Below are 144179 nucleotides of genomic sequence, written 5' to 3' on the forward strand. Positions count from 1 at the left end.
TAATAATGAATTGATTCACAGTTGATAATAATGGATTGATTCACAGTTTATAATAATGAATTGATTCACAGTTGACAATAATGGATTGATTCACAGTTGGTAATAATGGATTGATTAACAGTAGTTAACAATGGATTGATTCACAGTTGACAATAATGAATTGATTCACAGTTGATAATAATGGATTGATTCACAGTTGATAATAATGGATTGATTCACAGTTGACAATAATGGATTGATTCACAGTTGATAATAATGGATTGATTCACAGGTGACAATAATGGATTGATAACACACTTGATAATAATCGATTTATTCACAGTTGATAATAATGAATTGATTCACAGTTGACAATAATGAATTGATTCACAGTTGATAATAATGGATTGATTCACAGTTGACAATAATGGATTGATTCACAGTTGATAATAATGAATTGATTCACAGTTGATAATAATGAATTGATTCACAGTTGACAATAATGAATTGATTCACAGTTGATAATAATGGATTGACTCACAGTTGACAATAATGAATTGATTCACAGTTTATAATAATGGATTGATTCACAGTTTATAATGATGAATTGATTCACAGTTGATAATAATGAATTGATTCACAGTTGATAATAATTAATTGATTCACAGTTTGTAATAATGAATTGATTCACAGTTGATAATAATGGATTGATTCACAGTTGATAATAATGGAGTGATTCACAGTTGACAATAATGGATTGATTCAGAGTTGATAATAATGAATTGATTCACAGTTGACAATAATGAATTGATTCACAGTTGACAATAATGAATTGATTCACAGTTTATAATAATGAATTGATTCACAGTTTATAATAATGAATTGATTCACAGTTGACAATAATGGATTGATTCACAGTTGGTAATAATGGATTGATTAACAGTAGTTAACAATGGATTGATTCACAGTTGACAATAATGAATTGATTCACAGTTGATAATAATGGATTGATTCACAGTTGATAATAATGGATTGATTCACAGTTGACAATAATGGATTGATTCACAGTTGATAATAATGGATTGATTCACAGGTGACAATAATGGATTGATACACAGTTGATAATAATCGATTTATTCACAGTTGATAGTAATGAATTGATTCACAGTTGACAATAATGAATTGATTCACAGTTGATAATAATGGAGTGATTCACAGTTGACAATAATGGATTGATTCACAGTTGATAATAATGAATTGATTCACAGTTGACAATAATGAATTGATTCACAGTTGACAATAATGAATTGATTCACAGTTGATAATAATGGATTGATTCACAGTTGACAATAATGAATTGATTCACAGTTTATAATAATGGATTGATTCACAGTTTATAATGATGAATTGATTCACAGTTGATAAAAATGAATTGATTCACAGTTGATAATAATTAATTGATTCACAGTTTGTAATAATGGATTGATTCACAGTTGATAATAATGGATTGATTCACAGTTAATAATAATGGATTGATTCACAGTTGACAATAATGGATTGATTCACAATTGGTAATAATGGATTGATTCACAGTTGATAATAATGGATTGATTCACAGTTGGTAATAATGGATTGATTCACAGTTGGTATTAATGAATTGATTAACAGTTGATAATAATGGATTGATTCACAGTTGACAATAATGGATTGATTCACAGATGGTAATAATGGATTGATTAACAGTAGTTAATAATGAATTGATTCACAGTTAACAATAATGAATTGATTCACAGTTGATAATGGATTGATTCACAGTTGACAATAATGGATTGATTCACAGATGGTAATAATGGATTGATTAACAGTAGTTAATAATGAATTGATTCACAGTTGACAATAATGAATTGATTCACAGTTGATAATAATGGATTGATTCACAGTTTATAATAATGGATTGATTCACAGTTTATAATGATGAATTGATTCACAGTTGATAATAATGAATTGATTCACAGTTGATAATAATTAATTGATTCACAGTTTGTAATAATGAATTGATTCACAGTTGATAATAATGGATTGATTCACAATTGGTAATAATGGATTGATTCACAGTTGACAATAATGGATTGATTCACAATTGGTAATAATGGATTGATTCACAGTTGATAATAATGGGTTGATTCACAGTTGGTAATAATGGATTGATTCACAGTTGGTAATAATGAATTGATTCACAGTTGATAATAATGGATTGATTCACAGTTGACAATAATGGATTGATTCACAGTTGGTAATAATGGATTGATTAACAGTAGTTAATAATGAATTGATTCACAGTTGACAATAATGAATTGATTCACAGTTGATAATAATGGATTGATTCATAGTTGATAATAATGGATTGATTCACAGTTGACAATAATGAATTGATTCACAGTTGATAATAATGGATTGATTCACAGTTGACAATAATGGATTGATTCACAGTTGATAATAATGGATTTATTCAAAGTTGACAATAATGAATTGATTCACAGTTGACAATAATGAATTGATTCACAGTTAATAATAATGGATTGATTCACAGTTTATAATAATGAATTGATTCACAGTTTATAATAATGGATTGATTCACAGTTGATAATAATGGATTGATTCACAGTTGAAAATAATGAATTGATTCACAGTTGATAATAATGGATTGATTCACAGTTGATAATAATAGATTGATTTACAGTTGACAATAATGAATTGATTCACAGTTGATAATAATGGATTGATTCACAGTTTATAATAATGAATTGATTCACAGTTTATAATAATGAATTGATTCACAGTTAATAATGGATTGATTCACAGTTGAAAATAATGAATTGATTCACAGTTGATAATAATGGATTGATTCACAGTTGATAATAATGGATTGATTCACAGTTGATAATAATGAATTGATTCACAGTTGATAATAATGGATTGATTCACAGTTTATAATAATGAATTGATTCACAGCTTATAATAATGGATTGATTCACAGTTGATAATAATGGATTAATTCACAGTTGATAATAATGGATTGATTCACAGTTGACAATAATGGATTGATTCACAGTTGGTAATAATGGATTGATTAACAGTAGTTAACAATGGATTGATTTACAGTTGACAATAATGAATTGATTCATAGTTGATAATGGATTGATTCACAGTTGATAATAATAGATTGATTCACAGTTGATAATAGATTGATTCACAGTTGATAAAAATGGATTGATTCACAGTTTGGTAATAATGGATTTATTCACAGTTTGGTAATAATGGATTTATTCACAGTTGACAATAATGGATTGATTCACAGTTTATAATAATGAATTGATTCACAGTTTATAATAATGGATTGATTCACAGTTGATAATAATGGATTGAATCACAATTGATAATAATGGATTAATTCACAGTTGATAATAATGGATTGATTCACAGTTGATAATAATGGATTGATTCACAGTTGATAATAATGGATTTATTCACAGTTGATAATAATGAATTGATTTACAGTTGACAATAATGAACTGATTCACAGTTGACAATAATGAATTGATTCACAGTTTATAATGATGGATTGATTCACAGTTGGTAATCATGAATTGATTCACAGTTGGTAATAATGGATTGATTCACAGTTGGTAATAATGGATTGATTCACAGTTGGTAATAATGAATTGATTCACATTTGATAAAAATGGATTGATTCACAGTTTGGTAATAATGGATTTATTCACAGTTTGGTAATAATGGATTTATTCACAGTTGACAATAATGGATTGATTCACAGTTTATAATAATGAATTGATTCACAGTTTATAGTAATGGATTGATTCACAGTTGATAATAATGGATTGAATCACAATTGATAATAATGGATTAATTCACAGTTGATAATAATGGATTGATTCACAGTTTATAATAATGGATTGATTCGCAGTTGATAATAATGGATTGAATCACAATTGATAATAATGGATTAATTCACAGTTGATAATAATGGATTGATTCACAGTTGACAATAATGGATTGATTCACAGTTGATAATAATGGATTGATACACAGTTGACAATAATGGATTGATTCACAGTTGATAATAATGGATTTATTCACAGTTGATAATAATGAATTGATTCACAGTTGACAATAATGAATTTATTCACAGTTGATAATAATGGATTGATTCACAGTTGATAATAATGGATTGATTCACAGTTGACAATAATGGATTGATTCACAGTTGATAATAATGGATTTATTCACAGTTGACAATAATGAATTGATTCACAGTTGACAATAATGAATTGATTCACAGTTAATAATAATGGATTGATTCACAGTTTATAATAATGAATTGATTCACAGTTTATAATAATGGATTGATTCACAGTTGATAATAATGGATTGATTCACAGTTGAAAATAATGAATTGATTCACAGTTTATAATAATGGATTGATTCACAGTTGATAATAATGGATTGATTCACAGTTGAAAATAATGAATTGATTCACAGTTGATAATAATGGATTGATTCACAGTTGATAATAATAGATTGATTCACAGTTGACAATAATGAATTGATTCACAGTTGATAATAATGGATTGATTCACAGTTTATAATAATGAATTGATTCACAGTTTATAATAATGAATTGATTCACAGTTGATAATAATGGATTGATTCACAGTTTATAATAATGAATTGATTCACAGTTGATAATAATGAATTGATTCACAGTTGATAATAATGGATTGATTCGCAGTTTATAATAATGAATTGATTCACAGTTTATAATAATGGATTGATTCACAGTTGATAATAATGGATTGATTCACAGTTGATAATAATGGATTGATTCACAGTTGACAATAATGGATTGATTCACAGTTGGTAATAATGGATTGATTAACAGTAGTTAACAATGGATTGATTCACAGTTGACAATAATGAATTGATTCATAGTTGATAATGGATTGATTCACAGTTGATAATAATAGATTGATTCACAGTTGATAATAGATTGATTCACAGTTGATAAAAATGGATTGATTCACAGTTTGGTAATAATGGATTTATTCACAGTTTGGTAATAATTGATTTATTCACAGTTTGGTAATAATGGATTTATTCACAGTTGACAATAATGGATTGATTCACAGTTTATAATAATGAATTGATTCACAGTTTATAATAATGGATTGATTCACAGTTGATAATAATAGATTGAATCACAATTGATAATAATGGATTAATTCACAGTTGATAATAATGGATTGATTCACAGTTGATAATAATGGATTGATTCACAGTTGATAATAATGGATTTATTCACAGTTGATGATAATGAATTGATTTACAGTTGACAATAATGAACTGATTCACAGTTGACAATAATGAATTGATTCACAGTTTATAATGATGGATTGATTCACAGTTGGTAATCATGAATTGATTCACAGTTGGTAATAATGGATTGATTCACAGTTGGTAATAATGAATTGATTCACATTTGATAAAAATGGATTGATTCACAGTTTGGTAATAATGGATTTATTCACAGTTTGGTAATAATGGATTTATTCACAGTTGACAATAATGGATTGATTCACAGTTGATAATAATGGATTTATTCACAGTTGATAATAATGAATTGATTCACAGTTGACAATAATGAATTGATTCACAGTTGATGATAATGGATTGATTCACAGTTGACAATAATGGATTGATTCACAGTTGACAATAATGAATTGATTCACACTTTATAGTAATGGATTGATTCACAGTTGATAATAATGGATTTATTCACAGTTGACAATAATGAATTGATTCACAGTTTATAATAATGGATTGATTCACAGTTGATAATAATGGATTGAATCACAATTGATAATAATGGATTAATTCACAGTTGACAATAATGGATTGATTCACAGTTGATAATAATGGATTGATTCACAGTTGACAATAATGGATTGATTCACAGTTGGTAATAATGGATTGATTAACAGTAGTTAATAATGAATTGATTCACAGTTGACAATAATGAATTGATTCACAGTTGATAATAATGGATTGATTCATAGTTGATAATAATGGATTGATTCACAGTTGACAATAATGAATTGATTCACAGTTGATAATAATGGATTGATTCACAGTTGACAATAATGGATTGATTCACAGTTGATAATAATGGATTTATTCACAGTTGACAATAATGAATTGATTCACAGTTGACAATAATGAATTGATTCACAGTTAATAATAATGGATTGATTCACAGTTTATAATAATGAATTGATTCACAGTTTATAATAATGGATTGATTCACAGTTGATAATAATGGATTGATTCACAGTTGAAAATAATGAATTGATTCACAGTTGATAATAATGGATTGATTCACAGTTGATAATAATAGATTGATTCACAGTTGACAATAATGAATTGATTCACAGTTGATAATAATGGATTGATTCACAGTTTATAATAATGAATTGATTCACAGTTTATAATAATGAATTGATTCACAGTTAATAATGGATTGATTCACAGTTGAAAATAATGAATTGATTCACAGTTGATAATAATGGATTGATTCACAGTTGATAATAATGGATTGATTCACAGTTGATAATAATGGATTGATTCACAGTTGATAATAATGAATTGATTCACAGTTGATAATAATGGATTGATTCACAGTTTATAATAATGAATTGATTCACAGCTTATAATAATGGATTGATTCACAGTTGATAATAATGGATTGATTCACAGTTGATAATAATGGATTGATTCACAGTTGACAATAATGGATTGATTCACAGTGGGTAATAATGGATTGATTAACAGTAGTTAACAATGGATTGATTTACAGTTGACAATAATGAATTGATTCATAGTTGATAATGGATTGATTCACAGTTGATAATAATAGATTGATTCACAGTTGATAATAGATTGATTCACAGTTGATAAAAATGGATTGATTCACAGTTTGGTAATAATGGATAGATTCACAGTTTGGTAATAATGGATTTATTCACAGTTGACAATAATGGATTGATTCACAGTTTATAATAATGAATTGATTCACAGTTTATAATAATGGATTGATTCACAGTTGATAATAATGGATTGAATCACAATTGATAATAATGGATTAATTCACAGTTGATAATAATGGATTGATTCACAGTTGATAATAATGGATTGATTCACAGTTGATAATAATGGATTTATTCACAGTTGATAATAATGAATTGATTTACAGTTGACAATAATGAACTGATTCACAGTTGACAATAATGAATTGATTCACAGTTTATAATGATGGATTGATTCACAGTTGGTAATCATGAATTGATTCACAGTTGGTAATAATGGATTGATTCACAGTTGGTAATAATGGATTGATTCACAGTTGGTAATAATGAATTGATTCACATTTGATAAAAATGGATTGATTCACAGTTTGGTAATAATGGATTTATTCACAGTTTGGTAATAATGGATTTATTCACAGTTGACAATAATGGATTGATTCACAGTTTATAATAATGAATTGATTCACAGTTTATAGTAATGGATTGATTCACAGTTGATAATAATGGATTGAATCACAATTGATAATAATGGATTAATTCACAGTTGATAATAATGGATTGATTCACAGTTGATAATAATGGATTGATTCACAGTTGATAATAATGGATTTATTCACAGTTGATGATAATGGATTGATTCACAGTTGACAATAATGAATTGATTCACAGTTTATAATGATGGATTGATTCACAGTTGGTAATCATGAATTGATTCACAGTTGGTAATAATGGATTGATTCACAGTTGGTAATAAGGGATTGATTCACAGTTGGTAATAATGAATTGATTCACATTTGATAAAAATGGATTGATTCACAGTTTGGTAATAATGGATTTATTCACAGTTTGGTAATAATGGATTTATTCACAGTTTATAATAATGAATTGATTCACAGTTTATAATAATGGATTGATTCACAGTTGATAATAATGAATTGATTCACAGTTTATAATAATGGATTGATTCACAGTTGATAATAATGGATTGAATCACAATTGATAATAATGGATTAATTCACAGTTGATAATAATGGATTGATTCACAGTTGACAATAATGGATTGATTCACAGTTGATAATAATGGATTGATACACAGTTGACAATAATGGATTGATTCACAGTTGATAATAATGGATTTATTCACAGTTGATAATAATGAATTGATTCACAGTTGACAATAATGAATTGATTCACAGTTGATGATAATGGATTGATTCACAGTTGACAATAATGGATTGATTCACAGTTGACAATAATGAATTGATTCACAGTTTATAGTAATGGATTGATTCACAGTTGATAATAATGGATTTATTCACAGTTGACAATAATGAATTGATTCACAGTTTATAATAATGGATTGATTCACAGTTGATAATAATGGATTGAATCACAATTGATAATAATGGATTAATTCACAGTTGACAATAATGGATTTATTCACAGTTGATAATAATGGATTGATTCACAGTTGACAATAATGAATTGATTCACAGTTGATAATAATGGATTGATTCACAGTTGATAATAATGGATTGATTCACAGTTGATAATAATGGATTGATTCACAGTTGACAATAATGGATTGATTCACAGTTGACAATAATGAATTGATTCACAGTTTATAATAATGGATTGATTCACAGTTTATAATAATGGATTGATTCACAGTTGGTAGTAATGGATTGATTCACAGTTGATAATAATGGATTGATTCACAGTTGACAATAATGGATTGATTCACAGTTGACAATAATGAAGTGATTCACAGTTTATACTAATGGATTGATTCACAGTTGATAATAATGGATTGATTCACAGTTGATAATAATGAATTGATTCACAGTTTATAATAATGGATTGATTCACAGTTTATAATAATGGATTGATTCACAGTTGGTAATGATGTTGGCAGCAATGTGCATGTACCATAAATTAATCTAGTATGACATACATATACATGTATTGCATAACACTATGAACTCAAACTTGATCAACAGTAGTCACATACAAATATGCAGATGATCTTGCATTACTCTCCAACAATGGCCTTAAAAATGCTATAAACTCAGTGCAAACATATTGTAATAAAATGAAACTTGAAGTAAATGTCTTAAAAAAAACAAGATTTTCAATAAATGTGGCAAAACCATCACATAAATTTGCAATTCGTGGACAACAACTGGAAAATGTATCTTCATACACTTACTTAGAATTAAAACTAAACACAACACAAGCGCAAAAGAGCATTCAGGGCAAAACATACCTAAAACTATTTGATAGTATGGTTAGACCTATCCTGATCTATTGCAGCAAAATATAGACAAGCAACAGTGTATTACAAATAAAAGAAATGTTTAATAGTGGGCTACCAATACAGAAATTCCATAATCAAATACATATTACAGGGGAACTGTAAGGCTAGTAACTTGGCATGTATTTTGAAATTAGTTACTAGTATAAAACAAATGTTAAGAAATTGGCTAAAAATAAAAACAAAGAATGAAAACACACTAGTCGACAATACATACAGACTTGGCATAGAGATGGACGGTGAAGGCATACTTAATTGGGTATCAGGTATTAAAAATATTTAACAGTATTTAGAAATGGGTAAGTAATAGGGGGAAAATTATTCAAATTGTAACACCAATCTAATCAACATAATTAACAACAAACTTTAAGAATTATTCTAAAACAACAGTGAAGAACAAATGCATTATGATAATAAAAACAAACAAATAAGCTTCACACATAGATTGCTAAAAAAGGATTGCCAGTGTGAAAATTATCTATCAACAGTAAACAAATGCAAAACATTGAGCAGAGTTAACAAAATTAAGAATGAGCACCTATAATTTAGAGAATCGACGATACAAACATATATTTACTTGAATGCAAATTGTATGAAAATGAGAGGACTGAAATGTTAAGGGAAATAATGTTAATAATTTGGTTACAATACTAACAAGCAATAACAGCCATACAAAATACCAGAGAAAATAAATTAAAAAAACTACCTCTGAATAATTTGTTTCTATTTTTCTATTTTAGCACTTCCAGTTTTACTGCTTTCTCAGTTCTTCATCTTTATTGTAATTTTTTTTTACTGGGTCAATACCCATATAAGGATATGATTATGCAATAAAGATTACAAAATACATACCACTTCTTCTGTGTTTGTACTCGACTTTTGACATTAAAATTAAAGTACCTTAGTGAAGCCATTGATACTGCAGCTAACTGCGTAAAAATTTATATGGAGCAAGTTTAACAAAATGCTAAAATAAACTTTCTGCTGATTTTAATGGAGTACTAGCCTCAGGGTTATCATCACAGACAAATGTGGAGTGTTGTCTTGCATAGCGCCCTTTTTGACAAGAGGCAGGAAAGATGAATGGATTGTTGCTAGAATGCAGGACAACAGGACTGACCATGATGGACTGTTTTGGTGATAACCATTGGTCTGGTAGCTGTCTTGAAACTTGCTGAAATTAAAAGTATTATTCAAAAGTTTATGAAATCAATTATAAAAATATAAAATTTCAAAAGTGTGATTGCATACAAAGTAAACATATTTTGTATATGTTGTCTTAGCGATAAGAACTAGATCAGTCCATGCATGACCATACGATGACATGACCTTGACAGACATTAAGCATATTAGATTGAGATATGCATGTTAGTGAGATGACAAAATGGCTCCATACAAAACTGATGACAGAACTTCCATCACAAAATGGCTCCATATTTGTGATGACAAAATTTCCTTCACAAAATGACTCATACCTGTGATGACAGAACTTCATTAACAAAATGGCCCATACCTGTGATGACGGAACTTCCTTAACTAAATGGCCCATACATGTGATGACAGAACTTCCTTAACAAAATGGTCCATATCTGTGATGACAGAACTTCCTTAACAAAATGGCCCATACCTGTGATGTAAGAAGTTCTTTAACAAAATGGCCCATACCTATGATGGAAGAAGTTCTTTAACAAAATGGCCCATACCTGTGATGGAAGAAGTTCTTTAACAAAATGGCCCATACCTGTGATGACAAAACTTCCTTAACAAAGTGGCCCATACCTATGATGACAAAACTTCCTTAACAAAATGGTTCATACCTGTGATGTAAGAAGTTCTTTAACAAAATGGCCCATACCTATGATGGAAGAAGTTCTTTAACAAAATGGCCCATACCTATGATGGAAGAAGTTCTTTAACAAAATGGCCCATACCTGTGATGGAAGAAGTTCTTTAACAAAATGGCCCATACCTGTGATGACAAAACTTCCTTAACAAAGTGGCCCATACCTATGATGACAAAACTTCCTTAACAAAATGGTTCATACCTGTGATGTAAGAAGTTCTTTAACAAAATGGCCCATACCTGTGATGACAGAACTTCCTTAACAAAATGGCCCATACCTGTGATGACAGAACTTCCTTAACAAAATGGCCCATACCTGTGATGACAGAACTTCCTTAACAAAATGGCCCATACCTGTGATGACAGAACTTCCTTAACAAAATGGCCCATACCTGTGATGATGGAAGTACTTTCAGAACATTTTGATACGATGTATCATCTTCTATCTTTTCCATCATTGTTTGAAATCTTCTTCCAAGTATTGCTGCTTCTTCACCTTTTACACATTTGGTACCAGAACCTTTTTCAGTGTTTAATTTCTGTATAAAATATATAATATTTATTTTTGTTAAAAATTTTTATGGTCCTACAAAATGCAAAATCACAACTGAGAGATTAAACTGCTGTTCTATGATGAATAATTGTATATTTAATCTTCTGGTAAGTTATTGCGAAATACCACTTTATTCAGAGAACCATATTTTATATGTTAAATTGTGAATACATTTGAAGGATATAAATATATATGAGGTATTTTGATCAATATGGACAGAAGATATGTTCTATGTCTTCTTACAAGTGCACTAAAAATGTAATATTTGTTCAACAAGCTTTTCTTTGAACATAATATAAAGTCAGACTTTCCAAATTTCCATAAATATAGTTCAAATATAAAAACATTATGCAACATGAATAATTTTTTTAGAACAACATACACAAGATGAACCTATATCAACATTGCTAACTACTGTAAACCTGAGAAACAAATCTTTAAATTATCACACATCTACACTGCAATGGTTTATTTTATGCTTTGTAATGCTCACATCCCATTCTTCTAAAAACATTTTCCCCAGTTGGTGTCCTTGATGCTGGTTCTGTATAGTTTGATAGTATGACCGAGCTACTTTGATATCTGTTTTCCAGAACTCTGTAGTCATGGCAGAACTTGTATGAGGAGCAACTTCCTTCAGCTAATAATTATAAAGCATAAGAACAAAAATGTTAAACTGAGTTTAGTAGTTTCTGAATATACAGTTTTCAAAATGCCACCGAGGCAATCCACAATCTGATTAAAATCTGATGTACAGCATGTATTTTATTTTATATTTATTTATTTTACTTTTATTATGTTTTTTAAGTTTTTTGCTACGTACTTGTGATTCGGTAGTTTTTTAACTATCAGGACATACATCTGAACCAATGCCTATGTAACAAGATTTCAACAAGACCTCCTCTGACTGGTTTAGTCAACGAATCACAGACCTTCTTCTATAGCGCACCTGATGACATCACTGGCCAGAGTCAGGTCATAAACACACTTGTATAAAATGGCGGATTATACTGATGTTAGTGATAACAAACGATCGGAAAAACACAGCTTTTCAGTAAGTGTTTTATTGTCAAATGCAACGAAAATCATCTATGATTTTTATGATTATATTGTGGCTTAAATGGTTACAGTTTAGATCATTATTTTGCGTGGTTATTCCGAGGGTAAAGATTTCTTCCACTGGTTTGACCAAACATCGGTAACTTTTTTCAGTTGCTTGAAGTTTTTTGACGATCGAGCTGTAAATATTCATCAAAATGTATCAACATAATATACAATAACTCTTTATTAATTTAAAAGTAATTGAGCTGATATAAAATAATTCTTATTTGGAACACATCGCACATTGATCGGGAAATATTTGTTTTGTTCCAATATTCAGCATGGTTGCCGTGTGCAGGTGACCATTAAACAATTTAAAATCAGATTTAATTGTTGCATTGTTGTATAGCTGTTTACAGCGTTCTGACAATTCTTAATTATGCTCAGTGTTTAGTGTAAAGTTGAAGTGATGACTGAATAAACAAACTTTGGCTTGTGAAGATGCAGCAGGAAGTGTACATATTTGTTGGAAATTCAAATGTATTTAATGTAATGACATAATTGTAAAATGCTGTGGAATTTCTTTTGTAAATAAAAAATATTCTACCAGTTTTTGATTAATTTATTGAGTTGTAAATGAATTGGTGGGCAAAATATAATGTACAGGAAGATTGCTCATGGAGTATTGCTACACTGAAAATGACGAGAATCCAAATTCCCACTGATAAATGGTGAGAATTATCAAAGGTCAACAAAAAATCTGGTCAAGAGCACGTCAGTAAAAGGAAAAATTAAATAAATTGTTCATTGCAGTAAACGACAGAACAGAATTCACCTGAATATCTAACCACCATTTCTGGGCATTTTCCCTGGCCAACCTTTGATTGAGACAATTGTCTTCAAAATGAAACCCACGCCCTGAACACTATCTTTTTTCTAGTTCACTAAAGTTTTTGGTTAATTATTTTCTCCAATGGCCAATATAAAAGGCTAGCTGTGATTGGCTGTAGCTCATACAAGATTTGAACAGGATTTATATGGGCTTTGCGTCAGATCCTTGTGGGCTTTCGTGATTACCAAAACTTGTAAAAACTGCCAGCAAATAAATAATAAATAAAAAATTAAAATAAATGACAGTAAAAATCAATCAAAAAAATTTAAAAAAAACCCAAACTAGGATCTTATTTTAATTAGATTAGAAGGCATTCATTACACTAAAGTATATGCATTGTTCATTGTATTAATGCAGCAAATAATTTACCATAAGTCACAGAAAATATATAGAAATCAACATGATGGAAAAGTAATTGCTATACAATAGTTGACTTGATAGTGAATGCCTATTTCTAATAATATATACAATGTTTGATCAATCATAATAATCTAATTCAGTCACCCGTATTACAAATCTTACGTATGCTAACCCCTTAAATAAGCAACAAAGGTCAAGTGAAAACTAAAACATGATACTTTTCTGAATTCTAATGATAACCTCAGTATTTACTGTTTACAAAAGATTTCTACTAGGAATGCTAGGTGTGATTTGGTCAAAAGAATAAGTGGCACTAAATAGTGGGATTAACATAGATGTGACTCTGTGAAAACAAACTATGTACTAATCAGTAGTTAGTGATTTGACAAAATTTTAATACAATGCCAATATATGGCATACTTACAATGTAAGTTGTTTGTAATAAAATATCCATATAAATAGGTTATCATATAAATGTATTATCTCATTATTGATTAGCTTGGTCATTGAAAATTAAAGGGAGATATATATTAAGGTACTTTCTAGGTCAGTAGTAAAACACCTGTATGCCACTTACCTTTAAAACCAGAATTCCCATAATAAATATGCAGAATATGTTCACCAATGTTAATAAGAGACTGACAGAACCAGCTTTGAAATGATCCAATGCCGGGTTGACATAGAGCATAGTACTGAGGTCTTGAGTGACATTAGACAAAAAGGTTGAGTTCACAAGGTCATAGGTCAAAGAGTTGTTACTGTGCTGCACTGATTCTACAAATCCAATATCAGGTATTTTGTAAATTGAGTAAGCCCACAGGATACCCTACAGATAAAACAATGTCCAGTGTCAGGAAACAAAAGAAAAGTATTGTACTGTCAGGATATACTGTCGTATGAACAGAAGAAAAGTATGTGTACTGTCAGGATATACTGTCATATGAACCAAAGAAAAGTATGTGTACTGTCAGTATATTCTGTCATATGAACAAAAGAAAAGTATGTGTACTGTCAGGATATACTGTCATATGAATCAAAGAAAAATATGTGTACTGTCAGTATATTCTGTCATATGAACCAAAGAAAAGTATGTGTACTGTCAGTATATTCTGTCATATGAACAAAAGAAAAGTATGTGTACTGTCAGGATATACTGTCATATGAACCAAAGAAAAGTAAGTGTACTGTCAGGATATACTGTCAAAAGAACCAAAGAAAAGTAAGTGTACTGTCAGGATATACTGTCATATGAACCAAAGAAAAGAATGTGTACTGTCAGGATATACTGTCATATGAACCAAAGAAAAGTAAGTGTACTGTCAGGATATACTGTCATATGAACAAAAGAAAAGTATGTGTGGTATCATGATGTACTGTCATATGAACCAAAGAAAAGTATATGTACTGTCAGGATATACTGTCATATGAACCAAAGAAAAGTATGTGTACTGTCAGTATATTCTGTCATATGAACAAAAGAAAAGTATGTGTACTGTCAGGATATACTGTCATATGAACCAAAGAAAAGTATGTGTACTGTCAGGATATACTGTCATATGAACAAAAGAAAAGTATATGTACTGTCAGGATATACTGTCATATGAACCAAAGAAAAGCATGTGTACTGTCAGGATATACTGTCATATGAACCAAAGAAAAGTATTGTGTACTGTCAGTATATTCTGTCATATGAACAAAAGAAAAGTATGTGTACTGTCAGGATATACTGTCATATGAACCAAAGAAAAGTAAGTGTACTGTCAGGATATACTGTCAAAAGAACCAAAGAAAAGTAAGTGTACTGTCAGGATATACTGTCATATGAACCAAAGAAAAGAATGCGTACTGTCAGGATATACTGTCATATGAACCAAAGAAAAGTAAGTGTACTGTCAGGATATACTGTCATATGAACAAAAGAAAAGTATGTGTAGTATCATGATGTACTGTCATATGAATCAAAGAAAAGTATATGTACTGTCAGGATATACTGTCATATGAACCAAAGAAAAGTATTATGTACTGTCAGGATATACTGTCATATGAACCAAAGAAAAGTATGTGTACTGTCAGGATACACTGTCATATGAACCAAAGAAAAGTATATGTACTGTCAGGATATACTGTCACATGAACCAAAGAAAAGTATGTGTACTGTCAGTATATTCTGTCATATGAACAAAAGAAAAGTATGTGTACTGTCAGGATATACTGTCATATGAACCAAAGAAAAATATGTGTACTGTCAGGATATACTGTCATATGAACCAAAGAAAAGTATGTGTACTGTCAGTATATTCTATCATATGAACAAAAGAAAAGTATGTGTACTGTCAGTAAATTCTGTCATATGAACCAAAGAAAAGTATGTGTACTGTCAGGATATACTGTCATATGAACCAAAGAAAAGTAAGTGTACTGTCAGGATATACTGTCATATGAACAAAAGAAAAGTATGTGTACTGTCAGGATATACTGTCGTATGAACCAAAGAAAAATATGTGTACTGTCAGGATATACTGTCATATGAACCAAAGAAAAGTATGTGTACTGTCAGTATATTCTGTCATATGAACAAAAGAAAAGTATGTGTACTGACAGGATATACTGTCATATGAACAAAAGAAAAGTATGTGTACTGTCAGGATATACTATCATATGAACCAAAGAAAAGTATGTGTACTGACAGTATATTCTGTCATATGAACAAAAGAAAAGTATGTGTACTGTCAGGATGTACTGTCATATGAACCAAAGAAAAGTATGTGTACTGTCAGTATATTCTGTCATATGAACCAAAGAAAAGTATGTGTACTGTCAGTATATTCTGTCATATGAACCAAAGAAAAGTATGTGTACTGTCAGTATATGTTGTCATATGAACAAAAGAAAAGTATGACATTGTGTACTGTCAGGATATACTGTCATATGAACCAAAGAAAAGTATATGTACTGTCAGGATATACTGTCATATGAACAAAAGAAAAGTATGTGTACTGTCAGTATATTCTGTCATAAGAACAAAAGAAAAGTATGTGTACTGACAGGATATACTGTCATATGAACAAAAGAAAAGTATGTGTACTGTCAGGATATACTGTCATGTGAACAAAAGAAAAGTATGTGTACTGTCAGGATATACTGTCATATGAACAAAAGAAAAGTATGTGTACTGTCAGGATATTCTGTCATATGAACAAAAGAAAAGTATGTGTACTGTAAGGATATACTGTCATATGAACAAAAGAAAAGTATGTGTACTGTCAGTATATTTTGTCATATGAACAAAAGAAAAGTGTGTGTACTGTCAGTATATTCTGTCATATGAACAAAAGAACAGTATGTGTACTGTCAGGATATACTGTCATATGAACCAAAGAAAAATATGTGTACTGTCAGGATATACTGTCATATGAACAAAAGAAAAGTATGTGTACTGTCAGGATATTCTGTCATATGAACAAAAGAAAAGTATGTGTACTGTAAGGATATACTGTCATGAACAAAAGAAACGTTTGTGTACTGTCAGTATATTCTGTCATATGAACAAAAGAAAAGTATGTGTACTGTCAGGATATACTATCATATGAACCAAAGAAAAGTATGTGTACTGTCAGTATATTCTGTCATATGAACAAAAGAAAAGTATGTGTACTGTCAGGATATACTGTCATATGAACCAAAGAAAAGTATGTGTACTGTCAGTATATTCTGTCATATGAACCAAAGAAAAGTATGTGTACTGTCAGGATATTCTGTCATATGAAGAAAAGAAAACTATGTGTACTGTCAGGATATACTGTCATATGAACAAAAGAAAAGTATGTGTACTGTCAGTATATTCTGTAATATGAACGAATGAAAGATAGGTATGTGTACTGTCAGGATATACTGTCATATGAACCAAAGAAAAGTATGTGTACCGTCAGTATATTCTGCCATATGAACAAAAGAAAAGTATGTGTACTGTCAGGATATTCTGTCATATGAACAAAAGAAAAGTATGTGTACTGTCAGGATATACTGTCATATGAACAAAAGAAAAGTATGTGTACTGTCAGGATATACTGTCGTATGAACCAAAGAAAAATATGTGTACTGTCTGGATACACTGTCATATGAACCAAAGAAAAGTATGTGTACTGTCAGTATATTCTGTCATATGAACAAAAGAAAAGTATGTGTACTGTCAGGATATACTGTCATATGAACAAAAGAAAAGTATGTGTACTGTCAGGATATACTGTCGTATGAACCAAAGAAAAATATGTGTACTGTCAGAATATACTGTCATATAAACCAAAGAAAAGTATGTGTACTGTCAGTATATTCTGCCATATGAACAAAAGAAAAGTATGTGTACTGTCAGGATATTCTGTCATATGAACAAAAGAAAAGTATGTGTACTGTCAGGATATACTGTCATATGAACCAAAGAAAAGTAAGTGTACTGTCAGGATATACTGTCATATGAACAAAAGAAAAGTATGTGTACTGTCAGGATATACTGTCGTATGAACCAAAGAAAAATATGTGTACTGTCAGGATATACTGTCATATGAACCAAAGAAAAGTATGTGTACTGTCAGTATATTCTGTCATATGAACAAAAGAAAAGTATGTGTACTGACAGGATATACTGTCATATGAACAAAAGAAAAGTATGTGTACTGTCAGGATATACTATCATATGAACCAAAGAAAAGTATGTGTACTGACAGTATATTCTGTCATATGAACAAAAGAAAAGTATGTGTACTGTCAGGATGTACTGTCATATGAACCAAAGAAAAGTATGTGTACTGTCAGTATATTCTGTCATATGAACCAAAGAAAAGTATGTGTACTGTCAGTATATTCTGTCATATGAACCAAAGAAAAGTATGTGTACTGTCAGTATATGTTGTCATATGAACAAAAGAAAAGTATGACATTGTGTACTGTCAGGATATACTGTCATATGAACCAAAGAAAAGTATATGTACTGTCAGGATATACTGTCATATGAACAAAAGAAAAGTATGTGTACTGTCAGTATATTCTGTCATAAGAACAAAAGAAAAGTATGTGTACTGACAGGATATACTGTCATATGAACAAAAGAAAAGTATGTGTACTGTCAGGATATACTGTCATGTGAACAAAAGAAAAGTATGTGTACTGTCAGGATATACTGTCATATGAACAAAAGAAAAGTATGTGTACTGTCAGGATATTCTGTCATATGAACAAAAGAAAAGTATGTGTACTGTAAGGATATACTGTCATATGAACAAAAGAAAAGTATGTGTACTGTCAGTATATTTTGTCATATGAACAAAAGAAAAGTGTGTGTACTGTCAGTATATTCTGTCATATGAACAAAAGAACAGTATGTGTACTGTCAGGATATACTGTCATATGAACCAAAGAAAAATATGTGTACTGTCAGGATATACTGTCATATGAACAAAAGAAAAGTATGTGTACTGTCAGGATATTCTGTCATATGAACAAAAGAAAAGTATGTGTACTGTAAGGATATACTGTCATGAACAAAAGAAACGTTTGTGTACTGTCAGTATATTCTGTCATATGAACAAAAGAAAAGTATGTGTACTGTCAGGATATACTATCATATGAACCAAAGAAAAGTATGTGTACTGTCAGTATATTCTGTCATATGAACAAAAGAAAAGTATGTGTACTGTCAGGATATACTGTCATATGAACCAAAGAAAAGTATGTGTACTGTCAGTATATTCTGTCATATGAACCAAAGAAAAGTATGTGTACTGTCAGGATATTCTGTCATATGAAGAAAAGAAAACTATGTGTACTGTCAGGATATACTGTCATATGAACAAAAGAAAAGTATGTGTACTGTCAGTATATTCTGTAATATGAACGAATGAAAGATAGGTATGTGTACTGTCAGGATATACTGTCATATGAACCAAAGAAAAGTATGTGTACCGTCAGTATATTCTGCCATATGAACAAAAGAAAAGTATGTGTACTGTCAGGATATTCTGTCATATGAACAAAAGAAAAGTATGTGTACTGTCAGGATATACTGTCATATGAACAAAAGAAAAGTATGTGTACTGTCAGGATATACTGTCGTATGAACCAAAGAAAAATATGTGTACTGTCTGGATACACTGTCATATGAACCAAAGAAAAGTATGTGTACTGTCAGTATATTCTGTCATATGAACAAAAGAAAAGTATGTGTACTGTCAGGATATACTGTCATATGAACAAAAGAAAAGTATGTGTACTGTCAGGATATACTGTCGTATGAACCAAAGAAAAATATATGTACTGTCAGAATATACTGTCATATAAACCAAAGAAAAGTATGTGTACTGTCAGGACATACTGTCATATGAACCAAAGAAAAGTATGTGTACTGTCAGGATATACTGTCATATGAACAAAAGAAAAGTATGTGTACTGTCAGGATATACTGTCGTATGAACCAAAGAAAAATATGTGTACTGTCAGAATATACTGTCATATGAACCAAAGAAAAGTATGTGTACTGTCAGGATATACTGTCATATGAACAAAAGAAAAGTATGTGTACTGTCAGGATATACTGTCATATGAACAAAAGAAAAGTATGTGTACTGTCAGGATATACTGTCATATGAACACAAGAAAAGTATGTGTACTGTCAGGATATACTGTCATATGAACAAAGGAAAAGTATGTGTACTGTCAGTATATACTGTCATATGAACAAAAGAAAAGTATGTGTACTGTCACGATATACTGTCATATGAACCAAAGAAAAGTATGTGTACTGTCAGTATATTCTGTCATATGAACAAAAAAAAAGTATATGTACTGTCAGGATATTCTGTCATATGAACAAAAGAAAAGTATGTGTACTGTCAGGATATACTGTCATGAACAAAAGAACGTTTGTGTACTGTCAGTATATTCTGTCATATGAACAAAAGAAAAGTATGTGTACTGTCAGGATATACTGTCATATGAACCAAAGAAAAGAATGTGTACTGTCAGGATATACTGTCATATGAACCAAAGAAAAGTATGTGTACTGTCAGAATATGAACAAAAGAAAATGTACGTTTATTACAAGGCAATTTTCTTGATTTTTAATCAAAATTTCTAAAAAATATGACAGAATATTGAATTCATAATTTTTACTTTGCAGTTATATGTATGTGAGAATTGCACTCTTTCCAATTGTAATAATATATTTAAATATATTTATGTATTTTCATTTTTGATCATTTTCTTTTAAAATTGCTATTTTCAATTCTTTCTTCCAAAATAAAATCAAGATTGTTTGCATATTAATAATTCTATGATATGCAATAAAGACTGTCCACACCCTGTCCTGTCTTTTTCCAATGGACTTCTCAACTGAACAATTCTTTTCATTTGGCCTTTCAGTGTGTGGTTTAGACAGGTCAGAGATAATATTACAAACCGCATTTACTGCTGGAGGTAATAAGGATGCAGATATCGCCACACCAACCAGTGACCCAATATTCCCACCTAATATTGAGATGGCTACAGCTGCTCCTGAGGGTAATGCAATAAACATACCAACTAAAAGGCTCCTCAGCTCACCCCTGTAAAATATGTATTAATAAATGACATGCTTGGGATGCCAATACAATCCCTATTATAATAACTATGCATGTTGTAATATACAGCCAATGAAAATATTACTAAGTATTACTTTAGGTACAAGAATAATTAAATATTAGAGAAATTTGTTCAAAATCCAGGATTTATTGCATTATTATGTAATTGTTCTGTTGTGTTGTAGTACAGTGGCCAAATAGTGGCCAAATAGTATTCAAAACAAATCCATAGAACACATCCTTACAGTACTATTTATCACTTTCTAGAACCAAGATTTTTTCAACAGTTTAGGATAACGCAAGTAAAGCAATTGATGAAAATTCAATATCTGGACCCGCAATGGTGGAAATACATGATTCTGATTTAAGACTAACATTGTCAATTACTAAACTGGACACAAGTCAAAATGCATGCAATATACGTGTCCTAATCATAATATGTGTATAGTTCGAATGTAACCAAAAATGTCATAGCTTAGGAATATCATTCTTGAGAACAAAATGAGCAATAATTCATGATGTGAATCATGAATCAAGGCCACATGTATATGTATGTACAAAATGATGTGAATCATGAATCAAGGCCACATGTATATGTATGTACAAAATGATGTGAATCATGAATCAAGGCCACATGTATATGTATGTACAAAATGATGTGAATCATGAATCAAGGCCACATGTATATGTATGTACAAAATGATGTGAATCATGAATCAAGGCCACATGTATATGTATGTACAAAATGATGTGAATCATGAATCAAGGCCACATGTAGATGTAAGTACAAAATGATGTGAATCATGAATGTAATCAGTAAAATCCTTCATCTACACTGTACCTCAAAACAAGTCATCTCCATACCAGTCATTCAGATATTCAGATAGCTGGACAATTATGTCACATAATTTCCATACATCAGCAATAGAGGGCACTATGATTTAACATCAGTGTGTTAATACAAAAGTGTTACCATACCTACTAGCCATTTCTTTTGTTGGCCAGCCAAGTTGATCTCCCCAGCTACCAAGTAATAAACCATAAACAAAACCTACAAAAATGAAATATTAATAATTAGGATAATTAGTCAGCATGTCACAGGTAACTTCTATAACCAAGAGACAAGGGGTTTTGACTTACCAATTATGATGCATATTATGAGACCAATAAGTTCAGTTTTCACTCCTTGATTTCGTAATTTATGTGCAATAACAGCACCAAATGTACCAGCTAATATGGGACCCTGGCATAGAAAAAACAACAAATGTAATTGAGAGAGAAAAAATTCCATGATATAATACTTTTTTAAATTAGGTCATTATTATGGATGTACTGCATATAAACCCAAAACTAATCAGATCATTGCATTGTCTTAGAGTATTTAAGCACCAAGATTCATTGTAATAAGATAAGTACTTTATACATGTATATTGATGGAAAAGCTGAAACTGATTATTATGCAAATCAGGTAATTAATATACAAATACTCTAATGTAAAACTAATAAGGTCAGTGCAATGTCACAGACCATCTATGAACCAAGATTCATTTAAATGTGATTGGAACCCAAAAAATATGTTATGTTAATGTTACATTAATATGAACAGATTTTAATCCAACACTTAGCAGGTCTGTGCATTGTCCTAGAGTGTCTATGTACCAAATTTCATTGAAATATGATATTATTATTTAAGATATTAGTGGAAAAGTCGAAAATTTACTAATCATTATGCAAATTAGGAAATTAATATTTTTACCCAAAACTATGCATCATGTTTCATCAAAAATCAGCATATGGTTCTCGAGATATCAGAGGAACAGACGGACAGACAGACAGACACATACACGCACACACAGACAGACACACATGCACACATATACATACATGTCTTACTATCACATTGGTTTAACTTTTAATATATTTGTTTTATGTTTGGATTAAAACACGTCTCCTTATAGGGTTGAATTTTAATTGGAGTTTAATTAAACCCAATTACAATGCAATTTAACATAGAATTATGTTTTAATTCAAGTTTGATTAAAAGTAGAATATCCTGTGACTTAACATAGAAATGTTTGCAAAGCTTAGGTTTAGTAAAGTGGGTAGCTATGATAGAATTATATTAATATATAAATTGTACCATACCTTCCGCCTTTACTAACCCTAAGCTACACAAACTTGACTTAAATTTGATTATTATTATTAATATTACTACTGTAGAATACTTTCGCTTGGAATTTATTTTTGCTATTTTCACTGAAGGGATGATTCCGTGAAAATAAAATCCAGCGAATATACTTTTTTTTATATATTTCACATTAAACTCATCAAAGATCAGTGAAAATAAATTCCATACAAAACGCCCAAAAAGTATTCCACACTATGACACCACAAATTGCATATATAGATACACTAACTGCAAAGACTCTCATTGTGTGCTTCGCATATGGGAGTGAACTAGTGAATGGTAATTTCTGATTTCTTGCAAAGTACAGAGTAGTACAGTGTAGACTACACTTTTAGCATTGGTTTTTTGACGAAAATGAGGGAAATGTGCGGTTTGTTGTCAATATGGACAATGATCACATACATTATTGAAAAGTGATTCACACTGGCAAGGTTGTGAAAAAGTGATGTTATCTCAGGATTAAGAGTTGTGCTTTGTGTGCCTGGATTAAAAAATAACACAGGGTTAGAAGATATCATGTGATGTGGACTGAATATCGCAGCATGATCAATAGGACACCATGGATGTCGGAGTTGCTCATATACCCCAGTAAGTATATTCACTTTTAACCAGTGTCATATATTCAGGAAACAAATCACTTACCATGAGTGGAGATATTAACATACTAGCCACCAAAATGACAGAACTATTTTCAGATAATCCAATAGCTGCAATTATACTAGTAAAAAGACAATACCCTTCATTAGTATATTAAAAATAACCAAGGTATAAATAGGTAGCCAGTTTCTCATCCAGTACAGATATGAAAAAGGGCTCTCAAAAAAGTGGGGGGAAAAAGTGAAGGGCGAAGTACAGTATCAGCAAAATTTCTATCGCCCATTATCAACGTTGTTGTCATCATGAACTTTTTGTATATTTATTTTATTTTGATATTTATTTTTTGAAGTTTTGGTAAAAAAAATAATCACAAAATCAAAATCAAAGTAAAATAATAAAATAAAAAGGCATTAATAAGAAAAGTAATAAAAAATAAAATAAAAATAAGTTTATATATAATTATAATAATTAAAGCCTGTACACTAAATCAGCATCATCATCATCATCATCATCATCATCATCATCAACCATAGCCAAGTGGCTATAAGTGCACCCACTTCTTGACCAAATTTTATCAATCTTTCCTGTTTTTTCCATCAGTGGTTATGGTGCTTCCTTAGACAGGTCCCCTCCACAATGTTTTTAATGTATTCCCTTTTAGTCTTCCTCTACCTCTGGTACCCTCAAAGTTTATCTAAATTAAACATTTGGCTATCTTGTCAGCTAAATATGGTGTGGAAAATATGTCATTTTCCTTCATTTTTTCAATGAAACACTCTGGTTTTTCTTCTTCACAGCCCTCCACAACTGCAGCCGAATATAAATTTGTTTGTTTTATTTTCTTTCCAATATACAATGTATGCCCATAAATCATAACATTCAAATTTTTTTGGGTGAAATATATATACCTTGCCAGGATAATTAGCAGAACATAATCAAACGTCAAGTTTCCAGCATTGCGAACAGTCTCAACAACCTACAAGACAAGATTACATCAAATTATCACAAATCATCATGGCAGACGATTTATTGTTATGAACAATACACAAAGAAGATGAATGTTTTAGAAATTATTAAACAACAACATAGCCACCATTTTGTATACATGTGATAAAAAAATGTCAACAACATATTCTTGTTAATTGTTAAATAGACATACAGATATAAAAGAATGCATTGTTTCAATTCACAGGTGAGTTTACTAAACAACAATTACCTGTGCAACTGTCAGACGGGATTTTATTGACTTTACAAATTTACTTCGTCCAGTGGTCGACTCTGATTGGTCATCATCTTGATCTTGTGAATACGTTTCTTGTTGGTTGTCAAGTGGAAAGTAAATAGATGTTGGTATCACACTGAAACATAGAACAGAGACACTACAAAATGTAGTAGATGTTGGTATCACATTGAAACAGTTGTACATTAATAAACACCATCAGCCAGTAATCAGACATCCTGGTAACTATGGCAACTTGTACAAGAGTTTGAATATGTAGCCTATTCATGTATTATTAAACTAACCATATACAAGTCAAAATGCACCTAAAATATAATAGTTCTTACGATATTGATGTAGCAGACTGTTTACCAATACCCACTTCTGTTAATATATTCAGAGTTGTTTCACAAAGCTCTGATCCTTGACAAGTGAAAGTCACCTGATAAGATTTCTCATTCTCAGTCAACATCCATGCAGCATTCTCAATACCAACATCTTTCAATATTTGTTTCAATACCTGTAAGTATAATTGATTTCATTATTAAAAACTTTGGCAACTATTGATACAATGACTTTCTATTATGCAATGTTTAAATTGCTATAAAACTTATTTAACGTTATTTAAGCTAATTTAGCTAATCTGTAATTATATAAAATATATTATCACAATGAGATTGTTGGTACTAGATAAATTAAGATTATGTTAATTCATGCATTGAGTTAAATTCACTCGAATGGTATGTAGCTGTTTCAACATGTTTACAGTAACAAAGTGTTTGTGCAGATTACTTGAACAGAAAATATGGCAAATACAGTAGATTGAAAATGTATTTAATGTACAAGTACATTGTAAAGTATAGGATACCTGTATACCAAAGTGAGCTATCTAAATTTCCAATACAATTTCTAATGCATTGTGATAAAAAAACTTGCTTTCAATTTTAAGTAATTTTGTGATGTTTTTTTTAGTAACCTATCCATATACAACCACCATTACATTTCTAATCAACTGTAAGGGCCACTTCTCAAAATTGCTAACGAAATGTTTTTTATTTTTTATTCTACTTTGTAATAATTATTAATAATAAGTTACTGTAAAACACTTTATTTTAGCTGGAATTAATTTTCGCTGAAAAGACTTTTTGGCTGTTTTGTATGGAATTTATTTTCACTGAATTTTGACGAGTTGAATTTAAAGTATAGGAAAAAAGGTATATTTGCTGGATTTCATTTTCACTGAATCATTCCTTAATCGAAAATTAATTCCAAACAAAAATAAAGTATTTTACAGTAAGGTAGCGAGAAGGGAAAAACTAGTAATATCGAATTTCCTCCAATAGCGTTTAACCTGAAAATAATGCTCTTTGTATTCTAATTGAGCATGTACCCCCCCCCCCCCGAAGTGGGAAGTCTAAAGAATGTTTACAGTAGATTACATTAAAACAAACTTGTCTAAGTATATAATATACACATTTATTGACAGAAGAGCGTTACAGGAATGGTATTTTCTTTAAAAGGATGTGGAGGTCATTTAGTTATATTTTGCACTAAGTTTATGAATTGGGCAGTGGAAAGAAATCTTCTGTTGTGATGACTGTAATTTAACCTAGACAACAAGATGAACAATGCACACAAAAATGAGGTCACATGTTTTAAACTTCTTTTAATTTCAGAGTAAATTGCATATTGAAACATGAAAATTATATAAATAACACTGTTTACACTTTTCACTGGAAATACATTTACAGAGTGCCAAGGAAAGGTCACCTGACACGTGTCACCTGAGGTCAGCTGTCAAATGTGCAGTGGGGAAAACAATAGACAATAGGTTCGTTTGCAAAAAGAGACACTAATTTCTCGCCAACAACAAACATACGGGGGTAAATATTTCTTGCAATGACAGCTAACACTACTAGTCTTTATTTGTATTCAAGTTTAAACATACCTGCTTGAAGGGAAACACCATAGAGTAAAGTACAAGCAAAAATAAACACTACTGTGAACCTCCTAAAAATAAAGTTTTTACACAAGATTGGCCATTTATAATTGTTCGTTCGTTCGTTCACCAGTTTTTTTCACTGGTGATTTATAAAATAATGATCTTTGAAGCTGGGTTTCATTATTTGTATGTGTTTCATAGTTCTTGAGATACAGTCTGTTTAACTTTATGGACTAAATTTTATGAATGTATTCATGACCTTTTGGCCAGAACTCAAAAACCAACGACTTACAGGAAAGTCTACAAGATGTGATTTTTTTAGCCCATTTTACGATGAATTGATGGCATAATTTGTTCATCGTTGCATTAAAAAAGGTGATGAAAAATGACATTTCCAATAAAATGTTTCCTTATATTTGGCTGTAGATAAACAGATAATTAATTACCAAATGTATATCATTTTAACAAATTATTTTATACATATACAAATATCTGGTCAACGTGGACAATTGGTGAACTAGCTCCTAGAAAGTGGATGCCAACTTGAGCAAGATGGCATATCCAAGACTTAATTATCCTTTTGTTATGCTAAACAGCTCCAAGAGTACAATCTAAGCATGCTACAGACCATTAAAGGCCCAATTCACTTGCCCCGGGCAAGTGTGAATTGGAGGTGTGGCTATGCTAATGAGTGTTGTAAATCACTTGCATAGCCTATGACGCATCCTGTTTCAGCGGTCCAACGCCACGTGACTTTGATTGACAGTAGTTAATTATTTGAGATTAGTGGCACGTCCCTTTCCCCGGTTCGTGTTTTTGACTTTTATTCACCAGAATCTCAGCTCGTACACTATTTATTGTCATAAATACTACACACAGTCACTGCTGTGGTAATCATAGTCACATGCATCCACTTTGGCATAACATAATCGATCTGTAAGTTTGAGAAAACATGTCTTTACTGGAGCTTGACTGGAGCTGTTTACTACAGTGTGACAAGCAAGGAAATAATCCCTATTGTTTAGGAGCGTATTTATAGTATACCTGGGCCTTTGAGACAACAAGTGTTTACTTACAGGACATTCATAAAATCTGTTTGCATTACTCTGCCTATGAAGAGTGTGCTGTAATCCAATTTGTGAAAACCAATCAGCTCCAATTTAGTGCTAACCCAACCCCCACCCCCCACCCCCAACCAAAAAATGAATTAGGCAGAGGGTTCTCTGAACCCGCCTATTCACATAGTTCATACCCATCATAGACTCCGGTCAGTCAAAATGACTATTTTGAACTGTAGGCATTAATCAGCGATTCTGCCGGTGACGGAGAGATAGAATCTAGGTCAGGAGAAGCCCCATGATCCCAAAATTCTTTTACCCTTACGTCACGATCCCACAGGACCGAGGCCACCTGGCAGCGCCATAGACGGCTGTACAATCACTCTGGTTCCTTTCTCTCCGCCTCAAGGACTTACACCAACGCTACGGAAAGAGTGGGGTGGTTGAGGGGGGGACCCGGAGTCTATGGTGGGTATGAACTATGTGAATAGGCGGGTTCAGAGAACTCTCTGCCTAAATTCACTTCGTTCAATTACCCACCATAGACTCTGGTCAGTCAAAATGACTTTTTTGAACTGTAGGCAGAGTCAGACGCCGATAGGTGGCGGGTTTTCCGAGCAAACAGAAAAATGATGAAAGTCTTTTCCCAGTCCGGGATGAAATACAATAATCACTCAACACTCTAGTTAAGGCCCAAAAAAGGGTGGTGTCCTACCTTGCCTGTGCTGTCCCCGGAGCAAGAAGCCAAGATGCTGCTATGGTGACAGGGTTTGGTGTGCCCGAGAAAGCTAGACCCCAACCCAATTCTGGGGGAAGTAAGCTTTTGAAGTAAAGACCAAAACAGTTCTGGGGGCTATACTGCCTGCCTGGGCCGTAACACAAAGACATGTGCATGGCACCTCGTTCTGAACCCTTAGTATGGCCGGGTAGCAACTCCGTACTCGAACCGGGCAGAGAAGCAATTCCTCATGACCCTCCGGGCAGACAAAATTTGACAGCCAGGGGATGACGATCGGGTGATGATTGTGTCCTGGGATTTGGTTCTAGGCGAGAAACCTGATTTGTGTCTTTCGCACAACTTGATTGTCCATAACAGTGGTACATCATCCGAGAAGGACAATGCCACCCGCTCTGGTTGACGCCTACCTGAGGCGAGGGCCAGTAGGAAGGCTATTTTCCACGTCGAAAAATGTGAGTGGTACTGATCAGAGAGGCTCAAAGGGTGGTCCGCTTAGAGCGGACAACACAGCCAACAAGTCCAAGTTTGGCGGTTCCCTTGTATGGGTCTTCGCATCTGGAAAGCAGTAAATAGTCTCCTAATAATAGGACAATCGGCTAGTCTTGTTCCCGTACGTTCTCAATGGTGGGGACAAGGCCGACCTGTAGCCAACGATCGCTGCATGGGGCAAACCCACTTCGTCAAACAGGTGGACGAAGAATGCTGCTACTTTGCCAATAGAGGGATGGTATGGATCAATCTCCCTTTCGCTACACCAATGCATTGGTGGAATCCCTGTTCGCCCTTGCGTATGCGCGGATCTAATGAGAGCCTCTGTGCGTGTAAGTGATACCCACTGGGCTTGTTGGTAGTGCGCAGTCTGGTAGGGACGGCAGGTCCGGTAAGTCCAGAAGCACTATTGGTGTTTCGACTAGCATATCCAACAGAAGTGGAAACTAGGCCTTGTTTGGCCAATTGGGTGCTACCAATAATGATATGCAGGTGTGCACCTGTCAAAGTTTTCTCCAGTGTCCAGTAAACTAGCGGGAAGGGAGGAAAGGCGTACGCAACTAAGTGGGTCCACGGGGTTAGCAAAGCAACCCAGGCTCCTGGAGTCGGCAGGAGTGTTACGTACGTCGGGAGCTTGGCGTTCCATGGGTGCTGCAAACCGGTCTAATTTTGGACCATAAATATAAACTGACGTTGACGATATGATCGTGGTTTTCCTAATATAGTGACGATTAATCAATTGTATTATGATGTGTAAAACTTTCGTGTGATTGGCTGTTTGTTTGGAGGCAACGCCTCAAAGTCTCTTATACTGTATTGTAATTGGCTAATGGTTGGCAAGTAATAAAGGTGATTTGAAGCTGTCTCAGAAAGAAAGGAGAGGCAGTAGAGAATCGAGCGCGACACGAATCAAGCTTGTGCGTGTGTTTTTTGTGAGTCTAACGTGGAGAACAATCGAATCCCGGTTACCTAAGTGAAAGGTTTCGATACATCAAAAATACCTATCACAATTGCATCAAACAAATTAAATGCACTACCCAATGGCATACCACCAAGTTTCTTACAATATGTAAATCTTTTGGTTCACTGTAAATTTGTTTTTATATGGCGGTAATATAATATGCATATAGTGGCAGTTTAGCAGCGGTCTCAATAGTCTTCAATGACTAAATCTCATTTTTATGAACCCACTTAATATATAGTAAATTTGTATCAGCCACCCCGTGTTCTGGAGACTGAGCCGACCTGAAAGGGCGGCTGCCAGACTGTTCCTCACCCCTGGAAGGTGGTGTGCGGTTAGCTCCACATTGTATGGGATACAGGGATATGTGGCCATGGGTTCAGCAGTTGCGAGGGGGGGGGCTCTCTTCTCCCATGAGGTGAGTTCCCCCAAGGCCTGAAGTAGTCACTAAGTTGTGACCTGGCCACTCGCCGAACACATGCCTGTCCCCCCTGTTGCAGAGGTGAGCGTCAAACACGCTTCCCCCGCTGCTGGGGTAGACGTCCGCCAAGAGAAGGTGAGGAGCCACCACCTGGCTCTTTCCTCCTTTGGTGTGCACCACTACTCTTCCCTCCCATACCAAGGGTATAAGCGCTTGCCTCCTGGCTGACTCTGGCTAGCGGACGCCCTAGGGCGTTGTGTTTTCTGTGAAAACACGTGCGTCTAAGGCCGCATTTCGTAGCACAGTAGTGGCCCCGGCCAAGAGAGCCTGGTGACACTAAGGGATGTCGCACGTAGATGTGCGGTGACCCACCAGTAAATGTGTCGCCTGGTCTAGAAGGCTGGTGCGTTCTGCCTCCGAGGTCTCCAGAGCAACTCTCAGCCCTCAGAGCTGGCAAGAGCGCCCATGGAACGCGGCTGTCCCCCTTTGCCCGGTTTGCCAAACGGAAATTCGTGGTACCTGGGTCTGGGGAACGAGCCTTGGGATCCAGTTGGGGGTGTTTTGGTCTCATCCCACGCTATGGGGTCTGATCCCGAAACTACACCGACCGGGTAGTGTTTGGTCCAGCGGGAAGTGTTGCCTTAGGCGTTACGTCCTTTGCAGCTGACCAACGTCCGCCCATCAACACCGTTTGCGTGTCCTGCGCCCCACTCCGCACTCAGACGGACAGGGAGAGACGTGCCGGCAGGGTGGCTTTGGATCCCGACGCCTGTGATCCCATAAGTGTTGAAGCAACCTTAGGTGGTCGCCTTAGGATTAAGGGTGGGGGTATTTACATCGTATCACTGGGATCGATGATACTCCGAATCATTACGAATGGAAGATTCTGTGGGACCGCCCGGAGTACCGGCTGTATCCGACACGAGCGAACTGTGTCTCCTTTCTGTGAGAGGGAGCATGTTCGACTGTGCGTCTCATGACATGGTCGGTTCCCTCTGGGGACGCCCGTGGGTCGGTAAGAAGGGAGGCCGAAACCCTCAGCGGAGACCGGACACAAGGATAAATTTGTTACCGTTGTACCATTACCGCATGACGAACCCTGGCTGGCTGAAAGTAGGGGGGGTCAATGTGTGCCCTGCCCTGAAAGCCCTGCCCCAAAATCGGAGTCTTGGCTGCCAGCACCCCATTGGCATTCAGTGCCCGAGGCTCCAGAGGAGGCCTGATGCAATTAGCCTGAGCCTCGGCCTCACCCAAACCCGGTTCCCCGGAAGAGACGTGTTTGAATGCAAACATGCTTTCGTGTTTCTTCCTGCTTGCCCACCGAGGGGCCGCAGTGGCGACAGCTCACTCCGACTGCGTCTGATCTATCCGGCCTGCCAGAGACACAATTGCTCTGACAGTCCTTCAACCAAAGCCCTCAACTCGGAGGCAAACCTGGCACTGTGCGAGGAAGTGTCCACAAAAGGACCTGCAACGGGCCCCATAGGAGGAAAGCCTCCAGGGGCACAGCCTTGCTGTGAGGATGCCCTCCGATCAGCAGGGGGAGACTGAGAAAAAATGTTGGTACCTCCACCATCGGGCCTCCTAATCGACATCCCGGTACACGAAGCACTGGTAGCCGAGCGTGGGGACTTTCCACTCATGCCAAACATGCACTCACTTTAACAGATTTGTTTACTGGACACGCGACCTTGCTGTGAAGAAACGAGTGACGCGGTCAGTCTCAGCGATTTTGATGGCTCTGAAAGAAAAATCACAGGCCTCAGAACTTCAGTGAAAAAACACAGTGTTTACAGTAGTAAAGGGTGCCGCCACCAAACCAACAAGTGGTTACGTATTGGCGTCGCGTTTTAATTTCTTTGTTGTGGAAAAGCATAACAAACAAAAGGGAAAACGACACAAGGGTAAAAAGACAAGAAAAACTTATCCTACCATCTAGAATGTCGGATGTCGCGGCAATGACCCACGCTAGAAACCCGGACAGGAAAAATCAGAAGAGCCAGGCAGAGCCGCTCAGAATCATTCCCGACGAGGCGGAGATGAAAGAAGAATGATTGTACAGCCGTCTATGGCGCTGCCATATGGCCTCGGTCGCATGGGTTCGTGACGTAAGGGTAAAAGAATCTTGGGGTCATGGGGCTTCCCCTGACCTAGATTCTATCTCTCCATCACCGGCAGATTCGCTGATTAATGCCTACAGTTCAAAATAGTCATTTTGACTGACCGGAGTCTATGGTGGGTAATTGAACGTAGTGAATTTGTTGGCTCATAGTTCCTCAACAACATTTCGTTAAAATAAAGTACCGTCCATCTTGTTATAACAAAAATCAAAAGCATATTCCGCTGCGAAAAAAATTAAGCAATGTGGTTTCTGGTAATAATTATATCATACCCTATGCTAATTTTATGTTAATAACAAAGCAGGCTTGTGGTCACATCATTTTGATAAAGAAAACAGAATAAATTCATATTGATTATGGGAAACCATACTCTAGCACCAGCCTTGGCTGTCTTCTTAAAAAAACAGCTATGAAACAAAACAGCTATCAGTGTATTAGGTTACAATTTGTGTTCATTCGACTTCTGTATTCACCATTAGGGCAAGCCAAGTGGTGCAATATTATTAAAAAAAAATTGTTTTTTTAAAAACCATATTTTATTCCATAAAACGCGATTTACATGTATGTTTGTAAATTCCTTATTTCATTTCATAAAACAAGATTTACATTTGTAAAATCCATATTTCATTCCATAAAACGCAATTTATGTTTGTAAATTCTAGTTTACATTTCATAAAATATTATTTCGATTTCTAAAATTCGTATTCGATTTCATCAAACGTATTTCTGTTCGAAGAACTCCTATTTAATTATTCAGACGCCATTTTGTTTTGTACAATTTATATTTCATTCGGTACATGCATTTATATGTTAAAAAAGCTTGTTATTTTTTGTCATTCATTTTACTTCTGATACACCGAATTGTGCTTGGGATAAATATATGTTTCATTTCTGAACCAAAAATGTTTCATTCGTGAAATAAATTTTACATGCACGATTCTTTTTTTTTTTCGTTTGACAATTTTCTATTTTGTACTGCGCCAGTAGTGGCGTTGACTGGTATGAACACAAGCAACACATCATTTTTAGCGCCATTTCAGAAATGGCATCTGGTCCTGTGTCGTATCCCTCTCACGTTAGAGTGCATATAGGTGATGAAAGTGAGGTAATTTGCCTCCCACTTCACAAAGAGAGACTTAAGAAATTAACCTTGAGGTCTCAATTTCCTGATTCAAGTGGACTTGAACTATTGTATCCCTTGCCTGCAAATGATCCATCATCATGACTGCCCCAGAATGTGCATGATCACTGTATATCTGACGAATAATACCATCAAGGACATCATCACTGAAGTTACTGTAATGTGATGTGATACATTACTGCCAGTCTCACAAATCCTTCTCCATATTGCTGTCCTGTGTACCATTATAATGAATGCTAATAGTAGTATAAGTAAATCTTAATTGCAAAAGAAACTTTACTTGTTCCATATCAATATGGAACCTTGGTCGCCCTGGGTGTTAAGTTCTGATGCACAGTCGACTATTGTCCAAAAGCATCGGTGTTAAAACATATATTCGATTCTGCCAATAGTGTACGTTCATTCCAAATAACAGACAACATTTCAAGGCCGGATGTGCATGTACTCCTTGTGATTCTCATTCTCAATAACACTTGCAACAAACCTTAACGTTCTTAAAAAACGCTGCAAGCGACTACATATAATGTGTATGAAATTTCATCTTCAATTTCATGTCCAATAAATGATCTATACTGGAAAAAAAATCTTGCTAAACTTTGAAGTTCTTCGCTTCTGCACTGTGGGTTTATAAAGTCAGCCATGTTTGACCAACAAATGCGGAACTTCGTCGCCACCACAAAGACATACAATATATTGTAGGCCCCCTAAGTTTGTTATGGTTTATGAACCAAAATAGAAAACGAAAAAAAAAAAAAAACAGAATCATGCATGTAGAGTACATTTCACGAATGAAATATTTTTGGTTTAGAAGTGAAACATATTTATGCCAAGCACAATTATCAAAAGTAAAATGAATGACACAAAATAACGAGCTTTTTTTTGAACATATAAATGCGTGCGTGTTCATTTTAGAAAATAAAATAACAATTTTATAAAATGTAAAGTAGAATTTACAAACATAAATTACGTTTTATGGAATGAATTTTACAATTGTAAATCGCGCTTAGGGAATAAAATATGGATTTTAAAAAACATTTTTAATAATATTGCAACACTTGGCTTGTCATACACCAATGGTTGCAAATTGTCTTTATTGTTTATTCATATTTGTTTTTGATTTGTTTTATATTTTTAGAATAGGCTTTTTTTGTTTGTTAGATTATAGTTTCTAAATTTCTTTCTGTAAGACCCTTTTTATCTTTTCCTAAGGATTTTATGCATCTAATAAATATTATTATTATTATTACATGATGTATACAATGTTATACAATGTATCTCAGTCCCTCAATTGCTAAGTTTACATGAAAGCATTTAAATTTATCGGAGCCCTAAAAATGGCTGTGTATATGCATTCAGCTCCAATAAACCATTGCGGTTAAACTCTGATAGGGTTGGGCCCGACATGGCTCAGACCGAGTATACCCATCGGGGTCGAAATCATGCCCTCAATCGTCTTCTACAAATAACCTTACATCGTCATGTAATTTCGCGTAATTTCAGGCTTGACGAAGAGGTACCCTATCATCTATTTGGCAGAATAAAGAAATACCAGATTGATAGCTCAACAGGAAACAGAAAAAAATACATACAAAATTATGCGACAAAAACTTGAAAGGACAACTGAACAGATCCAATTGTAATTGAATAACCTTTTTAAAAACACCAAAGATAAAAGTCATGGAAGCATTCTTACTTGGTTTAGGTTGACAATTGTTACACATATCACAACAGTTGAACTTAGGATGGTAAAATTGCATGACAATAACTTAAGCGAATAGGCTGAAAGACATTAAGTGCGTTAAACCAAACCAGGTATTTTTTTTTAATTTGTGTCCAAAAATAGAAGAGTCATCAAAGTCAAGCAGATTTATTTGTGGGGGGTAGAAAAAGAAGTGGTTGATATCTGAAGTGCGCCCTCAATGTGTTGAGATCATCTGAAAAATTATCGTTGGACACGGCAGTAAAAAGACATCGACAACGTCGTTCTACCAGTCACATGGAGTCCTATAGAGCTGGATGGAGTAGTATTAGTAGAATTCATTGCTAAGTACTGTATGCCTTCAAGCAGATCAGAAATTTTTAACCTCCATGTTAGATGACAGATGTCACAACTTCTCATTCGTTGACATTGTCAATGTGCGGTAACAGTGAACAGTGAGAAGTGCACTTTTTAAAATAACCTAATGTCTACCTCAGTCAAAGGTTTGTTTTCCAAGAAGTCCCTTAAGTTATCGTTTTCACCAGATTTCTCAACAGTGTCCTTATTAGTAGTCGCAGTTTTATCGACCGGAACAGTCACAATAAACAACACTGCGGCCATTTTGTCAATGTGCTCCTTAGCAGTGCGAAAAAAGTGTCCATGAATACATTAAAGAAATAAAGTATATTCATATTTATTACTTTATGATAAACTAAATTATATAAAAAACCAGAAACAATATATATATGTGCAGTTCTGTTTTTTTTAAGTTATATGGAAGATGACTAATCGGTTATTTATTTATTTATTTTTTTACAAAGAAACAAGCAGCTGGGGGTCCTCGTTTACCACAACATACCAGATTGCCAGCTGATCGACTGAAAACCACGCTGTTTTTATTATTCGATTCAGCCCAATCCTGGGTACATTAAGGAACCCGCAATGGTTAGAAGTAGGTTAATGTTCATTATTGTATGTGTTGTACTTTATTTCTGTGTAGATTGATCATTATTACGTTACAAAATTATGAACAAGGCTTTTGACGCTTACCTCCCTCGCACAGTAACAGTCCCGTTTTAGTGTAGTGGTTGAATATTGCAGTCAGTTAAGGGATGGACGGTCAGTACCTTCCATGGTTAAGGAGGACAGATTTCAAAAGCAGGCTTCAAAACTGAAACTGCCGACATTGGTTGAAATCAATATAAGATTGTATATTATGCTTCCTCTGTCGATCATTTAACTAAATGGTATCCATGGCAACGGACAATTTTCCGTCCTGAAATATAGACTAGATACTGTCTATGATCAGGAAACATTGGAATTTCCACAAATAATAGATGGTAAAGTGTTGTGGGTGGGACAGTCACTGCATGTGTGTTTTCATGGAATGTTTGCTTAAACCATGAAGACAGCAGGCTATATAGTTATACATAGTGATTCACCAGCCAATTTTTGGGTGTACTCAGAATGGCTGGATTCTGGGCTACCATATTTACTACTTTATTTCTTGATGGAAATCAAACAAGCTTAAAGTTGTATTGTCAGCATGTATGTGTATTGTAATAAACAGTCATCTACTGTAACATACTTCGCTTGGGTTTAATTTTTGCTATTTTCGCTGAAGGAATGATTCAGTGAAATAAAATCCAACGAATATACCTTTTTACCTATATTTTACATTCAACTCATTCAAAATCATAGAAAATACATTCCATACAAAACACCCAAAAATTCTTTTCAAGGAAAATTAATTATTAATTAATAATAATAATAAAATATTTTATTTGGAACAAAAAGCAAAAAAGCAAAAGACATTACCACAGGACATTGTATCTTCACTGGAGTTTTCAGTGTCTTGGGGTGTCATCAAGTCAAAAATTAGAATTAGTAGCCATAATTTGTAAAATAGAAAAAAAAATATTATTTATTGTAGTGAAGACAAATAATAACTTATTTAATAAATAACACAATACATGCTGTAACTTTTTGATTTGATTTGTGGCCAATTATTTAAAAGTGAAAATGCTTTAAAAGTTTTGCTGACAATACAACTTAACTGACAGACATAAAATTTGACTTGCATTATATTATGATAATATTATTTTCATATTTGATGTCCCAATAATGTAAATTAATAACAAATATGGGACAATACAACTTCAGTGAGCTTCACAAAATTCTGTTCAGTGAATTGGAGAACTGGAGAAGTACCGGTAAACAGTAACTTATGTAATGTAATGTGTTTGTTTAACAAAAAAACCTGCCAGGTGCCTGGAAAAACAGTTATTAACTAACACTTGTTTTAAAATTTGTCAATAGTTACGGAAGATTTGCTGAGAAAGAGAGCTGAACATAATGAGTTACAAATATCAACATTAGAAGAAATATCATTACATCAACAAAATATTGAAAAGTAAGTTTTTATGTTAAATAATGTGCCAGTGAATCCGTGCTAGTTTTATATTATACATTGTCAATACATAATGTCTCCTCCAATCATTTCTTGAATACTCTTCAGTAATTAATTATTATTTACATAATCAATTATTTATAATATAGTCAGTAATAACTGAATGGAAACTAAGTCATTGACCTGTTTTTTTTTTCTTATTAGAATTGAACATATCGACAAATTGTGTCGTGACTTGAAAATATTGTATCTTCAAAGTAATTTAATTCCAAAAATTGGTAAGTTTATAGGTATATACATATATATTTTGTAATGATTCATTTTTGAATTCCAAGAATGGGTTAAATTTTATAAGGAAATATTTTTTTAAACTTCGCATATTTCCATCTCAAACTTTATTATTTTTATATCTTTCTGAATCTTTTAGAGATGCTTTGTTCTAATGCAAAAATTTAAAATGATTTTTTTCGTATTTTGCAGAAAATGTCAACAGATTAAAAAAACTGGAATATATAAATTTAGCTCTGAACAATGTTGAGAAAGTTGAAAACTTAGAAGGTAAGATTAATATTTGAATGTTTACAGTCAGATATCTCTGAATTTGTGTATGCATGTAATAATATTAATATGATAAAATATGTCATATTATACCAATACATGTAAATATAAAAGACTCATCTCATTTGAAGTCTGGGTGTGGCAGTAAGAATAATTTGTATTGTGACTGTCTATGCAAAACATAATTACCATAAAAACTTGTTTCTTTCTCTAGAAATTCAACCACCTAATTAATTTGTAGATTTTATTGGCTTCTGAAAATTGAAAATTTAACTGATAACAGAATTGTGCTGTTTTTATTTTCTAAAATTGAAAATTTAACTGATAACTGAATTGTGCTGTTTTTATTCTCTAAAATTGAAAATTTAACCGATAACTGAATTGTGCTGTTTTTATTTTCTAAAATTGAAAATTTAACCGATAACTGAATTGTGCTGTTTTTATTTTCTAAAATTGAAAATTTAACCGATAACTGAATTGTGCTGTTTTTATTTTCTAAAATTGAAAATTTAACTGATAACTGAATTGTGCTGTTTTTATTTTCTAAAATTGAAAATTTAACCGATAACTGAATTGTGCTGTTTTTATTTTCTAAAATTGAAAATTTAACTGATAACTGAATTGTGCTGTTTTTATTCTCTAAAATTGAAAATTTAACCGATAACTGAATTGTGCTGTTTTTATTTTCTAAAATTGAAAATTTAACCGATAACTGAATTGTGCTGTTTTTATTTTCTAAAATTGAAAATTTAACCGATAACTGAATTGTGCTGTTTTTATTTTCTAAAATTGAAAATTTAACCGATAACTGAATTGTGCTGTTTTTATTTTCTAAAATTGAAAATTTAACCGATAACTGAATTGTGCTGTTTTTATTTTCTAAAATTGAAAATTTAACTGATAACTGAATTGTGCTGTTTTTATTTTCTAAAATTGAAAATTTAACCGATAACTGAATTGTGCTGTTTTTATTTTCTAAAATTGAAAATTTAACTGATAACTGAATTGTGCTGTTTTTATTCTCTAAAATTGAAAATTTAACCGATAACTGAATTGTGCTGTTTTTATTTTCTAAAATTGAAAATTTAACCGATAACTGAATTGTGCTGTTTTTATTTTCTAAAATTGAAAATTTAACCGATAACTGAATTGTGCTGTTTTTATTTTCTAAAATTGAAAATTTAACTGATCACTAAATTGTTCTGCTTTTATTCTCTAAAATGTTCTCCACCTCAGATTTTTCTTCTTGAATAAATGGTTTGACTAATTTAGTTTTTAAATTTAAAAACAAAAACTATTGAACTGATGGTACATGTACATAGTGATCATGACACACACACACAACAACTTACAGTGTTCTTTTCCAAGGTTTTAACACCATTGCTTATTATTATTTTTCAGTTATGGTCAATTCTATTTCTTTGGTTTTAATGAAATAAAATAAACATGTGTTAACATGAATTAATTTTTTAGAATACTTGATCGATCTGTACAATTGCTGAAATCTGCTATATGAGTACTGTAAGAGTACTGTAACGGCTTTCATGATAATAACAAATAATATGTATTACCTTTCACACAATAAATTTACAAGTTTTTTCTAGCTCACATCATATTGATTGGTAATCTTAATTATTTTTAATTGTCTATGAAACATCGTAAGTGATTATGTTGTGAACTAAAATGTTGACACAAAATGATTCACCATGTGTGGCACCAACGTTTTTGTGATCACTGATCTTTACTCGTACATGTATTTCAAATTTCAATTGAATTTGAACTCTATTTTCAAACCAAGAAAATTTTTATGGTAGACAATAACAATTACAGATGTTACAGATGAATTCCAAGACTGCACTTCCCATTATTTTCCCATTATTATCTGATAACGAGGGTGGAATGAAAATGTTGTCTTGAATAATTGATGAGCCTTATCCCAGTCTTTGTCATGCAGTAATGGACAGTGCAGTGTCCTTTTGTTTTTTAAACAATGGTCTGTTTGTAATTCTGTCCTATGAGTTCTTGATTCCATCTTATTTTCATACACAGGTTGTGAATCATTGAAGAAAATTGATTTGACAGTGAATTTTGTAGGAGAATTAACCAGTATTGAATGTCTTAAAAATAGTTATAATCTTCAAGAATTGTAAGTTTTCACTGATTTATTTTTACCCGGGGGTGGAGTTGGGGGTGGTACATGTATGTGTCTCCAATCTAGTTTTACATGTATGCACAGTATAGAGGGACTGTGATGTATGGTAGATATATTCAGATTGCAGGACTTTTAAAGGAAACAAATAATTAAGGCAGGGTATCTACTTTCTATTTTTTGTGTACCATTTACTAATTTCAAATAGTAAAAACTAAATATGTATTTTACTTGATGTTTTTGTTTTATGTATGAAATTTGTTTAATGTGATTTGTGGTCCATGTATCACTTTTTCTTATCAAAGTACATGTGTACACATGTTTTCCTGTATAAACTCACACTGCTAGGACTGTCATGTCATGTTAAAGTGAGCTTTGTATTTATTTCTAGGTTTTTGACAGGTAATCCATGTGTTAATTATGAAGGCTACAGACAGTATGTGATTGCTACACTACCCCAACTGATGGTAAGGCTGACCTAATATGGTATACTGCAAACCAGATATGGTATACTGCTAACCAAATATGGTATACTGCTAAACAAATATGGTATACTGCTAACCAAATATGCTATACTGCTAACCAAATATGGTATACTGCTAACCAAATGTGGTATACTGCTAACCAAATGTGGTATACTGCTAACCAAATATGGTATACTGCTAACCAAATATGGTATATTGCTAACCATGTACGGTTTACTGCTTACCAAATATGGTATATATGTTCTTTTTGTATTGAGGTGTTCGTATGCAAGGGATTGTTCCACAAAAACTTGACAAATACATTCAAATTTCGGTAGCCTTCTGGTTGGTTGAGGAAGTTTGGTATTTGATTTGCAGGAAAATAAAAAACCTGTTTCTCAACTTTTCTTGCTTTAGTTTCAAGCTGTATTTATCACTTGTACGCCAGCTTTTCAACTAACTTTCTGTGACAATAAAACTTAAACTGTCACTGTGTCACCTGTGTTTCCATTATAGTATCTTGATGGTAAACAAATCAGCAAATCTGAGAGGATCACAGCAATACAACAATTAGATACAGTCAAACCATTCATATTACAACAACAAAAAGAATATGCAAAGAAAAGGGTAAGTATTCATCTCAATTATATTAACATTTAAGTAATTGTTATTTTGTCTTTATACTGACTATAGGGATTAAATATTCAGGTTTTCGTTTTTCTAATTTTGTTTATTCTCGGGGGTGTGCATCTGGGCATTTTCACAGCCTGGCAACCGTCACAGTGAAAACAAAGGCCGAAAACTTTCAGAAAACGGTACTTTGGGATAGTTGTGAGACTCCCCTGAGCAGTGTAACAAGATCAACCCTACAAGTCCAACATATATAAATTTGGTTGTTCAGAATTTCTTCAAAATTGATTTGTGGTGTTTTCTCAAATTTAGCAATTTTCACTGCCTCTTCGACCTGTGTTCCACACCAGCTCGCACAGAGCCCATAGAAATACATGGTACGGTGGTGCACATCTTAACAACGTGGAACGTCTTGTGATGTAGCTCCGCTCCGAGGATAGTTAAATGCATAAAATTAAACCCCATGAATAGTTAAAAATTGTTTTGTTTTTTCAAACCAGTGAATTTAAAACCTAGTGAATATCCCTGGAACATAAAATTTGCTAAATTATTGTTCTGCTGTCTGGTGATGAGAAAGGTTCATGCTATGACTGAGTTACAAATAAAATTAAGACAATGCAAAACTTTACATGAAATTACATGAAATCTCTCGTAATCATGTTTTTTTCTTGGTAAATTCCAACTATTTTTTTTTCCAGGCACAAGAAAAACAAGAAGCTGAAGCCAAAAAAGAAAAGAAAAAGCAGAAAACAAAATCACAAAAAGATAAAAACCCTGGGTTTGATGGGAGATGGTATACTGATATAAATAAGTAGGTAGACTTTTGATTGCCTGAATTGTAATTCACAAGATGGATATGTAATACTGTAATGTTGTATCTTAATTCCAGTGACATATAGCATGGCCGATCCAGTCAAATTAAATATCAGATTTTCACATCAAACCAATATATTGGTTTTTGAGTGATCACACTTGAGGAAAATATTTTGTATGACTTTATTTATTACAATTGTAGAAAATTTAAACACCATGATCATCACAACACAGCATGTTTACTGATGAACCAGCTTAGAAGAATCCCAAAAAACTGTTATTAGAAAGCTGCTGTGATATGCATGTACATGTACATGTAGTTTATGACTGGTGTGTTTGTTTGTTAGTTCCTGTTTGGACACAGTCCGAAAATGGGGTCTTATGGATTGACCTCCATGTGTGCAGTGCGTCCATGTGTGCATCCGGACCTGTATCTTAGACATGCCTAAACTGATTACATTCAAACTTCACACATACATCATACATAATACTATACATATGCACATCACAAAATGATTCAAGATGATCGAATGGTGGCCATTTTTGTGCTGAACAATCATCAAAATCAAGCAGTTCTGGCATTCCGGAACCGCATATCGGCTGTATACAGATTTTGTTCAAACTTAGTACATACATTGGACATTATAAGTCCTTGATGCACGTCATTTTGTTTGTCAGATCGGATTCCAAATGGCTGACTGGTGGCCATTTTGTTTTAAATAATGTGGTTCTGACATGCTTTGACTGATTATGTTCAAATTTTATATATTCATTATACATCATGTCAAAGGTATACAGATATATTGGTTTGACTATTCAATTCAAAATGGCCGACCGGTGGCCATTTTGATTTAATTAATGCTGACAATCAGATACAAGATGACTGATTTTAATGTTAAAAAATCATAATCAAGCATCAGCATTTGAATCCATATTTCTGACATGTTTATGTTCCAACTATATTACTATAAACATAACTATATATCTTAAATTTGATAACTAATGGGGACTGTGCCATGCATTGCTTATTTGTTACTATTTCCTCATCCTGAGACTAAGTGTTGATATTGTTGGTTATCCTTTATAGAGAGGATCTTGAAAAGAGGAAAGATATTGAAAAAGCAGATGAGGAAAACGAGGAAGATGAGGAAGCAGCAAAAAAAGAAGATGAGTAAGTCCCTTATATATCTATTGCACATACCAAACTTAGTCTGTCTATAGACTGATCTGGAAGTGAACAGAATTTCTTAGAAATATGGCCAAGTAGATAAAAATTTATATTTATATGCACATAAGATTACACTAACCATCAACTGTACACAAAAATTGACCATGAACAGTAAAGAAAATATTTGATAACTAAGATTTTAAAATAAAAAAATCAATCCATCTTGAAGTTCAAGCTTTATGACTTGACCAATCATTTTTAAACTGTATATATACATCGTGTCACACATATGCACATAATTAATTTGTTGAAATTTTATAATTCATAGTAGCTGTGAAATTACAAGTTGACAATTTCAGTAATGATATTATCACTTTTAAAAATTGGGGGATTCCTAATTAAACATGAACAGTCATTTAGTTAACCTGAAGGAGTCCCAGTTACTATAATAAAACATGTCTTATTGTTAGCATGATGTTAACAAATCTGACCTCCATGTTCAATTATTTACCAAAATACATACTGTTGGTCATGGATTGCAGGTCATTTCTATTTATTCAAAACAGTAATCTCATGACTAGAAAGACCTGTGAATGAAAGCAACAACCTCTGGTTTATTCTTCATGCCGTTTATAATACATACTCATTTTAACACTGTGTACTTCTCCAGAAAGACGTTATCTGAAATGAATACTTACAGGGTCTATTGTTTTTATAGCATGTTCTTGATTGTATACATAATGGAGTATGACTCATTCTCTTAATTACATATTTGAAATAAAATGAAAATATTTGTGAATACGTTTACTGATTACATATACAGGTAGATATTTCTGTACACATAACTGTTTATACTTTTGAAAATGAAATTGCTGACTACCTCTCTTTTCATACTTTCCAGTTATTGGGATGAAGAAATTCCATTTACACCGGAATCCAGAATAGAAATGCATGAACAAATGGTAGAAGAAGAAAAGAAAAAAGAAGAAGGAAAGTGAGTGAATGGGAGATCAGGCCATCCTGTCCCTTAAAGGAAGACTAGATTGTGTATTCTCTGTCCCTGCCTGGATGAGTCTCCTTTCAATCATTATTAATAACTCTATTTGTGCTGACATCCATGAAATGCATATTGTTAGACTGGTGTTTACATCCTGTGACATGTTTAATTCACAATGAACATTTTGGCAGCATGTTTGGTCATTATTTCTAAAATTTAACAATTTATGGTTTATAATATTGCAATTTACAGATCTGATTTTTCTTTCAGTGTTTCTATGCTGCTACCTGTTATTGTCATTGTATGTTAAATTCATGTGAGAAAATGAGGAGGCATACTGTGGGAGGTAACACCACAACTAAATGTTTGATTTTTTTCATTAGGAAATCTGGTCCTCATGTACCACAGAGAGAAGTGCGATTACAGACAGATGATGGAACAATTCTTAATGTCAATGAAGCAAAGTAAGTTTTTTGTGTCCAATGGAAGTCCATCAATCTCATAAACAGAGAAGTATTAAAGTTGTATTGTCGGCAAAACTTAGTTGAAAATTCTTTCAATTTTGATTAAAATCAAATCTAAAAGTTACGATATTTTTGAGTTATGCTAATCAAGCCATGACACAAGTTTATTTGCTAAACACAAGTAAGCTTGAGAAAGTATGTTGTTGGATATTCACTTGGACCCATTAATAATAGCATTGGTAAAATAGTTGTCATATAAATTATACACAAAACATCTCAAGGGTCTGGTCTTACACTTAGACATTTTAATGCTTCACATGAAATACTGATTTCTTAATATAGTTTATTTTCAATTGTCAAATAGAGCATCATGTGCACATCTGTATGAGTCAGTGACTGACTTACAACTAAAACGATGGAACTGTAGAGTGATAACTGTTGGCAAGGCAGATATCTTATGAATCCTGTAGCTGTTGTATTTATTATAATACATATATTACTTAACATGTCAAAGGCTTCATAGAAAATGTTATTATTAGTAATGAAAACAAAAACTACCAACTTATTTTGTTAAAGTTTGTTGTTAACACTTCATTCATCAAAGTTTTTATGCTGTTATGAAAACATTTATTTTGTGGGTTTTTTCAGAATTAATTTCAGTTTAAGCGATGATGAAAAGAGTAATGCATTATTGTTGGATGTAGAATGTTATAAACACCTGGACACATCATTGCTTGATGTTGATGTGCAACCATGCTATGTAAAAGTAGTAATCAAAGGAAAGGTGAGACTCAACAATGTTATCGAGTGTTAGAGATATGGACAAAACATACATTTTTTAGTATTGTTTTTGATACCATCTATATGGTTTACCATTGGTGAAAAGACATTTTCTTGCATTTCTATGAAACTTGATATAATTCTTACTGATATCGGTGACAATTGTTATATACTCATTGTTCTATGATGAGTATCTGATTTCTCATCAAATTGTCAATGATGGATGGTGATAGAAAATGTCTACAATAGCAGTGAGAATTGTTATATACTCATTGTTCTATGATGAGTATCTGAATTCTCATCAAATTGTCAATGATGGATGGTGATAGAAAATGTCTACAATAGCAGTGAGAATTGTTATATACTCATTGTTCTATGATGAGTATCTGAATTCTCATCAAATTGTCAATGATGGATGGTGATAGAAAATGTCTACAATAGCAGTGAGAATTGTTATATACTCATTGTTCTATGATGAGTATCTGAATTCTCATCAAATTGTCAATGATGGATGGTGATAGAAAATGTCTACAATAGCAGTGAGAATTGTTATATACTCATTGTTCTATGATGAGTATCTGAATTCTCATCAAATTGTCAATGATGGATGGTGATAGAAAATGTCTACAATAGCAGTGAGAATTGTTATATACTCATTGTTCTATGATGAGTATCTGATTTCTCATCAAATTGTCAATGATGGATGGTGATAGAAAATGTCTACAATAGCAGTGAGAATTGTTATATACTCATTGTTCTATGATGAGTATCTGAATTCTCATCAAATTGTCAATGATGGATGGTGATAGAAAATGTCTACAATAGCAGTGAGAATTGTTATATACTCATTGTTCTATGATGAGTATCTGAATTCTCATCAAATTGTCAATGATGGATGGTGATAGAAAATGTCTACAATAGCAGTGAGAATTGTTATATACTCATTGTTCTATGATGAGTATCTGATTTCTCATCAAATTGTCAATGATGGATGGTGATAGAAAATGTCTACAATATCAGTGAGAATTGTTATATACTCATTGTTCTATGATGAGTATCTGATTTCTCATCAAATTGTCAATGATGGATGGTGATAGAAAATGTCTACAATATCAGTGAGAATTGTTATATACTCATTGTTCTATGATGAGTATCTGATTTCTCATCAAATTGTCAATGATGGATGGTGATAGAAAATGTCTACAATATCAGTGAGAATTGTTATATACTCATTGTTCTATGATGAGTATCTGATTTCTCATCAAATTGTCAATGATGGATGGTGATAGAAAATGTCTACAATATCAGTGAGAATTGTTATATACTCATTGTTCTATGATGAGTATCTGATTTCTCATCAAATTGTCAATGATGGATGGTGATAGAAAATGTCTACAATATCAGTGAGAATTGTTATATACTCATTGTTCTATGATGAGTATCTGATTTCTCATCAAATTGTCAATGATGGATGGTGATAGAAAATGTCTACAATATCAGTGAGAATTGTTATATACTCATTGTTCTATGATGAGTATCTGATTTCTCATCAAATTGTCAATGATGGATGGTGATAGAAAATGTCTACAATATCAGTGAGAATTGTTATATACTCATTGTTCTATGATGAGTATCTGATTTCTCATCAAATTGTCAATGATGGATGGTGATAGAAAATGTCTACAATAGCAGTGAGAATTGTTATATACTCATTGTTCTATGATGAGTATCTGATTTCTCATCAAATTGTCAATGATGGATGGTGATAGAAAATGTCTACAATATCAGTGAGAATTGTTATATACTCATTGTTCTATGATGAGTATCTGAATTCTCATCAAATTGTCAATGATGGATGGTGATAGAAAATGTCTACAATATCATATATATTGTCATTGTTCTATGATCTGATCTGAATCTGAATTGTTAATGAGAAATGTTTGAACAGATGGTGAGATGAGTCTCATCAAAATGTCTACAATATTGGTGAGAATAATATAAAGTCTTGCCAAGCTGTGAAAAAGTTTCTCACTTTAGTCTTGCCATTTATGCTATGTTGTTTAGAACCGTAAATACACCCTAACTCATGTGCACTGTTCATCAATGTAATCAAACATCACACTCTTGTATTATGCAGACATGCAGGTAGTTCTAGAACCACACGGAGGCTTTAGAATTCCAAACCAGAAACTCCTCAGTGTTGTGGGGTCTATGTTACTTATTGACTTGATACAGATATCTATGAAAAGAACAATTTGGTTATTTTACTGATCAGAAAACTTTTTTCACTTATGCATATTGTTGATTGCCATGGTATTTTTTTCAATATATTTTTATATTTTAACAGGTGTTACAATTAGTTTTACCAGAAGAAGTTAAGCCGGATTCCAGTAGTGCTAAAAGATCAAAAACTACAGGACATCTCTTGGTATCTATGCCCAAGGTAAAACATGTATGATCTTTCAATAGATTTTTTATATGGTTAGGTGGTCTTCAAATGTTACATACATATGATTAGGTGGGCTTCAAATGTTACATGTGGTTAGGTGGTCTTCAAATGTTACATACATATGGTTAGGTGGGCTTCAAATGTTACATGTGGTTAGGTGGTCTTCAAATGTTACATATAGTTAAGTGGTCTTCAAATGTTACATTTGGTTAGGTGGTCTTCAAATATTACATATGGTTAGGTGGTCTTCAAATGTTACATATGGTTAGGTGGTCTTCAAATATTACATATGGTTAGGTGGTCTTCAAATGTTACATATAGTTAGGTGGTCTTCAAATGTTAGTTAGGTGGTCTTCAAATGTTACATATAGTTAGGTGGTCTTCAAATACCGTATTACATATGGTTAGGTGGTCTTCAAATGTCACATACATTTGTATGGTTAGGTGGTCTTCAAATGTTACATATAGTTAGGTGGTCTTCAAATACCGTATTACATATGGTTAGGTGGTCTTCAAATGTCACATATGGTTAGGTGGTCTTCAAATGTTACATATAGTTAAGTGGTCTTCAAATGTTACATATGGTTAGGTGGTCTTCAAATATTACATATGGTTAGGTGGTCTTCAAATGTTACATATGGCTAGGTGGTCTTCAAATGTAACATGATTAGGTGGTCTTCAAATGTTACATATAGTTAGGTGGTCTTCAAATGTTAGTTAGGTGGTCTTCAAATGTTACATATAGTTACATGGTCTTCAAACAAATGTATGTAATGTACTCTATGGCTATAATGATAGCTGTGACCTAAAGACAAATTCTGAGATAACTGATGTAAAGGTATTGCAATATCCCAATCACAGTTTGTCATATTTAATAGATGTTTCAAAATATTTACAGATGACTGAGGTCAAAGCTGTATTTGACAACATGCTTTTTGTTTAAAAAGGCCAATCTAAAATTTGTAATTAAAATATTTCTCAGCATTCTTTGCTTATATTAGTGTACCAAGCATTACATGAAATGTGTAATAACTTTATGTGTGTTGTGATTACAGATGAAGCAAGTGATAACAGCATTCAAACAATCCACAAAACAAGAACCAGTGTCAAAAGAACTATCAAAGAATAAAAAGTAAGAAATGTTTTAATCTAAAATAAAAAAAAAGTAATTTTTTTCTTCACAGCAAATGATCTGAGTAGAGTACAAAAATATGTTGAAATCTTGAACTTGTCAAATTTTTAGAATAAATCAGTAATTAAAATATGATGGGGTACATGATGCAGAATGTGTTGTCAGATGGTAAAAAGTATTGCAATGTATCATGACAAAAAATAAACAGATTACAAATATGACTGAGTTAGAACTGTGGAAAAGACTTGCAGATTTATTGCACAAATAATTAATATACATTTCTTTTACTAACATCATGGAAGTTGTTAAAATTCTTTCAGTACTTGGTTTAATTTTTAAAAAGTGTTAATATTGAACGCTCGGAAAAGTAAGTTATTTTTGTGTGTATGTGTATGGTAATAGGCCATCATTTGTGTGTATGTGTATGGTAATAGGCCATCATTTGTGGGTGGGGTCTTTACAGAAAGTGTCCAAAGCACCATTGGGTTTTGTTTTCATTAATAAATTAGAGTCAAACCATTGATCCAATAAGAAAAATCTGAGGGAGATGAAATTTCAGAGAACAAAAAGCAGCACAATTTGGTGATCAGTTAAATTTTAAAAGACAATAAATTATGAAGATGTGCAAAATGATTGGTCGAATATAAGTGGTTGTATTTTTTAGAATTGGCAAAATTCTTATGATATTTGTTTTTTGCATTCTACAGAGTAACTCATGAAACTCTAGAAGTGGATCCAAGCAAAGCTAAGACAGTTGATTTGATGGTGTCTAAAGTCAAGACACCTATAGGACCTTATGAAGGCAGTCTAAAGAAAAAAGTTGAAGAAAGACCCAACAGTGAGGACTTTGTAGATGACCCTGATGTGCCACCCTTAATCTAGTAGAGTATTATGGGATAGTGTACCATTTTGGGTGTTTTGCAAATAAAATGCTGTCAAGTGACACTTTGGTATTCAGACTTCCTGTGATCTATGATGGTATTGGATTATTGATATGACAAGCCATTATAGTATGCAAGTAGTTATAATTATTCAAATAAGCTTATGTCATGTGACTTCACTTTGTTTATGAAATATACTACATTCTGCAATGCTGCCTATCCTTGTAGTGAAGTAGTTTTAATTATATAGCCTATTTGAATACATGCAGCAAGTCATAGTATGTATGTCATAAAGAACAATATCTCAGATGAATATTTGTATAAGTTGTGATATATTTTGTATAATAAAGTGTTTTACATTAACTCATTTGCTATAATTTACTTGTAGTATGATATTGCTATACACTAGTAGCCAATACTTTATCAATTGTATTATATTGGCCCTGAACCTGCATGGTATTGCTATAAATTAAAAGACAATAGACTTGCTATATTGTTATATTGGCCCTGAACCTGCATGTTATTGCTATAAACTTAATGACAATAGACTTGCTCTATTGTTATATTGGCCCTGAACCTGCATGGTATTGCTATAAATTAAAAGACAATGGACTTGCTCTATTGTTATATTGGCCCTGAACCTGCATGGTATTGCTATAAATTAAATGAAAATAGAGTTGCTCTATTGTTATATTGGCCCTGAACCTGCATGGTATTGCTATAAATTAAATGAAAATAGAGTTGGTCTATTGTTATTTTGGCTCTGAACCTGCATGGTATTGCTATAAATTAAATGACAATAGACTTGCTCTATTGTTATATTGGCCCTGAACCTGCATGGTATTGCTGTAAATAAGAAGACAATAGACTTGCTCTATTGTTATATTGGCCCTGAACCTGCATAGTATTGCTATAAATTAAATGAAAATAGAGTTGCTCTATTGTTATATTGGCCCTGAACCTGCATGGTATTGCTATAAATTAAATGAAAATAGACTTGCTATATTGTTATATTGGCCCTGAACCTGCATGGTATTGCTATAAACTTAATGACAATAGACTTGCTCTATTGTTATATTGGCCCTGAACCTGCATGGTATTGCTATAAATTAAAAGACAATGGACTTGCTCTATTGTTATATTGGCCCTGAACCTGCATGGTATTGCTATAAACTTAATGACAATATACTTGCTCTATTGTTATATTGGCCCTGAACTTGCATGGTATTGCTATAAATAGGAAGACAATAGACTTGCTCTATTGTTATATTGGCCCTGAACTTGCATGGTATTGCTATAAATAAGAAGACAATAGACTTGCTCTATTGTTATATTGGCCCTGAACCTGCATGGTATTGCTATAAACTTAATGACAATAGACTTGCTCTATTGTTATATTGGCCCTGAACCTGCATGGTATTGCTATAAATTAAATGAAAATAAAGTTGCTCTATTGTTATATTGGCCCTGAACCTGCATGGTATTGCTATAAACTTAATGACAAATAGACTTGCTCTATTGTTATATTGGCCCTGGACTTGCATGGTATTGCTATAAATAAGAAGACAATAGACTTGCTCTATTGTTATATTGGCCCTGAACCTGCATGGTATTGCTATAAATAAGAAGACAATAGACTTGCTCTATTGTTATATTGGCCCTGAACCTGCATGGTATTGCTATAAATTAAATGAAAATAGAGTTGCTCTATTGTTATATTGGCCCTGAACCTGCATGGTATTGCTGTAAATAAGAAGACAATAGACTTGCTCTATTGTTATATTGGCCCTGAACCTGCATGTTATTGCTATAAATTAAAAGACAATAGACTTGCTCTATTGTTATATTGGCCCTGAACCTGCATGGTATTGCTATAAACTTAATGACAATAGACTTGCTCTATTGTTATATTGGCCCTGAACCTGCATGGTATTGCTATAAATTAAATGAAAATAAAGTTGCTCTATTGTTATATTGGCCCTGAACCTGCATGGTATTGCTATAAATTAAATGAAAATAAAGTTGCTCTATTGTTATATTGGCCCTGAACCTGCATGGTATTGCTATAAACTTAATGACAAATAGACTTGCTCTATTGTTATATTGGCCCTGAACCTGCATGGTATTGCTGTAAATAAGAAGACAATAGACTTGCTCTATTGTTATATTGGCCCTGAACCTGCATGTTATTGCTATAAATTAAAAGACAATAGACTTGCTCTATTGTTATATTGGCCCTGAACCTGCATGGTATTGCTATAAATAAGAAGACAATAGATTTGCTCTATTGTTATATTGGCCCTGAACCTGCATGGTATTGCTATAAATTAAATGAAAATAGAGTTGCTCTATTGTTATTTTGGCTCTGAACCTGCATGGTATTGCTATAAATTAAATGACAATAGACTTGCTCTATTGTTATATTGGCCCTGAACCTGCATGGTATTGCTGTAAATAAGAAGACAATAGACTTGCTCTATTGTTATATTGGCCCTGAACCTGCATGGTATTGCTATAAATTAAATGAAAATAGAGTTGCTCTATTGTTATATTGGCCCTAAACCTGCATGGTATTGCTATAAATTAAAAGACAATAGACTTGCTATATTGTTATATTGGCCCTGAACCTGCATGGTATTGCTATAAATTAAAAGACAATAGACTTGGTATATTGTTATATTGGCCCTGAACCTGCATGGTATTGCTATAAACTTAATGACAATAGACTTGCTCTATTGTTATATTGGCCCTGAACCTGCATGGTATTGCTATAAATTAAAAGACAATGGACTTGCTCTATTGTTATATTTACCCTGAACCTGCATGGTATTGCTATAAACTTAATGACAATATACTTGCTCTATTGTTATATTGGCCCTGAACTTGCATGGTATTGCTATAAATAAGAAGACAATAGACTTGCTCTATTGTTATATTGGCCCTGAACCTGCATGGTATTGCTATAAACTTAATGACAATAGACTTGCTCTATTGTTATATTGGCCCTGAACCTGCATGGTATTGCTATAAATTAAATGAAAATAAAGTTGCTCTATTGTTATATTGGCCCTGAACCTGCATGGTATTGCTATAAACTTAATGACAAATAGACTTGCTCTATTGTTATATTGGCCCTGGACTTGCATGGTATTGCTATAAATAAGAAGACAATAGACTTGCTCTATTGTTATATTGGCCCTGAACCTGCATGGTATTGCTATAAATTAAATGAAAATAGAGTTGCTCTATTGTTATATTGGCCCTGAACCTGCATGGTATTGATATAAATTAAATGAAATTAGAGTTGCTCTATTGTTATTTTGGCTCTGAACCTGCATGGTATTGCTATAAATTAAATGACAATAGACTTGCTCTATTGTTATATTGGCCCTGAACCTGCATGGTATTGCTGTAAATAAGAAGACAATAGACTTGCTCTATTGTTATATTGGCCCAGAACCTGCATGGTATTGCTATAAATTAAATGACAATAGACTTGCTCTATTGTTATATTGGCCCTGAACCTGCATGGTATTGCTATAAATTAAAAGACAATAGACTTGGTATATTGTTATATTGGCCCTGAACCTGCATGGTATTGCTGTAAATAAGAAGACAATAGACTTGCTCTATTGTTATATTGGCCCTGAACCTGCATGGTATTGCTATAAACTTAATGACAATAGACTTGCTCAAGTGTTATATTGGCCCTGAACTTGCATGGTATTGCTATAAATAAGAAGACAATAGACTTGCTCTATTGTTATATTGGCCCTGAACCTGCATAGTATTGCTATAAATTAAATGAAAATAGAGTTGCTCTATTGTTATATTGGCCCTGAACCTGCATGGTATTGCTATAAATTAAATGAAAATAGAGTTGCTCTATTGTTATATTGGCCCTGAACCTGCATGGTATTGCTATAAATTAAATGAAAATAGAGTTTCTATATTGTTATTTTGGCCCTGAACCTGCATAGTATTGCTATAAATTAAATGACAATAGAGTTGCTCTATTGGGATATTGGCACTGAACCTGCAGGATATTGGTATAAATTAAAAGACAATAGACTTGCTCTATTGTGATATTAGCCCTGAATCTGCATGGTATTGCTATAAATTATATTGGCATTAAATCTGCATAATATTGCTATAAATTGAAGACAATGGAGTTGCTCTATTGTGTTACATTTGTACATGCATGATGTAGCTGTACATAAGTGGAAAATAGATTGTCTCTATTGTGTTGTATTGTCCCTGAATCAGCACGATATTGCTATACATTATTGGAAAATAGAGTTACTCAAGTGCGCTATATTTGTCCTGAACCTGGAATGATTTTCTAATGGAAAGGGAAAGTTGTGTTCATGGTGCTCCATCTCAATATTTAGCATAACTATGACATATGAACCAAAACAGGGTTCATGCTTTGTGATATCACTACTTTCTTTAAAAAAAAAACATCACCAAGGGAAAACGGCTACTAAATTTGGGGTAATTTTACGACCAGGCATATAACGAGATTTGTACATTCAGGGTAACATTTGCAATAGATAGACATGTTTATGTATATAAATCTGAGATTGGGGTACAATAAGGGGGCATATTAAGCCCAATTTTATTTGCATTTAGAAAAGGCTTTGAATTAAATGATTATCCACTAACATGTCTTATGTATGCCGACGACACCGTTATTGTATCTGATAGTGCTTCGGGTTTACAGTTGTTACTTGCCAGATTATAATTTTATTGTTTTACGTGAAATATGTTTGTAAACACCACTATAACTAAAATTATTATCTTCAATAAGGATATTGTTGACTGTGATGACGATAACTTGGATTTTAAATTATTTGGAAATCAAATTGATATTGTTGTAAATTATACATATCTAGGCGTTGTTTTTGCAGAAAATGGTTCATTTAAGTTGGCATGTGCAATGTTGGCCGGAAAAGCTTCAAAGGCAGCGTACGTAGTCAGGAAAGAATTGTTAACGAGATTTCTCCAAAATTACTTGACTCGATATTAAAAATATTTGACTCGAAAATTAAACCAATTTTAAACTATGGAGCGGCAGTAATAGGAAATCGATATTGTAAACCAATTGAAGATGTTCAGTTAAAGTGGTGTGAAAAATTGGCAGTGATAGGAAAGCCATGTTTTGCTTTAGCTATTAAGAAATTATTAATTAAACACAATATGCATACTATTTGGGATAATAGGTTTATCTCCCAAATTACCGATGAAACAACGTTGTTAATTGGAAAGAACGAGAGAGATTGTTATTTCAAAAGTTGGAAAGATGCTTTATTTGACGATGTTCGTAGATCCCCTAACAGTAGAAATAAGTTACGAACGTTTCGACAATTTAAAACAAATATTTTTTATGAAAGTTATTTGGATATCGTTCGTGTTCCCCTGTACAGACAAGCTTTAACTAAACTCCGGTGCTCTAATCATAAGTTACACATTGAGACCGGTAGATATTATGGAACTGCAGTGAAAAATAGAACCTGCCAAATATGTATAGATGCTGTTGAGGATGAAACTCATTTTCTGGTAGCATATAATCATATTCGAAAACCACTTTTTGATCGAGTTAACTGCATTGAACCACAATTCGAGCTCCTTTCGCCTATCAGTAAACTTATATATATATTTTCTCAGGATAACCATGAAATCGTCCAAATTCTTGCAAGATGTGTATACACAGCCTTTTAGATTAGATATAATTTGTTAGTGTGAGTTCTCCAATAGATGAGTTATAATATTTGATTTTATTGAGGCGATTAAAGTCACGCCTGAAATGGAAACAAAATAATACATAAATAAATATATAATTGTTTACCCTAAAATATACAGGCTTCTCCAGAAGTCGTACCCGTGAAAAAAATGGAAAGTTTTGTTATTTGAAGACTTCTTAAGGAACACATGAAGTACTGGTATGTTCAGGAAGTGTGGCAATATGTTAAGATGATATTGCAATTGAATAACTGAATTCAAAGTGTTGTATTGCCACTGATGTCGTCATTATTGTATCATGCTCACTAAATATGAACAGTGTAATAAAAGGCTTATAGTTACGTAATTATAGTTGTTTTAGATCTTTTTGCGCAAATTGAAATAGGTCTACATTCTGCACGTACTTCTGAAATTAATAATCGAAATTTAATTAGGGGTCAAACATTTGAAATAATGGGGGTGGCTTTGAGAATGTGTGCGTTTCACTGTGTCTTGACTGTACATGCTTTGTTTTATTTGAATTTTGCCAACAATTGTCCCTGCAAACATTCTCATTTTTGTTAAATCATTCCTTAATTTATTATTTGAAATTTTGTGAAAGCATTATTTTTTAACAACACCTGAACATGCATGCAGCTTGTAATTTGTTATTATTCTTTATTATTTGTTTCTGTCCGATTTGACATTAGTTACTATGCGTGATTTGTTATTTCGTATTTACCAGGGAAAGCTGTTAGCGCCACCACAGACTATTGTATAAATACTTTTTGTTTTTATACGTGCGTAATGGTTTTTGAGACTGTATTTGCCTTATAGTAATTTGATGCCACAGTTAAAGAAATTGTTTCCTTCTCAGAGTCTCAAATATGTTAGGTAACAATTGGTGTTTATTTTGTTTCCGACAGCTACGCGTTTTCCAGCAACGCAAGATATCAGGAGGAATGAGATACCAAACAAACAATTTCATCATGGCGGACGTGAAGCAAGATGTTCGTGCAATCGCACAATTTTTAGGGTTGAACAGTGTGAAAGTGAACGTAAATAGTGAAACAAAGGTACGCTACAGAGTATAAGTGATATATTTCATAGTGTGGTTATTTTCTAGTCTAGTCAATCGTTTTCTTCTCATCATTTGCTATGGTTGCAAGCTTTCAATATATCGATCACCACGCCGCTGTCTACTACATGTGAATGTGAATGAATGAATGAAAGATTTATTGAAATCAGTATTCTCTCTGGGATATTGATATGAAAATAAAGTTACATAGAAATAACACTTGAATTAGAAAACAATCTAATGTGTATATTGTGTTACCTAATAGTAATTATGTAATAGAAGTGACTGGAGAAAATTGGAACGAATTTCCGGTCCCAACCACAGGCGCTCGGAACGTTTCTTGGATAATAAAAGGACCTAAAGTAAGGTCGGTACACTGGCTGTATACTGGCCAGACTTTAACTCGGCCGGTGGTAGAACTTGACCGGCCGGTGAAGTCGGCCAGTTTATGTAGGTGTTAATGGTCTGCGAGTGCTGTTAATTTTAGTCATATCACACACAGTCACTCTACTAGTAGAGTGACTGTGTATCACAGTAAAAAATAAAATACCAAACGATGACCACTCACTGACCACTCATATAATGCAGTACATACATTTATTAATTACATTTAATGTTTTTGTTTATTAATAGACACCAGTGTTGCATACTGAAAACAGTAAAAGTGTTGAAGGACTCTCATCAATTACAGTATATTTAGCCAAGAAATGCAATAATCGGAAAATACTAGGAGAGACGGCAGAACAGTATGCTGTAGTCAGTCAGTGGTCAGAATACAGAGTTACACAGATAGATAGGTGTAAAAATAAAGAAGATATATGCACAGTGTTAAAGGTATGTCAACTTTGACCACACTTTTGCATAAATTACATACACATTGCATAATACTCATCCTGACCTACATTTACAAAAAATGTTTAAAGTAGCTAAGAAAATAGGATTTTTTCCATTTTTAGTCCCTGTTTCAGGCGCAGCCTGACATCTCTAACATTTTCACAGAAATTCTGCAACAGATATCGATGAAACTTGGCAGGTTCATGAACTTGAAGTGTTGAATATGCACATACTTTTTTTTCCAGATCTGAAAATCCTCAGTGCGTCTTTTTCATGATTTTCATCCAAAATTACCTCTCCCAACAACACAGAGAACAACTGAGCATGCTCAGAATAAATAATTAGCTTAGAAATGCTAGGATGTTTAGTGATGTAATGACCTTGATCTGAATCAGTGACAGAAATGGATCACAGTCTGGATTTTGTTTAGTTTTATGAAAAAGTAAAGCTGAAATCTTGAAAAAAAGTGGTCAGAAATGTTGTTGTATTTTATATCTTCAAACTGTAAAAATTGCATTCCATTATAAAGAACCATCATTGAAATACAGGGTTACAAAGTTGAAGATCAGTGAAAACACAGTTACTGCAGTTACTGTTTATAAATCTTGGCCAGGCATGTCCTCTAAATATAGCTTCAGTTGTCAGGACTCTTGGATAAATGGGTCGTACCATTACAAATCTCAGTGGAAACTTTAGAGGGCAGGACTCCAGAAGACGTACCTACACTTTATGCAATTTTTTTTTAATTATGCTAATTTATTCATGACGTAGCAGTTTCTGTGCTCATGAATATTCATTAATTAAGAAGGGACCCATTTGGAGAGCAGCCATGCTCCTCGTGTCTGTTGTTGCACGTGACCTACAGCTGTCAACTGCGTTCGTTCTTCGTCGCCTTCGACTGGCTTCCATGTGAGGTAGTATTCTTGTGTCTGTTTTTCTGACTTGAGTTTTTGAATCCGCTGTTTATGTTTTTAACATCTTTCATGTCTTTTGAAGGAGTGTCCAATCCGTGATTCGAACTTGCGATCTTTGAGTTCCCAGCGCACTGTCTTGTCCACTGTACCACGAGCGTCTTCACACAAGAGAGAGGATTTAAGTCCTATTCATAGGAGCACTGTTTTCACTAGCATTCAAAAATCTAACTAAACATACTGGATTCGAACCAGCGATCGCTCACATTGCTGATATAGTACAAATCAACTGAGCTATGTGGGTAGTCATGCAAATTGAATAATTTGTTGTCATATTTAGCTTTATTGCCAAATAGTGTTTGCGAGAAAAAGATGGGCAGGCAAGGGAATTGAACCCGGGTCCTCCTGACCACTATGTAGAAATCTGACCCACTAGACCACGATGGATTGACTGGTTGTGTTTGCATTTGATAAGAGTATATAGTGTGTATATATATATATAGAAATACATATTTCTATTATTGAGTTATAATTGTCCAAAAAATTGGCAATATTGTGTTTTTACTTGTGTAAACTATATACATGGCATAACCCGTTAGTGTACATTTTGCCAATTGGGTGTTTGCCATTTGCGTTGCCCATACCTGACCCGACCCTAACCCTAATGCCAAGACACGTTCCTGTTAATAATTCCGTTGCCCATACCTGACCCGACCCTAAACCTAATGCCAAGACACGTTCCTGTTTATATTTGCTCAATAATGATACTCTGTTGTGCACTGTCTGCGGGTAAGTTGCATTGATGTCAACTGATTAAACAAGTCGCGTTTAAGTAATTTCCACTATTAACAAGTGGTTAAATTGTGACAATAAATGTGTGGATAAATATTTGAGATTAATTTTGGTGTAGACAACTCGTTTAATTATTTTACACCATTACAAGTTGTTAAATTGAGAGTATAAATTTCTCAACAAATATTTAATACTTAGTTTGGTGTAAACAACTCACGTTTGATTAATTCCCACAATTACAGGCTGTTAAATTAAAAGAATAAATGTGTGGACAAATATTTTAGACTTATTTTGGTGTAGACAGCTCTCGTTTGATTAATTCCCACAATTACAAGTTGTTAAATTGAGAGAATAAGTGTGCGGACAAATATTTTAGACTTATTTTGGTGTAGACAGCTCTCATTTGATTAATTCCCGCAATTACAAGTTGTTAAATTGAGAGAATGAATGTGCGGACAAATATTTAATACTTATTTTGGTGTAGACAGCTCTCGTTTAATTATTTTACACCATTACAAGTTGTTAAATTGAGAGAATAAGTGTGCGGACAAATATTTTAGACTTATTTTGGTGTAGACAGCTCTTGTTTGATTAATTCCCACAATTACAAGTTGTTAAATTGAGAATAAGTGTGCGGACAAATATTTGAGACTTATTTTGGTGTAGACAACTCTCATTTAATAATTTTACACCATTACAAGTTGTTAAATTGAGAGAATAAATGTATGGACAAGCATTTGAAACTTATTTTGGTGTAGACAACTCTCATTTGATTAATTCCAACAATTACAAGTTCTTAAATTGACAGAATGAATGTATGGACAAATATTGACCATTATATTTGTGAGTAAATACCTGTTGTTTAATTAATTTCCACCTCTACAAGGTTGTTAAATTGAGAGAATAAATGTGTGGATAAATATTTGATACTTATTTAGGTGTAAAAACTCGTGTTTGACCAACTTCCACCATCGCAAGTTGTTAAAATAATAAAATAAATATACTGGTATCATTGGATATTTGATTTAATTGTGAAACTTTCTAACAAAATGTTAACTGCTAGCTTCGAACCCTCAATCAACAATTCCGCAGACACAGTATAAATTCCACAACACCACAGAAGATATTCGTCTGTTGCCTGAATTGTTTTCGTAATATAGGGAATGCCATCGACGCTTTAACAAAACTTACCTTGACTTGGGTCTTGTTTATCTCTTGTGACTGGAAACTGTTGAACAAATTGCTCGTCGTCCAGTTTAAGACGCAAGTTATTTTATTATTTATTCATTCAGTTTTGTATGGTGGAGTTTTGTGAGGTTTATTATTTTTTCGCGACGTTCTTTGCTTACTTGTTTACGGTTTGAGAGATTTCAGTTTATTTGATTTACGTTTTTACGGTAGCTCTGAGCGGGACTCAAACCCACTGTCTTTTCAAGCTAATTTTGTTTTATTTTGATGGCACGCTTGTGTACCACGCCACGACGTTGGTCGTTAAGTGGTGTTCATTTTTCTAACTACTCCAGTGTTCCGATGAGTTGAACGGAAAAGCCAAAACGATTGCTCGTTTCTGATTGCTTCGATTCTGGTGAGTGTGTATCTAGTGTGATTCGAACCCGTGTCGTTTGTATTGAGCGTTTTTTTTATTTCCCATGTTGGCTACGCCGTAATATGCAACCACTTCCCCGTTTTATTGTGATTTTGAGAGTGTTTAATGATGTCTTCCTCGCCCGTCACGCCATGACCCAGTTTCAACCACACGGCCATTTTGCAACAAGTGCGTGACCCTCGGCGTCACCCGACTGACTATATGATCGTTGTGTTCAACTGTTAAGCTATGATTTATTACCGTTATTATCATTATATTGTCACATGATTTGTTTTACCTTATGTGCAATGTCTTAAGTATCTTTATTGTAATTTGTATATACCAATTCGTATATACCGAGGAAACGACCCCAATTGAAGGTCATGTATTTTGTGACGTCACCAATTCGTGTGTAGGTACGGCTTCTAGATCCGTGCCCTTTAGAGGGGTGTCAGGGCTACATTTTGATGGAAATTATAGTGGTGATACTGAAACAAACCCAGGTCCTGGTAATATACCAAGACCTGAATTAACAAAGAAGTCAAGTTGTTCATCAAGATTTACTCAGATTTACGAATACAGTTTCTTGAGCATGTATACATGTATGAGACATAGTTTGGTTGCACTTGTGCACTTGTGAGATTTTGGGCATGGGTGAATGGAAGTTTTCAGTTATCAGTACAATACTAGATTAAGGTAAATCACTTTAAGATGAGTTGTACCCACATAGAGTACATATTAATTCAATTGTTTGCAGATATTCCATGTATTATTTTTTTCATAATTAAATGACATGGACTGTGGCATTCATGTCTTGTTGAAATTGATTTCAATTTCTCACTTGTTAATATTATGAAAATGTACTACTTGTACTCATGCTTATGACTTCAAAGGTGCCTTAAATCATGGTTATTTCGCACTATTAATATTGTTGCCAATAGTTTGCTTGAAGTGTTCAACATGTAAAGTTGCTAAAATCTGCTCTTGAGTGAACTTTCAACATAAAATGTTATGTACTAGACTTGTTGTCTTTTTCATATATCAGAAGCAAACTTTCTAAACAATACTGATAACAACTGTTAATTTGATAATGGCAAATGTTACAATTAGGATCAATCATAAATGTCATATTTTTCATATTTGTTTAAAAATTACAAAATATTAAATGGGATGAATCAGGTCTATGGTTTAAGGCAGCAGGATAGTCTATAAACTAGAACAATAATGGCCAAAACCTATCAAATCTGTTTAATGAACATAGTGTACCATGAATAAACAAATGGACCTTAAATAATTTTATGTTTTTGTTTTATTTTAGGAGCTGAATTCTTATTTAGTTGATAGAGTGTATATAGTAGGTTGTCATTTTACTGCTGCTGATCTACTTCTATACTATGGTTTACACTCTATTGTGGTAAGTGGATTAGTCACTTTGCATAACACATGTATTAAGTCAACTAGAATAAATCCAAATAGTTTATATACATTGTTATTTCATATCCACTAAGAAATTCCACCATTTTGGAACTGGTTCTGATATTGTTGTAGACATATTTCGTAAAAAAGTAAAAAAATTGAACATTATAGTACCTTGGTGATTGTACTTTTGATTCAAAATGCTCAACCACTGAATGCTGCTTTAGAGACATACCTCTTTTTGTCATGAAACATGTGTATCCATGCACACCTATATGAAATGGTGGGTGATTGTGTCATGGCATGACTTGTTTATTTATTCAAATCTCTCTAGCATAAACTTGTTGCAATCTATTTTTAGTCTGACCTCACTGTGCAAGAAAAACAAAAGTATACAAATTTATCAAGATGGTTTGATAATGTAAGTATATCAATTTGTAAAAATTATTTAAGAAGTCTTTATCTACACTTTAACAAAAGGATTTTCAATTTATTTTATTGCTAAACAATTGGTTTTATTAAAAAGGTCTGAACTATGATAAGATTTAGGATTTTGAATTTTTCTGACAATGGTACAGTGTATGGTGAGATTTTGATTTCTCTTTCTGTTTGATTTCTGTTGTCGAGAATGAACAGCTGGTTTTATTTTCAACAGTAAATGGATTACGTTATTTGTTGATGATAGTTTGATTCTAAATACCAGCTTGTAAAATTTCACTTTTACACTCCTTGTTTACACTCCTTGTTTACACTCCTTGTCTATATAAAGACAAGGCCGGATTCACACCTTAGAATAATCTGATTGGTTGTTTTAAATGAGCCAATCAGGGAGAACACACACATAGAAATGAATAAAAATAAATAAGCACAAATATATAGAAAACGTGGCTACATCTACTCAATCTTGAATATATAACTGGATGTAATAAACACTGACAATTTTAAACAACAATGAAATAAATCCGATAAAAAGAAGCAAAGTTATGGTTAAATAACCTGAGTATATATGTAGAGTTGGATCATTGAATGGTAAATTAAAATGATGTGTAGTGAGGAGGCCCGTTGATTCTTTATAGAATTGAGCGGCGTCATCGGAACTATTCCATCCCGTGATTACATCATCAACATAAATGTTTTGTTGAATCTCAATGTTGTCATCCGTGAGTGTTTTGATGGTGGCATTGAGGATGAATGGGCTGCATGTCGCCCGGAATAAGACCAAACTGAACTGATATGTTTTGAATTGACTATTCACATCGTTACTGTCCGATAGCCATAGAAATTAGGTGTACTTACGATCATTTTCAAGTCGTAATTGCAGAAAGGCCTTTTGTGCAATTAATGCAATAGGGTTTGATCTGAATCTTTATAGTATGGAATTCTAATTATTTAGAAGTGGGGGATTAGGCAGTTGTTGAGACTCGCTTGTCCATTCTCGTTTGTGGCACTGCAGTCATACACATACTGGTGAGGTTGCACAAATTACCTTATCATAAATACTGACAATGTCACTTGGTAATTTGTGGATCATGTTGCATGTATATCTTGTTCTGATAAACAATTTTCAGTGTATTGTTGTACTGTTCTTGATTGTTAGTGAGTTTGTCTGAGTACGCCGATGGCTTCCAGATCCCAATATGATGTAATGTTGCTTCTAGTTGGTCCAGAGTTGAAGGCAACGAAGTGATGTAGAAAGTCTGCATGTGTGATGATCGTGTTTACTACTAGGTGTACTTCTGATGAATGAACGTAATTCGTCACCAAACTTTTTGGGTAACAAAGTTATGGTTGACCCCTTCACCAAATAACACTACAGTGTGTTAAAGTGTGTTATTTCCATTGTATGATGTGGGAATTTTGGCAGCTTTCAACAGAGTTCTGAGAGGTATTGGCTCAAGCGTACTAGATTTTCTTTGATCCGAGTGAATCCGAGATTCAGAATTAGCATGCGAGAAATGGACATTCACTTCAGTAGTTTTGGGTTCAGAAGTTGAATTGCTATTGTCAGTATGTAATGACATGTAGTGCTTACCTTGGCATTGTCTGCACGTAAAAAGGGATCTGCATGCTCGGACTGTGTGCTTGCTGGGCTAATTGTAACATAACAAGTTGTTTCATAATGTCCATGTGATCTTTGTAATTTGTATACATTGTGCAATTAATTGAGCGACTTGTGTGGTCCATCACAGAAAGCACATTGTTGGTATTTTTCCTTTTTCCTATTCATGGACTGTCTATGCAGATCTGTAGAAGGCAGATATATCCCTGAGAGTTGGTGGTTGTCTATACTCATTACATTTAGCGTCTTGGGTCCGATTTACTTGTGTACAGAATACAGAGACGGTTGGTTGCCAGGTTGAAACATTGTGGGTTTATGTCCAACTGAAAGTACACTTATCTTGTTGATCATAGCTTTGTTAAGTGTTGTTGCATTTCTTCCTTTTGCACACGTTAACTATTGCTGGAAATTGATCTGATTCATCACGTCTTAGGGCTCTTGATGCTCTGATAGTGGTTTCAAGATCATTGTGAAGGTGGCATAGACTTGCTGGGTTATTTCCCGGTGCGACCTGGTCAACATTGATCACATGTGAGCATTCATTATATCCTGGGTTTGACCTTACCTTAGGTTGTAAGTGATGGAATAGTGCACCTCAGTGATCGGGAGCCCGTCGATTAGTCATCCAGCTTCCTCAGCAGCGAAACTACATAAATATGAATACTTCTAGACCAGTGGAATTTCTGTATCGTTATGAATAGCGGCCTTGAAACTGTCAATAAATGATGGCCATCATAGTGAATAACCATAGAACGTTGGTATCTTAAGCTGGGGCAATTGTACTGACTTGTGTTGATGTTGCGGAGGGTTAACTGCCTGGCTTTGTGGGACTAGTTTGTGTTGGATCTGTTGACTGCATTGGGCTGTCCCATTTTGTACTTCCAGAAATAGCTTGAGTCGTATACATTGATGGCTCACGATGATTTTGTGCGACTCTGTACGACTCTGTTTCATCAACTTCTTGGCTGTCAACATTGACTACATCCATGACTGCTTTGTTAACGATGATGAGATTTAGGCAGAGGGTTAGGAGATTTAGGCGGCCAACACACCACTCACTCACCGATTTTACTGGACGCGTGACTGCAACGAACCCGAGCGACGCGGTCAGTCTCAGCATTTTGCATGCAGCCCTGGAACGCTCCCAGGCCTAGGAACCCAAGTTGTTACAAATATTTTCTTGGCAAAACCCTGAACCCCGTCTGCAGTCTAAACACATATAGCATTTTATATGTGGGTTCCAATTCCTTACTGCAACTGCCTCGATGTCTAAGGCGATAAAACAGCGGATAGAAGTCTCTGGCGTGTTTTATCCATTTCTAAAAACACCGTGGTAAAAATGAACAAGACATGCATGAAGGAAACTAATTACAGTTGAAAGCTGACACATAGAGAACAACGGCGCGGTCAAACCTGTGTCACAAAGTTTTTTTAGTCCCCATTCGAACAAAGTCCGAAAACGGGGACTTATAATTCAGTCTCTATTCGTCCATTCGTGCGTCTGTCCGTCCGTCCAGAGTCATATCTCAGAATCCTTTGGACCGATTCCGTTCATTCTTTGCATGTGTCTAGTACTTTAGGTGAGACATATGCACATGCAGTGGTTCAGCGATTCGATTCAAAATGGCAGACTGGCAGCCATCTTGTTTTTTGAAAATGTTGTATTTTTTACATGTTTCGTCAGTTTTCATTGAAATTTGGTACATAGATTATACATGTTAGTATTCATGTCCAGGACAACAATTTGTTTCAAAATCAGATTAAGGATGGTTGATTGACAGCCATCTGACTTTTTGGCCTTACTACTATATTTCCAAGATTTATGTACCATTTTCATTCGTATTTGGCACATACATCATACATGTCAGTTTGTTTCATAATCAGATCAAAGATGGCTGAATAACGGCTGTTTTAATTTTCGGCCATATTACTATATCTCTGTCACCCATGTATCATTTTCATTGATATTTGGCATGTCATAAATGGATACATGTACATGTCAATTCAATTTGCAATTTGATCAAATCTTGTTTGTTTAAAATGTGATAACTTGGACATACTTTCACTTGTGATCTATGTTTTTCTTTGCTATGTCTTAAACCGGAGGGGTCGTCATGCAACACGTGTTCGAATTTGATGTGAATAAATAATCTGTTGTATACGCCACTTGGGACTCGGGTTTCAAGGACATGTTCTCGACAACCCCTCCGCTTTATTATGACGAGCACAAATAGACCTTTCAAAAATTTAAAGATTACTGTGTCATTTTTAATGACTTGTTTCCTGTGTTGTAAATATATACACACAAAAAGGGCGACATGGGAGTAAAAAATATGCACACCGTTTTCATCGATCCATACCGAATGCGGATAAAGACAATATGGCGGTGCCTTATTGCTTCGGTCACATGGTTCGTGTCGTGAAGGAAGATCTTGAGGTCATGGGACTTCCTCTGACCTAGATTTCTTTCTCCGTCATTGGCTGAATCGCAGATTAATGCCTACAGTTCAAAATAGTCATTTTGACTGACCAGAGTCTATGGTGGGTAATTGAACGTATTTAATTGTTTTTCTATTGTCACTTGCTGTACGCAAATGTTTTGATGAGCATTCTATTTGCCTTGTAGCGCATTGAACTGATTGCCTATTAGTTCAACTGGTTCAAACTCTTCGGAGTTTGGTCCAAGCTTTATCCTGCTTCTGGATGAGTTGAACTATTGTTGGCATGATTGTCTGCTGTTGAGTTGTAGAGGTCTGGTTGAGAATCCTGGTTGTTGCACCAATTTTGTGGGGACTGCCACAAACAGTAGGATCCAAAGCTTCTGCCATATACAATCATCTTGGTGCTCGCATCCCGGTCCTTTCTGCTCTTAACATTTTTATTTATTTATTGCTTCCCTTTTGTAACAGGGGCTCACTACGTAAATTAGGAGCTGCATTATGAACATTCATAATTGGTGCTCTATGCTGTAGGGCTACATTGATAATATTTGTGATTTACTGGAATATATGTGGCTGATCAACTCATGCAGCAAATTACAATTCTGCCATTTCTTTCCCGGATCACGTTGAGCGATACTTGTCAATGGAGCAGTCTTTCGGTGCTGCAATCGGTCCTTTTGAGTCTCCGCCTTTCTCTACATCGATGGCCACTTCACCACTAATCACTGTTGACAAAAAAATATGCTTCAATTGGTCGAATCGTCATAGATCTCAGCTTCCCTGAGGGCTACTCGGTAAATGACAGCATTCCTCTCAATGAGTATTTGGGTCAGGATTTTAAGTTACATTATCCTACGGTTGATATATCATATCGTCAACTTTGTGTTAATCCATCTGACTACAGCTTATTAGGCTACACCTGGGGCGGTAAATATTACTTCGATATCGCTCCACCTTTCGGTCTTCGCACAGCAGCACTGATGTGTCAACGTACTACCAACGCAGTTAGCTATGTTTTTAAGTTGCATGGGTTTGACATTATTAACTACATCAATTACTTAGGTTAGCGAGTTTCAAACAAAACACAGCTTGTCAAAGGGCTCTGTTATCCTAGTGGCGTGCATTTTTCCTGCTTTGTCATTACTTTTGGCTGATGCCAAAGTTTCTCCAAGTTTCTCCACAGACACAGTAGGCAGTTTCTTGCCCGTTCATTTTCTTCAACTGTTTCTATTCGTAATTACCTAAATGGCGTCCAGCTGCTGCATCGTTTCATGGGTTTGGACCCTCCATCAACTTTGAATTGAAGTTAGTGCTGTGTGTGGTATTCATCGATTGTCTCCACATTAGGTTCGTCGGAAATTGCCCATTACTTCGAACATCTTGCTTTGCATCTACCATCATCTCAACCTTCGCAGTTCGCTTCATGTTACCTTGTGGGCAACATTTTTTCGTAAATCAAATTTGATTCCCTGCTCAGCATCTGAATTCAACATCAACAAACACCTCATGCGTGGAAAAATCCATTTTTCTGAAGTGGATCTTGTGGTGCGAGCTACCTGGTCTAAGACTATTCTAGCGATTCCCGACTTGCTTTTGTGTCCAGTCACTGCTTATAAACGCATGGTTCGGATGATGCCAACACCGTCCACAGCACCTGCTTTCCTAATTCCAACTTCAGCTGGTATCCTTCAACCGCTCACACATTGGCCTTTCACGCATCATCTGTCGGTCTTGACCCAGACTCTTATTTAGGTCATAGCTTCCGACGTGGATGTGCGTCTTTTGCCTTTCAATCTGGTGCCGCTTCGGACGCTGTCAAAGCTCAGGGGGGATTGGTCTTCACAGGCATACTTGCTGTATGCTGAATCATTCCTTCGGTCATGGCCTTTTCACCACTGCATGTATTCTCTTTTCAATTCAGGCAGGTGTTCTGTCCCCAACACTTTAATTAGAGTTTTGGCGTTTCTTTTAATTTTGGCCTAGAATTTTATGTTTGTTTGCCTAATCTGCATTTTGAAAGTTCTTGTTAATTTACCTTGAATAAATTTAATTTTCTTTTCCGTCAAAACTCAGGTTTCTGTTTTGTAATCATTTCAAAATGGTTAATTATTCTGCAGACGTTACTTGTGTTTGTTTACCGCATAATGCGCATGCGTCAGTTTTGTTAGTTGCGTCCTTTGTTGCTAACAAGTTAGTCGTGTAATTTTATTTTTGTTATTTTAGTGTACCGAGTTTTATTGAAATATGAATACAGCTGCTGACACATAGCAATGGTGATTTAGTGCTTTTTCATCAAAATTGAATGTTGATCAGGGAATTGAATCCCCCAAAAAATTGGTGCCGATGTATCTTAATTTATACTATCTATGTACTTTAATAGATTAAATAAATCTGAAAAAGGGGGAAAAAATGACCCGCAGTCGGCAAAATTTGTTTGAATCACGGAAAAACAATGCCGTACACCTGTAGTCCAATATGTATGATCATCATACCAAGTTGGATCCAAATCATAGTAGTCATCTCCGAGACATGTTTGAGATTCAAAAATAGCAAATTTTATGTCCCGATCTTGAAATAAAAAAAATGCATCTGTATACCATGAAGTTCTGTCTGAGATACAATTCCGGACAGGTCCCAAATTAATAGTTCCTATGTCGGGTTGTTTTGTTTTTCAGGTAATATCTCAGACAAGTCTTGATCCATTCAAACTTTACACCTACATTACATACGTGTATTGTTATGTATTTGTTTCAAAATCTCATTTTACCATTGAACAACAGAGACATGGTATGACTTGTTTTTAACTTTCATCTTTTAAACATTGAAATACTCACTGTGATTCATATACCTTAATAATAATTTTCATACATATTGTAATTCTAATGTACTTTTGTTTTGTTGCTTTCAGGTTCAACGATATCCAAACATCAAGCAAAACTTTAGCCATCTTACTTTTCCCAAGAATCTACTATAGTCTTCTGGTGTATGTCAAAAGAGTTTAATTAATGTATTCCAAATTGTACACTTCTGTATATCAACATTATTCTAAATATATTCAGTCCCCACGACTTGAACACCATATATGGATTACTCAACATTTGTTTCTTTAGTGTATTACATTACTGTGTTGTGTAATCACTTATGCGTTTATGTAACATTTTTTTTTCAGGGGTGTTGAATAGAAACGCACTTCTGTTTCCAAAAGACGATTCTTCATGTTTTAAATTGTATTTTCCCTTCAAGATGAACATATCTTTACTGAGTTTAAATATTGCTTATTGAGGGAAGCATGACTTGCACACAAAGTTGAATTCAATTATTGTAAAATTTAAAATAATCATGGCCATTCTAGTTGAAATGACATAATGTAAAAGTCATTCTATTAAATAAAAATATTTGTGCACCTTGTGTTTACCAGAATGACATAACTGATGTGCATCAGTTGCCCAGACATGCCCGAGAAACTGTTAACTACACATACATGTAAATCAAAGTCCATAAATACCCTGCATGCCATTCATACCAATTTCTGTGAATGTGTTTATGAGACACTAATCAAATAGATAACTGGCATGAACACATTAAAAATCAAATTGGCCTAAAATGATAACAAAAATATTCACCAACACACGTCTTTTTAATCTGGGCTTCGTCTTTCATCATCACATTAACGCCATGGTGCAACTCTATTTGGTAAAGGTGAAGGAGTACATTGCTGTACACTGGTTCATGAAACTTGACAAAACACAAACAAACAAAATACATTCTGGTCACTTGCCAGCAACCTGGACTCTCTACAAAAAACAATCATAACATGCTGGTAGTATTGCATGGATTTACTACAATTATTGCAAATTAGGATTATCAATTTCCTGTACTGTAGCTTCATGTTAGGAGTGATTCAACAGGCCAGAGGGGCTACTTCTTTAGAAGTTCAATACGGGTATGAGCCGCCCGACTAGGGTGTCATTTCACGTTTTTTTTTGTTTAAAACTGAAGCATTTATTTCTTTTTTCACAGGTCCTTATATTCAAAGCCAGAATAAAATGCATCACTAAACATTTCTTCTTTATTAGTCAAACCAGATTCAGCTAAGTTCTCTCACAACGCATCATTTCATCTTATGTGGAGGCAGTTGCAAAAACTCGCCCATTTAGCAACAACTGATTTTTATTTTTTTATCTCTGGGCTAAATTTCAGTAACATTGATTGAAGCATTTTCAAGATATCGTTTGAACAAAATACCTGCACAGATACAGACAAATGACTAACTACAAAAGCTCCCATTGTGTGCTTTGCATACAAGAGCCAAAAATGAACAAATCTGAGGTACCTACAGGTATAACATTAGAGCAATCGGACTTGCAGTTTTTAACAAGAATTCAAAAATATCACAACAAAATAAGCAAATCTGAGAGAGGTCTACCTATAGTACCTATATGTATAATATTAAAGCAATTGGATTTGCACTTTTTAACAATAAGTCAAAAAAATGACAAGAATATTCATCAAAATTAGATAATTGAAGATATCACGAGATGAACAAATCTAAGAGAGGTTTACCCAAGGTACATACACCAAGTATCGAAGCAATAAGAATAGTTTTCAAAAGGAGTAAAAAGTTGACACTAACAATTATTCATATGATAACCTCTGCTTGACAAAGTCGATAGCGAACCTAAAAAAAATGGTCAGCAGGCGACAAATCCAGTTGTCAACTTAATCATAAAATATTTATGCTATTTTTTTAGTTGAAGCAGTCTCTGTTAATCTTCCGATTTGGGTTCCATTGTTGTTCAAATAAAATATGAGGGCAAGATGTTTATTATCAAATCAGATTAAGGTTATTTATGCTCCACGTTCCAACTTAGATGCATCAAACCTGTGTACAAATCATGTTCACATTTTTATCAACCAACATTCAAATGAAACTATTGTATTTAGTACATGTACATTCACTTCATGTCTTGGATGAGCCTACTCTTTACAATCAAAATAAATAACTTCTTATGCTTTCAAGAGACAAGAGCAAATACATCATCTGACCTATTTCATTAACTCAACTGAGTTACAATATGAATTACTGTTGAATATCAGTGACAGAGTAAACTCGGCTAAATTGGTGATAATAATCAAGCTGACTTTAATATGCGGATTTACAAGTAATATCAGAAATAAATTATTACAACTACTATCTAGTGTAAGATTATCGTTTGCTTTTACACGTTATTCAATATTTTACCAAAAAATAACTTGGATGAGAATTCATGCTGACAAAAAATTGACAAAGACCCCCCCCCAAATATTTTTCCCTTATTTGTTATGAGTTAATAATTGCTGTTATGCAAACCAGCAAGATATGATATCATAGAAACATTGCTGTTATTAAAGTCAGGCTACATGTACACAACTGCTTGTTGTCTCAGTTCATGATGTACTAGTACTTGTTGTCTGTATCTGATTGAAGAGTTTCTCCTTTATCACTTGAGACATCAAACCATGGATTGCTTCTATAGTTGTTTTACAGCTGTAAAGAAATAAAATAGTGATTGGTTATAAAAGCTTAAATTGTCTAGATCCACAAATAAGGTCAAGAGGACCGGTCTACAAAAACCACTTTCCCACCATGGCTAAAACATTTAAAACCATTCTGAACTCATAGTTGCTGTCGACATAGGAAGTAAAGTAAGCAAATAACACCGAATAAACGGCAAGGTAAAGACTATGTCTAATTATAGTAAACACGTACTGCGTGCGTGACTCGAACCGGCGCTCGCGTACGGCACCTAATCGCCTAGCTTCACGCCACTACACGTCTTCCCCTCGGCCACCCCCAAAAAAGGATGCTTAATAACCGAGCTTATTACGTGCAGAGAACATGAAACCCGTCCACGCGATCCGCGCCACACAGCGTGGCCAGAATGCGACAAAGGCCTTCAGATCTGGCTGTAGTAGGATGGTGAAAGTAATGGTACAGCATTGTTTACTATAATTAGACATAGTCTTTACCTTGCCGTTTATTTGGTGTTATTTGCTTACTAAAACTATTCTGAGTGTTCATTTAAAAACATGACAACATCCATTCAATGCTTACACAAACTGCACTATGGTTTGAATATTCACCTGTCTCTTGTAGCCTTTGCTAGTTTATCTTCAGATTTTTTATCATGATGATCCATCAGCATGAATCCTCCTCTTCCAAGCTGGGCTTCAGACTGTTCTAATTTCTCAGATAAATCTGATATCTGACCTGTTGTATAGTCAGCATTCTGTAACAAACAAACGCATGTTAGTTTTGATAGCTGCACTAAATGAACCACTGACAGGACAATGCAAATAACATACTTGAAAACACTCCACTTCAGAAACAAAATAGACTAGGTCTGTGTAGTTTGTTAACCCATGGGTACCTACACTAGGTGTGTGTAGTTTATTAACCCATGGATACTTACACTAGGTCTGTTTGGTTTGTTAACCCATGTGTACCAAAACCAGGTCTGTGTAGTTTGTTAACCCATGTGAACCTATACTAGGTCTGTGTAGTTTGTTAACCCATTTGCACCTATACCAGGTCTGTGCAGTTTAACCCATGTTTTTTTACTGTAAAATGATTAATTTCACTGGGTTTAAATTTCGCAGATTTAGCATTTCATGCATATTCAGTGGGTTTTAAATTCACAGTTTCATCATTTAGATAATGTGTTCTATACAAAATTTTACATATTCACTGGGTTTTAATTTAGCGCATTTTCCAGTCAGCGAAAATAAGCAAAATTAAAACCCAATGAGTAATTAATCCTTTTACAGTATACCAGGTTTGTGCATTTTAACCCATGTGTACCTATACTAGGCCTGTGCAGTTTGCAAAGGTGTATTTTGTGTTCTGCACAATTGGAGTTAAAAAGATTGCTGACTTACCATTAATAGACTAGATGAACTAAGTGTATTGACCCAGTATTTATTCCATAAGGATTCCAATAGTCTTCTATCGAGTCCTGATTTGAAATAAGACACTTCTAGAGCATAATACTGTTTACAGTGAACACCAAAGTCTTCTATTTTGTTCAATGGGATTGTCTGGTATTCAGAAGGACCTTCATCAGGTGGTTTATACCCCTAGAAATATACACACAATAGAAACATGGCATAAACTAAGAAAGGAATACTGGATTGTCTGGTATTCAGAAGGACCTTCATCAGGTGGTTTATACCCCTAGAAATATACACACAATAGAAACATGGTGTAAACTAAGAAAGGAATACTGGATTGTCTGGTATTCAGAAGGACCTTCATCAGGTGGTTTATAACACTAGAAATATACACACAATAGAAACATGGCGTAAACTAAGGAAGGAATACTGGATTGTCTGGTATTCAGAAGGACTTTCATCAGGTGGTTTATACCCCTAGAAATATACACACAATAGAAACATGGCGTAAACTAAGAAAGGAATACTGGATTGTCTGGTATTCAGAAGGACCTTCATCAGGTGGTTTATAACACTAGAAATATACACACAATAGAAACATGGTGTAAAATAAGAAAGAAATACTGGATTGTCTGGTATTCAGAAGGACCTTCATCAGGTGGTTAATACCCCTCGAAATATACACACAATAAAAACATGGTGTAAACTAAGAAAGGAATACTGGATTGTCTGGTATTCAGCAGGACCTTCATCAGGTGGTTTATACCCCTAGAAATATACACACAATAGAAACATGGCATGAACTAAGAAAGGAATATTGGATTGTCTGGTATTTAGAAGGACCTTCATCAGCTGGTTTATACCACTAGAAATACACACACAATAGAAACATGGCATAAACTAAGAAAGGAATACTGGATTGTCTGGTATTCAGAAGGACCTTCATCAGGTGGTTTATACCACTAGAAATATACACACAATAGAAACATGGTGTAAACTAAGAAAGGAATATTGGATTGTCTGGTATTCAGAAGGACCCTCATCAGGTGGTTTATACCACTAGAAATATACACACAATAGAAACATGGCATAAACTAAGAAAGGAATATTGGATTGTCTGGTATTCAGAAGGACCTTCATCAGGTGGTTTATACCCCTAGAAATATACACACAATAGAAACATGGCGTAAACTAAGAAAGGAATATTGGATTGTCTGGTATTCAGAAGGACCTTCATCAGGTGGTTTATACCACTAGAAATATACACATAATAGATTTACTGCAGTAAGTGTACATAACAGATTTACTGCAGTAAGTGTACATAACAGAATCACTGCAGTAAGTGTATATAACGGATTTACTGCAGTAAGTGTACAGAACAGAACCACTGCAGTAAGTGTACTTAACAGATTTACTGCAGTAAGTGTACACAACAGATTCACTGCAGTAAATATACTTAACAGATTTACTGCAGTAAGTGTATATAACAGATCTACTGCAGTAGGTGTATATAACAGATTCACTGCAGTAAGTGTACTTAACAGATTCACTGCAGTAAGTGTATATTACAGATTTACTGCAGTAAGTGTACATAACAGATTTACTGCAGTAAGTGTATACAACAGATTTACTGCAGTGAGTGTACATAACAGAATCACTGCAGTAAGTGTACATAACAGATTCACTGCAGTAAATATACATAACAGATTTACTGCAGTAAGTATACATAACAGATTCACTGCAGTAAGTGTATATATAACAGATTTACTGAAGTAGGTGTATATAACAGATTTACTGCAGTAAGTGTATATAACAGATTTACTGCAGTAAGTGTACATAACAGATTCACTGCAGTAAGTGTGCATAACAGATTTACTGCAGTAGGTGTACATAACAGATTCACTGCAGTAAATATACATAACAGATTTACTGCAGTAAGTGTACATAACAGATTCACTGCAGTAAGTGTATATAATAGATTTACTGCAGTAAGTGTATATAATAGATTTACTGCAATAAGTGTACATAACAGATTCACTGCAGTAGGTGTATATTACAGATTTACTGCAGTAAGTGTATATAACAGATTTACTGCAGTAAGTGTATATAACAGATTCACTGCAGTAGGTGTATATAACAGATTTACTGCAGTAAGTGTACATAACAGAATCACTGCAGTAAGTGTATACAACAGATTCACTGCAGTAAGTGTACATAACAGATTCACTGCAGAAAGTGTATATAACAGATTTACTGCAGTAAGTGTATATAACAGATTCACTGCAGTAAGTGTACATAACAGATTCACTGAAGTAAGTGTATATGACAGAATCACTGCAGTAAGTGTATATAACAGATTTACTGCAGTAGGTGTATATAACAGATTTACTGCAGTAAGTGTACATAACAGAATCACTGCAGTAAGTGTACATAACAGATTCACTGCAGTAGTGTATATAACAGATTCACTGCAGTAAGTGTGCATAACAGATTCACTGCAGTAAGTGTATATAACAGATTTACTGCAGTAAGTGTATATAACAGATTCAGTGCAGTAAGTGTACATAACAGATTCACTGCAGTAAGTGTATATAACAGATTTACTGCAGTAAGTGTATATAACAGAATCACTGCAGTAAGTGTATATGACAGATTCACTGCAGTAAGTGTACATAATAGATTCACTGCAGTAAGTGTATATAACAGATTTACTGCAGTAGGTGTATATAACAGATTTACTGCAGTAAGTGTATATAACAGATTTACTGCAGTAGGTGTACATAACAGAATCACTGCAGTAAGTGTATATAACATATTTACTGCAGTAAGTGTACATAACAGATTCACTGCAGCAAGTGTGCATAACAGATTCACTGCAGTAAGTGTACATAACAGATTTACTGCAGTAAGTGTATATAACAGATTCACTGCAGTAAGTGTATATAACAGAATCACTGCAGTAAGTGTATATAACAGATTCACTGCAGTAAGTGTACATAACAGATTCACTGCAGTATATAAGAGATTCACTGCAGTAAGTGTACATAACAGATTTACTGCAGTAAGTGTATATAACAGATTCACTGCAGTAAGTGTATATAACAGATTTACTGCAGTAGGTGTACATAACAGATTCACTGCAGTAAGTGTACATAACAGATTCACTGCAGTAAATATACATAACAGATTTACTGCAGTAAGTGTACATAACAGATTTACTGCAGTAAGTGTATACAACAGATTTCCTGCAGTAAGTGTACATAACAGAATCACTGCAGTAAGTGTACATAACAGATTTACTGCAGTAAGTGTACATAACAGTTTTACTGCAGTAAGTGTACATAACAGATTTACTGCAGTAGGTGTATATAACAGATTCACTACAGTAAGTGCACATAACAGATTCACTGCAGTAAGTGTATATAACAGATTTACTGCAGTAAGTGAACATAACAGATTCAGGGCAGTAAATATACATAACAGATTTACTGCAGTAAGTGTACATAACAGATTTACTGCAGTAAGTGAACATAACAGATTCACTGCAGTAAGTGTAAGTGTACATAACAGATTTACTGCAGTAAGTGTACATAACAGATTCACTGCAGTAGGTGTACATAACAGATTTACTGCAGTAAGTGTACATACATGTAGCAGATTCACTGCAGTAAGTGTACATAACAGATTCACTGCAGTAAGTGTATATAACAGATTTACTGCAGTAAGTGTACATAGCAGATTCACTGCAGTAAGTGTGCATAACAGATTCACTGCAGTAAGTGTATATAACAGATTCAGTGCAGTAAGTGTACATAACAGATTCACTGCAGTAAGTGTATATAACAGATTTACTGCAGTAAGTGTATATAACAGAATCACTGCAGTAAGTGTATATAACAGATTCACTGCAGTAAGTGTACATAATAGATTCACTGCAGTAAGTGTATATAACAGATTTACTGCAGTAGGTGTATATAACAGATTTACTGCAGTAAGTGTATATAACAGATTTACTGCAGTAGGTGAACATAACAGAATCACTGCAGTAAGTGTATATAACATATTTACTGCAGTAAGTGTACATAACAGATTCACTGCAGCAAGTGTGCATAACAGATTCACTGCAGTAAGTGTACATAACAGATTTACTGCAGTAAGTGTATATAACAGATTCACTGCAGTAAGTGTATATAACAGAATCACTGCAGTAAGTGTATATAACAGATTCACTGCAGTAAGTGTACATAACAGATTCACTGCAGTATATAAGAGATTCACTGCAGTAAGTGTACATAACAGATTTACTGCAGTAAGTGTATATAAGAGATTCACTGCAGTAAGTGTACATAACAGATTTACTGCAGTAAGTGTATACAACAGATTTACTGCAGTGAGTGTACATAACAGAATCACTGCAGTAAGTGTACATAACAGATTCACCGCAGTAAATATACATAACAGATTTACTGCAGTAAGTGTACATAACAGATTCACTGCAGTATATAACAGATTCACTGCAGTAAGTGTATATAACAGATTTACTGCAGTAGGTGTATATAACAGATTTACTGCAGTAGGTGTGTATAACAGATTCACTGCAGTAAGTGTACATAACAGAATCACTGCAGTAAGTGTATATAACAGATTCACTGCAGTACGTGTATATAACAGATTTACTGCAGTAGGTGTATATAACAGATTCACTGCAGTAAGTGTACATAACAGAATCACTGCAGTAAGTGTATATAACAGATTCACTGCAGTACGTGTACATAACAGATTCACTGCAGTAAGTGTATATAACAGATTTACTGCAGTAAGTGTACATAACAGAATCACTGCAGTAAGTGTATATAACAGATTCACTGCAGTAAATGTACATAACAGATTCACTGCAGTAAGTGTATATAACAGATTTACTGCAGTAAGTGTACATAGCAGATTCACTGCAGTAAGTGTACATAACAGATTTACTGCAGTAAGTGTACATAACAGATTCACTGCAGTAAATATACATAACAGATTTACTGCAGTAAGTGTACATAACAGATTTACTGCAGTAAGTGTATACAACAGATTTACTGCAGTAAGTGTACATAACAGAATCACTGCAGTAAGTGTACATAACAGATTTACTGCAGTAAGTGTACATAACAGATTTACTGCAGTAAGTGAACATAACAGATTCACGGCAGTAAATATACATAACAGATTTACTGCAGTAAGTGAACATAACAGATTCACTGCAGTACGTGTATATAACAGATTTACTGCAGTAGGTGTATATAACAGATTCACTGCAGTAAGTGTACATAACAGAATCACTGCAGTAAGTGTATATAACAGATTCACTGCAGTACGTGTACATAACAGATTCACTGCAGTAAGTGTATATAACAGATTTACTGCAGTAAGTGTACATAACAGAATCACTGCAGTAAGTGTATATAACAGATTCACTGCAGTAAATGTACATAACAGATTCACTGCAGTAAGTGTATATAACAGATTTACTGCAGTAAGTGTACATAGCAGATTCACTACAGTAAGTGTACATAACAGATTTACTGCAGTAAATATACATAACAGATTCACTGCAGTAAATATACATAACAGATTTACTGCAGTAAGTGTATACAACAGATTTACTGCAGTAAGTGTACATAACAGAATCACTGCAGTAAGTGTACATAACAGATTTACTGCAGTAAGTGTACATCACAGATTTACTGCAGTAAGTGAACATAACAGATTCACGGCAGTAAATATACATAACAGATTTACTGCAGTAAGTGAACATAACAGATTCACTGCAGTAAGCGTAAGTGTAAGTGTACATAACAGATTTACTGCAGTAAGTGTACATAACAGATTCACTGCAGTAAGTGTACATAACAGATTTACTGCAGTAAGTGTACATAACAGATTTACTGCAGTAAGTGTACATAACAGATTCACTGCAGTAAGTGTACATAACAGATTTACTGCAGTAAGTGTACATAACAGATTCACTGCAGTAAGTGTATATAACATATTTACTGCAGTAGGTGTATATAACAGATTTACTGCAGTAAGTGTACATAACAGATTCACTGCAGGAAGTGTATATAACAGATTTACTGCAGTAGGTGTACATAACAGATTCACTGCAGTAAGTGTATATAACAGAATCACTGCAGTAAGTGTATATAACAGATTCACTGCAGTAAGTGTATATAACAGATTCACTGCAGTAAGTGTACATAACAGATTCACTGCAGTAAGTGTATATAACAGAATCACTGCAGTAAGTGAACATAACAGATTCACTGCAGTAAGTGTACATAACAGATTCACTGCAGTAAGTGTACATAACAGATTCACTGCAGTAAGTGTATATAACAGATTTACTGCAGTAAGTGTATATAACAGAATCACTGCAGTAAGTGTATATAACAGATTCACTGCAGTAAGTGTACATAACAGATTTACTGCAGTAAGTGTACATAACAGATTTACTGCAGTAAGTGTACATAACAGATTTACTGCAGTAAGTGTACATAGCAGATTCACTGCAGTAAGTGTACATAACAGATTTACTGCAGTAAGTGTACATAACAGATTCACTGCAGTAAATATACATAACAGATTTACTGCAGTAAGTGTACATAACAGATTTACTGCAGTAAGTGTATACAACAGATTTACTGCAGTAAGTGTACATAACAGAATCACTGCAGTAAGTGTACATAACAGATTTACTGCAGTAAGTGTACATAACAGATTTACTGCAGTAAGTGTATATAACAGATTTACTGCAGTAAGTGTACATAACAGATTCACTGCAGTAAGTGTACATAACAGATTTACTGCAGTAAGTGTACATAACAGATTTACTGCAGTAAGTGAACATAACAGATTCACGGCAGTAAATATACATAACAGATTTACTGCAGTAAGTGAACAAAACAGATTCACGGCAGTAAGCGTAAGTGTAAGTGTACATAACAGATTTACTGCAGTAAGTGTACATAACAGATTCAATGCAGTAAGTGTACATAACAGATTTACTCCAGTAAGTGTACATAACAGATTTACTGCAGTAAGTGTACATAACAGATTTACTGCAGTAAGTGTACATAACAGATTCACTGCAGTAAGTGTACATAACAGATTTACTGCAGTAAGTGTACATAACAGATTCACTGCAGTAAGTGTATATAACATATTTACTGCAGTAGGTGTATATAACAGATTTACTGCAGTAAGTGTATATAACAGATTTACTGCAGTAGGTGTACATAACAGATTCACTGCAGTAAGTGTATATAACAGATTTACTGTAGTAGGTATATATAACAGATTCACTGCAGTAAGTGTATATAACAGATTCACTGCAGTAGGTGTATATAACAGATTTACTGCAGTAAGTGTACATAACAGATTCACTGCAGTAAATATACATAACAGATTTACTGCAGTAAGTGTATACAACAGATTTCCTGCAGTAAGTGTACATAACAGAATCACTGCAGTAAGTGTACATAACAGATTTACTGCAGCAAGTGTACATAACAGATTTACTGCAGTAAGTGTACATAACAGATTTACTGCAGTAAGTGTACATAACAGATTTACTGCAGTAGGTGTATATAAGAGATTCACTACAGTAAGTGCACATAACAGATTCACTGCAGTAAGTGTATATAACAGATTTACTGCAGTAAGTGAACATAACAGATTCACGGCAGTAAGTGTACATAACAGATTTACTGCAGTAAGTGTACATAACAGATTTACTGCAGTAAGTGTACATAACAGATTCACTGCAGTAAGTGTACATAACAGATTCACTGCAGTAAGTGTACATAACAGATTCACTGCAGTAAGTGTATATAACATATTTACTGCAGTAGGTGTATATAACAGATTTACTGCAGTAAGTGTACATAACAGATTCACTGCAGGAAGTGTATATAACAGATTTGCTGCAGTAGGTGTACATAACAGATTCACTGCAGTAAGTGTATATAACAGAATCACTGCAGTAAGTGTATATAACAGATTCACTGCAGTAAGTGTATATAACAGATTAACTGCAGTAAGTGTACATAACAGATTCACTGCAGTAAGTGTATATAACAGAATCACTGCAGTAAGTGTATATAGCAGAATCACTGCAGTAAGTGTACATAACAGATTCACTGCAGTAAGTGTACATAACAGATTCACTGCAGTAAGTGTATATAACAGATTTACTGCAGTAAGTGTATATAACAGAATCACTGCAGTAAGTGTATATAACAGATTCACTGCAGTAAGTGTACATAACAGATTTACTGCAGTAAGTGTACATAACAGATTTACTGCAGTAAGTGTACATAGCAGATTCACTGCAGTAAGTGTACATAACAGATTTACTGCAGTAAGTGTACATAACAGATTCACTGCAGTAAATATACATAACAGATTTACTGCAGTAAGTGTACATAACAGATTTACTGCAGTAAGTGTATACAACAGATTTACTGCAGTAAGTGTACATAACAGAATCACTGCAGTAAGTGTACATAACAGATTTACTGCAGTAAGTGTACATAACAGATTTACTGCAGTAAGTGAACATAACAGATTCACGGCAGTAAATATACATAACAGATTTACTGCAGTAAGTGAACAAAACAGATTCACGGCAGTAAGCGTAAGTGTAAGTGTACATAACAGATTTACTGCAGTAAGTGTACATAACAGATTCACTGCAGTAAGTGTACATAACAGATTTACTGCAGTAAGTGTACATAACAGATTTACTGCAGTAAGTGTACATAACAGATTTACTGCAGTAAGTGTACATAACAGATTCACTGCAGTAAGTGTACATAACAGATTTACTGCAGTAAGTGTACATAACAGATTTACTGCAGTAAGTGTACATAACAGATTCACTGCAGTAAGTGTATATAACATATTTACTGCAGTAGGTGTATATAACAGATTTACTGCAGTAAGTGTATATAACAGATTTACTGCAGTAGGTGTACATAACAGATTCACTGCAGTAAGTGTATATAACAGATTTACTGTAGTAGGTATATATAACAGATTCACTGCAGTAAGTGTATATAACAGATTCACTGCAGTAGGTGTATATAACAGATTTACTGCAGTAAGTGTACATAACAGATTCACTGCAGTAAATATACATAACAGATTTACTGCAGTAAGTGTATACAACAGATTTCCTGCAGTAAGTGTACATAACAGAATCACTGCAGTAAGTGTACATAACAGATTTACTGCAGTAAGTGTACATAACAGATTTACTGCAGTAAGTGAACATAACAGATTCACTGCAGTAAGTGTAAGTGTACATAACAGATTTACTGCAGTAAGTGAACATAACAGATTCACTGCAGTAAGTGTAAGTGTACATAACAGATTTACTGCAGTAAGTGTACATAACAGATTCACTGCAGTAAGTGTACATAACAGATTCACTGCAGTAAGTGTACATAACAGATTCACTGCAGTAAGTGTATATAACAGATTTACTGCAGTAAGTGTACATAACATTTACTGCAGTAAGTGTACATAACAGATTCACTGCAGTAAGTGTACATAACAGATTCACTGCAGTAAGTGTACATAACAGATTCACTGTAGTAAGTGTATATAACAGATTTACTGCAGTAAGTGTACATAACAGATTTACTGCAGTAGGTGTATATAACAGATTCACTGCAGTAAGTGTACATAACAGATTTACTGCAGTAAGTGTACATAACAGATTTACTGCAGTAAGTGTATATAACAGATTTACTGCAGTAGGTGTATATAACAGATTCACTACAGTAAGTGTACATAACAGATTCACTGCAGTAAGTGTATATAACAGATTTACTGCAGTAAGTGAACATAACAGATTCACGGCAGTAAATATACATAACAGATTTACTGCAGTAAGTGTATATAACAGATTTACTGCAGTAAGTGAACATAACAGATTCACTGCAGTAAGTGTAAGTGTACATAACAGATTTACTGCAGTAAGTGTACATAACAGATTCACTGCAGTAAGTGTATATAACAGATTTACTGCAGTAAGTGTATATAACAGATTCACTGCAGTAAGTGTACATAACAGATTTACTGCAGTAAGTGTACATAACAGATTCACTGCAGTAAGTGAACATAACAGATTTACTGCAGTAAGTGTACATAACAGATTCACTGCAGTAAGTGAACATAACAGATTCACTGCAGTAAGTGTACATAACAGATTTACTGCAGTAAGTGTACATAACAGATTTACTGCAGTAGGTGTACATAACAGATTCACTGCAGTAAGTGTACATAACAGATTCACTGCAGTAAGTGTACATAACAGATTTACTGCAGTAAGTGTACATAACAGATTCACTGCAGTAAGTGTACATAACAGATTTACTGCACTAAGTGTATATAACAGATTTACTGCAGTAAGTGTATATAACAGATTCACTGCAGTAAGTGTACATAACAGATTTAGGCAGAGGGTTCTGTGAACCCGCCTATTCACATAGTTCATACCCACTATAGACTCTGGTCAGTCAAAATGACTATTTTGAACTGTAAACATTAACCAGTGATTCTGCAAATGAAGGAGAGATAGAATCTAGGTCAGGGGAAGCCCCATGACCCCAAGATTCTTTTCCCTTACGTCACAAACCACGTGACAGAGACCATATAGCAGCGTCATTACGGCTGGGTATTCACTCTGGTTTCTTTCTCTCCGCATCAAGGACTTACACCAACGCTACAGAAAGAGTGGGGTAGTTGGGGGGGGGGGCCCTACAGTCTATGGTGGGTATGAACCCTCTGCCTGAATTCACTACGTTTAATTACCCACCATAGACTCTGGTCAGTCAAAATGATTTTGAGTTGTAGGCAGAGTCAGATGACGATAGGTGGCGGGTTTTCCGAGCAAACAGAAAATGATGAAAGTCTTTTCCCAGTCCGAGATGATACACTTTACAACAATCACTCAACACCTCAGTTAAGACCCCAAAAGGCTGGTGTCTTACCTTGCCTGTGCTGTCCCCGAAGCAAGAAGCCAGAATGCTGCTATGGTGACAGGGTTCAGTGTGCCTGAGAAAGCTAGACCCAAACCCAATTCAGGGGGTAGTATGCTTTTGAAGTAAAGACCAAAACTGTTCTGCATGAGGGCATAGGTCAGAAAGCGGGACCTGGAAACTTCCAGGGAGTGCTGATGGTAGAGAAATCTGTCAGCAGAAATGCTGAGACTGACTTATCGCCTATGCGCAGGGACCCTTGTGGTCGCTCTGGCTGGGTCAACGATCCAAATCTGATCCGCTACAACTGGACCCAACTTCAAGAGACCCTCCTCAATGGATCGGGTGTCTCTTAGGTTAGAGTTGATAAAGACGTTCTGCGTTTCCAGAAGCCTGCCCCCAGTATGTGCTCGAGGGGGGGGGGGGGGGGCTGAGGCTAGCCATAGTGAGTTAGCAATCGCACAGACCTCATGCGCTCATACTTTGCGTCTCTGCAAGCTCTGTGTCGAGGAAGTTAAAGTATTATAGACCTCTAATATAGAGACAGTAATCCACTTGGTGATGAAGACCTGTGCTTGGCACTTCGTCCTGAATCCTTAGTACGGTTTTGGTAGCAACTCGTACCGGGCAGAGAAGAGAGAAGCAATTCCTAATGACCCTCAGGGCCGACAAAATTTGACAGCCGGGGGATGACGATCGGGTGAGGATCGTGTCCTGGGATTTGGTCCTTGGTGAGAAGCCCGACTCGTGTCTTTAGCACAACTGTCTGAGAAGGACAATGCCCCCAGCTCTGGTCGACGCCTACCTGAGGCGAGGGCCAGTAGGAAGACTATTTTCCACGTCAAAATTTTGAGTGGTGCTGATCGTTCAAAGGGCGTCCTGCTTAGAGCGGACAACACAACCGTCAAAACCCAGATGAACAGTTCCCTTGTACAGGGTCTCGGCCTCTGATATGGAAAGCAGTAAATAGTCTCCTAATAATAGGACAATCGGCTAGTTTTGTTCCCAAAGCGTTTTCAATGGTGGGGGACAAGGCAGACCCGTAGTCCACGATCGCTGCGTAGGACAAACCCACTTCGTTAAACAGCTGGATGAAGGAGTCTGCTACCTGGCTGGCTAGAGGGATGGTATGGATCAATCTCCCTTCTGCTACACCACGAAGCGTTGGTGGAATCCCATTCTCCCTTGCAGAGTATTCTTGACCTAGGGAGCTACAGAGAGCCGCAACTAGACTCTGCCACAGGTGACATATTACACCAAAATTGATGGTATTCCACGTTTTTTTAAAATTCATTTGTTTCTTATATCCTAAGCTTCTGTTGAAAAAAATGTGTGTTATTTTGAATAAATATATCAAATATTTTTAAATTTTTTCAAAATACTGAAAAAGTAGACCATGCGGTAGGAGACGTAGTTGTGAATCGTCAGTTCAAATCATCGTTGCATTCGCATCGTTGCCTCGAGGGGACGCGATCGTCTCGCGCCTGCCCACTTTTCGTTCGACTGCTATGTGACATGCAACTGGGCGATGTTGGGAAAAAGATAGCGAACTACGAAATTGATAGATAAAATGCTAGTGGGCGTGATTTCAAAATAAATTTTATACATTTTATACGAGTTTCACTCGCATAGCAGCGGACCAATAAATCTACTACCACGTCAGATAATGTGAGTGGCAAAGGAAAAAGTAGGTCCGGTCATTAATATTTAAATTAGCTTGTGGCAGAGACTAGTGGGACGTTCCCTGGCGACTACCTAGCTTAGTGATAAAAGACCCATAGTCTCGGCGACGGAGAATGGTGGAATCCCTGTTCGCCCTTGGCCAGGACGTTGGCAGCCCACTCAAATAAACTTTTTGTATGTGCGGGATACAAGGGTGGGGGTATTTACATTGTATCACTAGGATCGATGATACTCCGCATCACCCCAACGGCGTAGCTCACCGAGTCATTACGGATGGAAGACTATGAGGGACTGCCCGAGGTACCGGCTGTATCCGACGAACTGTCTCCTTTCAACTTAAATATGTGAGAGAGAGCGTGTTCGACTGCGTGTCTCATGACAGGGTCGGTTCCCTCTAGGGGTGCCGTAGGTCGGTAAGAAGGGAATCAAAACCCACAGCTGAGACAGGACTCATGAGTAAAATCCTTGTACCATTACTGCACGACGAACCCTGGTTGGCTGAAATTAGGGGGGAGGTGCAACATGTGCCTTGACCTGAAAGACCTGCCCCAAAATCGGGGGCTTTGCTGCAAGCATCCCCGTTGGCATTCAGTGCTCGAGGCCCCAGAGGAGACCTGGTGCAACTAGTCTGAGCCTCGGCCACATCCAAATCAGCAGGAGAGTAGCGGCTGGGAACGGGGGTTTTCTCTGAAAGAGATGTTTTGAGATGTTTTGAATGCGAGTGATGCTTTCGTATTTCTTTCTGCTTGCCCACCGAGGGGCCGCAGTGGAGAAAGCCCACTCCGACTGTGTCTGATCTAAAAAAAAGACCTCCACAGCCTTGATGTTGCCGGTAAAATTGGGTAAACCACCGCCTGAAAACACAGACTGTGAGGATGCCCTCCGATCAGAAATTATCAGTACCTCCTCCATTGGGCCTCCTACTCGACGTCTCGGTACCCGAAGTATCGGTAGCCAAGCGTGAGGACTTGTACATAACAGTACACAAACAGCTTTTCTGAACATAAGTGACGACTCCAATTTTTTTGAAATGCCAAAATTTGCAGTGAATAATGTCTAACAATCAATGGAGTCGTCATTTAAAATAAAAAAAACATATGATAAGATTACAGTTAACTGGCAGACAAGTGATAAAATAAATGGGATTAATTTACCCATACATGTATCAGTTTACTACACGAGGGCAGACAAAATTGTCATTTACCTATAAGGTCATTGAGGTGCTCATAGAAGTTTTCCATGCAAAAACAACGAATACAGTCAAATTTCATTAGCAGTTAGTGAATGTTATCCCAACAAATTAGCTGTGAAAGTTTAGCATTTATCCCCTGATTTGTAAGAATCTGAAAAACCCATTTCTCAACTTGTCTTCTTATTATAGTTTTGAGTTTGATTCTAGATAACTTCCCCTGTATCACCTTTTATCAATTGACTGCCAGCTGACTGCGGGAAAGATTTATTGCTGGCATTACGAACCATCACAATGCATTGTGAGAGAAATACCCTCTCTACAACATGCTTATAACATTCCTACCTTTGGGTATGTCCTGAATGCACCTAAGTTCACCTTTCCAGCAGAGATGGTCCTAGTTGGGTCAATCTAAAAATAGAATTGCATGATTATGTAATTTACTACTGTACATCCAGTCAAATCACAGACAATTATCTCATTCCATGTACATTAAAAGTGTGAGAGTACTTACCACTATATCTACAGTTAATGTGAGTACTTGCCACTATATCTACAGATAATGTGAGGGTACTTACCACTATAGCTACAGATAATGTAAGGATACTTACCACTATATCTACAGATAATGTGAGTACTTACCACTATATCTACAGATAATGTGAGGATACTTACCACTATATCTACAGATAATGTGAGTACTTACCACTATATCTACAGATAATGTGAGTACTTACCACTATATCTACAGATAATGTGAGGGTACTTACCACTATATCTACAGATAAGGTGAGTACTTACCACTATATCTACAGATAATGTGAGGATACTTACCACTATATCTACAGATAATGTGAGTACTTACCACTATATCTACAGATAATGTAAGGATACTTACCACTATATCTACAGATAATGTGAGGGTACTTACCACTATATCTACAGATAATGTGAGTACTTACCAATATAGCCACAGATAATGTGAGGGTACTTACCACTATATCTACAGATAATGTGAGGGTACTTACCAATATATCTACAGATAATGTGAGTACTTACCAATATATCTACAGATAATGTGAATACTTAACACTATATCTACAGATAATGTGAGGGTACTTACCACTATATCTACAGATAATGTGAGTACTTACCACTATATCTACAGATAATGTAAGGATACTTACCACTATATCTACAGATAATGTGAGGGTACTTACCACTATATCTACAGATAATGTGAGTACTTACCAATATAGCCACAGATAATGTGAGGGTACTTACCACTATATCTACAGATAATGTGAGGGTACTTACCAATATATCTACAGATAATGTGAGTACTTACCAATATATCTACAGATAATGTGAATACTTACCACTATAGCCACAGATAATGTGAGGGTACTTACCACTATATCTACAGATAATGTGAGTACTTACCACTATAGCCACAGATAATGTAAGGGTACTTACCACTATAGCTACAAAAGGTTCTTGGAACTGCTGATTCAGCATCTGAGTGCCAACATCAATGCCTGATAACCAGCACCCATATCCAGGGTGACTATGATACCATCCAATAGCATTCTCTAATCTACCAACCTGCAAACAACATTGCACTTTCTCAGTGAGTATAAATCGAGCTCTGTCAATATAAATCGAGCTCTGTCAATATAAATCAAGCTCTGTCAAGGCAACAGTATTCCAATCTCTGATATTGAAAGTTGATTACAACTCTCAGTTTTTACTACATACGGTACTATTACACTTTCTAAAGATATTTGTTAAGGTGGCTGCATAAGTGCATGTTCCAGACATGCATTTATGTCTTTTTAGCTGTTATGAAATCACAAAGGAGCAGTTATTGTCTTTCTCACGTTATAGTCACTGTCAGTGCCTGGTGTCGAAGTGAAATTGGTTGATTTATTCTTCCTGTCAGGTTTTTAGTGACTCTGTCAGTTATAAACAATGAAAGATGTAGATAACTTATAATAATACACTGAGGGAAGTATCCAGCATTTTAACTACAAATTTAAAATGATAGTATATCTAGTTATTATTCAGTCACCTCTTACACATGAAACAATGAGATCATTCTCTCATCGTACAAACCAAATGGCCCAATCCACTTGAACATTTTGAAACAAATTAATCAAACATCATGTGTTGTTCATACCAAGTCATGTCGGAGAAATGGTGACATTTTACATTTTAACATAACTGAGAAGAATATTCACTTACCGTACTCGACCGCGTTAGCGCCCAGGGGCCTCAACTCAGAAAATCACGATTTTGTAGGAATGGGCACCCCCCTCGAAAAAGAGTGCAAATGAAAATTTTGATTCATCAAGTGACAGATTACGTCTTTGAGGGAAAATCAAATTACTAAATTAGTTGCGTCGTCATTGATTTTCACAATGAAGAAACAGAAATGATCACAAAAAATATGCACATTTTATTACAATATTAATTACATACCACCATAATTTACGGAATTAAAAACATTTGAGTCTGTTGGAACACAGTTGAAGTCAAAATTATTTCCACTGACGAAGTTGTTGGATCGTATGCAAACTCTCGATGAAAATCACTTTCCGCCATGATGCAATTGCAGATTTGACCTACAGCAGTGTCCTTTGATCTAAAGGGTCAAGTTGGTTATTAACTAATCAGAATGCTGTGTTGTACTGACGCAATTCTTCAGAAATTCCCGAAGACTTTCCGGTAACGCAATGGGGAAGTGAATAATCAATGTCGAAGTACGATCTGTTGGAATTGATTTCAGCGAATAAATGACATGGTTTTTCCAAAAAACTAGTAACTAGCCATTTTTGAGAGGTAAACTGAATATGGCATGAAATATTTATCGCATTTTACTTGTATTAACAAGTCATTGTCGAAGCGTAGTTTACGCACGGTTACCGTGTTCTACGCATTCACAACATGTACACAGCGATAGATATCCACGCTGTATCATATAAAAACGATTACCAAGATTCGTTACGCAAGACCAAGTTTTAAATTAGTTGCATTTTGAAGGGGTGGGCGCTTTGAATGTGACCCCAAATATAAAAATTACGCAAAAGTGGGGGGTGGGCGCTTGCCCGGGCATGGGCGCTAACGCGGTCGAGTACAGTAGTATTTGTACGAAATTGAATAAAAATCAGTGAAAGTGTATCTGAGAAATGGTAGGATACAAAAGCAAAAAAAAAAATTTACTGTGTTCTCCACAAAGCAAATGAGTTCATGCACTGCCCAATAATAATTGTAGAAATAAATTTGTGTATCATTTACATGATATATTTATGTTATCATTTATTTGCAAAAATATTTCAAGTCACAAACTTTATACCCAAACTCTTGTATACTATGGTCTCCAGTATACATTCCATATTGTTGAAAGAAAAATATTGTAATGAGGATTTCATTAACGCTGTGAACCAGTATAGCCACTCTATCTTATAGGCATACCTGTGATTTATGTGTCCAATGTTGATTATATACTGACTTGTCAGTGTATGACTGTATATACAAAATGCAACCAAAAAAATGTCTTAGAATGGTAAAAAAGGAAAGCTAAAAGTCTGTTGCTGGTGTCAAGAGAGCTAGAGAACCACAACAATCTGTCAGCAGTCATTTGTCGTCGTCTACAGCAGTGATATGATTTCACACACAGTAATTGAAAACCGCAAATGAAGACACATTACATTGAAATGAGCGGCTATTTCGGCCAGCTATCGAATCATTACATCAAATGAAGACACATTACATTGAAATGAGCGGCTATTTCGGCCAGCTATCGAATCATTGCATCAAATGAAGAAACTTTAGATTGAAATGAACGGCTATTTCGGCCAGCTATCAAATCATTGCATCAAATGAAGACACATTACATTGAAATGAGTGGCTATTTCGGCCAGTTATCAAATCATTGCATCAAATGAAGACACATTACATTGAAATGAGCGGCTATTCCAGCCAGCTATCAAATCATTGCATCAAATGAAGACACATTACATTGAAATGAACGGCTATTACGGCCAGCTATCGAATCATTGCATCAAATGAAGACACATTACATTGAAATGAACGGCTATTACGGCCAGCTATCGAATCATTGCATCAAATGAAGACACATTACATTGAAATGAGCGGCTATTCAAGCCAGCTATCAAATCATTGCATCAAATGAAGACACATTACATTGAAATGAGCGGCTATTTCGGCCAGCTATCGAATCATTGCATCAAATGAAGAAACTTTAGATTGAAATGAACGGCTATTTCGGCCAGCTATCAAATCATTGCATCAAATGAAGACACATTACATTGAAATGAGTGGCTATTTCGGCCAGTTATCAAATCATTGCATCAAATGAAGACACATTACATTGAAATGAGCGGCTATTCCAGCCAGCTATCAAATCATTGCATCAAATGAAGACACATTACATTGAAATGAACGGCTATTACGGCCAGCTATCGAATCATTGCATCAAATGAAGACACATTACATTGAAATGAGCGGCTATTTCGGCCAGTTATCAAATCATCGCATCAAATGAAGACACATTACATTGAAATGAACAGCTATTCCGACCAGCTATCGAATCATTGCATCAAATGAAGACACATTACATTGAAATGAGCGGCTATTCAAGCCAGCTATCAAATCATTGCATCAAATGAAGACACATTACATTGAAATGAGCGGCTATTCAAGCCAGCTATCAAATCATTGCATCAAATGAAGACACATTACATTGAAATGAACGGCTATTTCAGCCAGCTATCAAATCATCGCATCAAATGAAGACACATTACATTGAAATGAGCAGCTATTTCGGCCAGCTATCAAATCATTACATCAAATGAAGACACATTACATTGAAATGAACGGCTATTTCGGCCAGCTATCAAATCATCGCATCAAATGAAGACACATTACATTGAAATGAACGGCTATTTCAGCCAGCTATCAAATCATTGCATCAAATGAAGACACATTACATTGAAATGAGCGGCTATTTCGGCCAGCTATCAAATCATTGCATCAAATGAATACACATTACATTGAAATGAGCGGCTATTCCAGCCAGCTATCAAATCACTGCATCAAATGAAGACACATTACATTTAAATGAACGGCTATTTCGGCCAGCTATCAAATCATCGCATCAAATGAAGACACATTACATTGAAATGAACGGCTATTCCGGCCAGCTACCAAATCATCGCATCAAATGAAGACACATTACATTGAAATGAGCGGCTATTCAAGCCAGCTATCAAATCATTGCATCAAATGAAGACACATTACATTGAAATGAACGGCTATTTCAGCCAGCTATCAAATCATCGCATCAAATGAAGACACATTACATTGAAATGAGCGGCTATTTCGGCCAGCTATCAAATCATTACATCAAATGAAGACACATTACATTGAAATGAACGGCTATTCCGGCCAGCTATCAAATCATCGCATCAAATGAATACACATTACATTGAAATGAGCGGCTATTCCGGCCAGCTATCGAATCATCGCATCAAATGAAGACACATTACATTGAAATGAACGGCTATTTCGGCCAGCTATCAAATCCTTGCATCAAATGAAGACATCCAGCCAGCTATCAAATCATTGCATCAAATGAAGACACATTACATTGAAATGAATGGCTATTCCAGCCAGCTATCAAATCATTGCATCAAATGAAGACGCATTACATTTAAATGAGCGGCTATTCCGGCCAGCTATCAAATCATTGCATCAAATGAAGACACATTACATTTAAATGAGCGGCTATTCCGGCCAGCTATCGAATCATCGCATCAAATGAAGACACATTACATTGAAATGAACGGCTATTTCGGCCAGCTATCAAATCATTGCATCAAATGAAGACACATTATATTGAAATGAATGGCTATTCCAGCCAGCTATCAAATCATTGCATCAAATGAAGACGCATTACATTTAAATGAGCGGCTATTCCGGCCAGCTATCAAATCATTGCATCAAATGAAGACACATTACATTTAAATGAGCGGCTATTCCGGCCAGCTATCGAATCATCGCATCAAATGAAGACACATTACATTGAAATGAACGGCTATTTCGGCCAGCTATCAAATCATCGCATCAAATGAAGACACATTACATTGAAATGAGCAGCTATTTTGGCCAGCTATCAAATCATTGCATCAAATGAAGACACATTACATTGAAATGAATGGCTATTCCAGCCAGCTATCAAATCACTGCATCAAATGAAGACACATTACATTGAAATGAATGGCTATTCCGGCCAGCTATCGAATCATCGCATCATATGAAGACAGATTACATTGAAATTAACGTCTATTTCGGCCAGCTATCAAATCGTTGCATCAAATGAAGACACATTACATTGAAATGAACAGCTATTCCGGCCAGCTATCAATCATCGCATCAAATGAAGACACATTACATTGAAATGAACGGCTATTTCGGCCAGCTATCAAATCACTGCATCAAATGAAGACACATTACATTGAAATGAATGGCTATTCCGGCCAGCTATCGAATCATCGCATCATATGAAGACAGATTACATTGAAATGAATGTCTATTTCGGACAGCTATCAAATCGTTGCATCAAATGAAGACACATTACATTGAAATGAACAGCTATTCCGGCCAGCTATCGAATCATCGCATCAAATGAAGACACATTACATTGAAATGAACGGCTATTTCGGCCAGCTATCAAATCATTGCATCAAATGAAGACACATTACATTGAAATGAACAGCTATTCCGGCCAGCTATCAAATCATCGCATCAAATAAAGACACATTCCATTGAAATGAATGGTTATTCCGGCCAGCTGTCGAATCATCGCATCAAATGAAGACACATTACATTGAAATGAACGGTTATTCCGACCAGCTATCGAATCATCACATCAAATGAAGACACATTACATTGAAATGAACAGCTATTCCGGCCAGCTATCGAATCATCGCATCTAATGAAAACACATTACATTGAAATGAACAGCTACTAGTATTCCAGCCAGCTATCGAATCATCGATCACCATTGGGAAGTGACAAAAAAATAACAGTATTTACAGCTGCATACGTGTAATGGTAAAAGGTATATGTGGCTACTGTATATAAAAATACATGCAAAATACCAAATTTCTACAGCAACACCCCCACCACAAATTTCAAATAGTTAAACCCCAAAGCAAAAAAGGTCTACATGAACATGATGCATTGCCTTTGTGTAAATTTTCAATGAGGTCTGTCAATAAGTGTCTGAGATATGACTTCAGACAAACTGATAGACATGACCTAAATAAATAGGTTTTCGGATGATGTGAATACCACGAATAAAATAATGAAAATTACCGGTACTGTCAGTAGTGTTCAGTGCCATAGGTCACAGAGCTAGCTACATGTATTATAATATAACACATTACATGTAATTTACCTGTTTAGCACTTTCTATATAAGCAGCCATGTATTCATAGGCAGCAGCCTGTGCATTAACTCTTGTTTCTGTGCCTTCTACTGGTAATGCAAAGCAATCCATTATAATCATAGTTTCCCCATCTACTTTACCAAGCAACAATCCCATTACCTCAAGATTACCTCCAGATCTAGCATGCATGACCATCTTTAACAACGCCAATGCAGAGATTTTGCAGTACTTGAAATAATGATTACTAATGACAAAGAAAAAAAACATACAAAAACTATTACAATGTTGACCATTTAGAATCTAGATTTTGATGTATTGGACACCTTATACTGTGTTTTTCTTTGCAGTGCAAAAGTGAGTATAAAAGTTCTGAAACAATGCAATAAAATGTCCAAACATGTTGGGCAAAAAATAATGGCTAAAATTTACATGTAGGTGTAAATAACAATGAAGTCAATATGACAACATAAAAACAATGCATCAATGCATTCATGTTTTTCAAAAATCTTACTGTAAAATCTGTATTATAAGCCACTGCTACTATTAAAATGGTACGATACAACAGAGCGGTTTGTAGATATACTCTCCCACAAACACACGCAGGTCATAGGTCACACCTGTTGTCACGTGGTTGATTGGAAAAGGCGTCCAAATGCGTTACCGGAAAGTCTTCGGGAATTTACGAAGAATTGTGCCTCTAATTCCGTAAATTCTAGTGGTACGTAATTAATATTGTAATAAAATATGCATATTTTTTGTGATTATTTCTGTTTCTTCATTGTAAAAATTAATGACGATGCAACTAATTTCGTAATTTGATTTTCCCTCAAAGACGTAATCTGTCACATGATTAATCAATATTTTTATTTGCACACTTTTTCGAAGCCCCTGGATGCTAACGCGGCCAAGTACGGTATTACTTTTTATTATCTACTTTGTCATTTTCCTGTGAAGTTTCGTTATTTCCGCGATTATTTACGAAAAATTCATGATTTTTGTAACCCTGACTCGATCGTGATGAGTCACTGTCACTGTGAAACTCAGGCCACTCACTAGCGAGTTCTGTTATCATGTTTACCCATGGAGTTTGTTTTTTTGGTTATGTTTTTGTGGATTTATCATGTGGAACGATTCTCCTGTTTGCCATACGAGAAAGTATGTCATTCAGACACTTCACCGTAATGAGACTGAGCATCACGTCAGTTACATACAAATACGACTGAGATTATTAAAATAATTTAATTCATATTTTATGCCAGACCTATTTATGTTTTATATTATTTATATTTAAGTAAGTACATGATATTTATCGTGGTGGTGTATTTTCATAGATTTTAAACATGAATCTACATGTACAAGTATAATTTAAAATTTTATATTTCTTCACTGTGGCTGATTTTATAAATTTAAGTTTGTAGTGTTAGTACCGGTAATATGTAATTACTGGCTTACATTGCAAGGCATGCCTGGTTCTACATTGCAAGGCATGCCTGGTTTTACATTGCAAGGCATGCCTGGTTTTACATTGCAAGGCATGCCTGGTTTTACATTGCAAGGCATGCCTGGTTTTACATTGCAAGGCATGCCTGGTTTTACATTGCAAGGCATGCCTGGTTTTACATTGCAAGGCATGCCTGGTTTTACATTGCAAGGCATGCCTGGTTTTACATTGCAAGGCATGCCTGGTTCTACTGCAAATGTTATAGTTATGCATGGCAATTTAAAGTGCCTCCTCTGAAATGGCTGCTATTTTCACGCCTAAAATTATCCATTGATACATAAATATTACTTTGAAAGTTAGGGAAACCCCTGATTTTACCGCAGTAAAATGCATAGATCTGATTGGATGTGCCTCTAAAGCATGCGCCCAGCAAAGGTGGATATGAAGATGTAAATATTATGCATTTCAAATTATTCCTGAAAAGTAGTACAAAATTTTCAGCTCTATTCTTTAATTTTAATATATATAAATCTGTCATCGTAACGCCATGAGTTATAGTGTGCCATAATTTTGCGCTATTTTACAGGGTATTTTCATCCTATCATATAAGGAAATGCAAATTCTAAATATGGAATGATTACGTGCATAAGCGTCCTCCACCAGGGTTTGACTGGACTCTACACAAAGAAGTTCTCTGATTCTTTTTGGATTTTGGATGTATTCTTGGAAGAAAAAAAAGCTATAATAATGTTATTACGAGGATACTTCAAAGTATCCACTCAGACAGTAGGCCGCCGCATCGACCTCCACTGCGCATCGGCCGATACTCCGGCTGTACTGTCTTTGTGCATATTTTGAGGCATCCTTGTAATAACCTCATATTATACCAACTTCATTTTAAATGGAATTTTGAGAAGCAACACCTTAACTTCATGCATCCGGGTTATCAGTGTTCTCCCCAGGAATTTAAATTACTGTGGCGGACTAATTTGCATATTTGCATATTATTCCTGACTGCACAAAATAAAGTTCCAAATTTTGATAAAGAAAATAGTCAGAATAAATTCATTTTGATTATGGCAAACCATACTCTACCACCAGCCTTAGTTGTCTTCCTAAATAACAGCTACAGTACTCATTCCGCCCAACCTCCCGCTTTTATCGCTTTTTTTCCGACCGCTTATCGCTTAATTTCCGACCGCTCGCTGCTTTCCGACCGGAAACCGACCGCTTTTTTTCCGCTCGCTCGCGTTCGCTTTTGTTCGCTCGCTCGCTCGCTTTTGTTCGCTCGTTCGCTCGCTCGCTCGCTTTTGTTCGCTTTTGTTCGCTCGCTCACTCCTGCTATGGCTGGCTTCAGAAACATCGTCCGCTTGCCAGCCGACCGCTGGAGTAACAATGATCGTACATTGTATGTATAAACTTAAGTTTTTATTCGTAATAAATTTAGGTTTTAATGACGATTCAAAACACAACGCCTATTGCTTCTCTGTTTTGGAACAAAGACGCCTTCAAATCACTTGACACATTGTAACGTTTGCTACGCAAGTCGAACTGTGACCTGTATTTACATATTTACGTCCTTGTGTGTGTAGTTCAAGCAGCTATATAACTGGTCAATCGCGATATGTATTGAGTACTAGTATTTGTGTGTTGTGTGTGTGTTTCTGTGTGTGATTTTGACTAAATTTATTCCGAACGGCGCTCAAAATAATTTGACACTTTGTTATTTTTGAACGCAACTCGCACTATGACCCTTACTCAATTTGCATAAGTAATACGAACGCTGTAGTTCAGAAAATCTATTGGTTAACTTTTGCTCGTGTCTGGGTGCGCAAAACAAAACTGCACATATAATTATCGCATAGCTGAATTTCTACAAATCAATTGGACTTAAACTACTAGTATAATGATTGTGACGATTAATCGCTTGTCTGAGTACATGCGGCGACGAATTATTGGATTGGCAGCAGCCGGACGAAAAATGAAAGAGATCTCGGAACAGTTAATTTGTTGAGGAAAACAAAACAAACGCAGCCAGTGATACATTTTGAAAACAAAAATACAAAATAATCGCAATCAGAGGCGCCGACCACGCGCGTTGGAAATAAATAAAACGTGTTGTGACAGTCTCACCAAACTCTTTCACTCGCGCAATATAATTATGTTATTTCCCAAAGCAATTATATTTAATACATTGACGAAAAACACCGCAAGAAAAATGTAAATCAGGCTTGTAATTACTACTCGAACGCAATGTTGATCACTGTAAAAGTGGATAAATTCGAACCGTCATCAAATTCAAAATTCAAGCGATCTCGTTGAATGTCAAAAATAAACTCGATGTTTAGAAAGACAAAAACAACACCATATTAGAGTGCAAAAAAAGTTAGCAGCAAAAAACGAGAAGTGCATGTGGGAAAGCGATGAGTGAACTCGAGGAAAATTATGCTGATGTGAGAACAAGCCATATACTCGCGGAGTACTCGCTAAAACATCGAGAAAATGTGCCATTTCAAAGGGCACCCTTACAAATAATGTCTGCGATTGTGTGAACATGAAAACGTGCAAACAAGGAACAGAACTCGTGGTCCACAAGGAAACTTAGCGATGACGCAGTTAGATGTATACGGCTGTTGAAAACAGACTCCTTCGATCTCATATAAGCAGGTTCACGTGGATGTATCATTTTCAACTATTACCAACAACGCTATGATAACAAAGACATTGTGAAATTCTTTTGTTTTTATGTAGAAAAATACAGTAATTTTACCAAGTAAAATCATATTTATTAAAATTGTTGTTCATACACGAGTTGTCGAACACACTACATAGTTTGTAATTTCATCTAGCTCCTTTCAGTCATGATTCAAAACAAATAAAAGGCACAAATATAGATAATATAGCAAATTATTTTTTTCTGTAATATTCGTGTGTAATCAGTAATTATGAAAAAAAATTATGGGTACACATGAAATAGATTTCTTTATGAGATATTCTTAATATCAATTTCTAAATTATTTTGTCAAAATCAGTTTTTTTTCCAGGTTTTTTCCCCAAAACGAAAGAATTTCGTAATGTCGGGAACGAGAAGTTTTTTTCTTCTTATTATTTTTTGGGAACGGAAAGTCTTTATCGTAGAGCTTCGCCTCGGTTGACAATGAGCTCTTCGGGTCGCTAAAACTGTATGTCCACTTCTGTTGGGGTGAACATTTGTATTATTATACTGAATAAATCTTAGAACAGAAATGGTGGCACTCAATTATGGCAATCTTCCAGCTCATCGTTAGAAAGATTTTAGGAGGCAAATTTAATCTTGAAGGATTGCAGGAAATTGACCCTTACCGATTCATATTTATGAATTAATCGGGATTCAGGTATCATAGTGTTTGTAACAGGAAGAAAAAAAAAACGCTTTCGCGTGGGATTTTTCATGCAAACATTGTGAATGGTTCCCCGACACTGATTCCTTTTTAACTTTAAATTTTTCTAAGACGCGGCAAACCCTGCTCATGACCGGAGACGTCGTCGAGATGCAGATGCGATTCCTCTTAGCAACGCGTTCTATTTATTTTCAAAGCGTGTGGTCGGCGCCTTTGATTGCGTTTATTTTGTTCTTTTATTCAGTGAACGTAATCTATCACTGGCAGCGTTTGTTTTTTCGCGTCTCACAACTTAATGTCCAAGCTGACTTTGTTTTGGCTGTAAGTGAACTACGTACAGCTCATGAAAGTATTTCGCCCAGAGTTCGCAAAAAACGGAATACCCTGCAAAATTTGAATCCTTTATTTTATAACGAGACATTGGGCGCAAACATAAAAACCATAATTGTAATTCAACAGATTTATGTAACGTGTTAGTCCGCTTGCCAGCCGCCTAGTTAGAAAACGCGATCTCCAGTGAAGTCGGTGTCGACAACTTCGGACAAGTAAGATGGGCGCTGGCCGACATTACATTTGCAAGTATTGTATTTGTTTGACAAATTGTACACTACGGTCATTCTATAACAATCGATCAGTCGTTTTTTTCACAGTCTTACTATTCCTGCAGATATTCTTCAATTGTTATAGGTGCCACGGATTTTAACATAACTACAACTTGACCCGTGTTAAACCCAAACCATGCGTGCATGACAACCGTCACCCTACACACGGTTTAACTCAACGAATACCGTACTCTACAGTAGACATTTTTCGCTCTCCACCAAAAATAGAATGGTTTTATTTCATATTAGTTGTGTCTGTGTCAGTGTCGTATTTGATTTCACATGTTTGGTTCGATCTTGTTTATGGTGTACATTATTATCACCAATTTTATATGGCCGTGTGATCCACCGTATTTTTTTCAACGGTCGTTCTATAAATTTCTAATTGTATTTATTCTTATTTTAACATCATAAAAACAAAAATGATACACTTGTACATGAAACAGTAGGTAATGAACTGTAAATGCGGGCGGTTGTGCTGTCAGGCGAGCGAGCGAGCGAGCGATTGCGCGAGCGGATACTTCCAGATTTGCGCGGTCGAAAAAAAAGCGGAAATTGCGCGGTCGGATTGAACAAAGCGAGCGAAAAAAAAGCGATCGAAATCCGGAAGCGGGCGGGAGGTTCGGCGAAATGAGTACTGTATGGAACAAAACAGCAATAACTATCAGTGTATTAGGCTACATTTTGTGTTCATTCTATATTCTTTATTCACCATTGGCTGCAAATTGTCTTTATTGTTTTTGATTTGCTTTATTTTTTTTAGAAAAGTTTTTAATTTTTGTTTTCTTTTTAGATTGTAGTTTTTTTTAATTTCTTTCTGTAAGACCCTTTTTATCCTTTCCTAAGGATTTTATGCGTCTAATAAAAAAATAAAAAATAAATATCATTTACATAATAATAGAGATTGACCAAAGCACATTTACACACACATAACAAACAACATATATTTTCAAAAACAATGTGGCACATATTTATTTGCTTCATCCAGTGTTATAAACATTATTCAGCCAGGAATATGTTCTCGACTTCCATGATCTTATTTACTACAAAAACATTCTCCTTCAAAAAATTGTTCATTATTCCGACCATCAGCTTCTACAACGTTTACATTTACAGTAATGAACGAACAAATAAAACTTCCAAACAATCATCAAAGTTACGACGTGACTTAACTTACTTCGCGATGTTATACACCGGTTATACCAATAATTCCTCTTACTCAGTCATGCCATGCAAAAAATGTTACTTCTTTTTTAATATGAAACAAGTCATTGAAAATGACACAGTCCCCGTTAAGTTCTCTTTGTGCTCCTCATATTAAAGCGGAGGGGTTGTCGCGAGCGTGTCCTTGAAACTTGAGTTCCAAGTGGCGTTTACAACAGATTGTTTATTTACATCAAAACATGTGTTTCATGTTGTAGTAATATGGCCAAAATAAAAACAGCCGTTATTCAGCCATCTTTGATCTGATTATGAACCACACTGATATGTATGATGTATGTGCCAAATACAAATGAAAATGGTACATAAATTGTGGAAATATAGTAGTAAAGCCAAAAAGTCAGATGGCTGTCAATCGGCAATCCTTGACCAGATTTTAAACAAATTGTCATGCACATGCATCTTAACATGTATAAAGTACATGTATGTGCCAAATTTGAATGAAAACTGACAGAGCACGTCTGAGATACCGCATAAAAAAACAAAAAAACAAGATGCCTGCCAGTCGACCATCTTTGATCCAATTGAGAAATAAATCGTCATGGACATATATCCTAATATGTATAATCTATGTACTAAGTTTGAATGACAACTGACAAAGCATGTCCAAAATACAACATTTTCAAAAAACAAGATGGCTGCCAGTCGGCCATTTTGAATCGAATCGCTAAATCACTGCATGTGATTCTGAGATATGACTCTGGACGGACGCACAGATGCACGGACGCATGGACGGAGGCCGAATTATAAGTCCCGATTTTCGGACTTCGTCCGAACGGGGACTAATAAACGTAAAATTTCAGCGATTATTTTTGATCACTCGATTGCTTTGGTGAAAAACACAGGCCGCCATGATAATTGTGACGTATTAGTTGACCGGCATGTGTCCTTTGACCCGATGGGTCAAAAACGCCATTAACCAATCAGAATACCGCATGGTAATGCTGGCAGAACCTGAAGTTTTCCGAATGGTAGCGATCATAAAAATTACATTGCGGAAGTAAAGCGATGTCGTAGCATGATGTGTTGGTATGGATTTCAGAGAAAAACTGCATGATGGTTTTCGAAATAGGTGATAAGCGATTTTTAAAAGGTAAACAAAGTCTTGAATGAAGAGTTTTTACATGATTCGCGATGATAAAAGTTCAAATGTATCAGTGTTCTCCCCAGACTCTAAGTCAAGCATCGCGGCTAATTTACATAACAATACATCTTATTTGCATAATTTTGTTTGCATAATGATTAGTTTCCCCAATAAACATTATAACTGCAACAAGCAGCCTATCGGCTGAGATAGCTCCGCTGTTAGCAATGCACATTTCAATTAAAGAACTGAAGACATCATTAGAAAATGAACAATATGTATCGTATCAAAGCAATCGGACTTACAGTTTTTAACAAGAAGTCGAAAATATCTCTTTCTATCAAAAATGACCAAAATATTCACCAAAATTAGAGAATTGAAGATATCATCACAAAATGAACAAATCTGAGAGAGGTCCACATGTAGTACCTATATATGTAATATCAAAGCAATCGGACTATTGGTTTTTTACAAGAAGTCGAAAATATCACTTTTTACCAAAAATGACAAAAATATTCACCAAAATTAAAGAATCGAAGATATCATCACGAAATGAACAAATCTGAGAAAGGTCTACATGTAGTATCTAAATATGTAATATCAAAGCAATTGAACTATTGGTTTTTAACAAGAAGTCGAAAATATCACTTTTTACCAAAAATTACAAAAATATTCACCAAAATTAGAGAATTGAAAATATCATCACGAAATGAACAAATCTGAGAGAGGTCCACATGTAGTACCTATATATGTAATATCAAAGCAATTGCACTTGCATTTTTTAACAAGAAGTCGAAAATATCACTTTTTACCAAAAATGACAAAAATATTCACCAAAATTAGAGAATTGAAGATATCAACATGAAATGAACAAACCTAAGAGAGGTCTACCCAAGGTACATATACACCAAGTATCAAAGCATTCAGGCTTGTAGTTTTCAAGAAGAAGTCGAAAAAGTAAAACATTGACACGGACGACGACGGACAATCACTCAAATGACATATGATAAGCTCCGCTCGACAAAGTCGACAGCGGAGCAAATAAAGAAGAGATACATATCTCATATATTTTATATCATTTAAATTCATTGTGTTTTATGTGTGCATCAAGTCAAATAAAGTTTGAAATAGAACAGGAAAGAAATGGAAATACTTATAGCCAGTCAGTGAATATATTGTTTATCCGTGGAGGTAACTGGTTCATCATTATTTTGTGTACAAGTACAGTCAGTTTTAGTGCCAATGATACTGTCAGTTCATACGAGGGGGGGTTGTTAAATTTGTAAAATCTGCAAGATTGCGGGTTAATAAATCAACAATGACATTTTTTTTCTACAACGGCATTTCAAAACTAAAGTCAGCAATTTTTCATTCATCTATCTATTATTTGTGTAATGCTACGATCACTATAACATTGTCAGCTGACGGCATTGCGTTGAACGGGTATTCACTGCTGCTGTTGCGATCATTGGTCCCTGACTTTTTTGTTTAAAAATACACAAACTTAGAATGTTTGCTTAATTAAAACCATTCATTGATGATTAACTTAGAAATTACATCAAAATCGCCAACGAAATGTTGTTTTTAAATATCGCGGAAAATTATGCACTCTGCGCCGCCATCTTTGTTACCTCAATCAAAATCTCCGTTGTAACCCAGCATGCATCGATTGTGACGTCACTACATGCGTTACGTCGCCTTAGGGTGAGGTATTTCTAGAGGTCAGGGTTCGTTTTTTTCTCGTCCGTCTCATCTGCAGTTGAATAATTTTTAGTCCCATTTATTTGCAGTTTTCTTTCCAATGCGACTTAATTTCACTTGTTTTTTTAATTCTTGGTAATTAGTGTCACTGGCGATGAAGTAGTAAAAACGCAATTAACCGCAGTGCAGCAACTCGGGATAGACCATCCCGATGCAATGGGCAAATTATTACTACTCCCGTATTTTGGGTTTGCCAGCTCCGCACCCTTGATAGACTTCTTGTAGACTTATCTTTCGATCAATACATGTTATTGTTTTAAAGATGTGCTAGATGAGGCTGACACTTGTAAACAATACAACGTGAAATAGCATCGTGGGCAGGATTTCAATGCAATTATAATCCACGACTGACAGGATGCGTGTTGGTCGGTACGTCGGACAATAGTCCTGTTCGGAAGCGTGGCAAGATCCCTGATAGCTACGTGTTTCTTTCTATATTTCGTAATACAGTTCCAGTATGAACAATGAAAAAAGCACTGTGGCGGTCTTACTAATCACTGTGGCGGCTCGAGACCACAGTGGCGGGCAGGGAAAGCAGCATGGCGCCCGCACACACAAATTGAATGCTGGGGAGAACAATAGTTATTCAAGTGTTTGTCACTAATTAATATTCATGAGCTAAATAATATACAACGTTGCCATCCTAGTAGACACAATTTAAATACTTTAACTTTTATTTCAAATATTTCAATGTAAAATTAATCTGTTTTGATAAAAATGAAAAATGGATACACTTTATTTTCTCATTCACGTCTAAAATTGTTTTTTTTTGAGACAATGACATCTGATCTGGCAGCTATTTTTTTCAAAGCATGTTGTTTGTTTGTTACGGCCAAAGTGGAAACAATAATTTAATTGTTTTCTTTTCCAATGGAATGCTGGTGAATCACATTAATAGTGAGAAATAAGTATTCTTGTATTGCTGACTCAACATAGCTTCTGAATTTAATTTTATGAATGAGTCATGAAGCCAAAAACATCAACGAAGCTTACTAGATTCACGTGCTAGTGTAAATTAAACAAACGACAGCAGACTTATTCAAGTTTGTAGTATCCAACAGTATTACACTACTAACCATTAGTAAGGTACATGTATGACAAGGAATGTTTGTTTTGGGTCACCCCTCCAACTAACCCTTGGCAGAGTGAACCACTACAGTGTGTATTTAATAGTCACCCTTAATGACAAGGAGAGGAGATGCAACAAAAATAAACAGCCAATCAGATATCTTGTTTCACCCACTCTGGAATGTTCTACTTTCGCAGCCTTATCGCAGGTTTTTTGAAAAATCGTCGAAAAAACACAAGAATTAGTAGAAATGTTCCTGTTTTGGGCGGATTATTGATAGAGAATAATATCTTTATTACAAAAATGATGAAAAACCGTGAGTTTTTGCCTTAGTTATTTTTTTATCGGCGAAAAACTGCGAGCTCGGCAAATTTGGTTGCACAACTTCCCTCTATCATATACACTCAGCGACACTGATGCCAGCTGACAGTGGTCGATACCCCCCCCCCCAAAAAAGCAGGCTAGGTCAGCGTTTATTATCGTTCCTGCCATAAAATCAGTTCTAGTGTTTTCCACTCAACAAAAAAAAAAAACTGAAAATGAGGGACGTTGTCAATTTAAGCGCCAACAACTTGCGTGCCAGACTGTACCATTTAGGTGTGGGGGTGGTGGCTGTGGGGTATGGGTGGTTCAAAAAAGGGGAGGAGCTAGCGTGCGTTGATCACTGTTGTTCACACTTTAGAACGCCGCATCAAAATTGTTTAGTTTTTTTTGGATTGCCGTACTGAAATGGTTTTAATTTAGTATGCCGCACCGAAATGTGGTTTGATTTTAATTTAGATTGCTGTGTTGAAATGATTTAGTGTTTTTTTGATTGCCATACCAAAATGGTTTGGTTTTAATTTAGTATGCCGTACTGAAATGTGGTTTGGTTTTAATTTAGAACGCAGCACCAAAATGGTTTAGTTTTTTTGGATTGCCGTACCAAAATGGTTTTAATTTAGAATGCCGCAGCGTCAGTTCTTCCATACCGCTCCCTCCACATAAACTCGTCCAAATACCCAGGCAACATGCTTTTCGATACTCTATTCATTCTTTTCAGCTTTGCCTTGGCACTATTCCAGTAGCTCTCAATTGCCTGGGTATCGACTTGCATTTTTACACACCCTTCGAACCAATGGCAATGGAGGTACTATTCCTTCCAACCAATAGTAATTGATTATCAAAATGAGTCTGCTTTAAGGTACGTTGCCATGGAAAATAATCAATAATAATACAATAATGAAGAACTCACTCTTTCGTCCAAGGTTTGGCTGCAAGAATTTCTTGTTGTTGTTTCTTATCGTATTTGTAAATTTCATCCACGCTCTGTACGGTCTCCATATTATTCGACAATTCCCAGGTTTTTGCAGCCATTTTCGAAGCCATGTTTTCGAAACGTTGTTTACCTGATATTCTCTATCAAGATATAAAAGAGATGTGTTCACATAAACTGAGATACAAGGGTAAATTGACAAAAACTGAAGGCAGTAAAAGAATAAACTTGCTCTATGTCAGACGGCGGCCATTTTGTAGAGAGCGCCACCGCTAGGACACTGCCGTTATATCGACCATCGTGGTCTGAGGGCGCACTCATACCCGACGAATAATTATTTTAGTTTAGGTAGATTGTTTGATATTAACAATACAGCTCCACAACATAAAACAAAAGGTATCTTCTCAAAGGGGCACTAACATGCATTAATTGGCCCCAAACGCCAATGCAAAAACGACGTTGGCGTTTAATACTTAGTTACAAATAAAGATTACTAACCCCAAATGAGCAAAATTTTAACCGGTAACCAAGGCTCATTCAATCCACTACCGGCAAGCAACGTCACAGACGAAGTTATAGCGTTCAGCTTAGACTGGCGCAGTCGGGGCGGTTAATTTGTTTTTGTAGTTTAAATAGAATAAACAAAAATTCGCGAAATGGAGGTGTTAGCGCGATTTCGCAGTTACAGGGGATTTCGCGCTAACACCTCCATTTCACGATTTTTTTTATTTTAATTAAACTACAAAAACAAGTTAATCGCCTCGACTGCGCCAGTCTACGTTCAGCTCAGCGACGACCGCTGTCGACTCGGCATCCCGTCAGTTGAGTACCTTATTTGCACGGCATGTTTGCCAATTAATTATGTGGTGGAACTTTTAACTTCAACATAAACTGTGTATCATAGTCGTCTCGTTCAAATTATAGTTCTGTCCACGAGTTATTTATTCGGACAGTGACTCAAATTAGACATCTGATTATTTTATTTTCACACAGACAGTGACACGCGTTCTTATACTGACACGCGTTGCTAGGGCGTAACACTATCTTGGAACATATTAATGGGCAATGGGGTTCCCGATCTAAATTCCATCCTGGCTTGTTGCACGTTCTTTCTTAAATATGAAATAATCAAATATGGAACATATGTAATAATAACAGAACCCCACACCCGTATGGGAGTTATTTTCACTCGAGATGCGGTGTATTCTGAAAATAACTTCCATGTTACGCAACGAAAGCCACGAGGAGGGTGCGGGGTTCTGTCATATTACAATACAGATGCCCCATGACATACCCCAATATTATTGTTACCACGCCATAAAATAGTTTAGGTTACATCAACAATAAAATCAGTGGGGTCATGGGTCAGAAAAACCGCACTATCACATTCAAGAAATATAAATGAAATCGTCAACCACCAATAACTATATTACATTCATTATTTTAAGACCATATATTGATTAGCTGTTATACTGAAACCTCAAGATTTTGGCTTCAATAATCAGATTATGGTTAGCCTTTATTTGATTGATGGTATTATCACGGGGGAAAATCTTGTACTCTCGGGGTTCTCCACACTTGTCAGGGGGAAATCTCGTTTCGTCTCTCTATCTCGTCCCCTTGAGGTACGGGATCGGGAAAGTCACTTTAACTTTACAGTCAAATAAGACACACACAACGGAATACGTTTCAGCTCTCGTCTTAGTCGGTCAATCGAGCACTCTATAAGTCACAGCGCCCTGGGGAAAAAATCCCCAAGACTATCGCAAGGCTGACCCAAGACTCTTTTAGACTGCGTCAACACTCGCCCCAAGGCTCTCCAGGACCGGACTCGACTCGTCTATCGTGGAGTCCTCCCCAAGACCAACTCAAAACTCTCTTTATTCATTTTCAAAACTCTAACCAATTACAAAACAGTAAAAGACTCTAGGGCGTAACCTTCAATCATAAAGCCAATCACACTAAGCACTGAATACGTCATATCTTTTGATTAATCATTCACTACATTAATAACTATGGATATAAACTGTCAGAATCTTAGTCAGAATAGCGGCGGTTATCTGGTAATTAGTTCCAAATCACTGAGCCAAGTTCCGTCCAAAACTTCAAATAGGCCTAAACGATGACAGACATAACACAGCAATTCGCTAATAATCAGCTAATTAAGTCGATTAACAGATACGCGAAAACAAATTCATGACACATCCCTTCACCCAAACTGAGATTGTGCCTCCTGGCATAACACGTTCATAAATCAAAGATACCGTCGTCTACTCATCGTCATACAGGTTAAATACAATACTAAGAAAAGGTATAAATCAAAAAGAGTAAAACACACTAATTAAGTACAATGATTATAAAGTCTAAATACAATGGTTATAAAGTCACAAATATCAACGGTTATAAATCAAAAACAAGGGAAAGGCTACCAATAGGCCCGCTTTTCTCAAAACGGTTCGCTGAGGTAACCCTTCGCTGCACTGTCTCCGTTACTAAGGTTACAAACTCTATATCAAAAGGTCCAAAAAACTAAGGCATGGCGGTGTAACCAAGCGATCAGCCAATCGCTGCAGTCGACAGCATGATCACGTGATTACCAGGAATGCGTCTCTCGGTTAAAGCATTGCAAAGCGGTAACTAATAAACAATGAATAAAAAGCTATTAATCAAACTCCTGTCATATACGCTTATAAACTTCAACTGAACTCACAAGTCGTTAATCTAAACAAAAGTCATACGGCGTGGAAACAGAATGCAAAGACAATGTCGCTTTCATAACACATTACTCCTCTGGCAAAAAGACGGGGAAAAGTAAAACGATAGACACCACTGAATTTCATATAATCCTGTCAATCATAAACAAAAGCTTGCGATATCAAACAATACGTATATAAGCACACCAAACTCTCATCACAAAAAGACATTAAAAACGTTACAAAGGTGCTCTAAACTCAAAAAGCGTCAGAAGTATTCCGGAAACAACACATAAACAAAAACAACTCTTAAAACGTCGATATCTCTGTACATCGACAAATCTCAAAACTCTGAAAAACTCGTGGGGGCATCACTCTCCCCATTATAATCCGTACTCATAAACTCATAAAAACTCCATAAAACTTCACAAAACTCAAAACACTGTGTTGCAAATACTTGTCCACTGAGGCGCGCTTAAATCGTTATAAAGGACCTCGCACGTCACCAAATATCACTTCGAAACAAAGATCTGGGCGCTTACATAACATACAATTCGACATCACAAAAAAAAAACGGTAAGAAAAACGATAGGAAAAGCAAGCAATACATTACATTACTGAACAATAGGGTTGGGATTGTGAAAAGAGTTCAACGTCCTTGAGTTACAGCGTCCGTTACAGTGTCCAACGAGCGGTTCTCTAAGCAATACACAGATAGCTAAAGTCAAAATCTATAAGCGTCTCTTCTTTTGTCGCGTTAGTCCGGGTCGTTCTTTTTCTTCATCTTGTCCTTAATGTCGCTCAATTCTTAATTATTCAGTCCTATACCATACTCATCCTTCCGTAGGGGCTTCAAAGTCTTCATCTCTTCAGCGTCGTTCATCGGTGCCATACTGTTAACGGTGTTAGTCGTCAAGCGCGGTTTCGTCTCTGCCATCGAGCCAGTTAGTTCGGTTCACAAGAAAGACACCTCTTCGTCATTTCACTTTTCTTCACAGGATGTCAATGTGCGTAAGACGCAATGCCCAGGGTTCTCACACCACGTATCAGGGGGAAAATCTTGTACTCTCGGGGTTCTCCACACTTGTCAGGGGGAAATCTCATCTCGTCTCTCTATCTCGTCCCCTTGAGGTACGGGATCGGGAAAGTCACTTTAACTTTACAGTCAAATAGGACACACACAACGGAATACGTTTCAGCTCTCGTCTTAGTCGGTCAATCGAGCACTCTATAAGACACAGCGCCCTGGGGAAAAAATCCCCAAGACTATCGCAAGGCTGACCCAAGACTCTCTTAGACTGCGTCAACACTCGCCCCAAGGCTCTCCAGGACCGGACTCGACTCGTCTATCGTGGAGTTCTCCCCAAGACCAACTCAAAACTCTCTTTATTCATTTTCAAAACTCTAACCAATTACAAAACAGTAAAAGACTCTAGGGCGTAACCTTCAATCATAAAGCCAATCACACTAAGCACTGAATATGTCATATCTTTTGATTAATCGTTCACTACATTAATAACTATGGATATAAACTGTCAGAATCTTAGTCAGAATAGCGGCGGTTATCTGGTAATTAGTTCCAAATCACTGAGCCAAGTTCCGTCCAAAACTTCAAATAGGCCTAAACGATGACAGACATAACACAGCAATTCGCTAATAATCAGCTAATTAAGTCGATTAACAGATACGTGAAAACAAATTCATGACAGTATATAGCCAATGACTATTAGCCAATTTAGCAGATTAGAGGATGGTGGTTGGTCTCAATCTAAAATTTATGTACAAATATGGTTGTAACTTTTTTATTTCCTAAACCATTTTTTTTCAATCACTGCATAATGCAATTCTGCATGGCTAATCTTTCTGTTCGACTGCCATATTCAAAATGCCGCTATCTTTTTCTATATACTAGTCATTTTTCCATATTCATTCCTTAACGTATTCATGTCTTTGGCATTGCGTCTGCAGCTTGTCGTAAAAATCAGTGCTCTGTATCATGTAACCTGTGACCATGTGTACTAATGATGTATCTTTGAGTCTACTTAGCGTCGGCGGCCTTTGTTACTTTGAAAAATAAACATTATTACAACCTCAAGGTCTAATCGAAGGCATTTAATCGAATATCAGATGATGATTTATCTTCTTTAATCTGAAACTGAAAGATCTGCAGGTCGTGGCACATTTTTTCTTTTCTATGTTTCCATGGGTACTGGGTACTAGATTTTCAACCTGATGCGCACTCTTCACTTGGATGAACTTGCTGATACTTCACTCCTCTTCGACTATCGTATAAACTGGGGATATAGATAAATATGCAAGTCAAATGGGAAATGGGTACTAAATGTCTACTTCTACAAACTATCACCTCTCATTTAATTCAAATCTCCAACATACTCACCAACTCATACGTACCTGTAGGCAATTACTGGCTCTTATCCCATCCATGGAGTATCTAAGTAAACAATGTAAATCATGCCCATCCAGTGACACTGATTTTGGTTGAAATATCGTTTGGAGACAATAGAGACTAAATCTAAATAGACCTTTGCCGGTGAAGCTAAAGTTAAAACTATATTTCCAGTGCATTCTAGGATAGAGCTGGACTTATCTAATGATATAGTAGGTATTACCTATTTAAGCACGATTCACGGAAAGTGTGTGGGTCTCTTCTCTATTAAGGAATATTAAAATACTTAGACGATTTAAAAAAAAAATCACATAATACTATCACAACCCACTGACTTACGAATCTTAATTTTGCCTATTGCATTTTCGACATACCAGTCGATCTCCGCCGTTGGTGGCAGTATATCGATATTTTCCATTAGATCTGACAGCGGAATAGTCATACGCAGCAGATGTATTTGAATAATATTATACGTAGACTTATATGTGTTAGGCACCCACGTGTTGAAAAGAAATTGATGGAACTAGAAAAAGCTACATATCACTAATTTCGAATTAAAGTTGTTGACAGTCCCTGACAGTCCTGTTTGAATGTATGCTTCTTATTACTTTAGCGACATCATTGCATTACGAAAACGTAGGCGTTTATCGTTTAACCCTACATACAAAAAAAGTTGTGTATGTCAATTTCATTAACTACATTGTATGCGTATTATACCACATGCAACTGCTTCCGGCTATATTTTAATATTTAAAGAAAATCGCAAATCAATTTGAATGCTAGGATTTTCAACAATACTATCAGAAGTATCAGTATTATCACGTGAATGAAATTGTTATATGAAAGCATTAGATCTCTTTAGGATCGCAAACATTATCATATATATCCTATAAATACATAATCCAAATCCGTACGTAACATTATTAAAGATGACACTAGCACGACATTAGCGCCACCATAACCAGTACTTGTAAATTCTCCATAATTTGCGTCGTTGTGTTGCCATAGTGACTTCACGTACGTTTTACGACGTTGCAGTATTAATTTAGACAGTATAAACATATATGAATACATTGTTTATTGTGTTCAGTAGTCACGTGACAACCTTTGAGACACATCCCTGGTAATCACGTGATCATGCCAACGACTGCAGCCATTGACTATTCTGCCAAGCCTTACAGTTTTATTGGAGAGTTTGTAACATTTTGTAAGAGAATGAGACAGTGAGGCTCTACCGTGACGTCAGCTGGAGACAGTGAGGTTCTACCGTGACGTCAGCTGGAGACAGTGAGGCTCTACCGTGACGTCAGCTGGAGACAGTGAGGCTCTACCGTGACGTCAGCTGGAGACAGTGAGGCTCTACCGTGACGTCAGCTGGAGACAGTGAGGCTCTACCGTGACGTCAGCTGGAGACAGTGAGGCTCTACCGTGACGTCAGCTGGAGACATTGAGGCTCTACCGTGACGTCAGCTGGAGACAGTGAGGCTCTACCGTGACGTCAGCTGGAGACAGTGAGGCTCTACCGTGACGTCAGCTGACCATTTAGACGTACTAGTATAAAGCTGGGCTGTCTGTAATTAACGTATGTGTTTTCCTTTGGGTCGAACCTGATATATCTAAAGTGTAATTGTCATCGGCTCTCAGGGGGTCACTCTATATTAAAACCTAACACCATGTGCGTTCTTGCTAAAATAATAGACCCCTAGGGCTGGCAGCACAATGGCAGACCATACCCCCTATTGCGGACGCAATGTAAATTTAGTACCCCCTAGACATATTGAAGAAAAAACACCCCCTATTGCAGAAATATATTGAGAACACCCTACTCCCATTGCGAGCATTCTCTGCCATTTTTTCACTCAAGTGGAGTGTGATTAACTCAAACAAGCTACTTATGGTTGACGTGTATGCAACTCCTGCTAGGTGTCATTCGTTGTTTGATGAAGAAAGATGAGAACTATTGATTTGATTCGGGCGGGCGTTTGGGGTATGGTTGGGGCTATGCGACCGCCAATTCGGGCCTAGGGCAGTGTATGGAAGTGGTGTTGCAAGAGGGGGCTTACAGCGGGCGCAGAAAACCTGTGAGTTTATTCATGGGGCCTATTGCAGACATTATCATTTTAAAGGGGGACTATTAGTCTCCCGTGGGGGCCCGCTTTAGAAGGTGAAAAACACCCCCTTTCCCGGCTAAATTTTGGAGGCACATGGGGTAGTAACGGCATATAGAGTGACCCCGGGCATCGGCTAAGTGAGTCGAGTTAGCCTGCTCTTTCATTTAAGATGTCTAGTAGATTAAAATAACACATTGGCACCAGAAAATGAGTTTAGCTATTTACTAATTTGATTTTAGACAGCCTGGTCCATTTAAATAATCATCATACAACAACTGTAGTATAATATTACATCAATGACGTAATACAATCCCGCATCCGTCCTGGCATTCAGATCACCAGTGATGATGACATAAACTTCAGGTAATTTAATTAAAATTCCAATATGCTAGTTTTCGAATAAATTAATTCCATTTCAGGGTGCAAGCTCATAAAGGTGCACATCCTGCTGAAATATACAAATTCAAAACGTAACGTCTAAACCATGTAAATTCTTGTCACAAAAGTTAGCAAGATTGGGCCGAGGCTGATTTCTTCGTATATCCTCCATTTCCTGTTACTAATTCTGAAAAAGCGTGTCAGTTCGTTGATTTAGATTTCCCGCAATTTGCTGCTCTGCTTGTCATTTCTCAGTTGTATTACTATTGTTGTGTTCTTTTTGGTAACGATTAGTTTCCGCTTGTGTAATAAGATGATTTACATTGGAGTGATATTTTCCCTTTAGTTCCCGTAAGGCCAATGCCGATATGTACGATATTAGGTGTGTATAAACGCTGATATCATTGCGCGAATAATTCGTTTGATAAATAAGGAACTACTATTGTTAGTAACTGGCTAAAAAAATAATCTATAATATTGCTTTTTTAATCAACAATAAATTAAAACATTAAATATGTAAAAATGGCATGTTGAGTAAAACTACAATGACATACCGCCTAGTGGTATTATCAACATTCACGAGATGTTCTGTTATTCACAACGGTATACATTCTATTAGTACTACCTCATTTTGTATACCTCATCGATGCATTGTGTTAATGATAATCAAATTATATCGCTAAGACCCCGTGCCCCAATTCATTCCGCCTTTGATCTTATTTGCCACATCGTTTTACTTGACACTGTGTACTCTAGGTTTGCAACAAGGCGATGTAAAGTAGATCGAACACAAATGTGATGGCATAATGATCTATCTAATTTTCTGTGTCAGCTAAGGACTCAGGGGTCAGTCGCAGCTGTTCACGAGCGTAATAGTGATGATGTCACAAGAAATAGTAGAAAAAAGTAAATTCAATTCTAGATTTTAAATCCGAATGGATTCCGAGGATAATCATTTAACTTGTGGGGTAAAGTGCAATACAGTCCTACATTTCCTCTACATCTTGTGACGAATATCTAAAGAAATATTTTATTTAACTGTTAACATTCGTAAAACACAACATGCCTCTAAACACATAATTTGAAATAAAGCATAACCTTTGAAAAGTGTACAATTAAATACGATTAAAACTATTCCTTATGTCAGTAATATGTGAAAAGTTACATGGCATATGTGCGGTTCATGAAAGTCAACATATTTGCCGCATTTCAACAGACACTGCAATTTATTTTTTGCGAGGGATGCATCAAACGAACGTTCATTTTTTTTTGTCGAATTTCCCTCCAACTGTTGCTCTGAAAATTCTGAATATTAACGGTCATTTTCATGAAACAACTTTTTCAATGTAATGCCTACAGATGACGCAATTACCAGAACAGCGCCACCTAGAGTAGTCCAGTCTGGTTTCCGACCAAACCAAAAGTATTGAAATAAATAAGCAAATACAATATCCATTGTTCTAATGATCGCCACATAAACTGCTTTTTCGATTTGTAAGGCTTTTGTCAGAAGTATTTGCCCGCCTACACCACAAAGTCCAACGAATATCAAATAAATCCAGTCCATTTTGTGGAATGGAATGGCGAATTGTCCTAATGCGTAGAGAAAAACTGTGGTTGTAACCATGCCTACAGCGGAGAAGTAAAAAATAATTGTCAGGTGATTCACATTTTTACCGAGTTTCCGGCTTGAAATGAGCACCATTGAGATAAACAATGCTCCCACTAATGCAAATATAGCTCCTAGTGCTGGCTTGTAGATATACTGCTCGACTGTCTTCACATCGGCATCTGATTCTGTAAACAAAAACGATGGTTTAGAAATAACTACCACGCCTGCCACACTTAGCAGGGCGAAAAAAATGTCGACTAATGTAATCAATTCTTTCAAACAAACGCAACTTAAGAAGGCCGTGCAGACAGGTATGCTAAAAAATATGACAACAGCATCTCCTACAGGCATTAAACGCACCGCTGTGAATATACAGGTTGTACCCAAGCAACCACAGATACCGCGTAATATCAACCAGGCATATTGGGAACTATTGTACACAAGTAACGGCACCTTGTTATATACAATGGCTGGTGTGATGCAGATGTTTAGTACCGCCATTCTAACTAGATAGATGCCAAATGGATGGACGGTAGTGATCAGTTTAGCTCCAGCAATACTCCCGGCAAAAAATATACACGAAATAAACGCGTAAATCAGCCCAACATGCGACGAAGTCATTTGACAGCACGTATGCACGTCAGAACCCTGCCCAACTGGGCCAGCTTCTTCATCTGCGATATCACCGAACAACAATGGCAAGGTTGATTCATCCAAAATATTGTTTCTTTCTTTTTCTGTTTCCATGGTCTTTCGAAGGCACCCACAAGCGCGATGCTATGTTTTGTGTTGAACTCTACAAGAACACATTGCGTGATCTGAGCAGAATTCTACGAGAACACATTGCGTGATCTGAGCAGAATTCTACGAGAACACATAGCGTGACCTGAGCAGAATTCTACGAGAACACATTGCATGTGAATTGACTGATGTGTAAGCTAATTTTAGTTCTACACAACCGCGCTTACCCATATTAACTGGTAGTATACATTTATATATAGAAAAAAACCGTATTCGATCTCGTAGCAGCACTATCCAATACCGCTGTTCTTCAAGTGTCATTGTATTAACCTGTATAGAATGTCGGGAAATATTCATTGTATTAGTCCACGTTGACAGCGGTTGAATATTTAGTGGATTTCTGAATACAATCACTCAAATAACAAAAATAAGACAAGAAATGAATGTTTAATTATGGAAATTTTATATAAGAATTCTAGCGTAGTGGTATGAATAATCACAATCTATTTCTCGCCGACCATTACAATTACTGCGTACTGTAGGTAAAGTCGGGTATGGTCGGGTATTTATAATATATTATGAGGTTATGACGAGGATACTGCAAAGTATGCACGAAGACAGTACAAGGTGACGTGCATCTTAACATGGAAGGTACTAACGTTAGTACCTTCCATGATCCTAATAAGCAAGCACGTGCACTGTATATCACAATGTAAGTGATAGATTACATATGCAATATCAATCGTATGCGGGAATATCTGAATACATGCATAGTTCTCGAAAGACAAATACAATTGATACTATCATGTATGATGTAATGCACAATTGAACCTCATAGCTCTATCATCCAATCATATCTGCGCATTTGTCGTCAAGATACTCATTTATTACATATGTTCGTATCAACACTGAGCCATGGTTTAGGCTTTATGCTTGAATAGTAATGATCGAAAACGTGTTTGGCGATCTTGTAACAGTCTCCGTTGACCTTAAAATCTCACTCACTTGCTAGTCGCAAGTGGGCATTTTTGTAAAGGGGTACACATTTTTCCTTGAAATATGGGGCGTACACACACAAACATACCCATACGTGTAAAGTTTAAAATAAATAAATACACATATACTGTGGCATTCGCATTTGATCTTCGTTGCAACTAAGAAACCACGTGATGAACATGCGTGACAATTTTAAACAATTGACGTTTTTCTCAGTAGTTATATTGCGAAAATACATCAGCACATACTGTGGTCTTGACATTTTACTTGAAATGTGAAATGATATAGTTTAATACAGCTATGTATGTGTGTAATGTTGCAAAACTAACTGAATTTACCGTAATTTCGTCAATAAGAGACCAAGGCAAACTAAACAAAAATACAGGTCTAATGCCTTGTATATCTACAACAGCACTAATGATGGCTATAAACAGAGTTAAAAAAAAATAACCGAAATTTAATCCAAGCATGCTCTGGCAAGTGATGCAACCCAAAGAAGTACGTAACACCATATGCTAATGCAATTGTGGCTACCACTTGAGACGACGCCTCCACAGGCGTAAATAGGTTAATGCACGCGTTTTTTTTAACACACACATGAAATAAATTTATCAAATAGCGCCCCCACAGGCGTAAAAAGGTTAAAGCACGCGTTTTTTTGCACGCACACGAAAAAAAAAAATCATTAAAAACAGCGTCCCCACAGGCGTAAATAAGTTAATGCACGCGTTTTTTTTTCTTTTTACACACACGAAATTTTCAATCAACCTCACACACGCCATTTTTAAAAACACACACGTCATTTTTTAACACACACGTCGTTTTTAAAACACACGTCATTTTTAAAAACACACACGTCATTTTTAAACACACACGTCATTTTTTAACACACACGTCATTTTTAAACACACACGTCATTTTTAAACACACGCCATTTTTAAAATCACACACGTCATTTTTTAACACGCACGTCGTTTTTAAACACGCGCCATTTTTAAAAACACACACGTCGTTTTTAAACACACGCCATTTTTAAAAACACACACGTCGTTTTTAAACACACACGTCATTTTTAAACACACGCCATTTTTAAAAACACACATGTCATTTTTAAAACACACGTTTTTTAAAACACCCACGCCATTTAATATACACACATGATTTTTTAAAGCACATACCATTAAAACGCACAGTCACGCCGTTTTTTAAAAATGCACACATCATTTTAAAACACACATCAGTATGAGTACTTTGTTCTGCCCCATTGTACCAGACGTCCACGCATTGTCTTCAGCAACCAACCACACGAATAAATCACCAGGTCTCTGAGGTATACACAGTGTCGGTAAATTTATAGGGCAAAATGAATAAAACGTTCGTGCTGGACAAGTTCCTTTTTATTTCCTTATTGACGTTATAGAAATTTTATTTTCCTTATTGACGTTATAGAAATTCACAAACGAAAATGGCTACCGCTTGAGAGGACGCCTCCACAGGCGTGAATATGTTAATGCACGCGATTTTTTTAACACACAAACGAAATAAATCTCTCAAATAGCGCCCCCACAGGCGTAAAAGAGTTAACGCACGCGTTTTTTTGCACACACACACACACAAAAAATCTATTCAAAACAGCGCCCCCACAGGCGTAAATAAGTTAATGCACGCGTTTTTTTCTTTTTACACACACGAAATTTTCATTCGACCTCACACACGCCATTTTTAAAAACACACACGTCATTTTTTAACACACACGTCGTTTTTAACACACACGTCATTTTTAAAAACACACACGTCATTTTTTAACACACACGTCGTTTTTAACACACACGTCATTTTTAAAAACACACACGTCATTTTTAAACACACACGTCATTTTTAAATACACACATCATTTTTAAACACACGCCATTTTTAAAAACACAAACGTCGTTTTTAAACACACGCATCGTTTTTACACACACGTTATGTTTTTAAACACACATTATTTTTAAAATACACATGTCCTTTTATACACACACGTTTTTTAAATACACATAATTGTAAAACACACACGTCATTTTAAGACACACATCATTTTTAATTCACACGTCATTTTTAAAACACACGTTTTTTAAAACACCCACGCCATTTAATATACACACATGATTTTTTAAAGCACATACCATTAAAACGCACAGTCACGCCGTTTTTTAAAAATGCACACATCATTTTAAAACACACACGCCACGGCCTCCAATACGTACGTAATTTTGAATTATTAGCACGTTTTCTTCTAGTATACACAAAATAATAAATTTACATTCCGCGCCTCGTACACACAAGTCATTTTTAACGCACACGTCGTTTTTAACACACACGTCATTTTTAAAAACACACACGTCATTTTTAAACACACACGTCGTTTTTAAACACACGCCATTTTTAAAAACACACACGTCGTTTTTAAACACACGCCATTCTTAAAAACACACACATCGTTTTTAAACACACGTCATTTTTAAACACACACGTCATTTTTAAACACACGCCATTTTTAAAAACACACACGTCATTTTTAAAACACACGTTTTTTAAAAACACCCGCGCCATTTAATATACACACATGATTTTTTTAAAGCACATACCATTAAAACGCACAGTCACGCTGTTTTTTTAAAATGCACACATCATTTTAAAACACACACGCCACGGCCTCTAATACGTACGTAATTTTGAATTATTAGTACGTTTTCTTCTAGTATACACAAAATAATAAATTTACATTCCGCGCCTCGTAATACCACTTGATTTTTTCACTGTATGTTGCTGAACAACGTTTGAATGGTAGCTTCCTACTTTAATATCTGATTATAGGTTTTAATGGTAGCCAATTACCATAATGACTAAAATATTTGTAATGGCAGTCAGCAATTGTAATATCTGTTTAATATCATTAACATAATCAAACTCATGAGTATTGACATCAGGTGCCCTTTCTTCACTGGAAGTCAAGTGTTATTTGTGTCATTCTTTTTATTGTTCATAATTGTTTCCTGACAAATCTTTGATGCAGTTGGTCCATTAGATTCTTGGCCTTCCATTTAATCTCTTCCCAATAGCAATAGCCTTCCTTTCCATATTGTTCCATTCACATTGTCTTGCTTTCGTCTCTTCCTATTCACATTGGCTTTCTTTTCACCTTGTCTCATCCATGACGCCTCCTTATATATCTTTTCACATTGACTTTCCCTTCATTTCTTTCCATTCCAACGGCATTGTCCTTAATCTGTTCCCACTCACTTTGCCTTTCGTTAAATCATTTCCCTCCTACGTTGCCTATTTTTCCATCTCTTCCCTTAAATGTTGTCTTTCTCGGGTTCTTACGTGCAATCTCTTTCCATTCATGATGTTATTTTTAAATGGGACTTGGGCCTGTCAGAGTGGTTATGGTTTGAGAAGGAGGGAGAGGGAGGGGTCTGCGAGTCCTCTCAGTTTTTATACTACTGATCACGATCTCAGAAAGCACACACATAATGGCCATGCAGTTAATATCACATTTACCTATCTAGACACCAATGCGATTCTATGTGATTCCATGCAAATGTTGTCACTGCGACTATAATATCCTTCTCAGAAACAATCTAGCTGCAAATAATCAATGTGTCTCCAAAAATTATTGGACTATGTAGAACATAAAATAAAACAAGCACTGTTATTCATATCTCAAAAATATACAGCACTTTATGTCAGTCAAACTAATTCAGAATACTTCACGGGATTAGATGGGAAATTCCTTTCCAATGGGAATTCGTATAATGTGCTTACAACGATTGTAATCGTATCTCAATACATTCAAAACACAGGATGGGAAAGTCTGACTAACTACATCACAGCAAATAACACCAACGAAAAATATGACATGGTTACGTTTTCATCCAATTTGGTACGGGACGAGAATCGTAAAATATTAGTGTGATGCTATAGGCACACCCACTAACTCTCCAAGTATTAGTGTGATGCTATAGGCACACCCACTAACTCTCCAAGTATTAGTGTGATGCTATAGGCACACCCACTAACTCTCCAAGTATTAGTGTGATGCTATAGGCACACCCACTAACTCTCCAAGTATTAAATAAACAGAATAAACTCTATATAATATGCACAGTATCATCGATCCCCAACAGACGCGCCGACTGACATTGTCATGGGTAATTAAGTTCTAGAGCATATAAGCAAAACCTCAGTTTGTAAGTCATAATTTGCATATAGTTGATAGTCATCGCCAAAGGTATGATTCACTGAATGTGCTCTAGCAATGCTGAGCCTGGTGAAACCCGGATTGTAATGGTGATGAGTCCGACCTGTAATATAATCCAGTAACTTCCGTAACTGGGTATTTTAGTAGTTATTCAGTCGATTTCGTCTTGCTTGTTTTTAATCCTTTAATATCTACGTTGACACTTTTAGAAATGGGACTGGGGTGGTACTGCGCCATCGTAAATGTAGAACCATTGCCAATGAAATGTGATGAAAGTCGCCATTAAAATGTAATCAATTGGTCTCTGTAACAATGGCGACTCCTACTGCAAATTTCATTACAATTTGGAGTTTTCTGGCAATTTTGGCAGATCCTGTTATTCATAACAAGGGACTCAGATCTATTCTGAAATCAGACACAAAATGCCGGACGAAACTTTATCTTCTTGATTGATGTAATATACATTGGATGAAATAGCAATGTAGGTGCATCTAATCTAATATTGTTCAGGTAAGTTTAGGTCAGTTTACTGTTCATCTTTGCAACATAGTTGGGTGTAATGAACAGTTTGAAATTAGGCAAATGTACTTGAAAATTTACCTAGTTCAACTTTTACAAGACACACAGTTTTTGCAAGTTGTGTTAGTATGAACGTGAAAGGTCAATTGAGGGCATCCAACCTAATAAATGGGAGATTTTTGTTAAACATGATGTGTTAAGAAAGTATTAATGATCAGCATGAAAGTCATCAACGTCTATTTCTGTCATCAAGTACGGCACATTTTAGGACTACGTTAAAGAACTTATTTCATAAACACACTCTCAGAATTTTCTAATAATTTGTGACAACTATACATATTCATCCTTAAACTATACTTGATTTTTTCACTGTATGTTGCTGAACAATGTTTGAATAGTAGTATCAGGGGAAAATCCTTCTACTCTCGGGTTCTCTACACGTTTCAGGGGGGAATCTCGTCTCGTCTCTATATCTCGTCCCCTTGAGGTATGGGATCGGGGAAGTCACTTTAGCTTTACAGTCAAATAAGACGCACACAACGAAATACATTTCAACTCTCGTCTTAGTCGATCAGTCGAGCACCCTATAAGACACAGCGCCCTGGGGAAAAATCCCCAAGACTATCGCAAGGCTGACCCAAGACTCTTTTAGTCTGCGTCAACACTCGCCCCAAGGCTCTCCAGGACTGCACTCGACTGCGTCTATCGTAGAGTACTCGTCAAGACCAACTCAAACTCTCTGTATTCATTTTCAAAACTCTAACCAATTACAAAACAGTAAAAAGACTCTAAGGCGTAACCTTCAATCATAAAGCTAATCACACTAAGTATTGAATACGTCATATCTTTTGATTAATCGTTCACTACATTAATAACTACGAATACCAACTGTCAGAATGAGTAGTCAGAATAGCGACGGTTATCTCGTAATTAGTTCCAAATCACTGAGCCAAGTTCCGTCCAAAACTTCAAATAGGCCTAAACGATGACAGACATAACGCAGCAATTCGCTAATAATCAGCTAATTAAGTCAGTCAACAGATATGCAAAAACAAATTCATGAAAGTAGCTTCCTACTTTAATATCTGATTATAGGTTTTAATGGTAGCCAATTACCATAATGACTAAAATATTTGTAATGGCAGTCAGCAATTGTAATATCTGTTTAATATCATTAACATAATCAAACTCATGAGTATTGACATCAGGTGCCCTTTCTTCACTGGAAGTCAAGTGTTATTTGTGTCATTCTTTTTATTGTTCATAATTGTTTCCAGTCAAATCTTTGATGCAGTTGGTCCATTTGATTCTTGGCCTTCTATTTAATCTCTTCCCAATAGCAATAGCCTTCCTTTCCATATTGTTCCATTCACATTGCCTTGCTTTCGTCTCTTCCTATTCGCATTGGCTTTCTTCTTTTCTATTTTCTCACATTGACTTTCTCTTCGTTTCTATCTGTTCCAATGGCATTGTCCTCAATCTGTTCCCTTCTACATTGCCTTTCAATCATTTCTCTTCTTTCGATCTTTTCTCTTAAATGTTGTCTTTCTTGGGTCCTTGCTTGCAATCTCTTTCCACTCATGCAGTTATTTTTGAAATTGGATTGCGAACTGTAGGAGAGGGTATTTCTGGTCGGGGTGTTTTGAAGGGAAGGGGGGGGGGGTTCTGCTTGATCTCTCTGTTTTTATAGTACTGATCACGATCTCAGAAAGCACACAAAGAATGGCAATGCAGTTAATATCGCATTTACATATCTAGACTCCAATATGATTTCTAATTTGTTGTGCCCCTCTTGTTGAGATTCAAGCATTCATCCAATCCTATTTTGTCATTGCGATTATAATATCCTTCACAGAAAAAAATCTGCCTGCGAATAATCGCAAATATTATTTAACTATGTAGAACATAAAACAACAAGCACTGTTATTCATATCTCGAAAATTATACAGCACTTTATGTCAGTCAAACTAATTCTGAATACTCCACGGGATTAGGTGGGAAATTCGTCTCCAATGGGATAATGTGGAACATCTATGCAGTTCCTTTCTTAACTTCCGTGAACTTACAATATTTACATCACATGATGATATATCTATATCATATACAATTTGACATCGACATCACATATTTTCACACCAACATCACATAATTTGACATCAACATCACATATTTTTATATCAACATCACATATTTTTACATCAACATCACATAATTTCACATCAACATAACATGTTTTCACATCAACATCACATAATTTCACATCAACATCACATAATTTCACATCAACATCACATATTTTCACATCAACATCACATATTTTCACATCAACATCCTATAATGCTATATTTGCTGATATCAACCTAAAAATAGTGTGGGACTATATGTTTATCACATGCATATTTTCACAGTATGTAAAGTCAAACTGAGTTTTTGTCTTTCACGTTACAATATGGAGATACACAAAGTATGCATGCATAGTTCAAGACTATTTTTGAGTGTTTACACACAAAATATTTTATAAGAAAAACAATACCATGAATTTGAAGAGTGTTTTTAATAACCATCTTACGTTTTTATGTAATTGAATTTTTCTATCATATATCCATGATATATCACGAAATAAGTAGTTGAGCAAATAAACCCCAAACAAACGGTACATAGCATTAGTAATATGTCATATTGATACTATACGACAATGCAAAGCAATCAATCGATATATCTATTGATATATCAGTCAATCAAACTATTTATCACACATTATGTTGTACAAAACATTCATTAGTATGTTTTTTGCAAGGCTGGTATATGCAATCAGTTGGTATATGTATTAACAGAAGTCACTAAATGAAAAGATGTGACGTACATTATGATGACAGTCATACTGCTACTGGGTGTGTTATTACATTGCAAATTGAACGGAAAGAAGAACATTTATTTAGATAATTGGTTCCTAACATCCAGATAACTGTTGTCTAAATGATTGCAATCAATACAGCCACGGATGATAGGCATAAGTGTTATACAACGTAGTGGAAACAAACTCATCACAAATTATCATATTAAACGTTGATTTTAATGTAAGAACTTGTGATAAATTGCTGAAAGTAACAGATTTTTTGTATCTGTGTTTGCTCAGTAATGTGTTAAAACACGGAAATACAATGGTATCCATGTTTACCCAGTAATATATTAACACACAGAAATACGATTGTATCTATGTATGCCCTGTAAGGTTTTACCACGCAGAAATACGATTGTATATATGTTTACCCAGTAATGTATTAACACACGGAAATACGATTGTATTACGTTTACCCAGTAATGTATTAACACACAGGAAAACGATTGTATCTATGTTTACCCAGTAATGTATTAACACACAGAAATACGATCGTATCTATGTATACCCAGTAATGTATTAACACACAGGAGAACGATTGTATCTATGTATACCCAGTAATGTATTAACACAAAGAAATACGATTGTATCTATGTATACCCAGTAATGTATTAACACACAGGAATACGATTGTATCTATGTATACCCAGTAATGTATTTACACACAGAAATACGATTGTATCTATGTATACCCAATAATGTATTAACACACAGAAATACGATTGTATCTATGTTTACCCAGTAATGTATAAACACACAGAAATACAATTGTATCTATGTTTGCCCTGTAATGTATTAACACACAGAAATGCGATTGTATCTATGTATACCAAATAATGTATTAACGCACAGAAATACGATTGTATCTATGTTTATCCAGTAATGTATTAACACACAGAAATACGATTGTATATATGTTTGCCCTGTAATGTATTAACACACAGAAATACGATTGTATCTATGTTTATCCAGTAATGTATTAACACACAGAAATACGATTGTATATATGTTTACTCAGTAATGTATTAACACACGGAAATACGATTGTATTATGTTTACCCAGTAATGTATTAACACACAAAAATACGAGTGTATCTATGTTTGCCCTGTAATGTATTAACACACAGAAATACGATTGTATCTATGTTTGCCCCAGAATGCGTTAACACACAGAAATACGATTGTATCTATGTTTGCCCTGTAATGTTTTAACACATAGAAATACGATTGTATATATGTTTTCCCTGTAATGCTTTAACACACAGAAATACGATTGTAAATATGTTTGCCCTGTAATGGTTTAACACACAGAAATACGATTGTAAATATGTTTACCCTGTAATGTTTTAACACCCAGAAATACGATTGTATCTATGTTTGCCCTGTAATGTTTTAACACACCGAAATACGATTGTAAATATGTTTACCCTGTAATGTTTTAACACGCAGAAATACGATTGTATCTATGTTTGCCCTGTAATGTTTTAACACGCAGAAATACGATTGTATCTATGTTTGCCCTGTAATGTATTAACACACAGAAATACGATTGTAAATATGTTTGCCCGGTAATGTATTAACACACAGAAATACGATTGTATCTATGTTTGCCCTGTAATGTTTTACCACGCAGAAATACAATTGTATCTATGTTTGCCCTGTAATGTATTAACACACCGAAATACGATTGTAAATATGTTTACCCTGTAATGTTTTAACACGCAGAAATACAATTGTATCTATGTTTGCCCTGTAATGTTTTAACACACAGAAGTACGATTGGATCTATGTTTGCCCTGTAATGTTTTAACACACAGAAATACGATTGTATCTATGTTTGCCCTGTAATGTTTTAGCACACAGAAATACGATTGTATCTATGTTTACCCAGTAATGTATTAACACACAGAAATACGATTGTATCTATGTTTGCCCAGTAATGTTTTAACGCACAGAAATACGATTGTAAATATGTTTGCTCTGTAATGTTTTACCACGCAGAAATACGATTGTATATATGTTAACCCAGTAATGTATTAACACACGGAAATACGATTGTATTATGTTTACCCAGTAATGTATTAACACACAAAAATACGAGTGTATCTATGTTTGCCCTGTAATGTATTAACACACAGAAATACGATTGTATCCATGTTTACCCTGTAATGTATTAACACACAGAAATACGATTGTATCTATGTTTGCCCTGTAATGTATTAACACACAGAAATACGATTGTATCTATGTTTGCCCTGTGATGTGTTAACACGCAGAAATACGATTGTATCTATGTTTGCCCAGTAATGTGTTAACACGCAGAAATACGATTGTATCTATGTTTATCCAGTAATGTATTAACGCACAGAAATACGATTGTATCTATGTTTACCCTGTAATGTATTAAAACACAGAAATACGATTGTATCTATGTTTGCCCTGTAATGTATTAACACACAGAAATACGATTGTATCTATGTTTGCCCTGTAATGTATTAACACACAGAAATACGATTGTATCTATGTTTGCCCTGTGATGTGTTAACACGCAGAAATACGATTGTATCTATGTTTGCCCAGTAATGTGTTAACACGCAGAAATACGATTGTATCTATGTTTATCCAGTAATGTATTAACGCACAGAAATACGATTGTATCTATGTTTGCCCAGTAATGTTTTAACGCACAGAAATAAGATTGTATCTATGTTTTCCCTGTAATGTATTAACACACAGAAATACGATTGTATCTATGTTTGCCCTGTAATGTATTAACACACAGAAATACGATTGTATCTATGTTTGCCCTGTAATGTTTTAACACACAGAAATACGATTGTATCTATGTTTGCCCTGTAATGTATTAACACATAGAAATACGATTGTATCTATGTTTATCCAGTAATGTGTTAACGCACAGAAATACGATTGTATCTATGTTTACCCAGTAATGTATTAACACACAGAAATACGATTGTATCTATGTTTGCCCAGTAATGTATTAACACACAGAAATACAATTGTATCTATGTTTGCCCAGTGATGTGTTAACACGCAGAAATACGATTGTATCTATGTTTGATCAGTAATGTGTTAACACGCAGAAATACGATTGTATCAATGTTTATCCAGTAATGTGTTAACGCACAGAAATACGATTGTATCTATGTTTGCCCAGTAATGTTTTAACACGCAGAAATACTATTGTATCTATGTTTGCCCTGTAATGTTTTAACACGCAGAAATACGATTGTATCTATGTTTATCCAGTAATGTGTTAAAACATACAAATGCATATATTACACCAATAATCACACATTACTATATTACACCAATAATCACACATTTCTATATTACACCAATAATCACACATTTCTGTATTACACCAATAATCACACATTTCTATATTACACCAATAATCACACATTTCTATATTACACCAATAATCACACATTTCTATATTACACCAATAATCACACATTTCTATATTACACCAATAATCACACATTTCTATATTACACCAATAATCACACATTTCTATATTACACCAATAATCACACATTTCTATATTACACCAATAATCACACATTTCTATATTACACCAATAATCACACATTTCTGTATTACACCAATAATCACACATTTCTATATTACACCAATAATCACACATTTCTATATTACACCAATAATCACAAATTTCTATATTAAACCAATAATCACACATTTCTATATTACACCAATAATCACACATTTCTATATTACGCCAATAATCACACATTTCTATATTACACAAATAATCACACATTTCTATATTACACCAATAATCACACATTTCTGTATTACACCAATAATCACACATTTCTATATTACACCAATAATCACACATTTCTATATTACACCAATAATCACACGTTTCTATATTACACCAATAATCACACATTTCTATATTACACCAATAATCACACATTTCTATATTACACCAATAATCACACATTTCTATATTACACCAATAATCACACATTTCTATATTACACCAATAATCACACGTTTCTATATTACACCAATAATCACACATTTCTATATTACACCAATAATCACACATTTCTATATTACACCAATAATCACACATTTCTATATTACACAAATAATCACACATTTCTATATTACACCAATAATCACATATGTCTATATTACACCAATAATCACACATTTCTATATTACACCAATAATCACACATTTCTATATTACACCAATAATCACAAATTTCTATATTACACCAATAATCACACATGTCTATATTACACAAATAATCACACATTTCTATATTACACCAATACTCACACATTTCTATTTTACACCAATAATCACACATTTCTATATTACATCAATAATCACACATTTCTGTATTATATCAATAATCACACATTTCTATATTACACCAATAATCACACATTTATGTATTGCACCAATAATCACACATTTCTATATTACACCAATAATCACACATTTCTGTATTACATCAATAATCACACATTTATATATTACATCAATAATCACACATTTCTATATTACATCAATAATCACACATTTCTGTATTACACCAATAATCACACATTTCTATATTACACCAATAATCACACATTTATATATTACACCAATAATCACACATTTCTATATTACACCAATAATCACACATTTCTATATTACACCAATAATCACACATTTATATATTACACCAATAATCACACATTTCTATATTACACAAATAATCACACATTTATATATTACACCAATAATCACACATTTCTGTATTACATCAATAATCACACATTTCTATATTACACCAATAATCACACATTTCTGTATTACACCAATAATCACACATTTCTATATTACACCAATATTCACACATTTCTGTATTACACCAATAATCACACATTTCTGTATTACACCAATAATCACACATTTCTGTATTACACCAATAATCACACATTTCTATATTACACCAATAATCACACATTTCTATATTACACCAATAATCACACATTTCTATATTACACCAATAATCACACATTTCTATATTACACCAATAATCACACATTTCTATATTACACCAATAATCACACATTTCTATATTACACCAATAATCACACATTTCTATATTACACCAATAATCACACATTTCTATATTACACCAATAATCACACATTTCTATATTACACCAATAATCACACATTTCTATATTACACCAATAATCACACATTTCTATATTAGATGAATAATCACACATTTCTATATTACACCAATAATCACAAATTTCTGTATTACGCCAATAATCACACATTTCTATATTACACCAATAATAACACATTTCTGTATTACACCAATAATCACAAATTTCTATATTACACCAATAATCACACATTTCTATATTACACCAATAATCACACATTTCTATATTACACCAATAATCACACATTTCTATATTACACCAATAATCACACATTTCTATATTACACCAATAATCACACATTTCTGTATTACACCAATAATCACAAATTTCTATATTACACCAATAATCACACATTTCTATATTACACCAATAATCACACATTTCTGTATTACATCAATAATCACACATTTCTATATTACACCAATAATCACAAATTTCTATATTACACCAATAATCACAAATTTCTATATTACACCAATAATCACACATTTCTATATTACACCAATAATCACACATTTCTATATTACACCAAAAATCACACATTTCTATATTACACCATTAATCACACATTTCTATATTACACCAAAAATCACACATTTCTATATTACACAAATAATCACACATTTCTATATTACATGAATAATCACACATTTCTATATTACACCAATAATCACAAATTTCTATATTACACCAATAATCACACATTTCTGTATTACGCCAATAATCACACATTTCTATATTACACCAATAATCAAACATTTCTATATTACATGAATAATCACACATTTCTGTATTACACCAATAATCACACATTTCTATATTACACCAATAATCACACATTTCTATATTACACCAATAATCACACATTTCTATATTACACCAATGATCACACATTTCTTTATTACACCAATAATCACACGTTTCTATATTACACCAATAATCACATATTTCTATATTACACCAATAATCACACGTTTCTATATTACACCAATGATCACACATTTCTATATTACACCAATAATCACACATTTCTATATTACACCAATAATCACACATTTCTATATTACACCAATAATCACACATTTCTATATTACACCAATAATCACTCGTTTCTATATTACACCAATAATCACACATTTCTATATTACACCAATAAACACACATTTCTATATTACACCAATAATCACACATTTCTATATTACACCAATAATCACACATTTCTATATTACACAAATAATCACACATTTCTATATTACACCAATAATCACACATGTCTATATTACACAAATAATCACACATTTCTATATTACACCAATACTCACACATTTCTATATTACACCAATAATCACACATTTCTATATTACACCAATAATCACACATTTCTGTATTATATCAATAATCACACATTTCTATATTACACCAATAATCACACATTTATGTATTGCACCAATAATCACACATTTCTATATTACACCAATAATCACACATTTCTGTATTACATCAATAATCACACATTTATATATTACACCAATAATCACACATTTCTATATTACACAAATAATCACACATTTATATATTACACCAATAATCACACATTTCTGTATTACATTAATAATCACACATTTCTATATTACACAATAATCACACATTTCTGTATTACACCAATAATCACACATTTCTATATTACACCAATAATCACACATTTCTGTATTACACCAATAATCACACATTTCTGTATTACACCAATAATCACACATTTCTGTATTACACCAATTGTAAGTTGTGCAAACCTCCCCTCTGATTGGTTATTGATTACATAGTTAGATTCCTTTGTTTCACCTGTTTGACCTGTGGTGAACTCTGGGCTAGGCAGGCTATTGTCTTCAGTTCAGCATGTGCTTCTGAAGAGTGAAGACGTCTCTGTGTCTGCTCTGAATTGCCCTGCCGCATTGGGTTTTCTGAAACTTGCTAGGTTTGCTAACATTTGTACACCGGTCCGGGAAGGTGCCACTAAATGAGGTAAGGAAGGTTTTCTTTTCATTGTTGGCTTCATCGGCATGAAATTATTGGCAGTGATTTGTTACAAGTTTGAGTACTCGTGTGAACTCGATTTTATCACTCTTACTTTGGGTTATTATTGCAAGTCTGTAAATGTTAGTATTCGTTAGTATTCGTTAAGACTTATTTCTTGAAAATTGTTTTGTTATTTATACTATTTGCCACCCATTTTTTGTGCCCAAACACATTGCGTACATGTGGTCAGCTGCACGTTTAATAAAGCACATGGTATGCAATGTGTGCTTTGGCTGGTCAAAAATGGTTGACAAATATTTCAGTTAGCATTGTTACTTATTGTTACATATTTTATTTGCCGTATATTTATTGGTTGTATCGCTCGACTTTCTGCACATATTAAGAGAAATGTATATTTAATTTACTGTACATTTTATGAGAATTGTTTGATTTACTTCGACTATTATAGTTTCCCTATTTTGTTTTGTATATTTTAGAACCATATTCTGGAGATGTACTAACTTGTTTTGATTCCGTAGCGATTGACCATATGGAATAAATATATGATATAACCAGGGAAATGAGTCTGAATCAAGGGTATTCGCAAAATAGGGACACGTTATTCGACCTGGACCGAGCCAGTATGCAACTTGATAAGATACATCGTTTGAAGAAATCAACGGCTTCATATGGCGGTCATCTTACCAGAGTTTACACTGAGATAGACAGTATGATGTCCACAAAGGCAGCATACCATGAAGTAAGCAAGAAAAGATGTGCTCTTGAGAAAATATTCAACTCGTATAAAAAAACTTGTCGTGAATATATGCAGTGTCTACCTCCAATGGCAAGAGGTGCTGTCGAAAGTGAATACGAGGTTGAGCTTGAAAGAAAGGAGTATTTTGATCAGAGACACAGAGAATGGGTATTTCAAACAATGGAGTCTCCTGGCCCAAAGGAAAGGATTGACGACCAAATGGAAGACGCATTGGAACATGGATTTCTCTTGGAAAGGAAAGTCCACATGCCAACTCTAACCACAGAGCCAAATGCCTCGGTAGATTCTCACACTTCATCTTGGCCTCAACTCCCACAAGAAAACAAGACAAATCCATGGGATACTGGCAAGAAAGAATTTTTGGATGTGGATACTGAGGATGGTAGAATAGGTTCTAACTCCAATACAAAGACAAGTCGTGTGTCTAGGGAAGCAAGGAGGAAACTTGCTTTAGCCCGGTGTGAGTTAGACCAACTCAAAGTTGAAAAACAGATAAAGCAACGCATAAAAGAGTTGCAGCTTCGAGAAGAAACAGAAAAACGTCTGCTTCAGATGCATCAAGAGAGGGAGCAGCAGGAAGCAGAAATGTAAATTATGCAAGCTCAAAATCGGGTAAGACAAGCCAAGGTAGAAGTAGACTTTATAGATGAAGAAATTGAATCTGACCAGAAGTCTGATATACTCCCTGGTTTGCAGAGGCAGACCCAACAAGAAATGATGAGCAATTATTTCCAATCGTATATACCGTCGTGTAGTCCAGCCAATAGTCAATTCAGGACTACAGGGGCGTCAAGTCCACAACATACAAACTTCGATGATAATGCACATGGTACCAGCGAACAATATCGTGATGACAGAGGAGGGCCTATAGGGAAGCAGATGACCACTAAGAAGTCAGGTAATGGTGCTGCTCTCTCTGAAACGTTCCAATTACAGAAACTGTTAGAAAGTCAACAGAAGACAATGGAATGCATTGTGCAGAATCGGCTGGAGACTACCAAAGCATTAGCCATTAACTTGAGTCTACCAAAACACGAGTTTCATACCTTCGATGGTGACCCGGTCACATATCCAACCTTTATCAAAAACTTTGAGGTGAACATAGAACAATTAGTCAAGGATGATACTGTCAAACTATCATATCTTATCCAACACTGCACTGGTGCAGCTAAGGAAGCAATCAGAAGCTGTGTAATTCTCCCTCCAAAGCGAGGATATACAGAAGCCCGGAAGATCCTTTCTACAAGCTTTGGTCAGAAACACGTCATAGTGCATGCTACAATTGACAAAGTGGTGAAAGGCCCTCAGATAAAGGCATATGAAGTGGATAAGCTTCAGAAATTGGCTCGTGATATGAAGAATTGCCACCTCAGTTCTGAGCAAATGAATTTCCATGCTGACATCAATTCAATGGATACCCTGGAAAAGGTGGTTAGGCGGTTACCATCATACTTGCAATCAGATTGGGCCAAGCAAGCTGGCAAGTTGATCAGTGTGGGCACTGAACCTGAATTCCTGCACCTTACCCACTTTCTGGAGAACAGATCAGCAATTGCAAATACAAGATTTGGTAAATTGGTAGGATCTAAGCCTGATGGAGAAAAAGATTCAAATGCCAGATCAAGACAAAAGCCAAGTAAAGCTACTACATTGGCTACACATGTAGCTGACACGCCTCCCATAAATCTTCCTTCCAAGTTTGCCTCCAATGATGTTGGTGCTGATGATACTTCCATGATCGAAGTTAATGGCAGGAGAGGTTGTCTGTTTTGCAGTGGTAGCCATGCATTTGAACATTGTCGAAAATTTACGTTCAAACCATTCCAAGAGAGAAAAGACTTCATCAGGGAACACAGGCTCTGTGACTGTTGCCTAGAAGCAAGACCTCCTCACTTGGCTAGGAATTGTAGAAGTGGCCGTATTTGCCCTATCATAGGCTGTGGTAAAAGACATCATCCTTTGCTTCATCCTGCAACATCGAACTCAGCATATCAAACATCTGCAACTCCCAAGACATTCAGCAATAGTAATCTGAAAGCTCCCGCCACAGCTCAAAATGAGAGACATAGTAATGTCATTGGAAGCAAGGCGCAATGTAGTGCTACACAAACCAATCGACCACGCATAAGTTTGCAGGTGATTCCTGTTCGTGTTAGTGGGGTAGATGGAGGCCAAGAGATTGAAACCTATGCATTTCTTGACAGTGGTTCTGATTCGTCTATCTGTCTTTACAGCCTTGCTGATAAATTAGGCATTACAGGTAAACCTGTCAATTACACATTGTCCACACTGAATGCAGAGAGGCAGATTAATGGTCATGAATTACAGATGGATGTAAGAGGTCTAAATTTGGTCAATGGTGTGCGACTGGATAAAGTTTGGACAACGGATATATTACCGATAGCAGCTGACAGTATTCCGACCAAGTTGGATATAAAAGGATGGTCTCACCTGAATGATATAGAATTGCCAGAGATAGAACTTAAAGATGTTACTCTCCGGGAACGATGTCCCCGAGGCACATTGGGTTCTTGAGGAGCGTCGTGGTGAAAGGAAGCAACCATATGGTATTCGAACGCTACTTGATTGGACATTCATTGGACCAATGGGCAGAAAGAAGCGTGGAGGTAATAGCATCAATTTTATTAACGTTGACCAAGTGTTGGACTCTGATTCCCCAATTCAGTGTCTCGAACCTATAACTTCTCAGCTTCATCGCATGTACAATGCAGATTTCACAGAGTCCTTGTTTGATACCAAGGCATGTATGTCGCTGGAAGATAGAAGAGCAAAGGCGATCATGGACAGTTCAGTTTGTCTGATTGAGGGTCACTACCAGCTGGCTCTTCCTTGGCGATATGATGATCCCTGCTTACCCAACAACAAATGGTCTGCTCTAAAGAGGTTGAAGCTACTGAAGAGGCGTCTATTAAAAGATCCTGCACTTATGAAGAAATATAAAGACACATTGGATGGTTACATCTCCCAGGGTCATGCAAGAAGAATGCCCAATGTGGATTCATCAGCAACGAAGTCTGGCTCTACTTGGTATTTACCTCATCATCCAGTAATCCACTCGAATAAACCAGAGAAGGTGAGAGTTGTTTTTGACTGCGCTGCCAAATACCAAGGCACATCTCTTAATGATCAGCTTCTGCAAGGTCCTGATCTAAATAATACCCTTGTGGGAGTACTTCTTCAATTTCGAAAAGAGCCAGTTGCCATTGTCGCTGACATCAAGCAAATGTTCCATCAAGTTAAGGTGAAGAAGGCGGACTGCGATGCACTAAGATTCTTATGGTGGCCGGAAGGAGATTTATCTAAAGATCCAGCCGATCATCAAATATTGGTGCATCCATTTGGTGCCACATCTTCACCAAGCTGTGCAGCATATGCTCTGAAGAGAACTGCAGATGACAACAGAAGTAATTATGACACTCATATTGTGGATACTGTTTATAGAAACTTCTACGTCGATGATTGTCTGAAGTCTGTTGCTAGTGTTGAAGAAGCCAAGGAACTGGTGAAACTGTTGCCTGAAATGTTAGCTAAAGGAGGTTTTCATCTAACAAAATGGATATCCAACTGTCGGGAAATCTTAGCACTGATCCCAGAAGCTGAGCGTGCTTCTTCAGTGATGAATCTAGATATGGAGAACTTGCCGATTGACAGAGCTCTTGGCATCCAATGGGATGTTGAAAAGGATGCCTTTAACTTCAGAATTGGCGACAGACTGAAAGAAGAGACACGCAGGGAGATGTTATCATTCGTAGCTTCAGTCTACGACCCACTTGGATTCGCTGCCCCCTTTGTTTTACCGGCAAAACGAATCTTACAAGAATTATATCGTGTTGGATATGGATGGGATGAAAAGGTACCAGAAGATCAACTGTCGAATTGGAGAGAATGGAGGAAAAAACTACCTACTTTGATGACACTAGCTATACCTAGATGCTACAAACCAACTGGTTTCAGTCAAATACAAACAGTGGAACTCCATAATTTCTCTGATGCCTCCTTAGGAGGTTATGGGGTTGCATCTTACCTGCGGCTGATAGATACAAATGGTACAATTCATTGCAGTTTGCTGATGGGAAAGTCCAGGGTCGCTCCGCTCAAAGCCATGACAGTACCGAGGCTTGAACTAACAGCAGCTACAGTTGCAGTTAAGGTCAGCAGACAAATTCAAGATGAAATTCAACTCCCAATCCAGAGAACCCTATTTTGGACAGATTCAACAATAGTCATCCAATATATTCGCAACATGGCAATACGATTCCAAACCTTTGTCTCTAACCGCCTCCAGATTATTCATGATGCTTCATCTCCATCACAATGGTACCATGTCAGTTCAGAGTTCAATCCAGCAGACCATGCATCACGAGGAATAAAATTGAATGGTTCTAATGAGGCAGCAATAACCACATGGTTCCATGGTGCAGCATTTCTATGGCAACCTGAATCAGAATGGCCAGGCCAACCTACTGACCTACCAGAAATTGATCGTGACAACAAAGAGCTGAGAAGGAAGGTCCAAGCAACAACCATTACCCAGTGCAATACAATGGGTACAGATGTTTGGAGTCGTTTGCTCCATCAATACTCCTCTTGGTATAAATTACAAGTGAGTGTTGCATGGCTCATCCGGTTTAAGATGTACTTGAGAAGATCTGCCTTATTGAAAATAGGCCCGTTAACAGTTCATGAACTTTCCATTGCTACCACTGACATTTGCAGAATTGTCCAACGAAGTTCATTTCCAAGAGAGTTTGCTTCACCGCAAAAGATTCTGAGTGAAAAACCTGATGCTGAAGGTTATGTCAGTCAACTGCGAAAGTTAAACCCTAAATTAGAAAATGGAGTCCTACACGTCGGAGGACGACTAGTGAACGCACCCATTAGTCAGCAAGCTAGACATCCAATTATATTACCTCGCAATCATCATGTAACTGAGTTGATCGTTCAACATTACCATGAACAACAAGGACATATTGGCCCAAACCAAGTGTTGTCAGAGATACGACAGAATTTCTGGATTGTTCATGGACTAGCTACTGTAAAGTGTGTGATTGGTAGGTGTATTAAGTGTCGTCGATGGAATGCACAACCCGGGAATCAAAAAATGGCTCCACTTCCTACAGCTAGAGTGACACCAGGTGAGCCACCATTCTCCCATGTCGGGATAGATTATTTTGGACCACTGTATGTTAAGTACAGAAGAGGTACCATTAAACGATATGGATGCGTGTTCACCTGCCTGGCCATTCGGGCTGTTCATATCGAAGTGGCCCATGATTTATCCACAGATTCCTTTATACAATCTGTGTGGAGATTTATTAGTCGGCGTGGACCACCTACACATCTCTACAGTGATAATGGTACCAATTTCCGGGGAGCCGAGACTGAGCTGAAACAGATGCTTGCTAAATGGAACCAAGCTTTTATTAACGGTAAGCTTAGCAGAAGAAATATTCAATGGCATTTTAATCCACCAGCAGCAAGTCATGCAGGTGGAGTCTGGGAACGAATGATTCGTTCGATAAGAAAGATTCTTCGATCTTTATTAGGGAACAGGTTAGTGGATGATGAAACGCTACTCACTTTCACAACAGAAGTGGAGAAGATTCTTAATAATCGACCACTGACACATTTATCTGATGATCCAGATGATCTTGAACCACTCACACCAAACCATCTACTTTTGCTACGCCTAAATCCTTGTACGTCGGTGAGTGAAATCATAGAAGAAAATGGTCATCACAGAAGAAGAACCGAAACTCAACATCTTGCAACTGAGTTTTGGAAACGGTGGGTACGTGAGTACTTGCCAACTCTACAAGAAAGGCAGAAATGGTGCAGGCCGAAAAGGAACCTATCCATTGGTGATTTGGTACTTGTTGTCAATGAAAATATTCCTCGAGGTGAATGGCCTTTGGGAAAAGTCGAACAGACCTTTGCTGATCGATTTGGTACAACTAGTCATGTTCTTGTGAAGACTTCCACTGGATGTTTACGGAGAGATGTGCGCAAGCTCTGTTTATTGGAAGGCAACATGGATCACAAGACTGTGATGGAAAGACAAGATGGAGTAACTAGAGCAGCAGAGATCGGTGCAGAAGACACCAAGGAAATACATGAACAAGTAGATGGATGTGATCATTCGATGCCACGTCGTAGTAAAAGACTACATCACAAGAAGAAAATAGAACAATGAACCTTTGTTGAACAGAACAATGATTTTTTCTTTTCATGTACATGATTCATTTAGTTGTCGGTTCTGCAACTTTAAATTTAGAAAGGCTCCTCGTGACGTGCGCCTTTCGGGGGCGGTGTGTAAGTTGTGCAAACCTCCCCTCTGATTGGTTATTGATTACATAGTTAGATTCTTTTGTTTCACCTGTTTGACCTGTGGTGAACTCTGGGCTAGGCAGGCTATTGTCTTCAGTTCAGCATGTGCTTCTGAAGAGTGAAGACGTCTCTGTGTCTGCTCTGAATTGCCCTGCCGCATTGGGTTTTCTGAAACTTGCTAGGTTTGCTAACATTTGTACACCGGTCCGGGAAGGTGCCACTAAATGAGGTAAGGAAGGTTTTCTTTTCATTGTTGGCTTCATCGGCATGAAATTATTGGCAGTGATTTGTTACAAGTTTGAGTACTCGTATGAACTCGATTTTATCACTCTTACTTTGGGTTATTATTGCAAGTCTGTAAATGTTAGTATTCGTTAGTATTCGTTAGTATTCGTTAAGACTTATTTCTTGAAAATTGTTTTGTTATTTATACTATTTGCCACCCATTTTTTGTGCCCAAACACATTGCGTACATGTGGTCAGCTGCACGTTTAATAAAGCACATGGTATGCAGTGTGTGCTTTGGCAGGTCAAAATGGTTGACAAATATTTCAGTTAGCATTGTTACTTATTGTTACATATTTTATTTGCCGTATATTTATTGGTTGTATCGCTCGACTTTCTGCACATATTAAGAGAAATGTATATTTAATTTACTGTACATTTTATGAGAATTGTTTGATTTACTTCGACTATTATAGTTTCCCTATTTTGTTTTGTATATTTTAGAACCATATTCAGGAGATGTACTAACTTGTTTTGATTCCGTAACGATTGACCATATGGAATAAATATATGATATAACCAGAGTACGCGTTTCTAGTTGGTGGCGTAAGAGACTGTAATACCTGTGGGAGCTTGTGATGCCTACACCAATAATCACACATTTCTATATTACACCAATAATCACACATTTCTATATTACACCAATAATCACACATTTCTATATTACACCAATAATCACACATTTCTATATTACACCAAAAATCACACATTTCTATATTACACCAAAAATCACACATTTCTATATTACACCAATAATCACACATTTCTATATTACACCAATAATCACACATTTCTGTATTACACCAATAATCACACATTTCTGTATTACATGAATAATCACACATTTCTATATTACACCAATAATCACAAATTTCTATATTACACCAATAATCACACATTTCTGTATTACGCCAATAGTCACACATTTCTATATTACACCAATAATCAAACATTTCTATATTACATGAATAATCACACATTTCTGTATTACACCAATAATCACTCATTTCTATATTACACCAATAATCACACATTTCTATATTACACCAATGATCACACATTTCTTTATTACACCAATGATCACACATTTCTTTATTACACCAATAATCACACGTTTCTATATTACACCAATAATCACACGTTTCTATATTACACCAATAATCACACGTTTCTATATTACACCAATAATCACACGTTTCTATATTACACCAATAATCACACGTTTCTATATTACACCACCAATAATCACACGTTTCTATATTACACCACCAATAATCACACATTTCTATATTACACCAATAATCACACATTTCTATATTACACCACCAATAATCACACATTTCTATATTACACCACCAATAATCACACATTTCTATATTACACCAATAATCACACATGTCTATATTACACCAATAATCACACATGTCTATATTACACCAATAATCACACATGTCTATATTACACCAATAATCACACATTTCTATATTACACCAATAATCACACATTTCTATATTACACCAATAATCACACATTTCTATATTACACCAATAATCACACATTTCTATATTACACCAATAATCACACATTTCTATATTACACCAATAATCACACATTTCTATATTACACCAATAATCACACATTTCTGTATTACACCAATAATCACACATTTCTGTATTACACCAATAATCACACATTTCTGTATTACACCAATAATCACACATTTCTGTATTACACCAATAATCACACATTTCTGTATTACACCAATAATCACACATTTCTGTATTACATCAATAATCACACATTTCTGTATTACATCAATAATCACACATTTCTATATTACATCAAAAATCACACATTTCTATATTACATCAAAAATCACACATTTCTATATTACACCAATATTCACACATTTCTATATTACACCAATATTCACACATTTCTATATTACACCAATATTCACACATTTATATATTACACCAATATTCACACATTTATATATTACACCAATAATCACACATTTCTATATTACACCAATAATCACACATTTCTATATTACACCAATAATCACACATTTCTATATTACACCAATATTCACACATTTATATATTACACCAATATTCACACATTTCTATATTACACCAATAATCACACATTTCTATATTACACCAATAATCACACATTTCTATATTACATCAATAATCACACATTTCTATATTACACCAATAATCACACATTTCTATATTACACAAATAATCACACATTTCTATATTACACAAATAATCACACATTTCTATATTACACAAATAATCACACATTTCTGTATTACACAAATAATCACACATTTATGTATTACACAAATAATCACACATTTCTGTATTACACCAATAATCACACATTTCTGTATTACACCAATAATCACACATTTCTGTATTACACCAATAATCACACATTTCTATATTACACCAATAATCACACATTTCTATATTACACCAATAATCACACATTTCTATATTACACCAATAATCACACATTTCTATATTACACCAATAATCACACATTTCTATATTACACCAATAATCACACATTTCTATATTACACCAATAATCACACATTTCTATATTACACCAATAATCACACATTTCTATATTACGCCAATAATCACACATTTCTGTATTACGCCAATAATCACACATTTCTGTATTACGCCAATAATCACACATTTCTGTATTACGCCAATAATCACACATTT

The 144179-nt window shown here is 35.0% G+C and overlaps 6 protein-coding genes across 6 annotated transcripts; 3 read left to right on the top strand and 3 right to left on the bottom strand.

Annotated features, from left to right (window-relative positions):
• Positions 1-7973: 7973 nt before the first annotated feature.
• On the bottom strand, positions 7974-36944 carry LOC144360731 (uncharacterized). Its single transcript, XM_078013299.2, has 12 exons — positions 36816-36944; positions 26101-26273; positions 25751-25892; positions 25443-25510; positions 24580-24655; positions 22890-22992; positions 22728-22800; positions 21590-21734; positions 14720-14968; positions 12343-12489; positions 11689-11835; positions 7974-10627 (listed from the first exon to the last, which is right to left on the bottom strand). The coding sequence occupies exons 1-12, from the start codon at positions 36942-36944 to the stop codon at positions 10421-10423; spliced, it is 1659 nt and encodes a 552-aa protein (XP_077869425.2). The 3' UTR covers positions 7974-10420.
• Positions 36945-37145: 201 nt separating this feature from the next.
• LOC102809903 (dynein axonemal assembly factor 11-like) lies at positions 37146-51581 on the top strand. Its single transcript, XM_085493357.1, has 15 exons — positions 37146-37275; positions 38643-38736; positions 38938-39011; positions 39214-39291; positions 41341-41437; positions 41832-41907; positions 42421-42531; positions 43233-43345; positions 44435-44518; positions 45417-45509; positions 45896-45976; positions 46625-46760; positions 49104-49199; positions 50261-50337; positions 51045-51581. The coding sequence occupies exons 1-15, from the start codon at positions 37266-37268 to the stop codon at positions 51217-51219; spliced, it is 1395 nt and encodes a 464-aa protein (XP_085349483.1). The 5' UTR covers positions 37146-37265; the 3' UTR covers positions 51220-51581.
• Positions 51582-57914: 6333 nt separating this feature from the next.
• On the top strand, positions 57915-71261 carry LOC144350906 (eukaryotic translation elongation factor 1 epsilon-1-like). The gene is made up of 5 exons (XM_085493208.1): positions 57915-58015; positions 58651-58851; positions 63458-63553; positions 63917-63976; positions 70964-71261. The coding sequence occupies exons 1-5, from the start codon at positions 57929-57931 to the stop codon at positions 71027-71029; spliced, it is 510 nt and encodes a 169-aa protein (XP_085349334.1). The 5' UTR covers positions 57915-57928; the 3' UTR covers positions 71030-71261.
• Positions 71262-73174: 1913 nt separating this feature from the next.
• Positions 73175-108436, bottom strand: LOC100367976 (COP9 signalosome complex subunit 5). The gene is made up of 8 exons (XM_085493207.1): positions 108407-108436; positions 108154-108317; positions 96371-96605; positions 90364-90492; positions 89233-89298; positions 74974-75171; positions 74179-74324; positions 73175-73582 (listed from the first exon to the last, which is right to left on the bottom strand). The coding sequence occupies exons 2-8, from the start codon at positions 108285-108287 to the stop codon at positions 73483-73485; spliced, it is 1008 nt and encodes a 335-aa protein (XP_085349333.1). The 5' UTR covers positions 108288-108317; positions 108407-108436; the 3' UTR covers positions 73175-73482.
• An 8639-nt stretch (positions 108437-117075) lies between these two features.
• On the bottom strand, positions 117076-118122 carry LOC100368124 (solute carrier family 35 member G1-like). The gene has a single exon (XM_002734026.1). It carries the CDS (start codon positions 118120-118122, stop codon positions 117076-117078), a length of 1047 nt encoding a protein of 348 aa, XP_002734072.1.
• A 19280-nt stretch (positions 118123-137402) lies between these two features.
• Positions 137403-141011, top strand: LOC146732311 (uncharacterized). Its single transcript, XM_085493074.1, has one exon. It carries the CDS (start codon positions 137403-137405, stop codon positions 141009-141011), a length of 3609 nt encoding a protein of 1202 aa, XP_085349200.1.
• The last annotated feature ends 3168 nt before the right edge of the window (positions 141012-144179 follow it).

This window comes from Saccoglossus kowalevskii, chromosome 18 (genome assembly GCF_978046115.1).
Source record: "Saccoglossus kowalevskii chromosome 18, keSacKowa6.1, whole genome shotgun sequence".
NCBI classification, from domain to species: domain Eukaryota; kingdom Metazoa; phylum Hemichordata; class Enteropneusta; family Harrimaniidae; genus Saccoglossus; species Saccoglossus kowalevskii.

Excerpts from the sequence above, each read along its gene's own strand:
- LOC144360731 (XM_078013299.2), bottom strand. The coding sequence starts at position 36,944 with ATGGCCGCAGTGTTGTTTATTGTGACTGTTCCGGTCGATAAAACTGCG. Across the intron at positions 25,511-25,750 it reads CCCGTCTGACAGTTGCACAG|GTTGTTGAGACTGTTCGCAA; the intron begins GTAATTGTTGTT and ends CTTGTCTTGTAG. Across the intron at positions 14,969-21,589 it reads TACCTCCAGCAGTAAATGCG|GGTATCCTGTGGGCTTACTC; the intron begins GTTTGTAATATT and ends TTTTATCTGTAG.
- LOC102809903 (XM_085493357.1), top strand. Across the intron at positions 39,012-39,213 it reads TAATTTAATTCCAAAAATTG|AAAATGTCAACAGATTAAAA; the intron begins GTAAGTTTATAG and ends CGTATTTTGCAG. Across the intron at positions 49,200-50,260 it reads TCTTGGTATCTATGCCCAAG|ATGAAGCAAGTGATAACAGC; the intron begins GTAAAACATGTA and ends TTGTGATTACAG.
- LOC144350906 (XM_085493208.1), top strand. The coding sequence starts at position 57,929 with ATGGCGGACGTGAAGCAAGATGTTCGTGCAATCGCACAATTTTTAGGG. Across the intron at positions 58,852-63,457 it reads ATATATGCACAGTGTTAAAG|GAGCTGAATTCTTATTTAGT; the intron begins GTATGTCAACTT and ends GTTTTATTTTAG. Across the intron at positions 63,977-70,963 it reads TATCAAGATGGTTTGATAAT|GTTCAACGATATCCAAACAT; the intron begins GTAAGTATATCA and ends TGTTGCTTTCAG.
- LOC100367976 (XM_085493207.1), bottom strand. The coding sequence starts at position 108,287 with ATGGCTTCGAAAATGGCTGCAAAAACCTGGGAATTGTCGAATAATATG. Across the intron at positions 89,299-90,363 it reads AACCTTTTGTAGCTATAGTG|ATTGACCCAACTAGGACCAT; the intron begins GTAAGTACCCTT and ends TTCTATTTTTAG. Across the intron at positions 74,325-74,973 it reads GTTCATCTAGTCTATTAATG|AATGCTGACTATACAACAGG; the intron begins GTAAGTCAGCAA and ends TGTTTGTTACAG.
- LOC100368124 (XM_002734026.1), bottom strand. The coding sequence starts at position 118,122 with ATGGAAACAGAAAAAGAAAGAAACAATATTTTGGATGAATCAACCTTG.
- LOC146732311 (XM_085493074.1), top strand. The coding sequence starts at position 137,403 with ATGGGCAGAAAGAAGCGTGGAGGTAATAGCATCAATTTTATTAACGTT.